At 38.5% G+C, this 121,896-nt stretch overlaps 1 protein-coding gene and 1 long non-coding RNA gene across 12 annotated transcripts; one reads left to right on the top strand and one right to left on the bottom strand.

Annotated features, from left to right (window-relative positions):
* Positions 1–216: 216 nt before the first annotated feature.
* On the bottom strand, positions 217–99,668 carry LOC124088350 (uncharacterized). 9 transcript variants are annotated; one of them, XR_009226093.1, is made up of 9 exons: positions 99,522–99,668; positions 99,081–99,153; positions 81,749–81,980; positions 74,580–74,696; positions 73,893–74,050; positions 57,839–57,882; positions 57,310–57,464; positions 8,292–8,327; positions 217–919 (listed from the first exon to the last, which is right to left on the bottom strand). It is a non-coding gene; the product is annotated as an uncharacterized LOC124088350 (long non-coding RNA). The 9 variants fall into 9 exon arrangements; XR_009226095.1 differs by lacking the exon at positions 217–919 and having other exon boundaries at positions 6,220–8,327; positions 73,893–74,071; XR_009226088.1 differs by lacking the exon at positions 217–919 and having other exon boundaries at positions 6,228–8,327.
* On the top strand, positions 84,683–108,400 carry Inhba (inhibin subunit beta A). 3 transcript variants are annotated; one of them, XM_046437862.2, is made up of 5 exons: positions 84,683–84,905; positions 88,391–88,573; positions 90,643–90,724; positions 93,172–93,678; positions 103,038–108,400. In XM_046437862.2, the coding sequence occupies exons 4-5, from the start codon at positions 93,291–93,293 to the stop codon at positions 103,922–103,924; spliced, it is 1,275 nt and encodes a 424-aa protein (XP_046293818.1). In that variant the 5' UTR covers positions 84,683–84,905; positions 88,391–88,573; positions 90,643–90,724; positions 93,172–93,290; the 3' UTR covers positions 103,925–108,400. The 3 variants fall into 3 exon arrangements, with proteins under 3 accessions (XP_046293818.1, XP_046293823.1, XP_046293817.1); XM_046437867.2 differs by lacking the exon at positions 90,643–90,724 and having other exon boundaries at positions 93,290–93,678; XM_046437861.2 differs by lacking the exon at positions 90,643–90,724.
* Positions 108,401–121,896: the final 13,496 nt, after the last annotated feature.

Raw genomic sequence — 121,896 nt, 5'->3', positions numbered from 1 at the left:
GGGTCAGATTAAGATGCTGTATAATGGAATGATATTATGCAAAGCAAACTGTGTCATTGAGAGGCAAAGAATTAACACAGGAGGATCACAAGTCCAAAGTTCAAAGAAGCTTCAGCAACTTAGAGAGGCCATAAGCATCTCAGGGAGACCTGTCCCTAAATAAAATATGAAAAAGGCTGGGGATGTGGCTCAGTGGTTAAGTGTCCCTGGGTTAAAGCTCTGGACCAAAAAAAAAAAAAAGAAAGAAAAAAGAAAAAAAAACACAAAGCAAAATGACTGTAATGGTGGGGTGGATGCAGGGAATGATCAAGGTTTCCCCTAGGACCTTTTATGGGGCAGAAAATATTCACCACAATGTAGAATCCTAGGGGTTGAGGAAACCCACATTCAAAGATTGCATACACCTCACCCCACTCTAACCCAATGGGTGCCTTCTTGGAGACTGTCTGCGTGTTTTACCACATTACTTCAGCAATTTCCATTACAAAAGAAGACTGTATCCTTTACCCATGGCATCGATGAGCACAGAAACCCAACTTTTTTCATGTGGCTCTAGAGGAGATACCACTGTTATTCTTATTTCAATCAGACAGAGAACAATACCTTCCTGAATGGACAACCAGTTGTAGTACTTGGCCTTTTGATGTTCTGGACTTTGTGGAATATGGCAGTAAACCCACACCATTGTTCCCTTTATGCTTTTCAGATTCAGAGCTAAATAATTCACATATGTTACCACTTTTATACCTCTCCAAGTCCCTTTAAAGTAGATGCCAGGATCCAGACTTTACAAATCTTCCCTTTTGAAGATAGAAGAGTTAAAGTTACTTAGCTGAATTGGTGGGATGGTTGGATCCTTAGAGGATGGCTCTTGATCTCCCTAGTAAGGATCAGTTGCTCAGGAAAGATCTTGAGAAATCTGCAAGAGACTGACTATAATCAATTCATGTAAAAAACTAAGGCAGTCCTCATTCTTCTATCTGATCCATGTTCAAAATTTTTGTGGCAGTTACTTAAGCAAATTTTATAATAGAATTTTTTTTACCACAGGCTATAATCAATTCCAGGTGAATTAAGGGGTTAACTGTCAAAAGCAATCCCTTAAAAACCTTAGAAAATTATTTAATTGAATGTCTTTTAGATATCAGGGTTGTTTCTTTCTTAAGCAATCACAAAAGCAATAACTACAGAAGAAAATATCAATGAGTTTACATATGAAATTGAGAGTTTCCATTCACCAAATAATACCATAAACTTGAAGGACATATTTTTAGCATATCAGTAAAGAACATACCAGGATATGAGAAAGATTTCTATAAGTAGATGAGGAAAAGAAAAGCAATCCAACAAGAAAATTTTTTAAAAAAGAACTATATTGACTTTTTTTTTATGGGAACGGGGTACCCAGGACTGAACTCAGGGGTACTCAACCACTGAACCACATCCCTATCCCTATTTTGTATTTTATTTAGAGACAGGTTCTCACTGAGTTGCTTAGCACCTTGCTTTTGCTGAGGCTGGCTTTGAACTCATGATCCTCCTGTCTCAGCCTCTCCAGACGCTGGGATTATAGGTGTGCGCCACTGCACTTGGATATACTGGCATTTTACTAAAATAAATACATACAGTTTAACATAAACAAGTGACAAGTTAACAAGGTGCCTTCTTTCATAATAAGGGAAATACTGTATGGGTAAAGATGAGGCATAATAGGCACTCTGATACACACTGTTGATAGAAAAGCAAATTAGAACCACTTTGTAAAGCAGTTCTGCACTATTTAATGAGATTGAGGATATAAATTCTTATGATCTAGCAATTCTATCTCCCAACACACACACCACACATCAGCAGGCCTGTTTCAAATAATATGGTGTTAATGGAAGCTTCTGCATATTGGAAACATGTCCTTACTTTGTACAGTTCCATGGGGACCAAAGTAACAGTGATAAGTTACCTCTGAATCTGCAGAGAGGACACAGCACTGATATACACAAGTTTTAGATAACATGGCACTGTGCAAAGTGAGGATTAGATGTCTGTGTGTGTATATATATATATATATATATATATATATATATATATATATATATAAAAGAAATTTATGCATATGTGGACCAAGATAAAGGACAGGAATATTCATTGCAATATTTTTTATCTAACACTTGGAAAAAAGTCTAAATGTCTATTAAAAATAGAATGGATATCGTATTTTTTTTTTAGAAGATGCAGTTTTAGGGAAGGGAATGGGGACTTGGGGGAGGGGGAAGAGAGAGGAGGACAAGAGGGAGTAGAAGGGAAGGTAGATATGATCAAAGTACGATATGTACATGTATGAAAATGTTATAGTGAAAACCATTAATTTGTACAGTTAATGTCTGAATAAGTATAAACAAAAATAAATTAATTAAATAAATCAAGGGAAATAGAATAGATGAGCAAATGCAGTATATGTATGTTAACTGATTAGTGAACAGCAGTGAAAGAGACAGCTACTGCTGCACAACAACGTGCATAAGTTTTAGAAGCACAATTTGAGACAAAGAAGTAAGACATTAAAAAAGAGACTATGTAATATAAATCAATTTTTATAAAATAAAAAAAACTTTTATCTGTGGATTCACACATATTTGCTAAAGAAAAATCAGAAAATATTATTAACAAGAGTTAGCTAGATAGTGGTTACTTCTCCTTGGGAGGGAAGAATTAGTTTCGGGTACATACAAAGGGTTTTCTGTGCTTTAGGATCATTCTGCTTCTCGGCCTAAGTTTTAGCTACATATGATACCATAATGTGCTAATTATTTAACATTTTTTAAAAAAAACACAGAATATTAGAATATAAGACCCATTAAGTGCAATTTAGACTAGTTCTATTCAAAGTCTAAATTAATTTAAAAAAATGGAAATAATTGAACTTTGGTCCTCAAACTTGTATGCTCACCCCAAACACTTGGGAACCATAAAAACAGATTTCTGGTTTCAACATAGAGATTTCAACTCAAAGGTTTTGTGGGTGGGGACTTATAACAAATTCCCTAAGTGATTTTGAGGGAGCCAGCCTGAGGACTGTCATTTGAAGTTAATGGTCTGGCTGGCACTGAACACCTGCACTGAACACGGGCACAGATAGAAAGATTTACTTTTTGCACCTTAAATAAAGCCCCATGACTATATTTAGACATTTAAATGAACAAAAATAAAATAAATGCAACTATTTAACGTCTTTCAGAAGAGATATTAGCTTTTATTGTTATTTAAAGAAAATTTCAATATCCCTTTCTGGATACCTGGTACAAATTTGGGCAGAATCATTCCCAGTTTTCATCAAGCTACATTGGTGAACTTTTGAACAATGCTACCTTATTTCTTATGGAATAGAACAATACTCTGAACTTAAGAGAAATACTACTTAATACAAATAATTTGCACTTTGTTCACTTTCTATTGATTATTTCTTTTGCCTATATAAAAATTATAGATATTATCTTTTAAAAAATATTTTCAATGTATTTTTTGAGGAACTGTTGAAATGTAATCATCCCTTTAAAATTAAGTAGTAGACAAGATCGCTTCTGTCCCTAGTCTAGTCAAAATTGTGTTGGAGATCCTAGCCTACAAAATGACCCAAGGAAAGATATTAAAGACTTCAGGTTTGGGAAAATAGGCATAAAAATGTCATTATTTTAGGGGATAATATTGTCTATGTAAGAAAACATAAATACATCCATGGATAAATTACTTAGAAGTAGGTGAATTCAGCAAGTTGACGAGATCTAAGACCAGTAGTCATAAGTCTGTTGCTTCTCTTAGTAGTACTTGTATTCAATATGATGAAAACTTAATGTTGGCCAATATGGGAAGAAGTATGTCTGGGTAAAACAGCATACTCTAAAATTGCAGTGAGTTCTATGGGTGTGGCTTACAACTTAACCAATCACTTCAGAAGTTAAAACTCTTAATTAAATCAATTGCCAGTTGGTAGTGAGATGGGTTAGCATTGGTCTAACCCAGGAGACAAAGGAGATTCTTTACTGCAGAACTTTATAAAAAACAACAATGACAAAAATGAAATTGAGGATTCCACACTATGAAATGAACCTGTATGCAAAATACTCAATTATTATCAAGAGTAGTTATTCTATGAATACAACAAGCCACAATAATAAAATATTATTCTGACTGCAACTCCCACTTTCTTCTGATAAATTTGGTGAAACACAAAAGGATGGGAGAGTGGAGGATTGCTGTCTAAATCTCTTTTATTTTATTGTTGTTGTCTTGTCCAGATGCTGAGTTCCCTGTGGGTCCCTTTCTGGGTATCTGGTACAAATTTGCACAGGAAAGGTTACCACACATCAAACTTAATTAGAAGTATTAGGTTTGTTTTTAGTTGTAATTGCTTAGTGTTCTTGAGTTTAGTAGAAAAAATGTAGTGGCAACAGAAAAGATGAAATGCCTAGGAAAAAAGCAAGAATTGTGTAAAATCTATGTGAAGAAACTTTAAATCACTGAGATACATAAAGATAAAATTGAAAACTTGGAAAGGCATATCCTATTCTCAGATGAGAAGACTCAACATTCTAATGAGGCCAATTCCCCTACAATCAAACTACAAATGTATCCTGAGCCTAGTGAAAGTACTACTGCAATACTTTTAGAACTATATAAAATTATTTTCAAGTTTATAAGAAAAATAACTGCAAAAGAATTATCTATAAAAACCAAAGAGAAAGAATAACTACAGAATTATAACTATGTTAACTAAATAGCATGCTGTGATACTATAAATAAACAACTAGATGGACAAAATTGCATAGACAGCCCAGAATCTTACCCAAAGAAATATGGGGATTTAGAATAAAAAAGCTATTAGCGTGTATCAGTGAGTAAATGTGTTTTTAAAAAATATTTTTTTAGTAGTCAATGGACCTTTATTTATTTATTTATACATGGTGCTAGGAATCAAACCCAGTGCTTCACATATGCTAGGCAAGCACTCTACTACTGAGCCACAACCCTAGCCCAAATATGTTTTTTAAAATAAATGATTTGAAGACATTTGAATAATTACTTAAGAAATATAACAATTGATTTTTATCCCTTTCCTTACATTAAAATAAATACAAATCAAATTCAAAAGTAAATGTAAATAAAGAAATTACAATACTACTGGAAGAGAATTTTCATCTATTCTCCCTAAGGGCCAGACTTTTTGAAAGCGTCACATAAATACTAAAAAAAGGAAACACTGATAAGTTTCATTACAAATCAATGAAATATTTCTGTGAAAAATGTTATGTGCTATTGAAGAATACAGTTATGAGCTTAACACTTAAAGATTATCTGAATAAATACTTTTACACTTGTTAAAATCAAAAGACAGTTGCATAGAAAAGAGATTGTATGGGCTGGGGGTGTGGCTCAGTAGAAGAATACTTGCCTTGCAGGTGTAACTCAACCTATTATAACAATCACTAATAGAAGTGTAAGGCCCTGGGTTTGAGCTCTAGTCACTGAAGGAAAAAACAAAAAAAAACAAAAAAACAAGATTTTATTTGTCTCTCAAATGCTAGCTATATTAATCACAAGACTACTTTTGTACTTTATATAATTGAGTTTTAGTTTAGTTTTTTATTCCTTTTCTTGTTTAAGACAAAATAAGCAGAAAGAATAGGTTCCTGGATGCTAATGTTGCAAACCTAAGCCTGCCATTCCAGTCCTATGGAATCATACCATACAGTTACTTTGAAGGAAAATAGGATCCTTGGATTTCACTGGAGTGATGTATCAGTAAATCTTGCAATATGCTACAGTTATTAAGAAAGGTGAGGTAGAACTCTTGAGTACTTTCAGTCTTATATTTACTTGTTCAGTCATTCTATAATATTACTAAAAAATATTTGTTAGAGATGGGGATGATAGTCATGGACAAGATGCAAATTGACTTGTCTGCTTCAGATTAGGGCAGTCTTTCAAAAAAAAAAAGTTACTGGGACCAAGAAATTGTGTCATTCTTTTTTTTTTTTTTTTTTTTAAGAATTGCCAGTTGAAGGTGGTCAACAAATTTAAATTTATGTCCTTGTTTAAATACAATTTTTGAAACATTTTTCATAAATTTTAGACTTGGTAATAGTATGAATTACTGAAGATATTTGTATTCATTGCTTATTGTGGCAACCACCATGTATTTGATTAAGTAACCAGAGTGGCAAATTTAATCTTGAATATTCTATGGTTCATCTCTTCATCTACTTTTCTGGTAGTATTACTTAAGAAGGGGAAAACTGGTGAAGCTCATCTATTTGTGGGTTCCGTACTCTTTTAGCATCAGTTGTGAGTTGGTTTTTATTTGATGAAAGTGTTTTCGGGGGTCAGTTGTGTAAGGTACTCCTAAGTTAACATAAATGTATTCACCTGGGTTTTCCCTTTATATGGACTAGCTATTATTTTATATTACTTTTATAGTTAATAGATATTCAACTAACTTTGCAAGAACATTTCACATACCTTTCCTTCTTCCTTGAAACCCATTTGCTTTCTCAGATAGCTTCTCCCTCTTGGAGTCCTAAAGTACCCTAAGAAGTGGTTCAAAGGTGAACCAGGTACTAAGCAGTATTTTCAAAGCAGAGTAATAGCCTGGTATGTGTCCTTCTGAGTTCCATACAAATAAATCAACCACGGATCATAAAACTCAACCTGTAATAACAATCACTAATATTTCATAAATCGCCAACTGGTTTGAAAACCTGTTCAAATATTTTGTACCACCCACAAAAGCTGTTGTAATAAACTGCTTGGTTATAAAAATCACGTAACACTTAATTATTGGCATTATCATGTTTATTTGTTCTCTCATTCTCTCTTTTTGGAAACAAAATTCTTGGTTTGAAAAACAACTTTCCGGTGGCATTTCCTATTCTGAATTGTGATGTGAATTTTAAGTTAAAAAATAAACTTGGGCAATGATACAAATGAAATTGGATCTTTTTAAAAATAAGAGATCCCAAACTATAATTTTAAATGAGTCACTTATGATTAATATAATAACAATTTTCATAGTGAATTTACTGCAGTATAGAAAAGCCACTATGGAAACCCATAAAAGTGCTGTAGTTTGTCAAAGTTTTAGATTAATTTTTTTTTGCAAGAGTAATAACTTGGAAACTATAAACATGTGCCTGGGTGTAGCATGGGGAATTTTGGATTAAAAAAAAAAAAAAAGGAGATGAGGTCCTGGCTTATTTCTACTGGTTAGGACTTTAGTTTCTGAGGTACTAAGAAATATTTGTGTGCTTTGCATTCTACTAGAGATGGATATTCCAGCAACTGTGAGGCTTTGCCATTGTGCCTGTCTATATAATGGGTATTTTGTTTTAAAAAATCCTCAGGTAAGTAAGGAATCTATTTTGCTTCACAAGCCAGGGTCAAGAATTTTGTTAGCTCAGCCAAGTACTAGAAATATGTAGGAAAAATGAAGAGCTTTCCAATTTCAATGAAACTTGAACCAGTTAGCTGATAATATATTTAATGGGCATTTTGTTACATAGCAAGGATCTTTGCCTTTCTGATGAGTACTGATCTCAGGAAATCAAGTACAATTGCCAAGCAACTGCCAAGCATCCTAATCATGGTCTACTTGCAGAGTGCCTCTACTCAGTGTCTCAACTTCTGGGACAATGGTGACCTCTTTTGTTTACACTTTCCTGTATAAACTAGATTAAAATCTCAGGCCACTTCCGGAAAGATGAATTAATTAAGTGGCAACGAAGTGCCCATGATAAAGTGGGAAATCTAAATGAAAGCAAATCTAAATTTGCCTCACAGCATCTATGTAAAACCCATCAATCAAAGAGCAAATGGACATTTCACCGATGGGAATCAACACCTACCAGGTGTGGGGGAAAAGTGTGAAAAACACCTAGCACCTCTTAAAAGGCCTTCAAATTAATTTCAGCTGTTAAACCCTCTGAGCCCACATTATGTAATTTCTCTTGCTGTGGGGTTGCAGCCATCCTGTATCTTAACTATGCAGAAGGAAGTTAAACCACAGGGATGGGCGACTTACCAAAACATTGGGAGAAGTCTAATTAGAATTTTAATTAGGTTTGGTAACTTCTTTACTTTTCCCCTACAAGTTATGTTTTGGCTTTTGGGTGGTCATATGAACTGTTTGGATGAGGAAGTATGTTCTAATTCTGAATAAGAGTCATTACCCTCATGGCACAGCATGGGCTACCCTGTTCTCAGAGGAGCCTCACATGTCAGCTGAAGATCTGAGTAGTAAATACCTGCAGATCATAAGATGTGGACAGATGGAAACACACCTGAAAGAAGAAGATAATATGTTATATTACTATCATACTGTATTAGATGTTTTGGTTGATATTCCCCAACACCCACATCTACATCCACCCCATCCATCCGGTGAATAGTATACACTAGTGTGTTAGATAGCTTTCTGTTGCTGCAACAAAATACCTGAGAAAAACAACTTAAAGGGGAAAGGATTTATTTTGGCTCATGGTATTAGAGGTTTCAGTCCATGATCACTTACCTCTGTTGTTTCTAGACCTGTCTTGAGGCAGAACATTGTGGCAGGGAGTGCATGTTAGAGCAAAGCTTCATACCTCAAGGTGCCCAGGAAGCAAAGAGAGAGAGGAAGGGGCCAAGATTCCAGTACACCCTTCAAGGGCATGCCTCCAAGGATCTACTTCCTCAAACTAGTTTCCACCTCCTCCCATTAGCCCATTAAACTATTAATTCATCAATGGTTTAATCCATTGAAGAGGTCAGAACTCTCATGATCCAATCATCTCGCAAAGGCTCCACCTCTGAAAATTGCTGCCTTGGGCCTTTAACACATAAGGTTTTATGGAACAGTTAAGACTCAAATTATAACAACTAGTAATTTATCCCTGTGGCTGGTAATTGCTTCTGGAATTGTCAGGCGTAAGCCAATCAGGATCAAAGAAGTATGAGGAGAATTCAGAAAAGTTTAAAGAATCAGAGAGAATCACACATACACATACAGTTAAAATGGGGCACAAGCACAGCTTCTACGCTACCAGGAATGGAAAACCAACCCTCAGATACCGTGTTGCCTCCTGGTCCCCATTCTTACCTAACTGTCCCCAGATCAAAGATGCATATGTTCTTTACTGTAACTCATAAACCAGCCTCAGAATAAAGTTGACCTCATCAATATCTAGATGAGGGGATGCAAAACACCTAGATCTCTTTGATGGTATTCAAGAGCTACTATATCAGTCCAAGTCCTTTACCTGTCCCCCTGTCATGTGAATTAATATATTTTCTCATTATACAAGTCAGTTTGAGTTGGGTTTCTGCTCTCGAAATAGAAATCCTAACCAATATACAATAACACTTCACTTATATTGTTTTGGGGGTCCGTATGTTGTCTGGTTACCCTCCCCCACAGGCTATCTGCCCTTCTTGTCCCAGAAGGCTGACCATCCTAGACGGACTGCATCACCTGGTCCCAGTGTTCTCTGGCCTCTGGTTCAGATCAGTCTGCAGTGGGGCCACCAGGAGGACATGGGAGGACAAAGGAAGAGTTGGGGTGTTTCTTCTCTATTTCTACTGGCTTAGAAGCTTTCTACTGGCTTAGAAACTGACTCTCCATGACCACAGCTCCTTTAGGGTGACCTTCCTCCTTGCCTCAATAACATGAATTTCCTGCTCTATTCCTTCTGTTCCAGGGGTGGTGACAGTTCTCTGTTCCCTGTCCCAATATCCCTTGCTCAAATCTTTAAATTTGTCCATACCTCTGGAAGTGGTCCTTTCACTAAAATCTCTGCATTTGAACTGATTGTGGGGAATTCTGTTTGCTTCTAGAACTTTGATGCTCTCTACTTTCTGTTTCAGTTTCTGGCTTTCGTTTATTTAAAGTGATGAAATTCTTCAACCCTGATCCATAAGCAAAATTGATTGGGGCAGAGACTGGCATTTGATAAGGATTTGAAACCATTTTCATTTTGCTTCTTGGCTGACTTCGAGTGAGAGGTGAACAAAGATTTCTGCAAGTATTTTAGACTTTGTGGGACAAGCAGTATCTGTGGCAACCATCAACGCTGCCACTTTGAAAGCATATGTTACAGCAGATTTTTATTAAAAAAAAAAAAAAGAAAAAAGAAAAAACAGGTGGTGGAGCCAGATTTGATGTCCAGACTTCAGGCTTCTTCTGACCTCTGAGTTAGTTCATTTGGTTTATGGCTCTCGAGTGTGGGAACAAGATTCTAGTCTCCCAGACAGATTCAGATGAGAATGCTTTGTGAGGAAAGTTTTTTGTTTATAAGGTGAGGTTTGCATATGATAAAGCCATTCCAGGGAGATGATTTTTATGTTAAAAATAGCATGGGAGAGTAATTTCCTTTTTCTACCAGCAGAGAGACACAGAAAAACGTGGTAATGACCAGAATGGGAGCACTCCACACTTGGCCCTGCCTTCCAAACTCCTCTCTGGAGTCTGAGATGGATTCCTAGGTCCAGGGAAAAGCGTTAGGTTTGAGAAGCCAATTTACTACTTACTACTTTCTGTCAAGTACAGACAGGAACTCCCAAGGTGGCCCCAGAGACTAGAGGGAAGTTTAGATTGGCAAGCAGCATGAAGATCTACTACAATGCCATATATTCCCAAGAGCCTTTTTTCTGTTTTTCAAGGTCAAAAATCCCTTCCCTTTGTGGTTTTCCCATAGGACTTTCTCTGCTATAGCTTTCTTTCAGCTGTTATGACATAAGACATTATGCACATCTATGCCCTTCACTGCTAGGGAGCAAAGACCTGTGCACACACAGACTCAGCTCATCTCCCTGTGTACCATGAAGCCCAGCACTGTTCTTTACCTAGGGTGGATGCTCACTACCTACTCAAGTGAGCTGAATTTTAATTTTGAAATAAATTCTAGGCCTATTATCAGAGCCTGGGACAAGATCATGAATGGAGACATGGCTAAATATTTAATAGTTGCACATTAAACTATACCTTACTATGCCTTTAGCCTGGATTGTACTCCCATCCCTGACTCTATGGCCTGCTCAGTGGAGATTACCCATGGGATCTAGAGACTGTACCCCTGGGCCAATCCTGTTATTTTCAGTGTAGAGGTTGCAAAGTCCTGGGACAGAGCAGGGGGAAACTCAGTCTAGGCTCAGGACCTCTAGAAGGTTCTGGGTGAAACTGGTCCAGTGCTCAGACTTTCCTTATACCTCATTTGTCTAAATTGAGATTTCTAGGTAGTTCTAAAGCTTTTCCTAGATCCACACCATCAAAGAGGAAGGGGAGAACAGAACAGATACCTAGGGAATTGGTTTGCTATCCATCTGCTTTGGGCAATGGGGGAGGGGAGGGGGCGGCAGCCAGCTTAAGCAAAGCAGTTCTCCCAGGGCACTGGTGGAGATCACATCCTTCCTGTCATCCCTTGTCCTCTTTCCCTATAATACTCTCAAGCATTCTCACCTTGCTTTTCTTGATCTGGGGGTTCTGTTCAGTTCATGTTTCCTTTTCGCATGATTCGCTCATTCAAATAGTTAATGAACTTCCTAAAATCTTTTGGCACAGAAAAAAAATAATAAAGCATCTTTTCTTGCACTTTGGGATATCTGGGGCACTGGGCAGAGATCCTCTCAACCCAGTCCATGGATACCTGGAGAATATTGTATCTTCCCAGTGAATCTGCCCACCGTGTCTTTTGCTGCAGTTGGTGTGTATCAGTGGTCAGATTTTCTTTTAGGCTTGCTAAAATACACACCACTGGGCCCCATATCCAGAGTTTCTCATTTAGTGAACTGGGATAAAACCCCCAAATTCACACATCTTACAAGTTCCCAGGTGATGCTACTTGCTTGGGTCACCACGTGAGACCCAGGGGTATATAGGATCGTGTATTCAGAGACCTCAAAATAACCGTGTCTCATAATTCTACAGACAAGCAGTGGGTTACCCTAGCTGGCACTGGCCCCAAGATATTGTTAGAAACTTGATCTTTAGTAGCTGGGAAAAGAGGGAAAATGTTTAAAGCTGCAAGCAATTTCCAGTCTCTAAGGGTAGGGACATGAATTTACCTCAGAGGCAAATTGTTGCTTTTGGTCTGGGAAAACCACTTGAGTCTGCCATTTGTTTACAAAAATGTAAATCAAATATTCACCCACTGTTCTAGAGGGAAATGTGGAGTCAGTATTAACCCGAACACAGATGTTTTAGACTGAGAAGTTAAGTGTTCTATTTGATAGCATAAATTTTGGGGCAAGAATGAGCCAAACTTCTGTCTCGGAGACATACTTGTCTGGCGGGGAGGGTGTGTATATTCTAGGGTTTTTAGGCCTGTCTGATTTTAAGGGTGCTTTTCTATAAGCTGTTGCCTATTCTTATAGCTCTGTGTGTGCAAGTTTGTGTGTAGAGTTGTTTTCCAGAACTCCAGACCGAGACCTGAGGACTGAGGAGAGAAGAGCATCCATAGAACCACATCTCCAACAGGCACTTGGTATGTCTTACACAGGGTTACTTCTGCAGAATAACTCAACACATAGACTGTTACTGACTATTATTTTCTAAGGTAATTTTTCTATTGGGTGGAGGAGTTTTCTCTGGTGGAAAAAAATATTCCCATTTTCAGTCTACGTGGGGAAAAATTGATTCTCAGCCTCAAAATACATGAAGGAAAGAGATGGTACTCTGAGAGAGAGAAGAGATTCTCCTCTTGACATCTAAAGGCAGATGGTCCTTGATTCTGAGGACCCCTTGGGGGACCTCAGGTGATTGTGGGAGAAGGAGGTGGCGTGAACTGGAAGATAGACTCAGGGAGGAATGCAAACAGATGGTAGGGGTTCTTGAAGACAGTTTGGGGACCATGGGCCACAAATTTCTTTGCTTCTATTCCAAGATTGCACTTCTTTCCTTAGAACTTGGGGTTTTGGTGAAATATTGTTCCAAGTTAGAGTTTAGTCTCTGTTGGAACATGAATATTTAAAAGAAGAATAATATGTAACAAGCTTGGAACTAATTGCTAAAGAGAGGACAGGGCTCATGTCCAAGGCCAGTTCTCAAGGACAGTGTGAGGCTCAGCTAAGGATTACTGCAGGGGTAACACAGAAAGTCAGGAGGGGGCAAGCCAGGCATAAAATGGAAGACATGTAAGGAGGGACAAATATTTTTATGGACAGGTTGGACTTCAAGATCAACCATGATAAACCTGGATATTTGAATTACAAAGGGAGTATAGTTGGCTCATTTGGCTACACATTACAGAGAATTTGCAAACAGGAATTATAGATGAACACCCATCCAAAAGATCAGATACCAGTAGAAAGAATCCCCTTTCTTTAATAGGATAAGGTAATTCAAATCTTCATGACAAGTGAATACATCCAAAGCTACATCAGCAAGAAATGGAACTCTTTATGTGCAGATTTTAGATAAGAAATAAAGTTTCATTGTATGAGCTTCAAAAACTCCCTCTAATTAGGCAATATGATTTCCATCAACTCAATTAATCTTCCATGGCACCTATATAAAAACCCTAAACATAGAAGGAAATAAAACCAAGTTAGAGCAACATGAAGGGTTGCGTAGGTGCAGGAGGTCACTAAAGAAATTCAATTTTCCTGTAATTTACTTGAGAGCTCCAAAAATAACAATCAAAGATCAATTTGGAACCAGATTTTTCCCTACTCCATTATGACTCCTTGAGCCTAGCAGACTGACCAAGGCCATCCAGAAGGTGGGACATCTTGACTTTAGCCAAAGTAAGCATATTTGTGCAGAAAACCCAAACAATTTGGGGGGAAGAAGCCAACATGTAACACATGCTGATTCAGTGAAAACGTGAATATATATCTAGTACATCAAAGAGTTGGAACAAGGACAGCACAATGTGGGTGCAGGAGCCTTCACAGTGACCACCAATAACTCACTCTGGGAGAGCTGTGGATTTTGCAGAAGACAGTATTGCCTAACAAGGAGGGTTAATCTAGTTAATATCTCATTGTATCCATTGGTTTCTTGATCTTACAAAACTCAAAACAATGAGTATCCTACCCCAATGTTTTGATGAAGGTCAAAGCTATTATGTTCTTTAATAATTACTCTTTAGGAGTTTCAATGACATTTCATGGGAAGGTTCATGTGACTAAGTACAGATCTCACAGGAACATTTATAGACTTTATTGAGTGGCCTCCTGTCTTATGCCTCAGTGTCTCCTTTTGAAAAAGATTTGCATTTTGTTCAGACTATGAAACATTTAAAAATTGTTTTCCCTCATTAATAGGAAAGTTGAGGAACACTGTTTTCTACTTAGAATATATTATGGTCTAATTGGCACTGAACAGTATTTCTTGACTGTATAATTTTTCCCTTGTTGTGTAATTTCCTTGGGAAAAACCAGTGGTATGTAATTATCTTTTGACCACATTTTTCTAGTAGACATTTCAGAGAGCTTTACCAATATTTTCCTATCCATCTCCCACCTCTCTGAGCAAAGGAGACAGTGAAGAACACGCAGCGAAGTAGTTTGTCCAGCACTATATGACGAGTTTAGCAGGGCTTGGGCCCCATGCTTCTAACCAGGGCCAGCACACATGTCGATATTTTTATGGTGAAGCTACTGTCTCTATGATGCCAAGAACAAAAACAAAAACAGTGGCATTCTGTGGGTGAAATTTAGGAACACTTGAGAATTGAAGACAGTGGACACCAGAACTAGAGGACATCTGGCTTTGCTTGAAATAAGTTTTTTTTTTTTTTATCTTGGACTACACACTTTCTTAAGACCCTTGGTTTTTAGGACCTTTGTATTTCAAAGACCATCAAATATTTCTCATTAGCTTACCCTTCACTCATCAGAATAGTTGTCTTGCAAGGTTCATTTTGATGCCAAAGTGTTTGGGTGACTTTTAAAAGTATGTTTTGAAAGAGTTCTCCTTTGAAGTTATCAATTGACCTTTTTGGCAAATGTGAGTGGAATTAAAATTCTAATTCAAATTGACACGGATAATTCATTAAGTTTTTAAAGACTCTCATCTTGAAGATATTTATGATATATTTGGCAATTAGATCCTTTAGCATGTTACCCAAAATATTGGCTGTTTAACAGTCTGAAAAGAAAGCAGTAGAGAAGAGTGCCAGGAAACTTAAAGTTCCATGGTTGATTTAATTTATTTCTGCAGCAGCTACTGCTGCTTTTCAAGGCACTGAACCCTGTGTTTGGATGAATATGAAGCATGCTCTTTGCTTTCAAGGGGTTTACCTTTGAATGAGGGAGAAAGAAACTCACACACAAAGGCAATAAAAGCTGTACTGGGTACAAAGAGCCTTGAAAGCACAGAGGTGGGAGAAATCATTTTATGTTAAACAAGAAAGTCTTCATGGCTCAGGCTGCCTTTGAACTTTCCAGTGGTTTGGGAATATTGCCCAGGGAGAAGAGGGCTGGGGTGCTCATTCAGGTGGACTAAAGGAAACAGGAGCTAATTCAGGAAAGAGTGATTGGTCTGATGAGAACCAAACCCAGGTTTTCCATCTTAGTAGCCCTCTCCAAACATGCTTATAAAGCATTAAGTAGAGATAATCAATCACAATGAACAACTATAAAAATCTGTGTGATCTTTTTACACTCCCCATTTTATAGCAATGAGTCAAATAGCCTGTCACAAAGGACAAATGGCTGGTTGAAACTTAAAGCTTTGGGTCCTGGACACCTCCAGGCATCTAGATGACCAATGTCATACCCTTGATTCTCATGCCATGATCCTAAATCCAAGTCTGTTTGCTGGTCTGGATATTGGCCTTTCTTTGACTCTATATCTTGGAAATATTGCTATTATATAATAAAAGATTTAAATATAGTTTGTCTGGAATATTTGCAATCCCTAATTAGCATGTTCTCTCTCAGTGTGGGTTTTTTCACTGACTATAGGGGATTTATCATTATGGTGAATAAAATGTTAGTCAGTGATGTGCCTCCCCACAGGTATGTGTGACTTTCCATTGAGTGCTGGGAAGACAATTTAGACATTTCTGTTTCTATTCAAATGTGAAAATAGAAAAGAAGTTTTACTAGCAGGTAGTGTACAACAACAGGGGTGTGAAGCTCAGAGTCTCATGTCAACCTCTCCATGTTGAGTGTGAAGGCAGAGTGTCAATGGGTATGACCTTAGGTTTTTGCTCTCACTGGGACTTGCTACAGTTTATATGTTAAGTGAACTTACTCAGCATGTGTCTATAATGTTGTCATTTTGCATTATTACATTTTATTATATTATCAAGTTTAAACTCAACAAAATGCTCAGACATCCTAAAAATTTCCTATAAAGAAGTCATGAATTGAAGATTCATTTATTAGAAAAATAATGCAAGCCCAAGTGAGAAGCATGAATGGGGGCAGAGTGACCAAACTTTCTCAAGTGCTTCTGCCATGTAATGATGTCAAAAACAGGACAGCCTATTCTGATCTAAGAAATTGGCCACAAAATTAATACATGTATGTATATATGTGTATATTTATCTCTCTTTATCTAAGATATATATATATATATATATATATATATATATATATATATATATATATATAAAATTACTAGTAAAAACATTAAGATGGGGATTTTCAAGACTTATTGTTAAGGATGATTTTGTTCTAAGAATATATGTTATTCCCTGAGTTAATAGTAGTAAATATAATTTATAAATAGACACATGTTAAGATATGTGCTTAAAATGTTGAAGATTACTAAATACAAACATCCTCTTCTCTGTGTCCCATACCTGAGAGGAAAAGCATCCCAAAGAGCATTGTGTCATAGATGGGGTGGCATCAGATGCTATTTTTCTGTTTTGCAACAAAGCATGACCTATGTGCTACTTCCCTGGGCCACACTGCCAAATTCTTGCAGTTTGGAGTCTCTTTTCTAGATTTCATGCTGAGCATCTCCATTCATTTTAGCATTCTGTCTTTAGCTGTCTTAGTCACACCCTGTTTGTTCTTCTTTAGGCCTGGGACCATTGGATTATAAATTATATTTTGCCAAATACGTTTTTAATCTATTATATTTGGATTGTGCCAAGAGGTCACTGTCAATGTACTATCTGAAAAGAGCACCTTTTTTACATTTAATAAAGAAAAATTGCAATAAAGACATTGATAGACTAAAATGGAGAATGGATTTTTCCCCAAATCTGAGCTTCCTCTGTACTATGGAATTCCATTTATATTGCAAGAAAAATTAGAGTGGACATCAAAAATAATTACATGTATTTTTGGGCTGGGGATGTGGCTCAAGTGGTAGCGTGCTCGCCTGGCATGCGTGCGGCCTGGGTTCGATCCTCAGCACCACATACAAACAAAGATGTTGTGTCCGCCGAAAACTAAAAAAATAAATAAATAAATATTAAAAAATTCTCTATCTTTAAAAAAAATGCTTGGTACTGCAAGCTTGTGTATTTTTCAAGTTAAAAATAGTTACAATTTTTTAATTGTTTTTAGTCTGCTCTCCCTTTTCAACCAAGGGTCCTGGGTAAAGGATATAATGCTCTTCCAACTCCTGGGATTTAATAAGAGGATCTGATAATATAATGTTCTTTGAGATCTACTGGCCTTGTAATGTGTCCTCCCCTCTCTACTTGAGTGGAACCACAAAACACTAAGAGTCAGAGGATAGGAGAGAGCTCATATTTACCACCAGCTTAGAAGTAAAATGTTATGTTAACAAGATAAAGCTATCAAATGAGATGGTACAAACTAGAGTAGGCTTCTCACCATTGATTGATTAAACCTGACAAAAGGAAAGAACTATGGGGGAGGTGAAGCATGTCATTTCAAATGATGAACCTGAGCACCATATTCCACAATGACAAAAAAATGGTTGTCGCTAGACTCTCTCAGAAGAAATCAATAGTGAAGACTGAAATCAATTAGTGAAAAAGTGAAATCAAACCAAAAGTGAAATTGATGAGTGAATCAATGCAAAATGGGTTTTATTGTTTCCTGCTAGGTGATATCAAGTACCTGATCTGAATGAGTTAATTTAGTTTATCCAACTCCCTAATTTACAGGAACTAGTGCATATCCTAAGAGAATGTTGCTCACTGTCCCTCTGCAATTTATGTCACCCTACAGGAATGTTAATTTCCCTTCAGTGCCTTGTCCACATTATGTAATGTGCCTTATCCTTCTGCATTTACCATTTAAGGTTTTGGGAGCTCTGCTTGGGGAGGTTAGCTAGTGGGGTCTTTCTCCACAGTTCACTGAAGGCTTTAATCTAACCCTCAGTTCCTCTGCAGGCTGTAGCAAGTTCTAATTGCAGCTCAGCAACCCAGAAACTAATTTTGAGGCCAGAGTCCAGCCTCATGCACATCTAGGAGGCCTGAGCCACTTAGCATAATGAACATATTTCCTTCAAACTACTATAAGTATCATAGCGGTAAGGCCAAATAGGCCCCAACAGGCTAGCCTGTCAGCTTTCTATCACAGGGCAATGGGGGCCGGAGAAATGCCTTAGCATACATTGGAGGAGGTTTATTTACATGGAAAAGTGCAGGAAGAAGGCTCACCACAAGAAACTAGACATTTTGGCAGAATGAGGACTTAGATTTTTAGATTTCTTTTTAGTTTAATGCAATTAAGATTGATTGCCACATTATCACCATGAACAAAGTTGGGTAATGAAAGATTGAGTATAGCAACATCATTTAGAAGAATGATCAAGCACATGCCGGTCCCAAATATAGGTGCCAGCAATCAACGTGGATAATGAGGGGCAGTTATTAAAATTATGTAGCTTACTGTAATTATCTCAAAAAATCATTTTCCTTTTTTTCAAAAGATAATAGAGATAGGAGTATTGTGTGTGTGTGTGTGTGTTCCCATTCATGTGCTCATGAGTACACCCTTGCTTTTGCCTGCGTGTGTTTGTCATATAACTTGAAAGAAGTGCAAGTTTTAGCTGGAGGGAAGGCTTTTTATAGCAGAGTTATAAATCACTTCAAGGAGTGAGTTGCTGTTAAGAGCTGACAGCTCACGAGTAGAGTGACCATGCCAGACATGCCATTCAAAGAAGGTTGGACACCAGTCTTATTTGTCATCTAAAATGGAAGTGATATGTTCTTGGGGAAACTACACAAGCAGGCAAGATTTAGCATTCCTGTCATTTGCACTATCTTTGGATGGAACTAGAAGGAGGTGTTAGTATGATGTAATATATAATATTGAGCATGAAGTGATTAAGCAATTGTATGTGGAGCTACTGTTTGGGCAAGGTAGAGATAGAAATACTGTTTATTGTTACACCAAAATTCTGGCTACTATGTTGTTCAATAAATGATCCATTTGCAGTTAGGACTCCAAGAAGTAAGTTATTGTGCCACACTTTATAACCTTTTCCCATCATATAATGAGAACTCCAACCCTAGAGAGAGCTAGAGATGGAATGTGTGGTACAGCAAGAGTTAAAGCTAAAATCAATAAAGAATAACAGAAGTGTCTTGTCTATTTTCTGTTGTTAATAATACAATCCCACAGACTTAAAAAATTGTAAAGGAAAGAGCTTCATAGTATTGGTATGTCAAGGGGCTGCATCTGGTGATGTCTTCCTTGCTGGAAAAATCTAAAGACAGCTCAAGATCACAGAGCCATAGACAGGGAGCTCAGCAGAGACTTAGCCAAACTGGCTTTTATAGTAGACCCCTGTGGTAATAATCCTTTAATTCACTAATCATATATGTGGGTTGATCCATTTGTGAAAGCAAAATCCTAATTACTTCTTAAGGGTGCCTCCTGATTCTACCTCTTAACTCTCATAATGGGGAATTCATTTCAACATCAGTTTCAGAAGGGACAATCCATATGCAAACCATAGCAGGAAGTCAAAAAGAGTAAAAATCCATTGAGAGTTCACATGTGATAGTGCAAACCTGTAATTCCAGAGACTTGAGAGGCTGAGGCAAGAGTATCATGTATTCAAGGCCAGTCTCAGCAATCTAATGAGACCCTGTCTTAAAATAATAAGAAGAATTAAAAAAAAAAAAAACCAGAACCAAGAATATAGCTTGGCAGTAGAGAACCTCTGGATTCAATTCCCAGAAACACACAACACACACACACACACACACAAAGTCCATTGAGAAAGAATCCTCTTTAAGCAAGAGATTAAGTCATTAGTCTAGGAAGCAGGAAGTAGGCCTCCCAGAACTCTGGCCCAACAGTCATGAATAATGGAGGACACACATGTCTAGACCAGATAAGAACTCATCTCTATTCCCCCTTGTAGCACGGAGTTCCCGAGTGCAAAGGAACTGGAGACTGGTATCAGAAACCACCATATTTTCCTTAGATTTCATTGGCTACAACTTTGTAACTCTTGACTGGTGTGAAAGTTGGACTTCTGAAAAAAAAGTGGGTTAAAAAAAAAAGGACAATTAATATAAGAAAAAAACATGCTCTGCTGCAAAATATTTTGTCTTTTTTGTGCCATATCAACTACTTCATGCAAAATTAAATATTAAGAAGAGCTTATTTATGAAAGAAACAAATCATGCACAATGTCAGTTATAGGTAGAGGTAGTTCAGCAAAAAGGATCTGGAAGTTGTTCTCAACTGTTATTAAAAATTCTCTCTGAAGAAGCCTCTGTTGCATTCAGTGTTAGCCAGACTTGACCTTTAATATGGTTTCACCATTGTGTCTGCTCTTCTGTTTCTACCTCTCTGTGAAGCTGGGGTCAAGGTCAGCAGCATGTTCACTGTTTTTAGCCTAGCAGAGAACCATCATTCTAGCTGGAGCTGTGTCTTCTGCTTTTTTTTTTCATTTATGGTCCTTCCAGTGATATGAATTAATGCTTTCCTTGCTTAACTTCAGATTAAAAAAAAAAAAAAAACTACTGGGCAAATACATGCAACATTTCAAAAATTATTGCCTTCGTATTTTTGAACGGTATTAATTTCTCCCTCATTTTCTTCCTTTATATAGATATGAATTTTAACATATAATCTATATACATTTAATTTACACATAGCTTTACGTATCTATATAAATCTTGAGTAAATTGAGAAATGGCTATAATTCTCATTACAGAGTTAAGGGTTTATTTTTAAATTTTATCATATGCAAATATCTGAAGCAGTAGACTTTCACTGATTATCCCAGCCAAGATCCTATTGTGCAGAACAGGCAAAACCAGATAAGCAGCATCCTTTACAGCCCTCTGCCTTAGTGAGGCTTATTTCTGTCTGGGAATGCAACTTGCTATAATGGCTCCACCAGATGGGACACTTAACACTGTCAGCACCCCATTCCGCCCCCAATATGCCACTGTTTATGCTCGATGGATGAGGATGAAATGAGGGCAGTGTTCTCCTTGAATTAAACATGGAGCATTTGCAAAACATCAGGATGAAGATTTAATTCAATAATTTGGAAATAGAGGTGGATTTAGGTAACTCGTTGCATTGCCTGGGTTATTTCCTTTTCCATCACATAGCAAAGTTTATCCTGACCACATTGCTCCTCTTCTGTCAATCTCACTGACTTTACCCTTTTGTAGAATTAAAATAAAAATCATGGCACTTGTTATTAAAGTCTCAGTGTTCACACTTCCGGCCACTCATAGAAATTCCTGCACATTAATAGTTCACAAAATCTAGTGTCTTTTCATTTCCTCCAGGTTCCCTGTGTCTGACAAAGGGTCGACTCTGTAAATAAATGAAGGAATGCATCATATAGGCCTCGGCATAGTGTCCTCTTTGTGTCTCTGTTTTGGGAAGATAGAATTTTAAAAATCCATTGATAGCAAAGATTGAGAAAGAGTCCCCTCTTTGCTACCATCCATTCCCATAATCCAGTGTTGCTGCCTCAATAACTGGTTTCCTTTTTCTTTTCATTTAAATTGTGACTAACCTCCAACCCTCACTGCATTCTTTCGGTCTGTGCTTTGTGTGGTGTTTAGATACAATCACTGTGGAGTTCTTCTTCCCCTAAGCAAAGTTCCATAGGAACTGGCCAGAATGAGGGCTGACTACCTGTGGGTACTGCTCAGCTGCTCCAAGCATGTAGGAGCTGCAAAAGGCATTTTCTTGCTGCATTTCCTTTACACTCATGCACTTTAAACTCTAATAATAAGGTTTCATTTAGGGAAAAGTAAGTTGCTCTCTGTCAATGAGGCAGATCATTACTTTTCCATTTGCTAGCGTGGATATCATGCTGTCTTTCACAATTCACATTCTACAAACACACCGATCAATGAGAGGCAATATGAGTTATTTTTTCAATAAACAGCATACGATATTGTGCTGATCCAGGCATAGTACGTCATTCAGACCCCTAGTGAGCAATAACACGTATTTATAAAATTACTGGCTGGTTTGGAAATATGGCTTACAATATCTCTTTTCCTCTGTGAAGCTAAATTATTTATTTCAGTTCAACTCCTAGGCATTTCATGATTAGACTCTATGAAAAAGCAGCAAAACATTGAGGTTAAGAGAGTCTGAACTTTGGAAACAGAAAGCTCTTGATTAGAGTCCAGGCTCTGTTGTGAATGTCCAACCAACTTTCTGCAACTTGCACGTCAAACCCACCTGACAGAAGTTATTTGTCTTTTCAAACCTTGGAATAAGAAACAAAGGAGACATGAGTTGTGTAGTGCCTGATACTTAATATGAGTCTAAGAAAGGTAACTTCTAACTACATTCAACTGATTCAATCTTGGTATGGTAGACAAACCTCATCCACAGAGTATGAAGGAATTCTTCATCTGCTTAACATTATTATAACTTCCCAGGATAATATTCCACCTCCACCCTTGGACTTTTGTGGTATTATACCAGTTGGCTCTCTCATACCTCTTAGGCTTCTCACTGCCACATTGTTCTTTCCTAGCCATTAAATTCATCCTTGGCATCTAATTCTTGTTTTCCCACTAAGCCAATCCATCAGCACTCCTGTGAATTAGTCCTCTGAAATTCACTCACTCCTTTCCATGTCCATAACCTCTGCTGCAGCCCAGGTCCCCCAAACCAACGGAAATTTAAATAAATTGTCCCCAGTCAAATCTCTATTTCAAACCCTTCTTCAGTCTCATCCTCAGATCACGGATGTTACCACCATCTACCAGGCTCTGTGGGGCTTTGCTCCACCTGTCCAGTTTCACATGGAATCATTTCCCCTCTTTATTTCAACCATGCTGGCCTCCACCTCTTAGAAGCCAGGGGGTTTTGATGAAGCAATGATTGATTTTCTCTTCCTGCTTGTACTTTAGCATTTCTAACCAAGAAAAAAAGAAATTTAGAACTTCCTTTTACTTCCAAATGCATGGAGAGGTTTAGTGTGTTCTTATTTTCCACGGACTTTTGAAGAGTCTCACATGAAATGTCAAAAACAAGCCCAATATATTATTATGATTTGAATTAGGCCCAAACAACTTTGATATTTCCAGTAGGAATGAAATTATTAAACCAACTACTATTCCCCTTAGCATGTATGAACTTCAATTTCTAGGCCAAAGTCCAGCTACAAAAGTGCTGATATTTTGAATGTTATATAGTTAAAAAAGGGGGGGGGGTAGTGGAGTGTTTTGTTGATTTGAAAATGTTTACTTTGGGATTTAGTTGCAGGTGTCAAAGCATGTTAGTCAGGTGACAGTGAAACATTCAAGGTGTATACATAACTCACCAGGAGGCCAGCAGCTTCAAAGTACCATTGGAAGTGAAGTCCCAGTGTATACAGCAGAAATCTGTTCTGTAATAATTTCTGGGTGACAATCCAACAGAGCCTCCTCCTCTATCCCTGCCACTATTCTGGTACCTCCATTTTATTTTTGTCTTGACTGGCAAGCACTCAGAGATAACCAAAAATGAGGCCAAATGATGCTAATGATAGTTTGGATTATAGTTAAGCTCGGAAGGTACTACAGACAGCTGTTTGAGGGCATCCAACTACCAAAAATGTCTTTATGCTCTGAAAGCTGCCCAGGATGGAAATTCCTTGTTCTTCTGACACTTATAGGTATCTTCTAGAATATATGGCCAACACCTCTGTTGTGCTACCTGCCACTCCCTTAGTCACAACTGAACAGGGACATGGCAGGGGGTGGTAGCATGTGCGTTGCAGGCATCTGGCCTTTTATTAATTATTTTTTTCTATCATCATCTAAACTTCCTAGACATGAGTGAAAAAATAATGTTGAACTTATTGTTTTCAGTTTTGGTCAACCAAAGACTTTAAGCTTCAAAAATGAACATTTCTACTAATACCAACATCCATTGGCCAATTATTGCCATGGGAATATTATGACAAATTTTGGAGGTTGAAGAACCAATCCTCAGTTATATTGGGCCCCTTTGCTATGCCCTTCAGAGCACTTACTCTGTTCACAAAATTTATACCATCTATAATAATTGGCTTAATATCTTTATATCCTACCAGACTGGAAGTGCCTTATGAGTATAGGAGTCCTGCCTATATTATTCATTGTGGTTTTCCCACACATTAGATCTAAAGTAGGTAATGAATAACTTTTTTAAAAGAATGGGTAAATAGAAATAATTCCAAACCAAAGAAGACAACATAAAATGAGACTCCTTTAATATTAGTATGGGGTATATAGAGAGAAAATTTATTGCTGTATTTTTAACTAGAATAACATTTACTACTTCCTAAAAGTAATGTAAAAATAGTTATTTATTATAACAAAAGGTAAAAAGAAAAAGAAATAATAAACTAGACTTTGTTAAATTAAAAAATTTCTGCTCTGTGAAAGACACTGTCAAAAGAGTGAAAAGGCAATCCAAGACAGGAAAAAATATTTGCTAAAGACATATCCAATAAAGGCACATCATCCAAACTATGCAAAGTACTCTTAAAACTCAACAATGAGAAATCAAACAACCTGATTTTAAAATGGGCAAAAGGGGCTGGGGATGTGGCTCAAGCAGTAGCACGCTCGCCTGGCATGCATGCGGCCTGGGTTCGATCCTCAGCACCACATACAAATAAAGATGTCGTGTCCGCCGAAAACTAAAAAATAAATATTAAAAAAATTCTCTCTCCCTCTCTCTCCCTCTCTCTCTCTCTCTTAAAAAAATGGGCAAAAGACCTGAACAGACCTCTCATCAAAGAAGATGTGCAGATAACCAATAGGCATATGAAAAGATGCTCAACATCATATATTCTGAGGGAAATTCAAATTAAAACAACAATGTGATACACATAGCAGAATGGCCAAAATTCAAAACCCTGACAATAACAAGTGCTGTTGAGGTTGTGGAACAACAGGAACACTCATTCTTTGCTGATGGGAGTGTGAGATGATTCAGCCACTTTGGAAGACAGTTTGATGGTTTTTTACAAAGTCAAAGGAACTCATCATACGCTTTGATACAGTAATCATGCTGCTGGGTATTTATTCAAAGGGACTGAAAACATGTTCATGTAAAAATCTGCACATGGATGCTTACAGCAGCTTTCATAATTTTGTCAAAATGTGAAGAAATTAAGATGTCCTTTAGTAGGTGGATGTATACATAAACTGCAGTATAGCTAGACAATGGACACTTATTCAACACAAAAGAAAGACATGAAAGTCATGAAAAGACCTGGGGGAAATTTAAATATATATAGTAGTCCCTCCTATCCTGGATGATTCATTCCAAGACCCTTAGCAGATGTTTGAAACTGAAAATAAGGCTGAACCCCATATGAACTATGTTTTTCTTATTTGTACTTACCTTTGATATAGCTTAGTTCATAAATTAGGCACAATAAGATATTAACAAAAATAACTAATGATAAAATAGAACAATGACAACAATATACCCTAGTAAAAGTTATGTGTATGTGATCTCTTTCTCTCAAAAAGTCTTATTTGAACACTAGCACTGTGATACCATGGACACGCATCAGATAATCAAGTGACTAATGGATGGGTATGGTATATGCCATGGTACAGACAAAAGGATGATTCACATCCTTAGAGGGATGAAGCTGGTTGGCTCAAGATTATATTATGATACTCAAAAGGGCAGGCAAGTTAAAACCTGTAAATTGTTTATTTCTGGAATTTCTTATTTAATATTTTTGAACTATAGTTGGTTTTGAGTAGCTTGACTCTGCAGAAAGTGAAACCATAGTTGCCAGGTTTGGGGGAAGGGAGGGCTACTGTACTGCTAAGTGAAAGAAGCCAATCTGAAAAGGCGAATAGTGTATAATTCCAGCTACATGAGACTCTGGAAAAGACGGAAAAAAAATGCAGACACTAAAAAGATCAGTACTTGTCAGGGGTTAGGAAGGAAAGGGAAAAATTGGTGCTGTAGAGATTTCTGGGGCAGTTAAGTATTCTGTGGTGGTGGGATCCATGCTATCAATTTGTCCAAACCCATATACCGCCAAGAGTGACCCATAATGTCTCTGGGTAAAAATAATGTGTTCATGTAGTAGGTAGATCAACTGTAGTAACAAAGGTGTCACTCTGACAGCAGATGTTGATAATTACAGAAGTTGTACATGTGTGGTGGGTCGTGGGCTATATGCAAATCTCTATACTTTTGATTTTGCTATGAACTTAAAAATGTTTTTTAAAAAGTCAAATATATAACAACAAAAAAACTAATAATAAACAAAAATGTCTAATGTGTAGATAATGCTCATAATGGTTAGGGTGATATTCTAGCATTTTTATATGCATGAAATCATACCATCATTATAATAGCCATAGGAGGTAGGGACCATTACCCCCAACTTACAGATGAGGAAAATGAGGTTCAGAGAAGTTGGAGACTTTTCCAAGGTCAGAATACTGGTCCACATCCAGCTGTTTTCTTAACCCTATTCTTTTAGAGAAAGAAAGCAACTGATAAGATGAGGAGAACAACAAAAGAAGTATGTGCTGAGACCTGCTCTGACCAAGGGACCCAAAGACAGATGGATAGGCTTCTATCCTAGCCCTGAAAGAGTTGCCAGGAGATATGTAGCACTGAAAAAAAAAAAAACTAAATAAAAACACAGGACAATAAAATCCCTCTGGAGACAGGGCATGACTAATTGTTACATGAACTTTACTAAATGTCAGAGTACAGAGGAGAGAGAGAGGGATGGATGAGGCCTGGAGCAGCCCAGCAAGAGGATTCCATAGATAGCAACTGATCCTGAAGTTAGCCTAGAAGAATGAACACAATGAGGATGGGTGGAGGGGATGTAAGAGATGCAAGGGGCAATGTAAACACATTCGTCATATTGGAAGTTGTTTTCTGCAGTGTGTTCTCAAGTGAATAGTTCAGGTTTCTCTACCTCTGAGAAAAATGTGACATTTTTGGTCAAGTCAGCAGTATTTTTCCCCTTTGTTTCTCCAATTATAAAATGGAGATGTTATTTACCATGGTCCTTCCCCACAGATATGTTGAAAGGGTTAAAGGATTCTTTAAAGCTTTAGGGTCTCTCTAAAGCAGTTATGCAAAGCCAAATTGTAATCACCACTGTTGTCTTTTGTTGTTGGTTTTTATTATTGTTATTATAAAATAGACCCTGGGGAAACATAACTTTAAGGATGGTCATAGCCTGCTGAAACAATTAACTGTCTCCTTGTGCCCCACCTGATGGAAAAGCCTGGTAGAAGCTTGGCCCCCACAGATCCTTTTTCAGCAGTCTCTGCTGTTGCAGATGTCTCTCCTGGGGCTGGGGCTGGAAACTGCTCCTGTTACATTTTGTACAAGAGTCATTCATAGATAGGTTTTTTTTTTTTTTTGTGTGTGTGTGTGTGTGTGTTTGCGCGCACGTGTGTGTATACACAGATTTATATATATATATGTATATATATATATATATACATACATACATATGTTTATATATACATATATACATACATACAAATATATGTATTCCATACATGCAATTTATTAGAAAATGAAATAGTTACTGACATTTGATTATCAATAAATTTCAGATAAGAATCTAGAATTCTGGCTTCTTTATCATAGATCTTCTTTGTCATAGATCTGCCAAATTTTAGTGCCTATCACAGCAAGAATTCAGTCTACTGAATGTATGTTCACACCTTGACCAAGCCCTATTTGGCCTTAATCCTCATGGGTCAACTGCCAGCCCTGAGAAAGGTTCATTAAGATACTTTGGCTACATCTGCCTACTTTCCATCTGAAGAACTGTCTGACCGAGGTAGGCTGCCCGTAAGGACTGCACTGGGTGAGGGAGCTGCCGGGGCTGAGTTGAACAGGACAGAGGTGGCATAGCTGTTTGCCAGTCCGTGGAAAACAAGCCAAAGGCAGAAAGAAGGGATCTGAATTCAGAGCCTGGAGCCAAAAACCAGAGCCAGGAAGTTGGGCATTAATGTCTCCCCTTGGAATATGAGAGCTAACAGCAAGAATTCTGGAGCCAATTCCACAAGCCCTGAGTATCTGCCAGAACATGCTCTTTAATGACACTGCTTATTTTTATAAGGTAGTCCACGCTTATACATTAGAACACTGGAGAAAATGCACATGTGTCCTTACATCTGTATGCAATTATACCCAAACCAAAGCCTACCACCAGCAATTCTGACATGGCAATCAATATATCAATTCTGATATAATAGTTTCATTTCTGAAAAGCTCCAGACATTCTTCATGTATGATCTGAAGCCAGGTTTGAAAGCTCCTCTTTTAGGTGAGCTAAACTTCCTATGATGCACCCGCTCCATTCTCTAAATAATGAAAGCTAGTTATCTGGAGATTCCTCTTTCTCTTTTGGTTTCCTAAGATTTCGTCTGGGTGAATGAAGGTGGATTACTGTTTCTTAGGTGGGGAGGCTGGCACCTCTGTTATCTCTTTTGTCTTCCTAGTCACTGCAGCTCAAGCTCATGCTGGTGAAGCATGATTTGGCCATTCTTGACATGGTCAGGACATGACAGCCTCTGTGATTGACATAGACCCAGACTGGCTTATGTGAATGCCATGAACTCCTCAGAGCCTATGTCAGCCTATGTTTAGCTGTTCTCCTTGGCTCAGACAGTCAACCCAGAGGACTCTTCTATGCTGGACCCCACACCAGTCCCTCTAGCCCCTGCCCCTGAGTATCCCTCAGGGTTTAGGCCAAGTATGCACTCTGTTTATACCATAAGAAATTAACCTGGCTTTCCAAAATGTCATAGACCACTATCACATTGAATCGTCTGTCATTTTACTTTGAAGGGGTTATTGCTTGTGTGGGTGTGAAGGCAACCTTTAAAGGGGATTGTAACCCAAAATCTTATTAAAATTAGAATAAACACACACTGCCCTCAGTTTCCCCCACAATCAGCTTACTTTACTCTCCTTCCTATTCAATTGTAAGTATTAGATGAAAAATTCATTATCTTAGAAAAAAGAATGTAAGTCCCAAATCATTCTGATTGGAAAAGGGAAACCTTGCACACTGTTGGTAGGAATGCAAATTAGAACAGCAATTATGGAAAACAGTATGGAGGTTGCTCAAAAAATTAAAAATAGAACTACCATATGATCCAAATCTACCACTTTCTCCAAAAGAGACGAATTCACTATCTCCCTGTTTATTGCAGCACTATTCACAAGAGCCAAATGTGGAAACAACCTAAATGTCCATTGATTAATGAATAAAGAAAAAGTGACATATATATATATATATATATATATATATATATATACACACACACACACACACAGAGAGAGAGAGAGAGAGAGAGAGAGAGAGAGAGGAAAAATAGAATACCATTCCATCATAAAAAGAAGAAAATCCTGTTTTTTGTGATAGCTTGTATTACAGTTTGAATGTGAAGTGTCCCCCAAAAGCTCATGTGTGAAAGAAAGAAAGAAGGTTTAGAGGAGAAATGAATGAACCATGAGAGCTTTAACTCAATCAGTAAATTAATCCCATGATGGGGATTAATTGAGTGGGAACTGAAGGCAGGTAGGGTGTAGCTGGAAGAGCATGCCATTAGGGTACATATGTTGTATCTGGAGAGTAGAGTCTCTTTTTGCTCTCTGATCACCACGTGAGCCACTTCCCTTCACCACACTCTTCTTCCATGTTGTTCTGCCTCATCTCAAGCACCAAGGAATGGAGCTGGCTGTCTAAGACTTCTGAATCTGTGATCCCTCAGATAAACTTTTCCTCCTCTACAATTGTTCAGGTCAGGTCTTTTAGTCACTGCAATGAAAAAGCTGACTAAAACTTAAATTGGTACTGAGAAGTGGGGTTGTTGCTGTGACTAACCTGACCATGCAGTTCAGAAGCTTTTGGAGATTTTTAGAATTTGTGGGAAGAATTTTGACATGTTTAGCAGAGTAAGCTGGAACAGATGTAGATTGTTGTAAGCAGAGCTTAATGGATGATTCTGGTGGGAATTCAAAAGACCAGAATGCCAATAGGACTGCAGACAGTGAAGAAAGTGCTCAAAAGGATTCAGAAAAAAAATCTATTTGGATTATAGGCTATTCATGTTATATTCTGCCTAAGAAGTTGTCTGCATTTTGCTGGTTTCCTGAGACTTTCTGTGAGGCTGATTTTAAAAGTGAGGAATTTCTTTATCTGGCGGAAGTAATTTCTAGGCAGCATAGCATTCAGGCAGTGGCATGGCTTTCCTTGGCAGCTTTTAGGCAAGTTTATTTTGATATTCAGGGGCAGAAAGTAGAGCAGAAAGATTTGAAAAACTTGGACTTGAAAGATGGGAGTAAAACTGGGGAAATTGCAGTTGTTAAAGACATTGCTGCCACTAAAGAAATGCTAAAGACTTTACCCAGAACCAATAAGAAAGATGGCTTGAGGGCATCTCAGGATTTAGCAAAATTATACCCATCTCAGACTCTGGGGAGTAAAAGTAAAAATTCTCTTGAGAAGGGACCAGTGGGGAAACCTTCTTGCACAAGAGGGGCAAGGAAGTTTTTTCAATGTGTTCAGCCCCCAACAGGCTACTGCAGATAGTGTCCCTGGAGGATTGGTGGCAGTTCAATATGGCAGCAGACCTTGGCAGCAACCATGAGGTACTGGTTCTGCAGGAATGAAGCATGCTAGAGTTAGGGGGTCATGGAGGCTTCCACCAAGATTTCAAAGGAAGTCTCAGGAGGCTAGGCACAGTGATACTGGGATGGAGTTCCAAAGAAAGCCATCCATGGAAATGCAAGAAGAAAGCAGAAGTTGCAATGAAGACTCCTGAGATTAAGAAATGCCAGTAATATGGGATGTCTGCCAAGGAAAGCTGCAGGAATTGAGCCGAGAAAAAATAAGAGAGAGGCCATATAGGCTGAAAGCAGAAAAGCTACAGGGGCAGAACTGCACACGTCTTTTGGAGAGAACATTATAATGCATTGTATCCCTGATGCTCAACATGGAGCTATAGGACTTGTTTGCTCAGCTGGATTTTGGTCTTGCTTTGGTCCCATCCCTTTTTTCTATGCCCCGATTTTTCTGAGTGGAAATGTTTACTCTATAGCTTTATATATTGGATACTTGTAAATTGCTTTTTAAAAAAAAAAATTCAACAGTCTATTTTTTGTATATTTTTATTTGTTCTGATTAGTTGTACATGACAGTAAAATGCATTCTTTTGGGGGGGTACTGGGGATTGAACTCAGGGGCACTCAACCACTGAGCCACATACTCAGCCCTATTTTGTATTTTATTTAGAGACAGAATCTCACTGAGTTACTTAGTGCCTTGCTTTTGCTGAGGCTGACTTTAAAATTGTGATCCTCCTGCCTCAGCCTCTGGAACTGCTGGGATTAACTGGTGTGCACCACCATGCCTGGAAGTAGAATGCATTTTGACACATCATACATAAATTGTCATGTTTGTACACCTTGAATATATACAATTTTTATTTGTCCATTAACTTTAGGGGGACTTCGGGGGAGCCCAGGGATGCTTTATCACTGGGCTACATCCCCCAATCTTTTTACTATTTATTTTGAGACAGGATCTCTTTAAGTTGTTGAACCTGGTCTTGAACTTGCATTCCTTTTGTCTCAACTTCCTGGGTCACTGTGCCCGACTGTCTGTTAAATATTTTTAAATTAAAAAACAAACAAAATCACTCTTATTCATTGAAGAAGTTGTCTAAAACAAGATCTAGGGGGAAATGAACAACTGAAGAAGGGAAAAGAACAGGAGGTTGGTGCTCTGTGTCCTGCTTATTGTTGGCCATGATATTTCCTAAGAAATATGGAGAAAAGAGTACTCCAGGCACAGCGCACATTTCCTTAAGAGACAACCTTTGGAATTCTGCCCTACCTCTTCTTGGATCCCTACCTTGTAGTGCAGAAGAAAATCTAAGGGACTCATTATCACTCTGCTGAATACCGTGGTCAATCATAGCATAGGGGTAAACATTTACATCTCTAAATATACTTGAACATAGAAAATATATAGCAAACCATAGTAGAAAGGATAAAAATGGGACCCCCATATAGGGCACTCGCTATGACAGGAATTCATAGGACTAGAGACTTCCCCAGACATGCCAGTGAGTGGTGAGGGACTGAGAAGGCTTAAGCCATGACCTCACCTTCCTCTAGACTTATAAACACTGTGCATCTATGCCACATTAAATTTACATCAAAACTATCCTTCTTCACTAATAACCTAACCTTAACTCCCCATAATGGTTTTACCTTATGAAATTTTAAATTTTTTAAAACTTTGACTTCTTTATAATAACACTTTGCTTAAAATGCAAACACATTATATAGCTGTACAAAAAACATTTTCTTTCTTTATATCCTTATTCTCTAAATTTACTCTGCTTAAAAATATTTTTTTAATCATTTTGATTTTTAAGCTTTTTCTTTTGCCCTGAACACCCAGATGCAAACACACATTAGCCTAGGCCTAAACAGGGTGCAGAGGGTCATCATCAATACCACTGTCTTTCATCTCCACACCTTGTCCCACTGGAAGGGCTTCAGGGGCCATAACATGCATGCAGCTGTCATCTCCTATGACAATAATGTATTCTTCTGGAATTCCTCCTGAAGGACCTGCCTGAGGCATTTTTGTAGTTAAATCTTTTTATTTTTTTTAATAAGTAGAAGGACTGCACTTTTAATAAATGACAAAAACTATAGTATATCAAACACTTAAATCAGTACCACCATCATTTATATCATTGTAAGTATTGTATACCTGCAATGTACATAATTGCATGTGCTGCACTTTTGTATGACTGGTACTATAGTAGGATTGTTTCACCTGCATCACCCCAAGACACATGAGCAAGGTGCTGTGCTATGACATTATGGTGGTTACCACATTACAAGGCAATGGCAATTTTTCAACACTATTATCATCTTATGGGATCACCATCTTTTATGCCATCCATTGTTGACCAAAATCTTATGCAGCATACAACATTAGTAACATGGATGTACACACCATGGAATTTTTTCCTCTTGCTAGATGTGGGCCCAAATATTATTTTCCTAAATATCTTTAAAGTTTCCATAGTGTCCATAAGGTTACACAAAATTAGTTCAGTAAAAGAGCAAAGATTTCCTAAAGCGAGACTCCACACAGTTGTCCAAGACTCTTCATGGAAGGAGACTGTATAAAGTAATGACAATATCTTCTCAACAGACATATGATAGACATACAGAGTTCTGGTCAATTCCAATTTCTCCAAGTAGAGGATGAGGTTATCATTTTTTATAAAACAATCTACAAGTGGTATTATGCCTATCCAGGAATTTAACTTGCTAATCAGCTGGCTTGATAGAAGAATAAAATTCAAGCTATCTATTAGAGTAAGTCCTCCATGGATTGATTGCCATTTATCTGGTTAAGCTTTTGAATGGTGCAGGATTACAGTGAATTTAAGAATATCTACCAAATCAAACATGCAATTCAGATATTTGACATGGCTAGTTAAGTGTAGAGCCATATGGGCTTTGTAGTCACCCTGTCCACTTAATGCAAACAACCCAAGGGAGTAAGGTCAAAAGACAATTCACATAAAAACTCTAAATGGTCAAAAGATAAATGAAGGTACCCTTAGACCATCCTAGTAGCCACATAGGTTAGTATAATATTGTTGCTAGGCATTGTGTTAATAGGTAGACTGATGTATATCCTTTGATCAAAAATTCTACCTCTAGATTGTCACCTAAGGAATTACTTAAGAATGTGCCGATATTAATGTATAATGATATTTGTCCTATAACTGTGTAAATTTATGAAAAAACAATGGAAATACTCTAAATGTCCATCTCTATAGGCAATGGAATACTATCTAATTATGAATCATAATGTCTTAGATGAATATTTATAGTCATGGTCAGTATTTATTATATATTGCTAAATTTTTTTTGCTAAAAAGTAGAGGTAGTGATCTAATTTTATTAAATGAATTACCAGTTTATCATGATGCATGGGTAATAGTTGACTTAGTATGAAATGATTTTTCCCTTTATTGCCTTCCAAGAAGCCCTTTCACTACCCAGTCCTTTCTTCTTTAACATTAGAGTCCATATATTTCTAGTCATTTTCCATAATTAAAAATATTCTCCAGTTTGAAATTTCAATCTCAAATCCATTCCCAATGTCATCCCTGTCCCCTGAGTGTCAGTTTGAGAATTTTGGAATGAGAGAATGCTGTGCTGCTCTTGGTAGGGAGAAAGAAAAGGAAACTTCTTTCTCCTTACTGATCTGCCTGTGTCTCTGATAAGTGCTGACATTCTTTTCCATCAAGTACTCTAAAGACCCCATTTGTCCTGAATTCAAGGTTTCCTGCTCCATGATCTTCTCTGATCATGAAAGTCCCAAATAGTATCTCATAAATAAAAACATATTTACCATACACCTATAATACCAGTGACTTAGAAGGCTGAGGCAGGAGGATTTCAAGTTCAAGACCAGCCTCAGCTACTTAGTGAGTCCCTGTCTCCAAATAAAAAAAAACAAAAAAAGGGGTAGGGATGTGGCTCAGTGGTTAAGCATCTCTGGGTTCAATCCCCAGTACCAAAAAACAAACAAAAACCCACCAAACAAACATATCTATCCATTCCCAGAAATAAGTTCTGAAAGATTATATATTGATGTGCTGTCCATAATGTTTATTTAACAAACTATGGTATCTATAATGTTCTGCCGTTTTCTTGCCTACGTGCTGTAATTTTTTTAATCCTAAACCTGCTTTGCTATTATGATGAAGGGGATAAATAAGAATAATCTTATTTCAAAAAACAAATGTTTATCCTAATAGGAAATAATATGAAAGCAATAATATAAAAGAACAACAATACCAACAACAACAAAAATATCAAGCTGAGCAAAAGATATCTGGCATAAAGAAGCACTATGTGTGATTTTATCTATGTAAGTTTCGAAAACAAATACAACTGATACATAGTGATACATATCAGATTTCACAGATGAAGAGAGCGGAAATCACAGAGATCTCAAGGGAAATTTCTGGGGTCATAGAAACCTCCATGTCTTTATTGTTGTGATTATTTGCAGTAGATATGTTTCTCCTAATTCAATGAATTGTACAGAAATGTCCATGTGTTTATTGTGGTGATTATTTGGGTAGGTATATTTGTCTTAATTCATTGAATTATATACTTAAAATGGCTGTTTTTGTCTATATAAATTATGGCTATCACGTGGATATTTAGAGAAAGTTTTTTTTTTTCCTTTGTGTGAAATTTGTGAGGTCTGAGAAAACTATAAAACTCTTAAGAGAAAATATTGGGGTAAATCTTTATGACCTTGCATTTGGCAATAAATTTTTGAACATGATATTAAAAGCATAAGCAGAAAATAGGAAAGCTAAATTTTATCAAATTAAAGTTTTGTGCATCGAAAAACACTATCAAGAAAGCAGAAAGACAATTCATAGAATGGAAGAAAATATTTGCAAATCATATAGTTGATAAGGGTCTATTATTCAGAATATATAAAGAATGTTTAAAACTCAACAACAAAAGGCAAAGAATCTAATTTTAAAAAATTGTCCAAGGACTTAAAAGGACACTTCTTCAAACAGACATTCAAATAGGCACAATGAAAAAGTGCTTTATGTCATTAGTCATTAGGTAAATGCAAATCAAAACCATAATGTGGTACTACTTCACACCCACTAAGATGGCTATAGTTAAAAAAAAATGAAAACAAGTATTGGGGAGGATGTGAAAAAATTGGAACCTTCAAAGATCACTGGTAAGAATGAAAAATTATGCAACTGCCTTGGGAAACACTTTGGAGATTTTTCCAAAAGTTAAACATGGAATCATCATATGATCCAGCAACTCCATTTCTGAATATATAAAGAATTGAAAGCAGGTGTTCAAACCAAAATTTGTACAATATTGTTCAGAGCAGTGCTGTCCATAAAGCCAAAAGATGAAAACAATGCAAGTGTCCATGATGCATTGAATGAATAAACCAAATGTGGTATATCCATACAATGGAATATCACTCTTCCATTAAAAGTAGTGAAGTACTGATATATGCTAAGGGAAGTACTGATTATATGCTACAAGGATGAACTATAGAAGCCAGACACTGAAACTCAGATACTGTATGATTTCATTTATATGAAATATCCAAACTAGATCAATTCATAGAGATAGAATAAAGACTAATGTTTGCCAGAGGATTGGGGAGGGGGAAATGGTGGGCATGGTGTTTCCTTTAGGGTAATGAAAAAAATGTTCAGATGATAGTGGTGACAGTTTTACAACATTGTGAAGGTATTAAATGCACTGAATTTTGCACTTAAAAATGGCTAAAGTGATGAATTTTATGTTATATGTATTTTATCACAATAAAAATATCAGTGAACCAAAACTCCGGAAACAATCACATATTCTTCACTGTATTTATATTTCCTATCTTGGTTGAGTTCCTTGTACCTTTTTTCTTTGGGATGGATCTGTTCCCTGTGGTGGAGACCTGATTTTTCTTAGCCTGACTTGGGCTTGAATGAGGCTGCCTCATTCAGGCAAGTAGTCTTAGCAAGACCATTTAGCCCCTATCTAAATCCTGTCATCTACAGTATTAATAATAATGTGCTATTTTGGTCTCATTTGACTTCTTCATCTACCACTCTACATTTCCCATTTTAAGTTGGAAGGGAAGAAGGATACTACTTTTTGAAACTTCCTCCTAAACACTTTCCCCAACTAAAAGCACTCCCACTTAATCCACAGTTCTAAACCATAAATCATGGCCACAGTTAATCTCTGAACTTCCTAAGTTAGATGCAAACACTCACCTTGATTATTCAAAAATATTTCTAGCCAGAAACAAAAACCACAACAAAGTACATCTATTTTTGAGCAGTGAAACTTTCTGATCTGGCTTCAAGCTAAACTTATAAAATGTGCTTTATATAATCAAATAGGTTGGCCTACTCTAATCATAAAATATTTAAACACAGGGAGACATTTAAAAACAACATTTCAATGTTTTTATCTTTCCTTGTTTTTCTGCATATCTCTATCTTCTCTCATCTGTACATCACTCTTCCTTAAAGAGTGTGACTTCAGGGAGGTAATCCAGGGCTGCTAAGGAAAAAATATTATTTACAAGTGTAAAATGAGTTCTCAATATATCAGTAAGTATGGTATTGCATTTCAAACTTGAAAACCTGCTATTGGAATTCACCAATTTCTTTCTAAACAAACAAAAGGTACCTATATTTTATAAAACTGGTATCTGAATTGGATGCTTTTAAAATTCTTAGTTTCACACCAAAAGGGATATAGAAAATTTGTGTAACATACAAAGAAGAGGTGAGGAGTTTAAGAAATGGAAAGATGAAATTTGGAGAAAGAAAGTCTGATGGGCAATAAAATAAATACCCTTAAACATTTGAAGAGCTTAGCCCCAGGGTTTAATGGGCCATAGATTTTGTCTCATTATCCAATTTTCTTCTAGAAAAACAATGATTTCTTAACAATGAGAATTACAAAACAGAGAAATAAACTCCCATCAGAAGCAAGAGAGTTTGAAGGAAGATGGTTTGTGTGACAGGGACATTCTTCTTCTGATGGATTGGTGCAAGCTTATTGAAGCCATTGATGATGGATATTGCATGCTTTCCTTCCTGTCCTCTAAATCTTTGTTTTTGGAGAGAGGGCTACCAGGGACTGAACTCAGGGGCACTCGACCCCTGAGCCACATCCTAAGCCTTATTTTGTATTTTATTTAGACACAGGTCTAACTGAGTTGCTTAGCTATTTTGCTGAGGCTGGCTTTGAACCCTCAATCTTCCTGCCTTGGCCTCCCAAGGTGCTGGGATTACAGGCGTATGCCACTGTCCCTGGCTCCTGTCCTCTAGTTCTATTAAGAATATCAACAGCTGCTAAGGGAATGCTCGTTGTGGTGGAAGAAGAGGGTGAGAAGGCATCCTGTGTGCCCCCAGCGAATTTTATTTCATTTTCGTGTAATAACATCCCTGGCTGCTATGGATATTCTTTATACCTGGGAATCTTTTCTGTAACCCATATCATCTTCAATTTTATGTTCTGTACTGAACTGTGCTCTTTCAGATACGGAGAAAATTGGAGAGGCCAATGGCTATGACTTCAAGGAGGAAGGAATGTGGTCCACAGGACTCTCTTTCTTCCTCCCTTCTTTTCTTCCTTCCTTTCTCTCTCTTTCTCTCTAGTTATGCTAGTCAAGTGCTCTATCACTGACCTACATCCTAGCCCTCATTACTCTTTTTTTTTTTTTTGGTAGGGGATTACTGGATTTTTTTGGCAGGGGATTGAACTCAGGGGCACTTGACCACTGAGTCACATCCTCCCCCCCCCCCGCCATTTTGTATTTTATTTAGAGACGGGGTCTCACTGAGTTGCTTTGTGCCTCACTTTTGCTGAGGCTGGTTTTGAACTCTTGATCTGATTCTCCTGCCTAAAAAGTGTTAGTGACAAATGGGCCATACACATGGTTACCATTCAGGTTTGTGTTCCACTTTAATACTACAAGCTGTGTCCTCAGACTTGAGTATAAGAAAAGTAGAAATCCTTAAGTTCATATGGTGGGGAAAGACATAATTTGTTCCTATACAAATTACTTTACTCTTTCAAGAGATATAATAGTTACTAAAATTAGTGATGACCATAGCTTTCCATGTAGCAATTCCTCTTCTAAGTATCTCTCCCACAGAAGAATTCATATGTTTATGCAACAGGGTTCATTAAAGTGTTATCTGTCACTCTAATGAATTAATAACAGCTTTAACAAAATCGAATGGTTAAATTTTCTGTGGAACATTCAGACCATGAAATATTACACAACAATTATAAAAAGAGGTAGAGTTATATATTTAGATATAAAAGATATCTTAGATACATAGCTAAATGAAAAATCAATTTTCACAAATATTAAAAGAACACAGTTTTATTTATGTAAATAGCAACACATCTCTATATTACATACAGAGGTACAGATTTAAGATTGAAAATTTCTTATATTCCAGTCACTGTATTAATAGCTTTATAAAAACAATCTGATTTAAAACTCAAAGTAGATGCAGATGATGCTTATTATTATTATTGTTGTCAGAGAAGAGGAAACTGAGGCACAGAGGTAAATAACATGCCAAATGATCATTATGTAAGTATATGAAAATACACAGAAAAAGTCTAAGAGAAAAATTCATAAAACTGATAGTAGCTCTATCATGAAATCTCTACCCTTATGACCTCATCTTAACATAATTACCTCTCAAGTATACCACCTACGTACCATTGCTTTGGGGATTAGATTTTCAGCATATAAATTTGGAGGGACACAAATATTCAGGACTTATCTATTATCTATTTATCTATCTTTATTGCACGCACAGACATGTACATATCCACCCAACCTTCTTTTCAAGTAAGAGAAAAATAAAAATGGAAAGAAAAAAGTAAAGAGAGAAAAGGGACTATTGTTTTCTTCTTTTTAAGCCTTATTGGAATAAGTGAGAAGTTTCCCAGTGCCTTGAAGTTTGCCCTTTTATTCACATTCATAATGTTACCCTGAAACTCTGCTAGAATCCTTTTTCCATTTCTTTGTAGCTTTTGCCTCCTTAGGAGACACCAGCCTCATGGAGATAGGAAGTTAAGGATCAGCTAGCAGCACAGGGGTAATGCAAACACCACTTGTGTATCCCTCGGAAGGGGCAGAGTTCAGAGATCAGGGAATAGTTTTATTCATCCCAAGTTTCCAGGCTGCGCCCTGGAGAGTCAGTGAGACTCCACTTAAGTGTACATCATGTACCTGGCAGGGTCCCAGGTGGTTGAGAGATTCTCCTTTATGATTGTCCTTGTGTTCCTATCTGAACACAACCCTGTTGTCCACCATGCTGTGACTATATTCAACACTCCTCACTTGCTTGCTACCTTTGGTTCCCGGTCTGCATCAATGAAAGGATTTTCTCTACTACTAATACTGGCATTTTAAATTTGTTTAATGTGTGCACACAGGTTCAGCAGAGAAAATTGTAACATTTTATACAAAAATGGCACTGCTCTGGAACAAATTGTGGCAAATCTTCCCCAGGACAGTCAGAGGATGCTTTAATAATACTAGCTAAAGTTCTCTCTTTATGCCATCTTTAACTGGAATCCAATGGTAGTACCCATGAACCTTGGGGTGCTGTGACCTCGAGCTGTGTTCTCTACTTGGACACTCTGCTCTGAAGTTAGGGGAAGACATTCTCTCCTCTCTTCTTTCAAGAGTCAACTTGTTAGTATCTTAAGAACTCAACTTTAATTTCTTTTCATTAATTCTTCAAGAAGGCCTATCAGAGGCACATACAGACATTACCTGCCAGTATACAACTTGGGATCTTGTTTCCCAAGTTAGATATGCAGATTCGGTTTTTTGCTCTTCTTTGTCTCTAGATACTTATAAAATACTTTCCTGAAGATAAAGTTGGAAAAACAAGACTTGTATGGAATGTGTGTACTCCTTAATCTCTTGAAAAGTTAAAAAAAATAAGAGATGTGTTTGTTTACTATATATTCAGCCTTAATGAGGATAAAATATGGAAAAATACATTTATATGAATATTCCATTGTAACCAAAACATTTCCCCTTCTTCCTTACTGTGCTTTTGCATATTGAGTATTTTCTAGTGTCATTGTGTATGTTCCACTCCAAAGTTGAAGTTCTGCTTGTAGCTTTGTCCTCTATAAAATTGGGGAAGATAATATTTAACTGTATCAGGGACGTAGACATTCATTCTGGTGTGTTCTTTGCTCAGTGAATACCTGTGAAAGAAATAGAAATCATCTTTCATGAAACTCTGCAGGACACCCATTAAGTTGACCAGAATTAAAAAAAAAAGAGGAAACTGGTGTTGGTGAGGATATGAAGAAATTAGGATCCTCATGCATTGCTGTTGTCATTATTTGGTTCTCAGTCTTTCTTGAAAGATGGACCTTCTGGTACACAATTCTAGTGGGACCTTTCAGCATTTAGAAGCATTATTTGGAATTTGAAAGATATTATTCCACAGGCTTCTGGCTTCCATTATGACTGATGAGAAGTCTGCTACCAATTTACTTGTTGTTCCTTGTAGGGGTTCTTTTGGTCTTCTGCTTCTATCATTAGTATTATTATCATTTTTTTGGTATTAAAAGTTTTAGTATGAGGTGTTGTTATAGTCTATAAGTTGAATGTCCCCCAAAGGGCCATGTTTAAGCACTTACTCCCCAGATTGGTGTTTTGGGGAGGTGGTGGATCTTTTAAGAGGTGGGGCCTAGTGAGAGGTTTTTAGGTCTTTGGGGGAATGCTCTTGAAAAGTACTGTAGGACCCTGGTCACCCTATTTCTCTGTTTTGCTCCCTGACCATAAAGTTAGTGATTTTGTTTTACCACATGCTCCTTACCATGAAATGCTGCCTCACTACAGGCCCAAAAGCAATGGAACCAAATCATTATGGACTGGAACCTCTAAAAGTGGGAGCCAAAATAATTGTTTTTCTCATTATATGGTAATTATCTCATCTCAGTTATTTTGTTCTAGTTATGGAAAGCCTAGTGACACAAGAGTCTAGATATTATTATTATTATTATTATTATTAGTAGTAGTAGTAGTAGTAGTAGTAGTAATAGTAGCATTTTAACTGCTTAAAATTTATTTCTTCCTTCCTTCCTTTCTTCCTTTCTTTTTTTGTTTTTCCCCAGTGTGGCTTCTTTTCTTCATGCTCTCTGAAATATTTTATAGTCAGTGTCTTTTATATGTAAACCTCCCATTCATTCTCTGCTTCTGGTACTCATATGATATTTTCTAGATCTTCTTACTCGGTCTTCCAAATCTTTCAATATTTTCCATCTCTTTGTCTTTGTGTACAGCATTTGGAATTGTGTCTCTCCATCTATTTTCCAGTTCAACAATTCTCTTTAAATTCTTTAAATATCTTGTGCAATTTTTTATGTCCTCTCTCTTACGATTTCAGTATTTGAAATTCTATGAAGATCTAAATTTGTTGGTGCTGTATATGACTTCTCTTTACTTTCACTTGAGGTTTTTCTTTTTTTCTTACTTTTATTTATGTTTTCACTTGTATGCTTGGTTGACTTTAATCTGTGGAAAACTTGATGGCCTAAATTGATGACGATTCTTTTTCCAGGGAGGGTTTACATTTAATTCAGCTGGGCGATGGCTATTCTGGGACAAGGCTAGTCTTTTGGATCCGAGTGCTTCAGAACCAAAGGCCAGTTTTCAGCTCAGGGTATTTTGTTTTGCTTTACTTTTAGAGACATCTTTGCAATCTGTCAGCCCAGCAATACCAATTTTCTTTTAATACAGAATTTGAAACAAGAGAGCCACTAAGGGCTCTGTGTCCTTTTATTGCTGGCAATAGACAGTTCTACTTTAAATTGGTTGACTTTATATTTTGCCAAATTTATTTTGTATACTAAGGGGCCTAAGAAATAAACAATAGGAAATAGTAGATCTTTTAACCCTTCACCACAAGCCAAAATCCTTTCAACAACATGAATTATTATTATTATTATTATTTTTTGCACCCAAAGAGTAACATTAAGCTAATTTCTCTGTGAACATTCTTTTGATTTAGTCACAGAACTAAGCCTGGTTTCTTTTGTTAAAACAAGAGCCAAACTATATGCTTTGGGCCATGTCCCCATTTGGTTAACAGCACCCCATTTTTTATTTGTGTTTTTCAATCTTTAAAAAAATGAAACATTATCCAAAGAATAATGCTATTTATTTGGGAATAACTGACCACTGCATTGGACATATGCATACCATAGAAAACTATGAGCATACTCAAAGAAGTCCAGGAAAAAAAAAGAAGGTGTAAAAGGCAAAAAGGAAAAGTCGGCATGAGGGGTTGGGAGAATTTATGTAAGGTGCTTTAATACAAAATTCATTGACTTAGGAGGTTTCGGCAGGAGTTGACAGCTGCTCTTCAATGGAGGTGTCACTGGGCCAATGGCCTAATAAGAGAATCTTGTCTGAATTGTTTGGTCTTGAAGAATGTTAAAGGTAATCTTTGTTATAGACGTCTATATATATACGTGAGGCATGGAGTGTATGGGTATGTGTAGGGCAAGAAGAAATTTCTTTGGGGCCTTTAAAAAAGTCCTTGAGAATGTTCTTATCTGAGGCAGGCATGAGTCTTTCCCTTTCATAAACTCCTAGATCTAATTCTATCTGGATCTGACAAGAATGGTTTCATTTTGGTTTTATTAACTTTCACATATTAAAGAATACACGTTAAAGGGTTATAAAATCATGGCTCTTATACAGATAAAAAATGAACACCTGTCAGTGACTGTATTTAACACACACATATGTAAACATTAAAATACACGTATACATAGGCAAATGAGGAATGCTGACATGAGTTTATAAAAAGATGGAAAACAAGTCTAAACAAGGCCAATAATCACTGTGTTCTACTGTACACTATTCATTTTTTAATTTTTATTGACAAAAATCATTTACATGATCAGTTTCGTCTTTTATAACTTAATACAATTTTGAAATAGCAAAAAAATAATAATAATAATAATTAAAGTTGGAGATAATCTGGATGGGCCCATTAGACAATATTTTTTTTAGTCCATTTACAATTCTTTCACAATTTCCCCCTACATTTACTTCTTTGTGTGTTTAAGTGTCTTTCACTTCCTTAACTGAATATTATCTTAAAAATTTGAGGCATGCTGTATCTCAGAAGCAGCTGGACAGTTAAGGGAAGAGAGAAATAGTTTTCATGTTTGATTTTAGACTGTTAAGAAGAATTTTTAAAGACCTGAAAATAAAGAAAAAAAATTCTGGGTGTCCTTTCAGTGGAATGGCAGCACCACCCAGTAGATCATCCTGTGGTCACGTCCTATGCTCATATCTTACTTTAGTATGTTCATCCTGATCAGACTTTATAAGGAGTACACCATTGACTCAGTCACTAGAAATGCCTACAGGTGGAAGGTGTCATCTAGAAAGATGATCATAATAGAAATAATTTCTGCCTATTGCAATACAAATAATTCCAGTTCATAGCTATTCAAGTGGATTTTTTTTTCTAGTAGAGAATTTGTCTCTGTAATCATAGTCTCATTCGAGCCAGTTTTGACATCTTACTGGTACTAGCACTAATTCATGAGTTAAATGAAAATCTTCAACACGTTCAATTTATATTTCTATGAGAGTTATGACTCTACCGCTTTGAAAAATATCTTTTAGTGATATTCTGATTAAACATTATGGGGCTATGAAAATGCTCCCAGAGCATTCCCCTAGCCCCTCCCTAAATTCATAAAAACATAGAATACAGAAATCTTAGTTTAAAGGGTCCAGAACCACTTTCAAATCCCTCTTTGAGATTTACCTGGAGAATCTGAAAACCCCTTAGCTATTTTCTGTTATCCTTTTCTCTCTGTTACTATCAGTATCATTCTTGAAAAAACAATGGTCCTGCCCAGGCAGATGCAATTCCTTGCCACCTTTGAGATGCCCTTGCTGGTCTTACACTGCTGCTCAGTGTGTAGTGAGGGGAAGGAAGAGCAGAAGAGGTCCTTCCTCTTGCTGTTGCAGTTCTTCCAAGGTGGTGCTGCTGCGGGCCAGTGTCGGAACCGGCCACAGTGGTGCTTCCAGCAAGGGCTACTCCATTACTCTACAAATCAGACTCCAAAGGAAAACATTTGCCAAAGGGGAATAGGTTCTGGCTCCCTGATACAGCAGACTCTGGGGCCTGTTCCTAAGCAGATCTTCTGGAAGTGGGTCAATGTTCTGGGGAGGGGCTATTTGTGTGGATCTAAATTGTAGCAGGTTGGACGTCCAGGACATGACACCATTTATAACCAGGAAGTCTGTTGCTGCTTTTTGTCCTACTCCATCCAAAGATTTATGACTTGTCAACAAGAGTCTTCACATCTTCCCTTATCAAGTCCAGTTGGCATTCCCATGAGAATAAAACCCTCTGGCAAATTTGATGCTCACATCTTACTTTAGTATGTTCATCTTGATCAAGGACGGTAGCCAATAGCAGGGGATTCCTTGTTCCACTTAAATATCCCATTCATCTTCTTTTTCATTGTTTAAAAATATCTTTAAGGAAATAAACCTTAGTATAATAATAATGATTGCCCATTAGTATCATTATTTGTGTTCCCCTTATTTATACTCTTATAACATCACAAGTGAACTTGCTTCCCTATCGGAAGCCTTTTTTTTTCCATTCCTACTTCTTTATTGCTCTTATTCCCATTATCAGTGCTTCATTTTCCCACTAATGTCCTCCACTGAAAAGTGACATTTATATTTCCCTCCAAATAACTGCTCTGACCTTCGTCCCCTAGAGACCTTCTTCATGTTCTCTGAAGGTTGACCTTTTTATTTTCTTTTTTTCCCCCAGCACTTCTATAAACCCTCCAATGAACTCTTGAGAGTCCCCGTTTTTAAAATAATTCTCTGCTAATTAATAGACCTCTTTTCTACTCTGTAAGACTTACATATTGTGGAAATCTTTATAAGCTTTTGATCATTTTGCAAGAAGAAGCTATAGATTCTCATTATCTTCAGAAGTACACATTTCTTCTTTACAAAGAGAAGAATGTTTATGGGATATTGAATGGATAGATGCTTTATTTTTCTGTCTTTCACTATACTTATCATTCATTTACTTCTTGGAATATATTCATTGAGTACAAGGCAGTGTGGTCAATACTTGGAATAAAAGGGGGGATGAAATGACCATTAGCAGTTAGGAAGTCCTCGTCTATTGAGTGCTATAGACACATAAACCAAGGCAATATCATGCATTTTATTAATGGAATGTGAAGAAATCCCTCTGAGGACAGGAGATGTGTCTTGTGTTGGACCATTGGAGAGGAGAGAGTTTTGAGACAATAGGAGTTTTCCTGGTAGGACACACAGGGAGGCATACATAGCACATGAGGAAGAGAAAAGCAGCAAGTGAGAATAAGGAAAAGTGAAGAACCTTAGCATTTTGAGAAAGCCACAGTTGGCTGTAAGCTTTGGGGAATAAGGGCAGGTGGGAGCAGAATGTACAGAGAGGCCAGAAAGCAATAATCCTTATATGTGATGTTAATGAATTTCCATTTGTTCTTCAGGGGATGATGAGATATTGGATACTTTAAAGACTGAATGGGCTTGAGGCATGGAAGCAGTTTGGAGGAATGCAATTTCCAGGACACAGGAACTATTTAGTAGTTTAGTTTAGGTGAAAGATTAGTGAACCATAGAAGTAGAGCTAAGATGCAAGTTCATAAGAACAGGCATCCAACAAAACCTTGTTAAACATCCAACATAGAGATTAAAAGGGAAACAGTCAGAGCCTGTGGACCCATGATATTTGTGGAGGGAAAGGCAGAAAAGAATCAAGGATTTTTTAAGGTTTTGACTTGGGGCACCTGTGTAAATTTTGGATTATTGATTGAGACATGTAAATGTACGAGGAGGAAAAGGATGGGCAGTGGAACTGTTAACTTAGTTCAGTTAATACCATAATAAAATGTGAGTTTCCTGGTGGTCCTCAACTTGAGAGAGGAGACAGTACTTCAAAGGAAAAGTGAAGAACAATAATTTTATTTCAGATGCTAAACCCTGTGTGAGGTGCTTCAGGCTGGTATAGAGGGAACGATATAAAGATTCCAATGATTCAGGAAAGGTATTGCCTTTCTGGATTCTGGTAATTTTCTTTACTAGAGGTTCCACTTGATTGCAAAATTCACACTGCATCCTCTGGTCACATAGAAATAATCCAGGGATTACTCTAGGGTTCTTGGAGAAAAATGTAAAAATTATTATAAATACAAAACCAGAAGTTATGGTATGAGATATTAAGTGGACTGTGTAACCATGTAAGTTGGGTATATCTGTGGCTGACCAAAGTTCTTGAAGGCTTCCAGGCAAGTTTTCTATAAATTACAATTTATACTTGACAATTGGTGTTTCCCACATAATATATTTTTAAGACATTAAACACATATTTTGACAAATTCATGGTCACTTATGGGCTGTGGAAGACAAAGGAATGCACAGTCTGTGAATAGAACAAGGCAGTGGGTGTTCCTGGAAGAACCCATGGAAAACAAGTAAGATTCTATCCCTCCTTTCAGTAAGTCTGTGGTAGAAACAGACAGTTCAATAAAATCTGAAGGAACTTGGTGATTTTGGTGAAAGAGACAGAGATTCAATTGAGATATATGGAACCCTTAAGGGATGGGATACCAGACTCAGAAACAGTTGGAAAAAGGCAAGGGTAGAGTGGAGACCCTGCTTAGAGTAGGTGACATCGGTCCCAAGTTTTTGATGGTGGGAAGTGGCTAGCCAGATGAAAAAGGATGCATGGAAGACATTTCAGAGAGAGAGAAAAGGCTTAGGGATACAGAAGCAAGATCAGCTGCCATGTGAGCGGGCACATGGACCTTTGCACACCACCGTGTGCGGGAGTCTAGAGGCAGAGAGAGGCAGCTGGAACAGGAGCATTGAGGAGTTTGGGGGAGTTGTTTGGGGTGAAGAACTTGAACCACACCCACAGAGGATGGCTGAAGCTATCTAGTGATGCTAAGCAGGGGACCAATGTGCCACCCAGCAGCTATGTGGAAAACTGATGGGAGAAGAGGCTGGAGAAGGGGAACTCAATTAGCATTTGCAGTAGATTAAGTGAGAAATGTCAAAGGCCTGAATCAGATTACAATAACAGGGATGGAGAGGTGGGGCAGATCCAAAATATATATTAGGGTGGTAAAATGGATGGTGAGCTGAGACTTTGAGGCTATTGTTCAAGGTGGTGAATATGAGAGATGTGGAATGTGAAGCCCAAGTTCTTGAAGAAGCCCTGTCTACAGTAAAGATCTTGCAGACTGTTTGACCTTGGCTGAGGAGAGCATCTTGATTGTGGGTGATGGAAACCCAAGGGACAAAACCAAAATTACCTTAGGCGACCTTAGTCCCTTTAATCACCATTCACTTTCAACCTCTGTGTCTGACCTGATCTCCTTGTGACTATTAGCAAACCTCTGGAATGTATCTCTAAGTTTGGCCACCAACCCTATAGACAAGAATGCTATTACATCTGAAACCAAGCAAAAAGATTTCCCCCTTTTGCTGAAACCTTATCTCATGCTGCCACCAATGTATTTGATAAATGTGTTGATTTATGACCTTCTTTATTCTATGGCTGTAAAAGTACAGGTAAGCTTTTCCACAGCACAACATATCATTTAGAGTAATTTGAATCCATGTTCCTGAAACATGATCACTCATATTTGGCTTGGAATATTGCCTTATTTCCTTAAAGCAGAGTTGTTATTTTACATCAATAGGAAATTTGATGAATTTAGCTATAGGCATGCTAAATTTTAGGTCTCTAAGAATACCAAGAGAGCTGTCCAGGCTAGAAGCAGATTCAGACCCTTGACTACAGGTGAGGGTTGCAATGGGGATGGGGATGGGGATGATGGGGACCATGGTGCCAGGCTCACTGGGCACTTCCTCTGTGTGAAGCACTGTCGTTGTTTAACATTCAATAGCTTAGGTGATTCTGCTTTATTCTTCATAGCTCCTGTCATTGTTGGATATTGATCCATTTGCTGATTTGTTCAATGTCTGTGGAACAATGTAACAGAAATGCCACATGGACAAGAATTTTTAAGGTGGTTTTTATCACTACATAGTATGGAGGATGTACTCAAAAAATGTTGACAAATAAATGACGGAAACTTTGTGATAATTGTAACACATAGGGGTGATTGCTTTTCCCATTTCATGAATTAAAAAAAAAAGGAGGTTCAAGGAATTGAACCCAGGTCATATAGCTCACTAGTAGAAGTGTCCAGATTCAAATCAGGGTCTTCATGATCCAGAAGTTAGGATCTTAACCACTCTCCAGACCAATACTAGCACAAGTGTTTATTAAAATCACAAGAAGATATGAATTGGATTCCCCAGGAAGAATGTGTAGAGTAAAAAAGGCAAGAAAGGCAAAGAGGAAATCCTACATAGCCCCAAATGTTGTGGAAGGAAGAAGCTTCAAAAATAAAATAAAATAAAATAAAATAAAATGAAGAGCAGTACTAGAGAAATAATACAAGATAGATAAAGGAATGATGTTCCAGAAACTGAAGAAGGACAGCTTGCCCTTCTTTGGTGAGGAAGTACTCACTAGTGTCAAACTCAACTTATGTTTTTTAGGAAGGAAGGCTATGGAAAGGAAAAAGTCTGTAAATTGAGTGTCCTGTGGCTGACAATGGATTGAGGAGTTAGGTATAGTGGTTCACCAGAGCAGTAAGGAAGAGTGGAGACCATGGAATGATGTAACAGAAGCCAGTCTACAGGCAAGGACTGAGTGAAAGAGAGTGGGAGTCCTATTGTGGACAGTAGTGCCCATTGAAAGTTGGCCATGAAAGCAAAGAGAAAAACAGGCCAGTGATCAGTAAGAAAGAGGTGAGGAAGCATTTATTTATTCAGATGGGAGAGGATCCAGCTTTTTGGCTTGTGCTTGACTGAGAATGAAAATATGCTTGTACCTGGGGTATTTGGATGGTTATCCATGTGTTTAAAGAGTGAATGAATCAACAGAATCTAATAATGGCTTCAAATCTGCTTTGAAAATTGGAAAATGCTCTGCTCAGCTTGATCTTTGGAGAATTGTGCCTTCAAAATCCCCACCTTATGCCTCATCAGTGGAAGGTTCTTGCTGTGAAGAGCCCCAACACTCCTTACCCTGTCATGAGGAACTATGTGTCCTGCCCCACACCACTATTGTTATAGGGAGTTTACAGGGGAAACTGTCTTATCTCTCAAGGAGAGGGAGGGCATCCTGCATTATTTATAGCCCTTCCAATGTCTCTGTGCTTTGAGGGGATCCAAGAGGGTCTGACAGTGCAGGCCCTTGCTGGCCACAAGGTCAGTCCACACCCACTGTGGTAAGGCACCAGCCTGTCCTTCCCCTGCTAACAAAAGAGGGTGGAGATTGTCCATTCCAGGGATGGGTTGCCTGAAGTCAGAAGCAGCTACATTACTGGCACAACCCAATGCAAAATGAAAACAGGTGGACCTTGTTAAACTATAATTATGAACTTCCAGTCAGTGACAGCAGAACATTAAATCAAGTGCAGGTTCTTCTGAGCATAAAGTCCCATCCCAACGTCCCAGAAGTGAGCTCAGGAAGTCATCTTTTTGCAGGAACGGCTACCAGAGGTCTACTGTTTGAATGGATGCTTTGGTTTTCAGAGCATGAGGTATCTTTGCAAATGTGACCATTCCTGAAATTTTTCTATTAATAAAATTATTTACTCAGACTAACATATACTCATGTGGTTTATCCCCCATCTTTCTGGCAAGTCCTTTCTCCTTTGTGGGATCCTCATCACTGCTTCCAAAGTCCTATCCTTAAACTTCTTTTCTCCTTTCTTGCTACACTACCTAGGGAGAAACTCATTTGCTTTCATTCCTGGGAACCAAGGCAGGAAATTTCCCTAGCTTACAAATTTGATGAGTTCCTGATAATGCGAACCTATAGCTATTATTTAGATTTGTTATTATATCTTCCCTTGGGTGTCCATTAAATGTTCAAGGATTTTCCCACAGGTGACTGCAGAGCAACACAAATACTTTTAAAAATGCAGGTCTATAATCTCTTATCCATAATTCAGGGGGAGAAAAAAACAACTAGACAAATATTTTTTAAAATACATTATTTGAACTGATATGAGATGATTTAATAGCATTTATCCCACTTATTGTGGATATTTACATTTTTTATTGAAGAAAACTTAATGAGTTTGAGTGCTTTCCTGGCCCCTGTGGGGGTGTTACACAATACACAGTGTGTGCTCATCTTACCTTCCAAAAACTACAACCAATCCTGAATTTTGGCCCACACAGGTTATGATTCAGAAATTGTAGCCCTGTGTTAATATTCACATTGGGAAACGATTTTCACTAGTCAATGCATAATGTATTACCATTTGATTTGTAGACAAACTCTCTGGGAATGCAATTCAATGGACATATAAGGCAACTCTTTCTTTTATATTCAAATAAAGGCTAAAAACTATGGTTACATTCTTCCCAGGTATTTCCAGTTCTTTGGGAATATTTGGTGACTACATGGGGTTTTAATATTTAAGTCTTAAATCTTCAGCAACCAATTAGTCACATATTTATTAATATTTATTTTGTTGAGTTAATAACCCTATGTATAAATACTATACTTAAGAGGTAACTCTTCACAGAAGAAGAAATATGATCAGTCAACAAATATATGAAAAAAATCCAACCATCTCTAGAAATTAAAGAAATGCAAATTAAAAGTACATTGAGATTTCATCTCACTCCAGTCACAATCATCAATTGTGACCGCACTTATCAAGAATACAAGTAACAATAAATGTTTATGAGGATTTGGGGAAAAAGGTATACTCATACATTATTGGTGGTACTACAAATTAGTGCAACCACTATGGAAAGCAGTGTGGAGATTTCTCAGAACACTTGGAATGGACCCACCATTTGACCCAGTTACTCCCTCTTCAGTATGTACCCAAAGGACTTAAAATCAGCATATGATAGTGACGTGGGCATATCAATGTTTATGACAGCTCAATTCACAATAGCTAAGCTATGGAGTCAACCTAGGTACTCTTCAACAAATGAATGGATAAAGAAAATTTGGGACATACACAATGAAATGTTACTCAGTCATAAAGAAGAATTAAATTATGGCATTTGTTAGTAAAATGAATGGAACTGGTAACTATCATGCTAAGTAATAATCATGATAAGCAAATAAGCCAATCCCCCAGAACAAAAGGCCAAATGTTTTTTTCTGATATGTAGACACTAAATTACATGAGGCAGGGAGAAGGGAAGAATAGAAATATTTTGGATTAGACAAAGGGGAATGAAGGGAAAGGAAAAGGGATGGGAATGGAAAAGACAGTAGAATGAAGAGAACATAGCTTTCCTATGTTCACATATAAATATACTACCAGTGTAACTTCACATCATGTACAACCACAAGAATGAGACGTTAAATTCCATGTATGTGTGTCAAAATATTCTACTGCCATGTATAACTGAAAAGAACCAGTAGAAATTTTTTTAAAAGTTGCCTACTTTTAAAAATATGACATTACTGCAATCAATGAACATTTTAACTTCATTGGACCCAAACAAGCAAACTGCAGCCATCAAACAGACTTAATTGAAGGTGGAGTCATTCAAGGAGCAATGAAATTATTTTCTTTTCTCTGTGAAATGTATGTGCCTGATGGGCATTTACAGATTTGTAGTGAATTAATACTGAGCAATTATAAATTGTTCAACCTCCAAAGTAGGTTGATTTGAGATGGATCCCCGTTTACCAGATAAGCAAACTGACAAACAGGAAGAAAGAAGATACCCTGTATTCTACCTTTGAGTTTACTGTTAGCCCAAAGAAAAACTGCTTAGTTCTTTGTCATTATTTTCTTCCTCCTCCTCTTTTCTCCCCCCGCTCTCCTCCTCCTTCCTTTTTTCTGTAGTTCAATGCCATTCACTAACTGTTCATTCTTTTTTGATTTAGACTTTCTATAATCCTCATTGGCACTAGGCATTTTTATGTTCTCTTGTGAAGCATACACCTGAGGTCTTCAAGGTAAATGATTATCGTCTTGAAGACAGAACTAAAAACAGTAAGAATTACATAAGGCATAGGATGGGCTTATGAGCCAATCTAAGAAACCCATTAGTTGATCGAGCCATTGAGGTTTAATACATAGAACTCTGAGGAAGATTGAGTGACTGTGATTGTATACATAAAAATGGGTGAGATTTTTTTAAACAGTCCTAAAATTAGGATTTGATACATTTGATAAATTTTGATTCATTTGATACAATTATGTTGTGATACAATTTACTAAGAATGACTGTTGACAAGGCATCAAAGAGATTGATGCTAGTCAGGTTAGAGAAGGATGCCAGTCTCCACTGAACTTCAGTAAAGACTTCACATTAATTTGATGTTCTTTACAGTTTGGTGCCGTGAATTACAGTTGAAATTTCCCTTCAAGGAAACAGAGGCATGGAGACATTTAATAGTATACCTATTCCAGAAATGAAGTCAGAGCACTAAATTAAAACGTAGGGCATCTGAGGATTCCATATCTGATATCACCCATTTAGCCATATAAAGGATGAATTGAGTCACCAGTGAAAATTCTGGGGGAGGGGGACCCTAAAATAATTTCTTCTGACTATGCTACATCTTATCTTGCCACACTGTGGGTGACAGAGCCTGTCCTCATTATCTTATGCCCAACCATGAGCCCTTGTGTAGGAGAAGTGAGAAAAGTGAAGTCTGGGGTGTGATTTTGATTGTCATGTGGGAAGAGAATGTAAACGACTCCCTCCCCGTGGACCAGGGATCTGAGTGTGCAGGCCTTTAAAGATGGATCCAGGGCACGGCACTCTCTTCTCTGCCTGACAGCCGAGAGCGCACCTCCTACTTCCTTGGCCACGAGCACACATTTTTAATAAGGCATCAGTTGAGCAGCAGAATAGTGGATAGGAGTTTTAATTGCATTCTGCTTCCCATAAACTCCATCCCTTCACTGTGAACGAAAATATCACCACCTTGAGGGTCCACAAGGTGACCTAGGCAGTCACCAAGATTTGCATAAAAATTCTGGTGAAGATTCAACCCACTTCACCAGCCTATGGTGCAAAATCAGGTCTCCTTTTCGCTGGTGTCCAGATCATCTGGTGTCCAGCCCTTGTCCTAGTGATCCTGACAAAGCTGTCCTTCTGGAGTTCCCTAACTCCCAGAGATTGGGGGGATCTTTAGAAAGGAATCTGATAATTAATAACTGTGGCAACTGGGGAAAATGAAATGTTTGGCCATTTCCCTTGAGGTAGACCCTTTCTCTGGGCTGCTGCCTCTGCATGGTGCTGCCAAATGAACCCAAGGTTTGAGAATTTCAGAGCAAGTTTAGAAGCTCCAAGGCACTGAAGTGCACCTGGCCTTGTTTCTGAGCACAGGGTGTGGAAGACACTGCTTCCCCACTCAGGCAAGGCTCATTCTTATTCATGGTTGCTTCACGCCAAACTAGGCCCCAACTAACACATAATCCTATCACTTTACACTCACACACAGACATGTTCCCATGGGTACGCCATTTTACCTTTACATGGATTCAGGAAAGCTTATAGAACTTGCTATGCCAGAAACAGCTCTCCCCATCAGCAACTCAGGCACTGATGTTGAACCTAAATCCAACTCCCTTGGGACCACCGTGTCTCATCTGTTGGCTTCATTGGGCCATCGGATATCCTCCACTAACTTAGAAACTGGATGCTTTGATTTCTTTCCTTCTATATGGCTATTTGTTCCTTCATAAGAATCTGTTGACAGAAACATATGCAAAGGAGAGAGATAACACCCAGCTTTATCCACTGTGCAAACTGTGACTCAGCAACTTCCTATGCCAAGGAGAAAGCCAGCATGTGCTTGTCTCATATCACATTTTTAAACATGACTACCTGCTTTTTCCCCTGAGCACACAAAAAAAGAGTCTGCTATGCTGCTAAAATTAGAAACGATCAGAGATGTTGGATGCCAGTTTTCCAAAAGAAAAAAAAAATATAACTGACACAAACAAGCAAATTCAAATAAATAAAAAGATTCTCCATCCCCCTAAACAGTGCTATTTTTAACTATGAAGTCATCTCAGGAGAAACACTATTATTGAGGAAGAATAGATGATTTCTGATAAAAGTAATGTTTTGTGTGTGAAAAAGTAGCCACCAACATAGATATTCTGTTAGGGGTCGAGAGAGAGTCCATGGGATCCAATACAGATTGAACAAACCAGGTCCAAAAAGCAGCTCCAAAAGCCAAACCTTTTTGAGTGCTGACATGATACCACAAGTGAAAAACCCCACAGCATGAAATTTTGTTTCATGCACACAATTATTCACAACATTGTATAAAATTACCTTTGGGCTCTGAGCACAAGGTTCATATGGAACATAAATGGATTTTGTATTTAGACTTGTGTCCCATCCAGAGTTATCTCATTATGTATGTGTACATTTCCAAAATCTGAAAAAATCCAGAATCCAAAACACTGCTGATATCATATATTAAGGGATACACAACCTGCACTATAGCCAGGAAATTTGAGTGTAGGATGAGGAATACTCCACTTGAGTCATACAATGTTCAAAGGATGCTTAACTTGCTGGACAATGAGATGTGGAACATAAGGGTAACCTGTCAAGTCCCAAGTAAACTAGAGCTAAGAGTATTCCACACACATTTCCTGTGGATAGATATAAGGCCGGACAACTTTACCCCATGCCAGTTCAGACAGGGTGGAATCACATCAAACATTAGACTAGATTTCAAGATCAGCAAACAAAGCAAACATTATGTATAATTAAGTTGGAAAAAAAAGTGCTCCAATGCACCTGCAGAATGTATTTTGTGTGCGTGTGTGGGTACCAACCCAAAAGAACATCAGAGTCATATCTGTTTCCACTATTCTTGGGCATATGCGTTGAGTGGAGTGGCAGGTGGAATCACCCACAATATTGTAATGTTCTATTTCTTTCAAGTGCATCTGAATTACAGATCACATTACTTAAATGTGCATATGATGCGACCACACTGCAAGTGGGAAGGGGAGATGTGCACACGCAAGGTCTTAAAAAAGTACATCACACAGGGAGAGGCAATGTTCACCAAGAAGTGCAAAGGAAAATATCCTTCTTAAAATAATTTTTTGTGTCAAAACAGGGAAAATAATTTTGGGGTGCTCTCAATAAGTTGCTAGTGTGAGATGAAGCCAAAAAATAAAAGAGGCTAAATGAGAGAGTGACACAATTCTTGAAACATGTTCTAAAGTATTTCTAGATTTTCTAAATATTTTATAGTGTTTCTCAGTCCAGGCGACCACACAATTTCTCCTATTGCACTAGTAGTTCCTTGTCTGTCTTTTTGCTCCTTCCCCCTCATCTTCCCAGCCTCTAAATTTTGGGCTCCCACTGGTCTTTGTCTTTGGATCTCTTCTATCCTATGTATATACTTGCTTACTTGATGTTGCTTCCATTCCCATGGCCTTATAGACTATGTATTATGGTTCAGATATGAGGTGTCTTCCAAAAGCTCATATGAGAGACAATGCAAGAAAGTTGAGAGATGAAATGATTGGGTTATGAGAGCCTCAACCTAATTGGTGCTTTAATCTCTTGGGTAGGGATTAGCTGGGTGGTAACTCTAGGCAGGTAAGGAGATGGGTCACAAAGGGGTGTGACTTTGGGGTGTATGGTAAGCCCAGCTTAGAGGTTCTCTCTGTTTTCTAATTGTCATTTTCTGAACTGCTTTCCTCTGTTATATCCTTCTGCCCTGATGTTCTGCCTCATTTGGGGTATAGAGCAAAGGAATCAACCATCTATGGACTGAGATCTCTGAAACCATGAGCCCCAAATAAACTCCCCCCTCCCCCTGTAACTGTTCTTGGCAGATTTATTGGTCACAGTGGTAAAAATGCTGACTCAACCACTGTATACCCTGATGGTTCTGCATGTATATCTGAAGCTCGGAGCTCTAGACTCACCTATCAATCACCCATCTCACATTTCCACTCTGATGCAGTAGGCATCTTAGGCAAATGCGTCTAAGACTGACCCTTTGATTCCCCATTTCCAACATACTCTCTCTTCCTTCCGCATATCCTATCTTTGTCAGTGGTCACTATTCACCCAATTGCTCAGGTCGAAAATCTGGTATCAATCTTCATTTTCTCTCTCTTTTTATTTATTCATTTTCTCTCTCTCCATGTATAATTCAACACAAAATCCCACTGCATAAATATTTAATATATATGTACCATCAACCTGATCATCATCTTTCTTGGTACCATCCTGGTCTAGGCCACCAGCATCTCTTTCTTGGATCACTGCCATCTTTTAACTGGTATTCCTTCTTCTACTCCAGACTCACCCACACTGTTCTTCTCATAGTGGTCAGAGATACCGTTTTAATCTACAAATCAGAACATGTGTCTCTTTTATTCCAAAGTTTCAGATGGTTTCCAAAGTTTCAGATGGTTTCAAGTCTCCATGGCTTTTAAGACTCTCCCTGACTCCTCCATCTGACCCCTGCCCAAGTAGTCTTCAGCTAAATCTTGTGATTTTGTAATTTTGCCCCCCACCCACCTTTTTTTTTTTTAAACTAACTTTGTAATTTTGGCTTTTAATAGTTCCCAGAACCACACTAAACTCTCATCTTATAGGAACACTTTTGTTTGCTAGTTCCTTCATCCTGCAACCCCCTTTTGTAGTTTTAATACAACTGGCTCCATACAACAAGGACAAAAAGCCATTCCAGAAGAGAAGAGTATGATTAAAAGAACTAACCAGGATTTACTCCACACTTCAGATCTTCAGCACCATGGATTCAACTGTGTTGGAAAGAAGAGGGAAGTTGCTTAAATCAAATTTGTGAGTGAATTGTTAATCAAAATACATTTTTAATAAAGCAAATATTGTGTGATTTGCTCAACTGTTGTAAAAAATACAGATGGAAAATTCACTATAGCATAGTGGAAGGCAAATTTTGAGGTGATATTTAGAAGAAAGAATTAAAAATATTTTGTATTCATGGCACCTCCAATTGATACTTCTCAACAAGAGTTCCTGTGGTTTCAGAGAAAGCCAGCTATGCATACTTTTATCAGAAGCAACCACATTGCAAAACTTCTGTATTGGTTCTAATAATAGTTGATTCCTTTAAGTTTTCTCAGTAGTGTATCTGGGATATATTACAAGAATATTATACCCCAATTGAGCAGTAGTATGCATGAGGCAATGGAAAAAAATCTTAAAATGTGGATAGTCAGAAAATGGAACTTTCGTTTATTAAAACAAAACAAAACAATGACATACTTCAATTGATGAGGGTGGAAATTTAAACCATAAACAACTCAAGAAAGGTAAAACTCTATGAAAGTACCTGAGGTAAATATCAAAATCAATAAATCTACAGATGACATACATACTTGTAAATGTCAATTAGAAATATAAATGCATCAGTCAAAGCAGCTTTTTAAAAATAATTGCATATTATGAAATTAATCAAGCAATAGCAAAATGGATCTATTATTCCAAGCTGATTAATACTAATTAAGAAAATAAAGTAAAAATATACCAAACGTTTTATGGCAAATATTATTAGACTCAAGAGCTACTGAAAATCAGAACTATGTGACTTAAAATGTCTCTCCGAAGAGAGACCAGGAGACTTAAAATGTCTCTCTGAAGCAGGCTCAGTAGAATAAAAAGCTTTTACTTTCAAATCACTGTAGGATAGAAAATAAAAACCATAATGTTGATATAATTGTTAAGTATCTTTGTGAATTGAAAAAAACACCACCACCACATCACTTTCATTTTATACAATGTTGGTTGTAAACATAGGGATACAAACATAAATGTAATATGTTGTAGTCATTAACACTATATCCACTAATTTTTTTTTCAAAAAGCTTGCGCCCATAAAAGGATGCTAATATTCAGAAGATAAATTAATATATATTTATTTACTTTTTATTCAAAAAGCATGAGTATATTTTTGTTTATATGTTCATAAAACGCTTAGAACACACTTAGCAGTATTAGGATACAAATCTTCAATAATTTTCAAGTAATCGATATTGTACAGGTCAAAATGCCTTGAAGTCATACATAAATAAAAATATATTTTATTGCATTTATAAACTTTAATACCATTATTTTTATGCCTTTGTTTAGTATTTAGTATGCAAAATTTAATATGCCCAAATATTGGTGTCCTCCTTTTTCCTTATTAATAGAACAGATCATTTTTAGCGATAAACCAGAATAAAGACTTATTTCCCACTTTCCCTTGCAGCTAGGTTCAGTCATGTGACTATATTTTAGCACAACTTCTAGTAAATATTCTTCCAAGGATGGGGTGCACTTTTCTTTATCACTTCCTTCTTCCTCCTGGTGCAGCAATGGATTGGCGTGCAAGCAGCTGTGTGCGACTCTGGAGCCTCAGTGGAGGATGGCTAAGTGACAAGGTCAGTGCTCTTGGGGACCTGCTGTCACAGAGGACGTTGTTTTTACTTTTGTCTCAGCAGAGACAAAAAGTTAGTGAGAGAAACATGGAACTGCACTGAGTTGTGCAGAGGTGTAAGTAGTTGACGAAAAGAAGCAGTAAGGAGTGCAGGCTATTCTTCCAATAGGGCAGTAAAGGAAGTCTGGGGCAGAACCTTGTGGGAGAGAGTCAAGTTTGGGAGCCAGCGGATCGTGCCTTTTCTGGGATAGGGAGGGGAGGAGAGTGGAGAATCTACAATGTTTGTAGTCTGAATCCAAAGAAAGATTTATCACACTAATTAGAACAAAGAGAAAAAGAAAGAGTTACCATTGAAGGGAGAGGGGAAAAAAGGAACAAACTATTGGAACAAAAATCTAAGAAGAGTTGGAAGATTATAGCAAATGGGGAGATCTCCCAATGAATGGAGATAAATTTTGATGAATAGGATAAGGAAATAAAAAATTCAGTAGCATCAGTTTTTATTTTTAACTTAAATAAATCATATAATAAGAAGCAGGGAAATACACAAGCTTTAATAATATTTGAGGGGTTAGGAAATCAGCAAATGGTAGAGAGGAAAAAGCATGGGGAGTATTCCTGAGGCCTCACCTGAAGCTGGCTGTAAAGACCTGTCATGAACAGGGAGCAAAGCAATACAACTGTCATCGGCAGCACTTTGCAGCTCAGAAAGTAGAGTGGGTCATAGTGAATCATTAGGCTGTGAGGGAATGGACTACTTGCAAGGCTTACAGAGCAGATCAAAGGGTCAGTGGAAATGAGTGTGTTGATGACAGTGTGGTTGAAATAATAAGTCATGAGGTCCACACAAGCTAGGGAATGAGTTGGAATAGGAGGGATTGAGAACCTGGTTAAATAGAGACAAGCAGGGAGCTCAGGCGTGGTCATGAGGTCAGTGGGTAGAGTAGATGTGAAGATGATGTGGCAACCAGGGAGCCTGTTGGTCCACCCAGGGAGACATAGAATACAGGAGTTCAGGGGCAGAGCAGAGAGTCCAGGAGGTAGCAGTGGATGGAGTTAAAGCAAAGAGAGAGGGGAACAGTAAGGGGAGAGGGGATCAAAGCCTGTGAAGCTGAAATATGAAATACCTCATCCAAATGAAAGTTGAAGTCACCCACGGTTTTGAAAGGAAAAAGGAAGAAGGAAACTGATCCAGGCCCCAACTTTGTTCCAAAGGCCGTGGCTGTAAACCAAAAACTAACAGCATGGAGATGTACAGTCACTGGAAATAAGCCAGTGAGCCAAACAACGGGTTTTTCGTAAACGTAAAACCCACAAAATGTGTACCATTAGTTCCATTTTAAAGTATTTTAAGAAAATGTTTTTATTACTTTTTGGCCACTGAGAGTGAGATATGTTGAATCCTTACTGTTGTTATTATCTTCCTAAGAATAACAATATTTTGGTAGTTAGGACAGAGCCATGCAAGACCTCTGTGCTATTGATTTCTTACTTTTTTCTTATTCCAGTAGAGGGCACTCAAAGCTCAAATAAATGTGTATAATCATTTTTACTGCAATGGATTTATATAACTAAAACTCATATTTACATGAAAAAAGAGAAATTCAGATCTCCTAAGACTTAATTACTAGTCATGCATGGACATTTCACTAAAATGAGATGAGATCTTATGAATGGCAAAACGAGCACAGGCCTCCATGGACATTGCCTCCATACTCACTCAACACCTACTAAAAATAGAAAGGACAGACTCTGGTCTGAAAAACAAGATGGGCTTCTAAACATCAGGCCTACAATAGATACTAGATCCTCAAGTTCCATTTTATTCCCACCTGGACCACTTTGAGAAGGGTTTTCAATAAACTACGGATCATCTTGTAGGCTATTGGGCAGATAATATTGTTCAGTGAAACAAGTCTAAGAATTAAGGCAGAAATAATTTTGGAACTAGAGAAGCCACCTCTGGCAAATACATAGCACAGATGAATGAGATCACTGACAGAGAGTTTGCAGCCACTGTGAGCAGCCCACAGGAAGTACTTAGGACAGTGGTGTTTTAGAGAGCTGTGAAAATCTAAGTATCGTCAGTACTTGAGGGGAGACTATCTTCCAAGCACAAGATTAACTTTATGTGGCTTTGGCTGCCAGAGGATGATAGTAGAAGATGTGAACAGTGGTAACAAGTGGTAACATCGCTGTCAGCATTTCATCAAACACCCTTCTGGAGGAGTTAGACCCTGGGGTCAAATGACTCTACAGTAATCATCTCTGACACAGCTGATCTAGGCTGCTATGATCCAAACACTGTGGCTTTTCCAAACAGAAGATGGTTTGGTTTGGCCTTACTTCTTATGCCATATAAGGATTATTTGTAGGGAGTGAATGGGAATCTCGATAGCATCCTTCGATGGTGGTGATCTATCAGTATGAATTAGCTTCTTCGGTAGAATTCAGTTAAAGGGAAGGGAAGACTCTTTCCAGAAAAAAGTCTTTTTTTGGCAGGATGGTAACCCTGGCTTTCTAAAGAGTGTGTCATGACTTACTTGCAGCATATTTTTTTTCCAAAGCATTTGTTGCAAGACTCTGAAACATTACGATTTAAACAACTTCCCTTATCTGCCCTCTGCCTTCACCAGACATACAGCCATCCAAGCACTCATAAACTGAGCCTTGTCATTTCTGGAATATCTTAGGACTGGGGTTTTCCAGTCATATTATAGCTGCATCAACTCCCCTATGCTCAGCGTGCACATGCTTGTGGGATGAAGGTCTGAGAAGCTATGCAAAATGTATTTTTTTAAAAAAATGTTCCCTTTTCCCTAATAACATGGCAACACAAGATAAAGGATTTAGAATTTAAGACCCTGAGGGTGTCCAAACATCAATAATGAAAACTGAGCAACTTTAAGATTATGAGTTAAATATAGAATATATATTTATGTCTTGCTGTAAATGTTGGTCATGTCTAGCCTTGCCACATATTGTTGAAAGACCAGGGGCAGCTGTCTCATTGTTTATTCTTTTTCTCAGCTCTCTGACATTGACTTGATTTATAGTTGTTAAGTGATAAATTACAAGGTTGAGTCTAGTTTCTAACCCTCTGGCTAAATATTTCTCATTACCTGGTTAGGCAAGCTAAATATTTTATTTAAAATGACTGTGATGATATTAGAGCAGATTATGCTAAGTGAAGTTAGCCAATTCCTAAAAAAAAAATGCCGATATAAGGGAGGTGACTCAAAATGGGGTAGGGAGGAAGGGCATGAGAAGAAAATTACCTCTAGATAGGGAAGAGAGGTAGGAGGGAAAGGGAAGGAGAAGGGGAATTGCACGGAAGATGGAAGGAGACCCTCATCGTTATACAAAATACATGTATGATGATGTGAGGGGAAAAAAACCCAGAAATGTGTCACATTAGATTGGGTAGAGAGAAGTGATGGGAGGGGAGGGGAGAGGAGGGGAAGGAGGGATAGGAAGGGCAGCAGAATAAAATAGACACTAGTATTGCTGTATGTATATACGTGTCTGTATAACCAATGTGATTCTGCAACCTGTACACTCAGAAAAATGAGAAATTATACCCCATTTGATTCAAATGTATGATATGTCAAGATCATTGTATTGCCATGTGCAACTAATAAAAAAATAAAATAAAATGATCATAAGAAAATCATTCAAATGTGAGTCATAATTTAGGTAGGACACTTTTTCCTCTGTGAATCTCAATTACTCCTTTTCCATTTTAACCAAATAGTCTACAGATTCTGTGCCTCTAGTGATGGTTTTTGTATCACTCAGGATGGATTCTGCTACAAGCAGCAAAAGACTTGTCTCAAAGTGGCTTAATAAATGAAGGCTGGTATGGTCTTACCTAACAGGAAGCCTGGGTGCTGGGGGTAATTCTGGGGAAGTTCAGAGAGTCACTCAGTGATGTCATCTGTTCTGCAATAACCTTGGCTTTTTCTTCTTCAGGGTCACAAGATGGCTGTTCCCAGTATCACATCCTCACACATTGATGTTCAGAGACAAGGCTATAAGTATTTTTCTTATTTCCATTTTCTTAATGGCATGAAAAACTTTTCCATGAGTTCCAGTCTTTACCTCACTGGTAAGCAGAGTGTAATGCACCCATCCCTTGGTAAATCACCTCTCCAGACAATAAAGTCACCAGAGATAGCCTAGATCAATCAAGATGCACCGGCATAGAATTCCACCTGCCCTGGAATATGAGGTGAACATGAACAAAGTGAGGGTTCAGAGAAGAAAGGGTGATGGTGAGCGCTGTGAACTGTGATCCTGTGTGTCTGACATTCCCTGCTCATCTATGCTGCTTGTAAGGATGAGCAGAGACCTGCTCAGTCACCCACTAAATGACAAGTATTTGTATCCAATGGATATAATTACAATAGGTAGACACTGCCCTCATTACTCCACAGTTTTAACATATTTGCAGTTTGGTTAAAGTACTTGGGAGCACACAAAAGTCCCCACATGTTCAATTCCTACAGAAGGATCTCCTAAATCTCCTTTCACTCAATTGAATCCTGAACCTTAAAGACATCCCATGATATAGATCATGGTAGAAGTTGCTGCATGGTTACTTCAGGAATCTTGCTAAGGTATGAAACCAGAGGTGACTTATGACCAGAAGAAAAGCCACACAGCTCTCACTTTTGGTCCTTTCACCTCTGGCCTCACTGTGTTGGTCTGAAACTCTCCTGTTATGGGGGATGGAGAGAAAACGGAGCAAAAGGGAACTGACTAGACTTCCTCCTTCTCTGAGTCCAGCTGAGTTGGGCCTGCAATTTGGAGTTCTAAGAGACTGTCACACTGGAAGAGCAACTGAGTTCATCAATTGTAAGAGAGATGAGGTCCAAAATACCAGAAGGTGAATCAGGATGTTCTCAACAGTCAGAGGAGCAGGGCAGAGGCGGATGTCAGTTGAGAAATGGATCCAAAAATTCAGAGCCAGGACAGTGTGAGTAAGAGAAAGCACACCATAATCAAGGGAACAAGTGGAGAGAGGGAGAACTGAGCCCTGGACGGACATGTGGGTCCCTCATCCTGGCTGAACTGGGAGCAGCTGAGATAAAAATAGTCCTGGGAGTTGTTTACATCATCTGATTATTGAGGTTTTGACAGCGCCAGCAATGAAAACAAGAATACATTTCTAATTCTATAGAAGTTGAGAGTGGCTTCTTTGGAATCCAAAGCTATTTATCCTCCAAATAATCTGAGGTTCTGTCAACTGTCTTGCTCTTGTATTTTAACCTCATCTTTCTCAAGATGCTTTCTAGATTTAGGTATCATTATTCACAAGCAGTTAAAATATGACTTCAGGACAAATAAGTTGACATGAAATTTGTCCTGTCTGCCCACCTATTATTGCAGAAACTCTCAAAGGAATAACCTAAAGATACTATGCATGTAAATTTGGGTTCAGATGACAATTTAGTCTACAGATTCTCACTATGTGGAACAAGTAAGCTGTATTTTCTTTTATGAAAAATCAGAATGGTTTTGGAGTGGTGTGCTTTCTCTTACTCTCTAATCATATCTATGTCTATATCACTGTTAGGAAAACTTGTGGTTTCAAATGACAAGACTTGAATAATAGTAACTTAAGAAGCATTTCTCAGATGACAATATATTTGAAGGCAGATCGTCTGAGAACCGCTCTTTTTATCTTTTTGCTCTGCCATTCTGAACACAATGGCTTATTGCCTCAATGTCAAAAAAAAAATGTCTACTTCAGCTCTAACCATCACATCTCACATCTGTGTTCAAGGCAAAAAGAAAGAAAATTGCTGGCACCATTTGTCTTTGTATCAAGAAAGAATATACTTCATTGGCCAATAGTGAGTCTCATTGCTTGCTACAAAGAAAGCTGAGAAAGTATCCATATTATTTTTTTCATTCTTTGGAAAGGAGATGGCCAAAGAAGAATGAGGTGTAAATGAAATTGTCTAACAATGACTGCCACACCTTGCTAAAATAAAGGCCCGGCACAGGGAAGCTATTAAAATCCAAAGGCTTATTTGTTTTAACTTAGGGACTTTTATAGGTTTTTCCTATTTAAATGAAACTTTGTGTGGCATGTCATAACAGCCCCTGAAAACTACGAGTAGACAACTAAAGTTTCAAAGACTGGATTTAGAAACATTCTGGGAGTTGGCAAGTAGAAATACAAAAAAACTATTTTTTTTAAAATCTAATACATCTACTTATTTGCCTTCTAATTTTTCTTATACCTGTATTTTCATAAAAGGATTTCTGTAGTCTTATAAAAGTTCACAAATTATTACAAAGTGGGACAAATTAAAATTGGAGCAGAAGAAGTATAAATTTGGAGCACAAGGACTACAAGAGGCAGAGAGTGACAGGAAGAAGGAATCTGACTGGATATGCACTCCGTGTTGATAGAACTCCAAATTTGCCTTTCAACTCTTTTTCAGTCAATAAGGAAAGTCAAGGCAGTTGCATACACAGTCCACCGGACATATACAATGAAAAAAGAACAAGTGTTTTCAGGAAGAACACACAAAAGGGTCCTCAGTCCATCTATTTCATTTATTTGTCAAATTTCTTTTCTTTTTCCTTTGACTCAGGTTTCTTCTGGGAAAACAAAACAAAACAAAACCCTGTTCTGGATTTCTTCCATTGTAGTGGGAATTAATTATTCCTGGGACCTGGAACAGAAACCAGCTGGGAAAGGAGGTACCCACCCATAGGTGCCTTCCTCCCTCCCCAGTGTCACTCCAGCTACCTCTTGGTACAGAGGTCTTTGCAACTGCTTGGCCACATGAAATGTTTTTTTCAGTACTTCTCCTGTTTAGGGTCATCTTATTATTATTATACCATAAAAAAATAATAATTTTGCTGTATTTCCTTTCTTGGGTTGAAAGAGAAATAAAATATATATTTTTGGCTTGCTCCGTGTCTTCCAGTGGCTCATTCAATCTTCCTGCTGCCGTGGGAGGAGTCACATATTACAGTTGGGTTAAATTATTTGCCCAAGGTTAGAACTAATCAATGGCAGAGCTGGGATTTGAGTTGGCATCTGACTCCAAAGCCCAGGTCCCTCCCATAATACCACTTCAAAGAGACTGCATTTATTCATAAAGCTGAGGCCCGCCATCAGAGTCGGACATCTGAGGTTAGGTCAATCTCTCCTACTCCCTCTGCTTCTCTGCCAGTTTCTCTGAAGGCTATAGTAGGAAGATTCCTGGACTTAAAATTAGAAAGCTGTGTGACCATGTTATAATTCACTGAAGACTTCTCAAAGCCAAGTTTACTCATCTGTGGAGTGGGGACAATGATTACACCCCCGCTCTCTTCAGGGCAATAATCGTAGTGGCCGGGAGGGATTGGCGTCAAACTCCAATGAGGTCCTATTTGTTGAAAATGCTTTGGAAAATTTATGAGCTTTAATCACATCCAATGAATTATTTTTTTATTTATTACTGTGACCTCAAGATGTTGTAATAGAATCCTCCTTCTTTGGTTTTCAGCAATTGGGTCACTTTTTAAGGAAAATATGGATGTCCTTTTCAGAAGGGAAAGATAAATGGTTTTGACTTAGACATTTTCCAAGGCTGAGCACTGACTCCATGAGACTCCATTACAATCTGCAAAGAATCGACTGTTCATTTCTGCCTTCTCGCTAAGAATCAGGTGAGATCGCCTGTTATAGTCAGAGCTGTGTTTCCAGCACTTACCGTAGGGTTAGCATAGTTCAATAGGAATTTGGGGAATCTTAATTTTGTGAGGTTACTTAGGCAGTTTCTCAAAGATAAAGAAGTAAATTTTTCTTAGCAGTTATTTACCTGCTACTGGGGTTATAACTTTGGGATTGAAGGGCATTGAGGATCCTGTCAAAGGTGAAGGTGTTCTCATGAGGCTAAACCTACTCAGAGGTGAGGGAGAAAGGACTAATGCTGGAGGAGTAAGCAGAGGACCTGCTGGATAAAATTGATCATAACTGATTGACATTTTAGTGTCTCCCTAAAACATGAATTATTGTATTTACACAGACACAAAGTGATGCATATATAGGCCTATCTGAGTAGGCTCATGTGCATGGATACATGAGACACTTAAGTCTGAAGAGCATTCCTTGGGAAGATGGACAGCTTTGGAAAGTCAGCTATTAGCAGAAACAGTAGCCATCACTTGGGCACTTCCTGTCACTTGCCACTGTACCACCTCATGGCTTTCCAATCCTCTACCTCTGCCTCTAAGGTTTTTTAAAGAAATTCATAAGTAGAGATTTTCTTTCTTTCCTCCTTCCTTCCCTTCCCCGTCTCTCTTTCTTTTTCCTAATAATGAATGGATGCAAACCAAATTCAGCTGGTACCTAGAATCCAGGAACATATTCTTGGACTTGACTACCTGGAAACAAGAAATTCAAAACAAGTTCCTCCCAGCATGATGCCCTAACCACTAATGTAATTTTGGGTGGTACACATATGCAAGACAAGGAGTAATGGGCTGAGTCTCAAAAGGAAAATGGAAACATTCAAGAGACACAGAAGGAAAAATCTTTCTGACTGTGTGCTCAATCCAGCAATGGAATAAATTACTTGGGGAAACATTTATGGCTCCCTAAATAGAGGTGTTCAGGAGGAAAGTGAGATGGAACACATGCTCTTGCTGTCATCGTTAAGCAGAGTTTATTCAGTGTGGACAGGGTTGGAGGTAGCGTTCCAAAGGCAAAAACACCCCCATTCATGTGGAACGGTGTAAGAAAGAGCTGCATTTTGGTAACTTTGGGCTGTGGTGGAACTCTTGACTCCAGAAGAGCCTGCAGTTGGTTAGCCACAGTGACTCCATGGCCCCTTTACAAACTCAGAGATGCATTCTGCTTGGAAAACCTTGTCTCAGTCAGGTTACAAATACAGAAACATCAATTATTGCTGTGATCACTAAGATGTTTAGAATTCTACATGTTGTCTTATTTGTTACCATATTTTAACTAATTACCAATAAGTCACATATCTTGTTTCTTGGGTATTTGACAGAGAACATTGTGATTAGAAATGGCAACTAAGTCATGAGGTGTATTGTCTATTTTGAATAGAAACATGATGGGTAACAGAAATGGTTTGAAAAATGGGTTGGGAAAGTATACATGAGACATATAGAAAGGTAAGAAAAGTCTAGAAAGGACTTTATTCTTATCCAGAATCTTATAGTATATTAGAAGGAAAAATTGGTTGATCAATTTTGTTCCATAAAAAATTGCTCTTTCTTAGAACCACTTCAGGGATAGAAAACAGAAACATATTTAAATTATTTCATTGTTTCACAGAAAAGCCATGGTCCTGATTCTATTTTTTGTTATCTTCACTACCTATGTGAAGCTGAAGTCCTCTGAAGAAGCTCACTCTATATTGAACATCCTGCAGACTGTTTGATCTTGGTTGAGGAGGAGAATATCATGATTGTGAAGAGATAGAATCTGTACTTCAAGGGCCAGAATTACCCTGGGCTATCTTAGTACCTTTAATTGCCATCCACTTTCCACCTTTGAATCTGACCTAACCTCCTCGTGACTATTTAGTAAATCTCTGGAATGCATCCTTAAGCTCAGCAGCCCTCCAGTCTCTACCAACCCTACAGCAAAGAATGCTATAACATGACATTAGAAACTCAGAAAAGATTTCCCCCTTTTGCTGAAATCTTGTCCCATCTAATGCTCCCACCAATGTATTTGGTTAACATATTCTGTATGGGCTTGTTTGTTCTGTGGCTATGCAGGTACATGTAACCTCTTCCATGGAACAACATATCATTTAGGGCAACGTGAATCCATGTTACTGGGCCATGTTACTGGGCCATGTCACTCATACTTGGCTCAGAATATTTTCTTATTCCCTTATAGCAGAATTGTTCTTTTATATTGACACTGACAGACAACCAAGTAAAGAATTTGGGGGATATTATTGTTAACTCTGATTTTCTAGGGTCTGACTAGCCAACATGCATTGACCCACAAAATGAAACAGCACTTATCATCAGAAAAAAAAAGAAAAATATTTTCCACCCTCCATTTCTGGACTTCTGGCTACAACTGAATATTCTTCCCACTTCTACTGCATAGATGAAACTTCCCCAAGGGCCTAGGATATTTCCCCTTTTCCTCTTTCTCCTTTCTTCTGCCCCTTCCATGTTTACAAAAATATTGGGACTCTTAAAAAATAAAAGGACAGATATTAACTCATTGAATCTGGCTGGCATCATCCCATTTGTGATACGCTCCTACAGAGTTAGACATGGAAGCACCTGTATAAAAGTGTGTATTGAAAATTGTAGGGTTTCACATTTACTACAGGTGAGACTATCATAAAACCAGTGATCTTTGGAAGAATGCTTGCTAGAATCTAAGAATTACTAATTACCTTCCTTCCAGGGCATTTTGCCAGCTTACAGAAGTCAGAGAAGTTCTGTAATAGAGGCACAGAGTTGACATTCTTTAATTTCAAATAGCTCTCTATCAAACATGTTTCAGCTCTTTATAGATTAAAAAAAAAGTTAAAAGAAAAAAAAGACCAAAAAAAGTTATGTAGTTGAAAAGTTCCCATGATGTTTATTTTTCAGTGGAAAAGGATTCTTTCTAAAAGTATTTACTAATAGAAGCACATTTTTAAATTTTGGAGTTCTGAAACAGTCAAAGCAAAAGTAGTCAAAGCAAAAGTGATCCAAAAAGAGAAAATGATATGATAAAAGAAATAGAATAATTTAGAAAGAAATAAAGGTTGAAAAAAAAGAGCTAAGAGATTTAAAAAGGATTTTATAGAAACTAAAGTTACAACAGCATTAAAAGATGTTCTGGAGGTTGTGAAGGACAAGGTGACTCCTCCCCCTCAAAAATAAATTCAACACTGATAGGAGTGACACACCTTACTGACTCTTTAGGGAAGAAGAAGAAACCACCAACAGTGGAATCCTGAGAGAAGAAAGATATGGGGTTCACAAAGTGGAAATCCAGACTAGGAAATGGAGAGGAAGCCAGGCTACCTGAAAACTTTCTTGAGCTAAAAAAGAAGTACCAGGGTATACCGATTGAAAATAACTAAACATTTTTCAGGAAATGTTAATACAAAGTGTCACCTACCATTCCATCATGAGTTTCTGAAATATAAAAGTCAAAAAAGAAAAAAATAAAGATAAATTTTAAGCATCTGTGAGAAAAAAAAAAAAACGTTAAAAAGACTTTAACAGGCTAACTTTGAGCGTATCAAAGATAAGGTTGGCTTCAGCCTCCTTCAGAAGCAAAAGGAAAACCATGGAGAGAGAACAACAGAATATAAAGATTAAGGGATTATTACCTGAGAATTTGATTCAATTGAGTTTGTATTCATGTTTGACAACCAGAAACATGTTCTCGGATGTGCTCCACTTCAATGAGATGTGTAATCCCAGGCTGTTTTTGAGAAACTATGGGTAGATATATGCTATGGTATGGTTTTGAGCTTAACTATGAAAGTGGGTGTTGGGTATTTGTAAAACATTTTATCTAAGGTGATGAAATATCTTATAAAATATTTACTTGAATTCCCACAAAACCCTGGGAAACAAGCAGTTGATTTATGGACTCTATATTTAGAGAAAGAAGGGTTTAGTTAAGTGATGCATCTTAAGATCTCTCTAGTACAAATAAAATCAGGATCATGTCTTCCCATTCTTAATGCAGAGGATACTGCTTATCAGATTAGTATTGCCTCTTTCTGTCTTGATTTAATATTAGAAAGTTTCTATAATAAAAATTTGAAAAAAGAAGGAAACTGGCTTGAAGGGTTGACCATGCTTAAAATAAATTCCTCTTTCTTTCCCAGGACTAGGTTAGTGCTTACGTTTCATTAGAAGCTTTCTTTAGAGTCTAGTAACAATTTGTTAACTTTAACAGGGAAAGGCTTTCCATAACAATGTATTCTTTTAGTTTGGGGGTTCTTATGATGTGCCAGACACTCTTCTAGGCAATAGGGTTAAGACACAGAGAGCTAAACCAAGTCAGACCATAGAGTTAGAGTGAGAGGACAGATACCTACTGAGCCTACTGCAAAACGCACCAGCTTTGGAAAGCAACAAGCCAGTTCTGGTAACTGATATATGCTACCTTGAAAATGAAGGGACAACTAGGACCAGCAGGCATCAGGAAAACCAAAGGCGTGAAGAATGAACAAGCAGAAAGTCTGATGATGCAGAAAACAGAAATTATTCAGGGTAAAGAACGCAAAGTATCTTTTCTAAAGGCACTTTTAAAATGTCCTTATTAATCTTTTAAATGAGATTAAATCCAAAGACAGAAAGAAAACAGACTAATACAAACACTTTTTACAATAATTTTAACAGAATAAAGTTAAAACAAAAGTAGAAGAGATGGAAGGCAAAATTGAAGAAGTCTCAGAAGACACAGGAAAAAATATGGAAAATAAGAAAGAAAAAAACAATGGAAGTATTAATCCAAAGGGTCCAACATCTAATTAACAGCAGTGATTTGTGGTGGTACAATGTGCTTTTTTTGTGTGACCATTATTGTTTTTGTTTATATATTAGGAAAAAAATAGCAAATATTTGTTGAGATTTTAATTGTGTTAGATCCTGGGCAAAGGTCCTAATCATAATGTCTTGTTTAATTATTGGATCAATTTTTAAAAACGGAACAGAGATTCTAGATTAAAGAAATATTTAGAAAGTATATGGTTATAATGTGTTTCTTAACTGTATTTAGTTTCAGGAAAGTGAAAATAGTCAAGGGATAACTTTTTGGGTGATTGGATGATAACAATTGAGATTGAAATTCAAAAGTAGAAACTGGTTTTGGGGAAAACAAGATAAATTAGTGTTATCATGTTAATTTGAAGCAATTTAATAGACCTCTGAATGGATAAAACCAATGGATGGGTGTAAATAGAGTCTGAAGTTCAGGGGAAAGGAGGAATCAGAAAGTTTTGTGAATCACCAAGGTCATCTGTTAAAACCAGAGGTTGGACACAATCACTGAAATCCGAATCTAGACTGAGAAGAACAGAAAGCCAAGAAGAAGGGAACCTAGTGGAGAGGCTGGGAGGAAGCCCTCAGTGAGTGGGGACACAGGAACATTAGAGTCTATCTAGACAGCTGTGGAATGAGAGAAGTTTGGGGAGGGCGTGGCCAAGGAAAGAAACAAATACACTGAAATTTTCTATGTAGAAAGTTATTAGTAATGTTTGTCAGAAATATTTATTAGCTTTCTGGGAATGAGCCAGATTACAATTACAAGTAAATGAGGATTTAATTCATCAAGTTCTTCATCTTCATGGATTTTAATATCTATGTATGTATATTTTTAAGATTAAAAGAGATACAATGTCTGAAGAGTATTTACCAATGGATTCAGCACATAGGACATGCCCCTCAAATGCATACTTCATCGGTTCCTTATAGTGACTGAATGCATGGATTTGGAACCTGGGTAGAGTTAGATTCATAGTCTAGCTCTGCCATTATATAGTTGTATAAACTTGAACTTATCAATTTGTTAATGTGTATTTTCTTTCATTTATAATATTGGAGTGGTGGAGCATCTACCTTCTAAAACAATTTCAGGTATGTATGTTATTTTTTCATATTTTGAATGGTATACAAATAACTAAATATTTGTGTTGTGTCATTGAGCATATTAGTTTGTGAATTGGCATAGTGAGGGTTTTCCAGGTAAACGGGGAACACAGTTTATTTTAATATTGGTTTATATCTGTTCTCCCTAGCATTCTCTTTTCCTCAAATGACTGGTAGAAAGCCAGATCTTGCTTTGGGTACTTCAGTAGGGTAGATGCTTCTTAAATCTGGAAAAAGTAATGGTAGGTGTCTGGCATAAATGAGGGAGACTGACACCCACCTCCCAGAAGTATTGGAGACTCTCAGGGGGGTGGAAAGTTCCCAGGGAGGGCGTCAAGGACTCAGTCCTTGAGAACTTGTGCAACCAAGACTCTTGAGTCTCAGCACTGACTAGTGGGGACCTTGAAAATCTTAGAAAGAAGGACTTTTCTTTGGCTAAGACCCAGAAAATTTTAGGATAGGGTAAGGGAAAAAAATTCATAATAGGTCTGACATCCCATTTATTTGTGTTAGTTTGAGGACTAAAGAAATGTAATGTGTCTGGCATATGAATCTATATCCCAAACAATCTTATCAGTGGGCACATTCATATCCATATCCATCTACCAAGAAGTACTTGTAATTTTTTCTCCATGTTGCTGAGTTTTGCTCATCATTTTTATTTCTTTAGCTATTACACCAACCAGAAGTTTAAAAAATAAAAGGCCTCATAGTTAAGAATGAGGAACAATTTAGCTACAATCTGCATAGAACAAACAGAAAGAAGGATACCTGTGAGATGATGAACCACACTTCATGCTCTCCAGCCCAACAAGACAGTGAAGAAGTCAGACAACTCTTTCATTCTTTATCACTACTCCAACCAATTCCATCCCAGAATTATGTGTTGGTGGAAATTTGGAGACTTCAGGCAGAGTGAGATTCACTTACTGGCATATGAAAATTGAAATCTCATGATGGACATGTAATGCAATCACATAAAAATAAAGTTACCTCTCCTGAATATATATATATATATAAATTAAGATTTCTCCCCACTCTGATGCTTCTAGAAGTTTTTGTCTTGTGTAATACCTTCACGGGAGCAGGTATAACAAGAACCAGTTGAATGGTACTATACTAACTAGACAGATGTTCTAAATTTATATTTTTATTCATCGTTAGTACTCTTCTATTACCTATTGGTAGATGTAAGCATTATACTTAAAAATTTATTCATGGCATGAGAAGTTACTATAGTACCTGCCATACATATCATATTCTCAGTGTGACAGTTCAAGATCAATTAATGTTTGCTTGTCAGCCTTTGGCACCACCCCAAATAAAGATCTTCTAAGAATCTGTCCTTTCCAGGAATTTCATCCAATAGACTCTGTGCTTCCACCTACCTCTCTTCCTCTCTCCCTGCACCCTTTGCAAATAACTCTCTTGTTCCACTGTAAATAAACTGCCACTCACTCTCAGTTTTTACCCTAAATCTTCGCTTTATCATCTGATTTTTTTTTTCTGACATTGACTCCTCCATGGGCTTTCTTCCTCCAATCAATCATGCATATTTTCCTGTGGTTCCCAGATCTGGAAGACATAAGTGAGAATTGGGGTGAGTAGGAGCCACTAAGGACTCTTATTGCCACCCACTGCTGCCCCAAATGAGAAGACAACAAAACATAGTGCTAAAATGGATGAGCCTTATTGTCAGTTTTCCTGGATTGAACCCTAGCAACATCCCAACTCCCTTGGACAAATTATTTGGTCTTTCTAAGACCCAATGGCCTTTATCTGTAAATGGCAATAATAAGAGAACCTACTTCAAAAGGTTGCTCAATGGACTAAAGATTATACATAGATCAAACACTTTGTACCATGACCAGCAGACATGAGTGCCTGACCATTAGGAACTGTTGATAACAATATCTTCATTGCGTTTTTCACCCTTGTATAAAAACAGCCTTGAGGCTCTGACTACCTCATTGTGCATCTTGGTGCCTGATACCCACTCCAGGTTTATTATTATTTTTTAAACTCTCTCTTAGGACTTTCATGCCCACTCCACATAAGAAATTCATCCCCATGACCATGCCTTACACTGTTTCACTATTCACAATTATTTACCCTTTGAAATCTTAAACTTCAGCATTCTATTTTCTGAGAACTATTTTCCTTCCAATCAGCTCTATGTCATTTCACACATATGTACACTTCACCTCATTAATACTTCTGATCCCTAGATATTTTTCACAGAGTATTCATTCCTTTCTAGCTTCACTATTTCCTTCACCAAAATCAGATGGGCACCTATCAGGATTTTTTTTTTTTTTTGGTCCTGTTTTGGCTCCTGCTCTTCCTGACTCTGGAACACTCTGCATGCACTGTCCAAAATAGCCACATTTCACATGTAGCCAATGCCTGCTCAATTGCACAGCACAGATTATTGGACATTTTCATCATGAAAGAAAGTTCTACTTTCAATCCTTTATCTAAGCATTTGACTTTCTCCCCTGTACATCTTGGGATAAAAACATTGCTGGATGAGATGGAACAACTTCAGTGCATCTGCTTTCAGTGGTCTTTATGAGTACCTGGAGCTCTTCTGAATTAGCTTCTTCTCTGTGTTTGCCAGCTTTCCATCACTGCGGACAAAATACTTGAGCTAATCAACTTAGAAGGAGGAGGGGCTTACTGTGGCTCATGGTTTCAAAGGTTTTCATCCATTGCTGCTTAGTACCATTGCCTTTGGGCCTGTGGCAGCACAGTACAACATGGCAGGAAGCACATCGTGGAGCACGTTGCTCACCTCTCTTGGCCAGAAAGCAAAGAGAGAGAGGAAAAGGAGGGGCCAGGGTCCACATATGTCCTTCCAGGGACCTAACTTGCTTCCAGTAGGCCATACTCCTGAAGGTTCCACCACCTCCTAATAGCACCATGGGCTGGGGACAAAGCCTTCAACACATGCAACATTTTGGGGGTGGCGACATTCCAGATCTAACCATAGCAAGCTTCTACTCCTTCTGCCACCATGATAAAATTTCCAGCTGTCTTTGCATATCTCCTACCCCATCACATTTACCCCCTTTGCATTTCTCTCAGCAGGTGAACTTACTTTTTTTCTTAATGATAATGGATGAAAACTCTCATCATGTCCTCTGACAATTATAATAATGTTTCTATATGACTTTTTATCTCCTTTAACCCATGCTTAGAATTCATTCACTAGCTAACAAATATTTTGAGCCTCTATTACATGCTACATTTTAGGTGCTGAGATTTAGCTGTTAACAAAAATTTTTATCCTTATTTTACAGTTGTCAAGTAGACAATAAATAAATATTTAAGACAGTGATAAGTATAATGTAGAAAAATAGAACAGGTAATATATTAGGATATGCGAGATTGTTGTTAGTTGCTATTTTATACTGATGGATCCAAGAAGACCTTATGGAGTTAGCTGACAAGAAAATCAGAGAGAGCTATGGGGTACCTGGTGAGGAGTACCTAGGAGAGGAAAAGAGTTGCAGAGGCTTGAGGCATGCATAGGATTGTGTATTGGAGGAGACCCATGTGGGAATAAAGAAAGCAAAGAGTAACAGAGAAGAAGATATGGTCAAGGACATACCTAGATCAACTAACCCAATTCTACCATGGCGAGGATTTTGAAACCATGAAAGGGTATGATTATAGAGGAAAGACCTTACCTGGCTTATAATTTAGAAGTGTCATTTTGAGTCCTGAATACCCTGTGAGGATAAGAATGGAAGTAGAAAATATGCTAGGAGCATATTGTAATAATTCAATATGGTGGTGAATTTAAGTCAATTGGGATGGTGGAATGGCAGTGATGGAGGGGGTCAGTAATGGTTTGAAAAAAATGAGTCCATCATTTTGGGGGATACTGGGGATTGAACTTGGGGACACTCGACCACTGAGCCATATCCTCAGCCCCATTTTATATCTTATTTAGAGACAGGGTCTCAGTGAGTTGCTTTAGTCCCTCGCCATTGCTAAGGCTGGCTTTGAACTCCTGATATTCCTGCTTCAGCCTCCCGAGCAGGTGGGATTACCAGTTCATCATTTGTTAGTACTGCAGGAAATTTGCTTCTCTCCCTGCTCTTGTATCTTGAAGCTATCCTTCTTTATTTGCTTATTTCTCTCAAAAGAGAAAAATGTTCAACTTTTTTTTTTGCGGGGGTGGGGGGAGTGGAGTAACTGGGATTGAACTCAGGGACACTCGACTGCTGAGCCACATCCCCAGCCCTATTTTGTATTTTATTTATAAACAGTGTCTCACTGAGTTGCTTAGTGCCTTGCTTTTTCTGAGGCTGGATTTGAAATCATGATCCTGCTGTTTTAGCTTCCCAAGCTTCTGGGATTACAGACAAGCACCACTGTGTCCGACTCATCTTTCTTGTATCTTAAAATAAAAGATTCATTTCCAATCCGCAATGTCCCCATCTCTAGTCATTATTCCATTTCTTTAGAACTTTTCGAAGAGTGTTCTATCAAACTGAATCCCTTTAGGCATCTCATCTCCTTTTCTTCCCACTGAAATTTGCCTAGAATCACAAAGTTCTGGCCTCAGGCAGGCCAAAACTGGCACTGGTCTGAATATTGTCAAATCTGTTAAACTTTTTTTGTGTGTCTTAATGATTACCCTGCTTCATCTGACACCTCAAAATTCTCACTTTTCTTGGTTTCCTTGACAATGCTGCCTATCCCATTTTCTCTTCCATATCTGGATCCCTCTCAAAATTCTTCATGGGTTTCTCTTCTTCCACTCACCTCTTAAATATGAGACCGTCTTTAAGTTTTGAATCCTCTCAAACTCTACTGTTTCCCAGGAAGGCATGGGGTACTGTGAGAAATAAACCCCCAAATGATGATTCTTTCAAATCAATAGTTAAGTCTCAATGTTACTCAAGCAATAATAGGAAATTAATATTCTTAGTCTATGGTGTTTTAAGATTGAAATTCTAACTCAGGGGCTGAGATACCAGATAGCTATCAGAGATGCCAGAGTGAGGGTTATATAAAAGATCATGAGAGTGTACAGAGAAAGGTTTTGTAAGATGCTTCCAGTAAATGCATCTGCCTTGTGTGAGCCCCAGTTCTATCAAGCTGGCACAGTTAATCTTCAACTTGAGTGGCAGAACATAGTCCCAACAGTGACCCCTGCAGTTGAGAAGAGCTACATATTGATGTCTGACTCCTACCTGATAAAATATACATTGGTCTATGGCAAGGTAGAGAAAAAAAAGGAGAGGATTATGTTTGTGAATAAACCATCTTGCACCAATGGGGGACCAGAGAAATGTATGTTTTCCATGGACCAAATACAGTCTCTGTTGTAGGGAAGGGTAGGGCATAGGACTGTCTCATTTCTACTCAAGAGGAGGACCCAGGAGGAGAACACACCAACCAAGAGCTGTATGTGGTTGACTCTGGGCAGACAAGGCCTGTATGGGAGCAGACAGCCACCAGAGGAGCTTGAACAGTGTCGGGGCTACTATAAGAGAAGGGAAAAGCAAGAGGGGAACAGCCAGCCAATAGAAGGCTACAACCCATAGAATGGCAGCTGCAGGTGGAAAGACCCAAAGATTAGAACACAAGCCAGATGTAAGCATCTGCCCTGCCTGGAGTGCACGCGGTCAACTTAGTTCTCCCTCAGTACGTTTTGTTAATGGAGGTACAGGCTTATCTCTAGGGATGGAGGAAAGAAGGACTTGTCACAAGTTGAGAAAAGAAAATGAGGCACAAGAGCCGTAAATATGGGGGATAATGTAAAATAAAGCACACATAGCAGTTCAAAAGAAATGGGTTGTAGACTTCAGCATCTTTTGGACCCAGTTAATTTCAAAGCCAGGCGAGGAGCCAAGACCTACAGGATATTCCCCTAGTAGAAAAGGCTGTGTTCACAACTTGGCTGTATAGACCCTGACCACTCAGGTCACTTGGGAGCTCCTGCCCTTGGTCTCAGCTCTTTTTTTGAGTCTCAAGAAGCCATTAGTATTTGGTCCTCCAACTGAAGAGCTAATACAAGGTTTAAATGGTATTCAGAGAGGTAGAATACTTTTTGGTGGGCAGAGTGTATTATTCTATTAAAAACTAGTTAATAGAAAATAAATATAATGCCAACAAAGACCTTATGCATATATCCTGCAACTAACACACACAAAAAAAATAAGAGAGCTAAACCAAATAGCAAAGAAAGCTAAAGTGCATACTCAAAAACTGAAGAAGTTTTAAACCAACAATTTGCTTACACATTCAAGAAAACTTTAAAAAGAGATAAAAACACTGTCAGAACCAGTAGAATTGAGGAAGGGGATCTGAGGGAGGGAGGAGGGGTAAGAAAGGAGGAGTACTAGGGATTGAGAATGAGTAAACTATATACATTTATGACTATGTCAAAATGAACCCCATTATTAGTTACAGCCATAATTTTTAAAATTTCAGTAGAATTTTGGGAGATGAAGAATGTTCTCTCCATTTCTGAAGGACATTAACTATGTCTCCCATTTTCTCTGGATAGGTAAATTCTAGGGAACTAACCTACCTATGTTTCTTCCCTCCTTCCTGCTCTCTCTCTCTTCCTTTTCTTCTTTTAGCCCCCATAGTGCTTGTATTTTAAAAATGAACAACTATCATCATTATAATCATAAAAATCCACTTTAATGAAAAATAAATACTGTTTAATGATATACTGTCATTAAATGACAAACTTTAAGTAGCTACAGGTAGAGAAACCTAGAATTATCTACAGTTGTTATAAAGTCCTGGGACTAGGGAACACTATTTTAATCAAGATAGCTGCTGTATGTAAACTTGAGTCAGATACACAAAAAGATCTGAGATATATAAAACTACAATTAAAAGAACAACATTAGAACTGGAAAAATGTACATGGAATTAGACAGAAAGCTTAGCAACAGACACCTGATCAGCAGAACAAAGTATGGGGATCATATTTGTGCATATTCAATAAGTGATAAAAATACCTTCCCAAAAGAAAATTCCCTAAGTGGTGCTTATTCAGTCTTTAGAAAATAATTTTTTAAAATTTTAAGAAGTGTATATATAGCTTTTCTTTTTTCTGTTTATTAAACTATATTTCATATATTTTGCACTAAAAAGTAAAACATCATACTTTGAAGAAATAGAGATGAATATACATTTGATTTCCTAATGGGGAAACCTCAGCATAAAAAAATATATATATATATTCCTAGAATGGTCTATGTAAAAATGTAAGCTCTATTTTGAGTTTAAACACTGTAAACAAAAGTTATAGGCAAATGAAAAATGGGAAAAAAATCACAGTAAGACATATTCATACAAATTTATTTATGTAATGAAATACTATTTAAAATGTAAATAGTCATCACATGCCTATAATCCCAGCAACTCAGGAGGCTGAGGCCGGAGGATTGCAAGTTCAAGGCCAGCCTCAGCAAATTAGTGAGATCCTGTTTCAAAAATAAAATTAAAAAGGGGCTAGGAATGTAGCTGAGTGGTAGAGTACCACTAGCTTCTATTCTCAGTATCACACACACACACACACACACACACACACAGTATATGACATGAAGAATGACTCAAAAGAAATTTGTGCAAATGGGCAATGAAATGTTTATTCTTAACTAATAATTTAAAAACCCAGATTGAAACAAAATGTATACCAAATTTGGCCTGAAAGGAGAGTGGGGGAACTATGATAATATCAAAGATAAAACATGGCCCTTATAATATTAGTTAGAATGTAAACAGTTAAAAACTGTTCAGAGGGCAGTTTATATATATAAATAAAGTTATATATATATATATGTATATGATGTATATGGATCTTAAATATGTTTATGTTCTTAGATTCATTATACAACTTCTCGGAATTTAAATCAAGGAAGTAACCAGAGATGCACTGAAAAACGTAAAAAAGATGTCTGGATATTAGTAATCATTACAAAGTTTTGAAAATAACTTTAAAATACAATAGTAGACTGGTTTATCTATGTGAGTGGTGCGTATCTGTAATCCCAGCAACTAAGGAGGCTAAGGTAGGAGGATGGCAAGTTCAAGGACGACTTTAGCAATTTACCTACACCCTGTCTCAAAATCAAAAAGAAATAAAAAGATCTGGGAATATAGTTCAGGGGTTAAAAAAAAAAGTATTCCCCCCACCAAAAAATAGTAAATGGAAAAAAAATAGTAAATGGGTTTAAAAATAAGCAATTTACTTGATAGATTACTGCCCAGTCATTGTTTTCAAGAACTAATTTGGCCATTGATAGTACACAACATATAATGATGGGTGAAAAATATCATTTTACAAAATTACAATTCAATTGCAATTTTGTTTTACACATACACCAAAATTTTAATAGTTATTTCTGAATAAGATGATCACATGTGATTTATATTTTTTAAATTTTCAAACATTTTCTATATTTTATAAAGAATAAGTATTACTTTTAAAATGAGGATGCATGTTATCTAAAAGCAATGATCTGGGGATCAGGAGTGGCTAGATGAAGAAAAGGTGCCCCTCCTCGCTATCTTTATAGGGTTTCCTTCTATCCAGAGGCACCAGAAGAGGGAGCCTCTGCCTCTTCCCACTAGCATAATAGATCAATCACCTGGCAGGTCTGGAATATTCTACAAGTCAGTAGGATTCACTTTCCCTGGTGGTCAAATTTTCCAGGTCTTTCAGAAATATTCATAAAAGGATTACGTAGTTTTAAGTAGCCTTGTGAAAGCTTCCTCCAGTGGTAGTATTAACAAACACTCTGTGTTAATGATTTGTGCTTGAGAAACCCTTTGCCCTGGTTCCACGTAGGCAGCTGCTGGAATTCAGAAGTATCTCTGCATCTGGAAAAGACCGGAGCAAAATATGGATATACTCGAAGACTTTGCCTTAGCAGCCACAAAAAGTTTCATGGAAACGACCAGTTTCACAAATGCAACCCAAGGGGCTGATTTAGCTACCAACAAGTAACTGTACCTGAGATCTCTCCTATGCTACTTAAAAAAAAAAAAAAAAAAATGTGTGCTATTCTTCATGGTACCAGTTAGGGGCAGCAGATATCTTGGCATTCTTTGTCACTTGAAGGAAGCTTCCAATCTGAAGATCTTAAAGTTGCTATGTATTATTATTTTATTTACTATGTTACATGGTCTGGCAGTTCTTTCCTGCACCAGCATATCATTCTGGAAGCCAAACCTGCCTCCTAGTCAAGTGTTTATAATTCAATACAGAGCAAAGGTGAACCTAAGTAATAAATTATCCTATATAATTACTGCATTCTGCAATAGCTGAGTTTCATCATTATCTAAATATTACAAAGCCACAGCCTTCTCTTTTGGTCTTCTCATTGTGTCTCTCATGCATGCCTAAGTAAGCTTTATTTTGACTCTTTAAAATACCCTCAGGATGGGACTGCAAAAAAGGGGATGAGTGAATACATCTATAAAATGGCTCTGTAAGGGCCCCAAGATGCTGGTTTAAAAGGATGAAGCACAGCTCTGACTGTGGTAAAAACATTTATTTTTCCTGATGCATATAATATTATGGAGACACACCTTTTCATATATATATATATATATATATATATATATATATATATATATATATATATACTATATATGTATATATATGCATTTATATATATATATATATATTCACTATCAAATGGCCCAACAATTTTGTCTGTTTAAAAAGAAATGACAATAACAAGAAGCTGAGCTCTTGAGAATCTTTGAGTCAGTGTCTTTTTTTGATTGTAATAGTGTGCCTCTTTCAGTTTTCATAAGTTCTTCATAATTAGTAGTAGGTGGGAAACAGGACCACAAAGAGGTAGGCTGACTTACAACTTTCAACCAGTGACATAGCTGAGTGTGTGACTGGGTGTCCCCCACACCAGTCTACCCTGGTGGCTAGTCACAGAATGTGTGTGCATCTCTCCAGAGCACTACAATGCTAGACACAGAAAGTTCAGATCAGCCAGCAAAACTTTTTAAGTAAAAGAACAGAAATAATGCCAGTGAGCAATATTTACTGGCACATTCTATAAGCCTTACATGTATTAATTCATTTATGCCTCACAACAATCCTATCCGTGAGGGAGGTGCATTACTATCAGCATTTACTAATCGGGAACCGAGCCGCTGAGAGGTACAGTTATTCACTTAGCATCCTCCAGTTTGAAAGTGGTGAATCTTGAATTTGAATCCAGGTTATCTAACTATAAGACCCATACTATTAACCACAACCTTTTACTACAACTACAAATGGAGTCTTTACATTTCAAAGCCCAAGTGTGCAGAGCCATGCAAAGACCATGAGGCCATGCAAGGCAGTGCCCATCTGGACCCTCAAGGTCCTCTTTATGATGGCTGTCTTCTCCAATCAGATGTCACCACCAGGATTAGAGAGAACCCAGAGTCATCTGAGATGCTCTCATTCTAGAAACTGCCTCCATCTCAAGCTCAGCAAGAAGCTATTTGTAGGAGGACATTCCTTCCTGGAACAGGACCCTTAGTGAGATTTGGCCCTTCCATGTCTGCATCTGAAAAGCTAAGCTTTTCTCTGGGAGTTTGAATTGAAGGTTAGGGATGATTGCTCAGAGGGGGAAAGTGTGAAATGGTAATCACTTTCATATGACACTTGAGAAATGTTATAATAAAACTGAGTAAATTGGAGCATGAGTTAGCCGGTCCTTTGCCTAATGATGTCACCCACTTTGTGCTTCCTCCAGCCTATGATTAATAAAAGGGGGTTATTACAGTAACTCACTCCTAGTGGGCAGCAGTGACGTCAGCAGCAGCTGAGCAAACTGACTGCATTTAGTCGTGCGTGTGTATGTGGGCATTTTTTTTTTCCCTGTGACTAACATGAAGCTAGCAGCATCTAATAAAACAAAACCTCCTTGAAAGTTGAGGAACTTATTGGTTGAACTCTTTTCTACAGGGAGCACCATTTTAATTATTCTCATTTCATAACTAAATGATGTTGAAGTTGGCCATAATTAATATATTGGCTTACCTCCCCCATTTCATTAAGTGATCACGAATTAACCCCTGGACTTTGGGAGAGATTTGCTGGAAATTTTTTTCCTTCTAATATAATGCCTCTTCTTTCATTTATCATTCTATTCCATATTTCAAGAGCAGCTCAATCCATCTATGACAAAGGACTGTGGTCAGATTATTTCTTGAAAGTTTAAGGCTAGTTGTAGAATTCAATGATTCCAGTGAAATTCCCCCAAAATATCGTACTTACAGTTTGCTTTTCCACGTCAATTGAGACTGAGAGAAGTCCTGCTTGCTATTTCACCTTTGCAAACTTGACCTTCCTAAAATTAGAGTGGAACACCTGGAAATATTTACTAATTGAGCTGAGCTGTTGCCAGAATGCCCGGTCAGTGTACGTTCATGAGAGTACACAATGCCCGTGGACAGTGGCACTCTGCTCTTGCTGGCCTGGACGTGCCTGTGAGCTGCTCCCACAGAGGGGTAGGACCTTTGGACTCTATTAGGACATGAGGGAGGCAGCATACTGATAAAACACACACACACACACACACACACACAAACATAGGGCGGCACTCAGGCTTTTCCGTTGGCTTTTACCCTCCAAAGCTATAATTTGGGAAGAGGTCGTGGGGGTATCTTTGTGGATAAGCAAAACTGGATTAAAATCAAGATCTCTGCTCTTATCAATCCAATGGAATCTATATGCTAAACCTCTGTGTTCTCAAATCATCAACATGGAACTTATTACCCGAGGGGATCCAGGTGAGAAAAATGATTATGACAATCTGTTATACGTTCCTTGGGGAGTATTTTTCAATAGTCTTCTGGGGAAATAAGAAGATCAATTGCTGTAGCAGATGTTTCCTGATTGGGTTAGAAGTGAGTTATGACAAACAATTTAGAAATACATGTTGGTTAAGAAGAATTTTGAGAGCATTTTTATTCAGTTGAAGTTAGTGTGTGTGTGTGTGTGGGGGGGTGTGTGTTTGTGTGTGTGTGGCTTTTATTCAATATATAATTCTCTATAGAGATTGTAAGTGATTATTGATTATTTTACTCAATATTGAGTTTTTCGTATGTACTAAATGGTTGCTTCTTGGGAAGAAATCCAGGCATTTCTGAATCATATGGAAGTTGATTGAAGCCTTTGGTTCCAAAATGACCATTTACCTGAGGAGACTGTGAATCATATCTTGGAGGAGATGACAAAGCGTCGGAGTATCTAAGATGTTCCCCTTGTGGCTCTCTTCATCTTAAAATGAACTCTGACCTACCTTCTCCTTTCTGCATGACCCAAGTTACTCAGGAGCTAAGCCATGAACCAGGGAAGTTAGTCCTCGTCAGCTGCACAATAGCATTTCACATGAAAGCTAGTTTGATCCAGGAAACTTCCCTTTTGTGAGTTTCACCATTTGTTGGTTATTATTATTTTCTGTGATGAGGGATTCTTCTCTATATCTTCCCAGTCCTCTCAGGAGAGCAACACCTGGAGGAGCATGGCTTTCCTTTAAAACCCACCACTTCCTTATGAAAAGGAAGGTTAGAGAATATAATGTTCCTTGGAACAAGCATTAGGATTTAGCCAAGCCCTCTGCTTTATCTCTTCAGATATTGATTGTCTGTCATTCCCCTAAGGTATTAAACAAATAAAATCAAGCTATATCATATATATTTATTTTGTTGGTTTTTTTATATTTATTTATTTGATTGAGAGAAAGGCATGGTAGTCTCATGCTTGTGAATTTGACTTCAGGGAATTCTCTGTTGCATGGATTTATCTGATACTGAATTGATAAAATGAACAACCAATTCTCCATTCATTTACTCTTTTTCATGAGTCCGTTGCCTCCTAACAACTTAGGAGTGGGCCAGCTCATCTTACTTTGTTGCTGATCACCAAGATCCTACTTGGGGTTTTTAACCAAAGCAGGAAATGCATTTGAGGCCATACAAGAAAGTTGGTTGGATTAACAATGTGCGGTGAGGAACTCTGGTATTGGTAGTCTGGTGTGGGTTTCCAGAGGTCAGACAGCACATTTGCATGAGAAAGCAGAATCACTTGAACTATTAATATTTTGCATAGCTGTAATATTTTTGAGTGTTACAAGTTGGATTTCCAAAACCTCTTGCAGCATGGATGGAAAGGAAATTAGATAAAACTTTATCACTCTAAATCAGGATTTCTCAACTGCAGAACAATTGACATTTGGGCCAGATCATTCCTCTGTTGTGGGAACTGTTCTGTGCAATGCAGAATGTTTAGCAGCATCCCTGGCCTCTACCCACTAGATGCCAGTAGCACCTCCCTACCAGTTGTGAGAACCAAAAATGCCTTCCAATGTTGTCAAATGTCTGCTGGGGAGCAAAATCACCCAGTAGGAAACCACTACTCTGGGATGAAGAATAACAGTTTACTTATTGGATAGTTGTTCTTTTTTTCTTTTCCTAATTGTTTTAGTTTGAGCATCTGGTACATCCTCTCTAACCCTCCCTGCCCCAGACCCTTCAGACAAGTGCATTCCCAAATACTTTGAGAATAGGTGCTCTTACAGAACACAAGGCCTTGTGGGATATTCTGGTGATTCTGAGAAAAAAAATGTGAGGCTTAGGAACTGAGTTTTGGATTAACCATTTCTAACCTTCTTGTTCTGGATGGATTTGGAAGGAATTTTAACGTTTCCTTCTCTCCTGGTTTTCAACTATTCATTCAGTGATTTAAATTAAAGGCAAAACAGCTTCCCAGTTTAATTTTGACTGTGAAATGCTAATCCATCTTTGTCCCAAATCTTTCTTCCTAACATTCAGTCCAAGCTATGTTCAGGCACACTGTCCAGGAAACAGGCAGGGTTTGCCAGTCCCATATTCAATTTAAACTATTTGATGAAACCCTTAGGCACCAACTCCCGCAATCTACTGCAGCAAATACCATTCTGGATCCTCCCCACGTTTTCTGGATACTGCGCTGCTTCTCTGAGGGAGTCACCACTCACCAACCAGGCCAGGTTTTCCTGCCTGAGCCCAGAATAACTCAGCTGCTAAGAACACCTCGCCAGTCCTTTTGATTTCTCTCCATAGTCACGTTTTATGTTCAGTTTCCCAGACGGGATGAAGCAGAAATCATGCTTCTTTGGAAACAGATTTTTCCATAGGAAGGAACTAAAACACCCTGACTCGTCAGCAGCCTCTGAACCCCCAGCCTTGTGTCACTTAGCTGAATCAGAGGACAACTTCCCAGTCACCTGCTTGGGGTGTTCACATCTCCTGGCTTGCATTTTTTTTTTTTGACTGAATCACAGCAATCCGTGAGCAGCAGCTAAAATAACAGGGCCATGAAAAATGCCCCCCTTTTCCAGGCCTGTCTCCTTGTTCCAGGAGTAGTGAGGAAAGAGACCAATTAATAGCCTGGATGGAAGCCGAAGGACATACGGTTTGCTTAAGAAGAAAAGTGAACATTCTTGCTTCTTGATCTATGCCAACTTTGTATGGGGACAGCTGCTGCCACGGGTAAACACCACTACAGTACAGGGTTAGCCATGCCCCTAAGGTATGTGTCACCCACCGCAAGCCACAGGCCAGCACCGGGATGCAGGTCTCTCCCCCATGCACACAATTGAGCTCTTATCCTCAAACGAACTTTGTTTTTTGACCAGCTCGCTAATTGTGATTGAAAACACCAGCTCCCCAGCAATGCACAAGCATTGGAGTTAGCAGCAGCAAGACAGGCCCTAATTGCTCCATTTACATAAAAGTAGAAACATACAACTTCTAAATATAAATCTCTGGCACATCTTTCCTTTTGCAATTACAGTAAAATAAGGTACCAGTTTCCCTCCCGGCTCCTTCTCGCAGCAAGCTGCTCCACCGGGTTCGCTAGTGGCTGCTCTTCGAGGCGAGCACAGAGCCATGCAAATGCTCCAGCGTGGAGTTGGGAGCTTTGTGAAGTAGCCAGTAAATCAGACCGCCTCCGCTAGGTGAATAACGCGGTGGCAGCGGGCCACTCTGCTAGTGCAGTAGCTGCTAGGACCGAACTCCACACTGAGAAAGGGGCCAGTTTGCGGGTGCGGGTGCGGGTGTGTGAGCGCTCCCCAGCTCGCCTCTGTCCGCTGGGGAGCCCGCCGGCCCCACTGCAGGTCTTGGTCCCTGACATTTGCTGTGGTTACAGTCCCTGGCACTGAGGGCTGGGTTCAGAGATTCCCAGCTGCACTCACTGAACAGTGATTTTTTTTTTTCCTCCCTGAATTCTTTAGCTGCCAAAAGGGGGGAAAAATCAAGAGCTGCTCTTAAAAGAAGTTGCCCTTGCTGGTGCTCAGGGTAAAAATAGAGGCGGCCGCTTGGAACGGCTTGGCCCTGACTCCAGGCATCCCGCGAGCTGGGCTCGAGCAGCGCGTTCCGGCGTGATCCCTGGAAGCTGCCAGCAGGTGTTGCTCAAGGTACAGTAGCAGGGCCGAGAAGCCGGGACCCGAAGGGCCTGGGGTGTGGGGAAACTCTGGGGGAGGGGGCAGGAAGTGAAAGAGAAACCAAACCGAGGAAGGAAAAGGAGATTCTTGTCAGGAACTGAGCTGACCAGCTCATGCCCTGGGCCCTTGAGTTTGGCAGGGAAAAGCTAATTCCTAGTCCAGAATATTCCACAGAAGCTATTTTAACCTGCCTGCTTCCACTACCACCCCCACCTTGATTTGTACTGAGTGAGGAGGCTTTTCCACTGTGGTTTAGCTCTGAGGTTGGGATCCAGGTAGAGAATGACATCAGAGCTGCTAGGTGGCATTAGATGGCCAAGGTGGTTTCAGAGCCACATATATGGCATGGCCTCAGGGTCCTATGACACAGATGTTTCAAATGAACCTCCAGTCTTATTGAGAACATCACTTATTATTTTCTGAGCACTGGGCTTGACCCTGCAGTTTAGTAATATGAATCCCATTTCATAGATGGGAACGCTAAGGCCTGAGTTTACCTGATGAGGGAGCATTGGAACTGCGGTCTGATCTGGGTTCCTCTCGGGCCTCCACACTATTTTTTTTTGGGGGGGGGGGTATGGTGGTACTTAGCACAACAGGATTCATGCATCTGCCAGGGGGTGAGCTTAGATGCACTGGATGCCATTGATCTCTACTCAGTATCACCTCCCCCTCCCACCAAAATGGGGAAGTTCCTTTCTTATAAGGGGTTTCAGTTCATCCCACTCTACACTGAAGGGCAGACGTGGAATTCATCATCATTGATCCTGTTTCTGTCATTGCCACTCAGATCCCCTCTCTTCCTCTACAACCGAATGACTTTATTTCCTACTTCAGTTCTGCATATTCAGTTCTTAGAATACTTTTCTCCCCTCCTCCTCCACATACAGCTAGCACCCACACTTTCTCTGTATCTAGCCAAGAGAGACCCTCTCACACAGAAAACTCCTGGTGTCCTAAAGGAACCTGCTTCAGACACACATCAGGAGGCCAGAGCCTCTATATTTTGCTTGTGGGCACAGTGAAAAGTTTATTTTATGCATGTTAAATCCTGCATACAAAACAACATATCAGGTCACATGGCTTTCATTAGCTCCCAATTTTGCACATTTTATCCAACTTGTCATGGGAACCCTGCTTGTGCTTCAGTTATACTCCTTCAAACAACCCTTCTTCATCAGACTTGTCTGAGGATTCCCCCCCTCCTGTGTTATTTTTGAGACTTGCCAGTGCCCTTCCTCCCAAACCTAACTTTACCCCTGTTTCAAGGAGCATTTGCCTCTTTTCATTAATCTCATTTTATATTTGTAACAATTTAGAAATCATAGGACTTGAAGTTCTGGTTAAAAAAAAAAAAAGATGTGTGATTTTTTTTCCCTAGTTAGAATGGGATTCTAAAGACCTGGGAAGGATACTTATGAAGTTCATTTGCAGAGAATGAGTATTTCCCAAGTTCTTGGTGATAAATGATTTATGAAGCAGGCATTCAATTTCAAGATGTAAAATAATAGTGTGGGTCAGGGGAGGCAAGACCATCATCGTATGGGTATACATATTTTCCCTCAATGAAATAGCTATTTTAAAAAAATTAAATTACAATACCTATAAAGAACACTGTGAATTTTCTTCCTGTAAAAGACAATAAAATACTCTGTAAATAGAAACAACCTCACAAAGTAACAGATGTTTTATGTAAAGACATAAAACTGAACCTGAATATAACGAGACATGTGTGTATGAGTAGTAAAAGTTGAAAGTTGGACATTTGTTGAGATCTATTTAATTCCAATATTTTTGTAAAAGGTAGACTAGTCACAGCCAGAGGTTTCACTGGCTCAGTGCATCACCCTAGTAGTGTCTCAGAAGCCAAGAGGGATTTCCATTAGATAATGAATTATGAAATGTCTCACACTGGAAAAACCAGTCATCTGCTGATGTCATTCTGATTCTAACCAATCCCAAACAAAGCCCCAGCCCTCCTCTGTTAGAGTGGTACCAATGTGTGAGTGTACAAATAAGTAGTACAGTATAAAACTTCACAGTGCCAATACCATGAAGAGGAACTCAGACAGCTCTTACCACATGATACAAGAGCCGGCTGGTGAGAGAGAAGGGACCAGAAAGGTAATGCTTTTTCCTTCTTACTTATGAGCTCTTTGCACATTCTGAGTCAGAATGGATAGGAAGAATTTTACAACTTATTGGCACTTCCCTGGGCATTGTAATCTGTACCTTTTTAATTTTTTTTTCTATTCAGGCAGGTTAATACAGCTTTTAACAGTCCTAGAGCATGCAAATAGATTATGTGTTTATACAACCCACTCAGCACATATATACAAGTACATATGCCAAAGAGAAAGCTATTTTTAAGAGTTACATTTGCAAACAGTAAATTCAAGGAACACACACATACTCACATGCAGAGAGAATCCAAATATTGATAAGTTGCACTTATCTAAATGCCACTATTAGGTCTCTTGAGTTGTTTGGAGTCATTAAACTTTTAGTTCTATTTCAGACTCTCTTGTAAAACTTAATTGGGCTGCAACAGGCTTTGGGTACTGTATCTGTGACTCCAAATAGGTGGGCAGTGTTAAATATTAGACTACAATGATGTTTTATTAAACCATTATAATGCAAATACCCCCCTCTTCCCTCATCTTTTCACCATCTCCTGCTAAAAAACATGAGACTTCTAGGTAATGTGGACAAAGTCTTATCCCCAATAGCAGAGCAATTAATGTTCCTGGAGCTGAAACCCCAAAGATGTTAGAGAGCCTACTACAGAGAAAGTCTTGCAAATAGTTGTTTTTGAAAAGGGGACAGCCTGTGCAATTCAGAAAAGCACTGTTACCTCTGCAAACTGTAATTTTGACTTAGTGTCACAATTTTATCGTTATCTCCCCCTTGTACTCAGATCTTATGTGTGAAGTAATACTTATTAACTCTTTTCCAGCCAAGCTACCTTGCTTGACTAGAATGCTCTGAACACACTAGGTGTCAGATATAAGCTGACTGTATCTACAGAAACCAAGAGGGTTTATGTGTGGGAAAGAAACCGAGAAGGAAGGAAAGCTTTAACAGATGGACCCCTTAAAGATACTTCTGCAAGATAAAAGCAATAAGACAGAAAATGAAAAAAAGGAGTTGGGGGGGGGTAAAAAAAAGCCTCAGAAAGGCATTGTTTAAACATGCACATTTTTCTTTTTCTGTGAGCACTAAAATCCATGATGATTTCATCTAGGCTGTTCCTTTGAGGGAAAAGAGAGCAGTGGAGGAGTCTCTCCATGAATGTACTGGTCAGGACTGGGCAGGGGACAAGCTGAAAAAACTATCACATGACAGAGAAAAATAATTTGCCAATATATTTTAGAGATTCTTTCCCCATAGGGCCAGTTATTCACGTCATACAGTACACTCTTTTTATGAAAGAATGTGGGAAAGGCCAAATGAATTTTGTGTTTTATCTGTGAAGTCGGGGCAAGAGGTGGTAGGCTGTAATTTGTGAAAGGGGGCAGCAAGAGAGAGAAGAGAGAAAAGTGCTTCTTAGAACTTAGACATGTTAAGTGCTGCCTGTCCTTTGGCTCTTTCTGTGCCCTGCTACACTGCCCAGTTGGGAAAAGTAAAGTATGTTCTATGGCCCCAAACAAAAGTTCTGTTGCGCTCCCTCAGATCGCCAGCCTGGGGTTGAAGACCCTGAACATTTAAATATGAATGAATGGGGGAAAAGGAGCCACTCTGGATTCCCTGGGGCAGAACACACAGTAGCTCGCCCCTGGGCCCCTCTCCCCTGACCTCTGCTACCTGTCAGCCCCACCTCAGCCAGGTGGGTGGGTCATCACCCAGGGCAGTGGAGGTGGAGTGGAGGGGCTGTGGGGGCAGACTTTTCCAATCAAACTATCCCTGTGGATTGAGATAGTGCCTTTGGTTGGGTTTTTTTTTCCCCCTCCAAAAAAGGAAGAAGGTGAAGCAAGGGGACTAGGCTGAGAAAGAAAGAAAAAAAAAAGATAATAAGAAGAAGTGAACAAAATGAGGAGAATTTATTGTAGAGGGAACGTAGAACCCCCGAGAATGGTGATATTTGAAGAGAGGTGTGTGAGAGGGAGCAACCAGCAGAAGGAAAGCAGCCTGTCAGAAAAACGGGCTGTCCCTCCCTCCCTCCCTAATCACAGCCTTTACTCACAGACAAACTCCCTCCCTCTCCCATTCACTCACTCACTTAGGGCCAATCGTTCTCTCTCTCTCTCTCTCTCTCTCTGTCTCCCTCTCTCTCTCTCCCTCTCTCTCCCTTTCCCCCCCTTTCCCTCTCTCTTCTGTCCCCCTCTCTCCTCTCTCTCTGTCTCTCTCCCTCCCATCCTCTCTCTGTCTCTGTCTCCCCCCCACCCTGTCTCTCCCTCCCTCCCTCCCTCTCTCCCTCCCTCCCTCTCTCCCTCCCTCCCTCCTTCCTTCTCTTTTACTCGGAGACAGTCAGAACTCTCCTCCCTGACAGCCACAAACCTACAGCACTGACTGCATTCAGAGAGGGAACCTGCAAACAAAACTTCACAGAAAACTTTTTGCTCTTGTTCCAGAGAATTTGCTGAAGAGGAGAAGGAAAAAAAAAAAAATCCAAAAAACCTGTGCGTGAGGGGGGAGGAAAAACAGGGCCTTTAAAAAAAAAAAGGCAATCACAACAACTTTTCCTGCCAGGATGCCCTTGCTTTGGCTGAGAGGATTTCTGTGGGCAAGTTGCTGGATTATAGTGAGGAGTTCCCCCACCCCAGGATCCGAGGGGCACAGCGCAGCCCCCGACTGTCCGTCCTGTGCGCTGGCCACCCTCCCAAAGGATGTACCCAACTCTCAGCCAGAGATGGTGGAGGCCGTAAAGAAGCACATTTTAAACATGCTGCATTTGAAGAAGAGACCCGATGTCACCCAGCCGGTGCCCAAGGCGGCGCTTCTGAACGCGATCAGAAAGCTTCATGTGGGCAAAGTGGGGGAGAACGGGTATGTGGAGATTGAGGACGACATTGGAAGGAGGGCAGAAATGAATGAACTTATGGAGCAGACTTCGGAGATCATCACGTTTGCGGAATCAGGTTGGTGCTGGCATTTGCGGGGGGTGGGGGTGGGGGAGTGAGGGCGGGGGCAGTAAAATATATTTCTTTTGCAGTCCTAGGAGGAACTTCTTTTCTCTCCCGCTGAAAACTGCCTGGGAAGGTTATTAGTTGTTAGCAGACGGGGAGGAGTGGGAGAGGACTCCACAGAAATGGAATTATCGGGTGAGCTCTGCCTGGAGATGACTAGCTTACACTTGCTAAACTCAGCCGGTCACACAGGGAGGAAGCTCTTGGGCCAATCTGGAGCTAGAAGCCAATCTGAGAGGGGCTCCCTCGCCCTGCCTATGAAACCAGATCTGAGCAGTCAGATGAAAGCTGGGCATTTTCGGGTGCTAGGGGAAACAGAGTTGTCTTCAGGTCCTCATCCAAAGTTTTTATTGGGGGTGGGATGCGAGACTGCAGGGGATCAGAGTAGATTGGCATAGATAAAGTCATTACCTAAAACACACCTTTCCTTTGAAAGTCCAATCTGGGGCCACATGAGAGACACAGGACATACATACTAGGGACAGTCATTTTTACCTTTAGAAACTGTCTGCAAGTGCACAGCACATACTAGGCAGTAAAAAGCTACTTTAGTGGACAGTTGACAATGAACCAGCAGTCACTTTTGGAGCACTGACTTTTGCTCTCTGTAAAAAAAAAAAAAAAAAAAAGCCAAAAGAAAATCCCAAAAAACCCAGTTTTGTTCTTTGTAAAGTTACCAGGAACTCTCTGCCAAGGAATGCAACCTTGACAAAGTGCTCTCAGATACTACAGTGAACTCTCACTCTATCCTTAAGAGGAAGAACTTTAATAAATAGATTCTAATTGTTGGCCCAAGACCACAGTAACCTGTTGCTGAATAGAAAATACCTGTCAAAACTATGGGTGGTGGACTTGGAGCCAGGCTATTTTTATAGTTACAGGACACAGATCTTTTTGCATGCCTACAAGCCCCTGCACGCTGGGCACACAGATGTGTTAATACCATGTTGCTTTCATGGTAATGCCAGGCTAAAGAATCAGCTCGCTTGCCAAATCCGTTTGAAAGGAATGCCATTGTTTTGTTTGGTAGAGCATATGGCCAGTAAAGTATGTGCAGGGACTCCCAGCATTTTGTTTAAAAGTTTGCCGCAGCAGTATAAACAATTAAGGCAACACTCAGAATTTCCAATCCTGAAAACCTGTTGACTCAGATGTTCTGTTTTCAAGAAAGCCATGGGAGACCAGAGCATCCTTTTGGGGGAAAGGATAGCCTGCAGGTTTCATGGTTTCCCCCTGTGGAAGAAGCCTCAGTGGCCCTAAGCTTCCTGGGCAGGTTAGATCTCTCCCCTGAAGCCTCTGTGGTTTAAGGAAGATCCAACTTACTTCCTGAAAGTTCTTTTTGGATGCAGCCCCCCCAAAGCATTGTGACTTTATCTTCTGAAACTTATTGAGAAAAAAGTCAGGTTGGAGTTTTCAAGTTAACCACCTGATTTTCCTCAAGCTTTTCTTGTGGAAATGAAGGAAAGAAAATACTGTGAAATTGGGTTGTGCCAGTAGAATGAATTCCAGTGGTCTAGAGGTTTGCTATGTATGAAGGGACCCAGGTTGGTTTTTATATGCCAACCTCCACCTCTGACGGCCTTTGGTGCAGCTTCTACTCACTTGGCTCTAACCAGATAGGCTAAGTACACCTATGCTTCTGATCACTTTTAACTGTACATGCTAGCAATATGTCTCTCCTTCTGACTTACTGGACTTGTACAGAAAAGCACTCTCTTGGCATTTAGAGATTTGGCAGCGAAAGAATCGTACCATTTACATTCTTTCTTACTTATGGCCCTCGACTCAGTGCTAATCGATCTCTCAGTTATATAGGATCTTGTCATTTTTTACTTCTCTGTTTGGGGTTTAGTTTGGAAGAAAATGAGCTACTTTTTAAAAAGGCAGTTTATGTTGACTAAAGTTTAAGGTTTGTAATGGGAAACTTCTCCTGGTTGAGTTTACATCTTGACTTTGCATTCTTACAGGAGGGCTTAGTACAATTGCTTACTTTTCTCTTCTGAGAAGTTATAGACATCAACTTCAAGTTGATTTAATATAATTTCACAGATTTTATGATTGCTATATGAAATATAGCAATTTATATTGCTATTCTCTAAACTGTACCATGCAAGCATTTTGTTGCCAATTTTGCCTACCCAAGAAACACATTTGTCATTTGAATACTTGTAGTGAATATATAAAAATGATGGGCAAAGATCTATGTCTTGTTGCTTTTGGAATAATACAACTTTAATGACATTCCGACTATGTGGAACGTCCTGGTTCTTAGAGAATAAAGAGGGCATGCACTTTACTTTTCTTTATAACTATTTGGACAGAATAAAATTCAGACATAAGTGTCACCCTTGAGCGTGCCATAGATATGTCTTTCAACCTCAATATTCCTCAGTCTTGGGAGGCATATTTAATTTTGGCCTTTTCCCCCCTGATTGTTTAATAAAGCCAAGGCATGACCACTGCAGTGGAGAGATCACAAAGCTGAAGGTGCCTTGAACTCTTTTAACTGAATTTGTTCCATTGTGCTCAGCTTTTCAAAAATGATGTGACTTATTGGCTAAACAGCGAGATCATTCTAAGGCTTTCTGAAATTTATCCCAACAAATAAGAATGATTTTCTTATTATGGCTATCACCCAGGATTGCTCCCCAAAGCTAGTGTGTTCTTTGCAGGGCTGGCCCCAAATCCTCAATGTTTATATAAGTCCTGGCTTCGAAGGGAAGGCAGTAGGGATGAGTAAAATGAAGCCAACTACCACTTTGTCAATGAAACTAAAGCAGAGACCTTTTTGCTTGGTATATCTCATTTTGCTTTCTCTTGATTCATGACAGTAGCCTGTCAGTCAACATACAATAACAATATACCCTTGGGTTTCCACAGGCTGCCAAACCTAGATGCTGATTCTCATGATTAACTTAGCAATTGAGAGCGCTTATTTTAGAAAGATGGGGAAAGACAAAAGATACATCAAGAAATGGATAATGCTCCCCTAGCATAGGCATTGTTGAAAGCAGCACATAAATCTCCCCTCTTGGAGGATGCCACTTACAGTAGATTTGAGTTAGAAGTGTACACTGCTCAAACAGGTGTCTTCCCAGGTTTCCTTGGTGACTATTTTCCCTAGCACCACCCCAGGAAAGACATCTCAAAGTGGAGTTGACTCCCAACCTTCCATTCCCCACCTGTCTTCTGAGCTGTCCTGTGAATCACTCCTCTGCTTGAACCTCTGAACCTTTAGGAGTTACACACTTTCTTCTCGGAATAATGGGGAAAGATTGGCCACAAGAGGGCGCATTCCAAAGACTTTTGGTCTTCATCTGTTCATCTGGGAAAGGCAGTCGCGCCTACTGGAAGCCCCAGTCTGTAGCACCCTAATCTTGGTGATTATCAATTACTTCCTGTCCCTTCTCATCCTGCTGAAAAAGTTAGGATTTTATGAGATGGGAGAAACACGACTACCTGTAATACATTAAAAGAGACAGAAGGCGAGGAAATGGGAATGCTAGTGATACATGTGAACATTCCGGAGCTCTATGGAAGGCAGACGAGTGATAAATTTCAAAAGCAAACAAAGCAGAGCATGGAGAAATGTGACCATGAATCATCAACGATACTGATTTGCTCACGAGTCTCTCCCTAATACGGTCGTCTGAGTTTTACAAAAACATCTTCCATCTCCCCTGATTCTGTTGCCTGGTTTGCCTGACTTATCAACACTTCTCACCAGCGACAAATGACAAGTGACTTCGAAAAGGGAGGAAAAAGGCTATTTATTTAACGCCTGGTAGGAACATGGTGTTCAGCTGCTGAGGATGCGAACTGGGGGTGTGGAGAGGAATGGAGGGGGGGAAGATGTGGAAGAGATTAATAGTGGTTTTCGGCCTGTGCAGTAGGTGAGCAGGAATGGGGGTGGGGGGAGATGTCAGGGTAGAAATTCAGGTTTTACATTTGAAGAATTGGAGTAATGCCTTCCCAGGCACTTTCCTTGAAAATACTTATTTATTTTGGCCCCTTCTTCTGCTAAAAAATACTTCAGCATGATCTCTTTAGCTGTATGTAGTACAGAATTCTTCATACTCGATTGGTTCTTGGGTTCAAAACCAAAAGTATAAAAGTTCTCAGGGACTTTAGAAATCTCTAAAATACGGTAGGTTGACCCTTGAGAATTTTTTTTTTTAGGAAGCTAAGACCCCCTCATCAATATCCCCCAATATTTAACCTTCTTATTACCACTTAAGTGGAAGAGTCATACGCAATGAATGTTTGTAACTGAACATTTACAATAATGTGGATTCCAAGGAGAGAAATTGAGACTAAAAAGTAAAAGCAGTCAGTCAAGATAACTTACAACCAAACCTATAGTTCTTCTACAGGCAGGATCCTCTACTGTAGGTCAAAGGAGGAATAACCCTTAAATACCCTGCTTGCTGCCTTTTGCAGAAACTCCTGGAAGCAGTCCAGATGCAAAGTTAGTGCTTAGAGAACACACACGCTGTAAATGGCAGCTCTCTATGCTCTGCCATTGACTATGCCATATCTAGGCACAGGGAAACCTTGATGAAGAATGGAAAATTAAAGTAACAGACGCTTTTTACAGCAAGGCTTTCCTCCCCCCATGGTGAGTTAAATAAGCTCTATAAACAGCAAGGCTTTCCACATTAACATTAGAGACATAATTATTACCCATATATAAAAGGGTAGCATACTTTACGCAGGACCCTGGTGAGCAAAACAAAACAAAACAAAACCGAAACACTGCATGTGTGTATTGCTTATTTAATTGGAAGTGTTCAGACACCCACAAATCTGAGATGCTGGACTTTTGGATGAGCAGCGTTTTGCATTCTAAGGTGGGGGAAGGGAACAACAAGGGGGCTCACCAGCTTAACCCTTGGCATGCCTTCATGATTGAGTTATTGAAAAATTCTGAAAGCAAAGGAGAATGTGTTACAAACACCTTTCCTTCCAGCTTACGCAGTCTTTCCTCCATCCAGCCCTCCCACCAGGCAACATTTCAAAGGTATTCTCTGTAAGGTGCAAAATTGATCACAGTTTTCTGCACCATTTTTCTCTCCCTTTGGGATATGTCCACCAAGCTCACAGGGGTTTCAGTGATGAGATATTATCACCCACATGGGTTTGCGTGGGACTTTCTTAGTGAATTACTCAGGCAGAGCAGGCTGTGATACAAACCTTGCTCACCAGCTTTGGGAGGGAAAAAAAATAGCACAGAAGATGAAAAGAATATTATCAGAGAGTAGGTAATGAAAGGTTAGCAAAGCAACTAGCTATATCTGGATAGCTAGAAAACAGTGTAGGAACTCAGGGCACACCTATACAAACTCATGTCATACCTGCTCACGAAGCATTATGGGAGGCTTCCATTTCAGGATTTTCCAGCACCAGATATTTAAGTCAAACCTGAAACTGATTAGAAATTGATCCTAAACATCCCAGCCTTAGACAACCTTCTTCCATTTTTCAAATTGTTATGCGTAGAGATTTGCAGATTGGGGGCATCCTGAGAGCGACACTGCAGTACAGCAATCTCCCTCAGATAATATAGACGTAGAGGGAATATAACAAATTGACTATTTATTGTATTTTTTCATCCCTAAGAAATCTAAGGGTTGTCATAGATTTCTGAAACCGACAGTCTTGATAAACAGTAATTCCATGTCAGCTTCTATCCAGCTCATTCTCCCCACCCCCTTCTGCAATGAAAGCTAATGTAAAAGAAAAAAAAATATGCACTGCTTAATCAGTCAGAATACAATAGAACCTGTAAAATGTACCTGCATATGAGGTAGACATTAGGAAGACTTGACTCTCTCTCTTCCCCCTGTCCTCCTGAGCATTATGGCAACAGCATTTTCATGAAATTGGATCTCAGTTTTATTTTTTTCCCTGATAAAATATCATGCAATATACAAATAGCAGTTCCAGAAATGGACACCAGGAGAAGGAGGCGACAGGCATGTCAATTAGTAGGGGGAAAATCCAAATGTCAGAAATATGGGGGAGAGAGAAAGCAGGCAGGCAGTGGATGCAACTACAGGGAACAGTCTTTCAGTTCAGATAATTAAACTGATGCATAAATCAGCACCCGTGCTTCCCCACAACACACAGGCGATGCCATACAGTTAATTATCAGCCAAGACCAGCGCGAAAGTCATTTTATGATGACTCTCTGATCCTAATATAACAGCACCTGACAGATTGAGCCCCCTCTAATGAGTACTCTCTTTGTACAATCCTCTCTCAGGAACACTAAATCATTTGCTTCCAAGTACAGCTGCCTGTGAAGAAGGGGTGGGGCTAGATCGTGCATTAGAAACCTGCTCTTGTGAAACGAGGGGCAGTCCTGCAGGGCTGTGTGATGGGCATCACGTGGCCTTGCCCTCCCCAGACCTACAAAAGCAGTTTGCATGTGGCTGTCACTTGTTTGGGTTGACCAATTAACCCTCCCTCATCCCCCCAACCCCAAGCCTCTGTGCCTGGCTCTGGATTTTATTCATGGAAAGTTCAGCATGAGGATTATCACAGCCATCCAGCCACCTTCACCCTTCCCCACTTCTCCCAGGTCAAGCATGTATGAGGGCAGAGCAGAGCCTGGGGTGGAGGGGATGTGTTACCTGTTACCTGAAATCCAATGATCCTTCCCATCCACGGCATTAGTCAGGTTTGCTTTCCTAGCAAAACAATATACAAACTTATGTCCTCTGGCTTCTTTTAGTAGCTACTATCTCTCTGTCTGTAGAGTGACACTCTGTCCAGCTTAGGATGTCAGAAGCTGTCCTGCACAGAGGCAGAAGGGGAAGCAGCATGCAGCTTGTCAATATTCTCCACCAAGTAGGGCCAAGGTACCCACACATAGGAGCAGGAACCTGCAGGTTCTTCTGGAGCAGTAGCAGAGGCTGGGAACATTTCTGTCAGCCTTTCTTTCTGGTCTCCATTGGACCCTATCACCTAAAAATCAGCTTCTGATTGCCATTTTAGATTAAATGAGCTCCCTTAATTGTTTGCTTTCTTAAAAACAAAAACAAAAACACCATCAATTCTTAGCAAAGGGTAATATAGGATTCACATTTTTTAAAAAAGTCATCATGCTTTCTAAAATAAGACAGCTTCCCCCTCTAACTGCTCCCTGCTCTGGTGTTCTCTCTAATCACAAACCCTGCTTTATTATTCATTTCAACTCCTGCCAGATACATGAGGTTGGAGTCAGAGGAACTCCCGTGCCACCACCATCATCATCGTGGCAAGTTTGTACAAAGATGCCAGAGAACCCTTCATATCCATATGCAGCCCTTCTTGGCCCTTGCCTCAGTGAATTTACCACTATCATAATCACAGTGTGCAGAGCGTGTTAAATTAAGAACAGAATCGACAGTGCGCAGTGCACAGAAAAGCCTGCCTTCTGCCGCAGAGAACTTGAAACTGTGCCTGAAATTTATAGTACCGTAAACATCTCAGGGCCTCGAGTGATAAGTACTGCTGGATTTCCGTTAGCTATAGAAATCTAGGCAGGGAGATCCTCCTAGGGAGTTGTGACTTCTAAGATGAACTTCTTGAAGATTGCTCCCAGATTTGTACCTGGGATCCATGTACAGTGGACAGTTGTAAATAGGCCCATGCTCAGGTAAAGAGGACCTGTTTCTATACACCACCAAGTGGTAAACAGGGAAGCAAGGGAAAATATTTGATTAATCAAAGGATTCTAGTCAGAACACCTGCTTCTTGGAGTAAATGGTGTTGCATAATAAACATATAGGTGCATATGAAAAAAAAAAGGAAATGGATGACTTTCTAATTTTAGAGTTAGGCTAGAACTGAATGGTTGCTGAATCTACTATTCTGACAATGCAAGGATTTCCCCTGTGTTAGCAGTCATTCCCATTTGAAATATGTTTTGGGTGCTCATTTATTACATTATAAAGGGAGAGAGGCAAAGTGAAGGATTCAGAGGTAGAAGGTGGCTCTTACTTTAATAGAACTCAATGCTAAGAATGCCTCCATTTGTTAAGTAGTGATCAAGAAATTGCCTACTCTGTACTAAACACTAGATTATGGCAGTGAATGAGATAATCAAATAAGACCTCAGACCTCAGGCATCCTAAACTAGACTGGCAAGAGGGTGGTGGCCAAGAAGATGAGAGGGAAAGCTTTTGAGGAAGTGTAGTCCAATCTGAAAACTGAAACATTATTAAGATCAGCCACTCAGGGTAGTGAGCTGGGGATGGGGCAGCAGTATCTAGGCAGCAGGGACAGCAGGTATCACTGCCTACAGGTGAGCCACAGCATGGGATTCATCACCCCTCAAGGAAATACCTTGAAACTGGACCACTGAGAGCAGGGTGCTGGGTAAGAGCTGGAGTTGAAGGCTGACACAGAGTTCAAAGTCCTGGGCAGTTGCCTTTGGATGCTGAGAGCTATAGGAAGTCAGAAAAGGACTCAAAAGAGGGGGTGGTGTGATCAGATCCATCTTTGGGGAAGAATCCTTTAGCAGCTTAATGGAAAAAGGACTAGGAAGAGCCTGACTGGATCCTACAGAGGTCACTTTAAAGAAAAGCCTGCTGTAGTGAAAGACCCCAGGATTGAAGTGATAGAGGATTGAGGGCAGGGTGGTGACAGGGAAGGGGAGGCCAGCTCAAAGTGCTGCCCACACTGAGCCACACTGTGGGATGGGGAGAGGGTGTTAGCCTGTTCATGTGAGAATATTCCCATAGCTTTCTAGAGTGTGTGGAGTGTTTTCATTTTGTTCTCCTTCTTGGTCCTTCTGAGCCTGTGAGATGATAGGTCAAATATCATTATGTCATTCCCATTTCATAGAAGATGAAATTGAGATTAAGCAGTGAGGCAATAGACACAGGACAGCAGGCCCTCTTCATTCTAAACCAAGGGATTGCAAACTTTTTTTTTTTCCATCAGAGGCCAGAGGGCAAATATTTTAGGTTTTTTGGTCCAGAGTCTTATAGCTACTAAATTCTGTATTATAGTGCAAATGTAGCCTTAAGCCACTTAGAAAGAGACGAGTGTAGCTGTTGCCATAGAACTTTATTTATGGGCACTAAAGTTTGAATTTCCCATGTTACAAAATATGAGTTTTCTTCAACCATTTAAGAATATAAAAACCAATCTTGAGGGCCTCTCTGAAATGGATTTGGCCAATGGGCTGTCCAATTTGCTCTCGCCTGTGTTAGACCGTCTGTAGCAGAAGACTCTTGCTTGCCTAGAAAAATAGTGAGTAGATGCAAACACTGGAATTAACAACTGTTCCTGTTCTATCTTGTGCTGCGTTTTGTCTTCAGGCACAGCCAGGAAGACTCTGCACTTTGAGATTTCCAAGGAAGGCAGCGACCTGTCTGTGGTGGAGCGTGCGGAAATCTGGCTCTTCCTGAAAGTCCCCAAGGCCAACAGAACCAGGAGCAAAGTCACCATCCGCCTCTTTCAGCAGCAGAAGCACCCACAGGGCAGCTTGGACACGGGGGATGAGGCCGAGGAAGTAGGCTTAAAGGGGGAGAGGAGTGAACTGTTGCTATCTGAGAAGGTGGTGGATGCTCGGAAGAGCACCTGGCACATCTTTCCTGTCTCCAGCAGCATCCAGCGATTGCTGGACCAGGGCAAGAGCTCCCTGGATGTGCGGATTGCCTGTGAGCAGTGCCAGGAGAGCGGCGCCAGCCTGGTGCTCCTGGGCAAGAAGAAGAAGAAAGAAGAGGACGGGGATGGGAAGAAGAAGGATGGAGGTGAAGGAGCAGCAGATGAGGAGAAGGAGCAGTCACACAGACCTTTCCTCATGCTGCAGGCTCGGCAGTCAGAAGACCACCCTCACCGCCGGCGAAGGCGGGGCCTGGAGTGTGACGGCAAGGTCAACATCTGCTGTAAGAAACAGTTCTTTGTCAGCTTCAAGGACATTGGCTGGAATGACTGGATCATCGCTCCCTCGGGCTATCATGCCAACTACTGCGAGGGTGAGTGCCCGAGCCACATAGCAGGCACGTCGGGGTCCTCACTGTCCTTTCACTCGACAGTCATCAACCACTACCGCATGCGGGGTCACAGCCCCTTTGCCAACCTCAAGTCTTGCTGTGTGCCCACCAAGCTGAGACCCATGTCCATGCTGTACTATGACGATGGGCAAAACATCATCAAAAAGGACATTCAGAACATGATCGTGGAGGAGTGTGGGTGTTCCTAGAGTCACCCACCCTGGGGCGGGGGGGGGAAAGGGAACTAGGGTTGTCCAGAGAAGACAGTGGCAAAATGAAGAAAAAAAAATTTAAGGTTTCTGAGTTTAACAACCAGAAAAAAATAGAAATTAAAAAACAAACAAAAAAACAAAAAACAAAAAAAAAATGAACAAAAAAAAAGAGACAAAAACTAAAAACATGATGAAATAGATGAAGGAGGATGTGGGGAAAAAAAAAAAAAATCCTTAGCCAGGGCTCAGAGATGAAGCAGTGAAGGAGACAGGAATTGGGAGGGAAAGGGAGAAGGGTGTACCCTTCATTTCTTCTGAAATCAAACTGATGACCTCAGTTGTTTAACCGGGTATTGTCCTCTCCCCCCCTTGCGGTTCCCCTGTGAGCTCCAAGTCACCTTGTCTAGTCTGCAGTAACTGTGGACTAGCATGACCCAAATTATGTCTAGAAAGCCATGAGTTTGGAAGGGCCAGTCCCACCCAGCTACCCAGGTCACATGCATGTCTGTGTGACACTATGTCTGCATATGTCACCAGACATGCCCACACAGGCGTTTCCACACACCACATACACACACATACCAGTAAAAGAACAGGCGTGTGCAGGTGGTCACACTTTCTTTTTCTGTACCACTTTCGCAACAAGACAAAACAAAACAAAAAAACCAACATTAAAAAAAAAAATTGAGAACAAGAATGGGAAGAATGAAAGATCAAGGAAAAAAGAATACCAAGTTACATTTCGTTAAGGTGCTTATGATCTTAGAACTATGCAACCTAATAGGTTTGAAACTGTTTACCTGAGAGAGAACAAAAAGAGAGACTTTTTTGTATCGGAAGTAACCTGATTAATTTTTATTTTCTTCAAGGAGAGATACTTGAAAGGAATATGTTTGTCCATCTGTTGGATCCAAACATTTCTATATTTTGTAAATGTTGTTTTTTTTTTTTTATTGTTTACTATTTGCACTACAATGGTGTTTGACCTGTCTAATCCTTATTTAACAAGTATTTTCTTTGGGTGGGGGTGGGGGTGGGGTTTAAGAGCTGCACTTAATGTGAGCTATAAAAGAACTGCTACAGCACACAAAATAGCTATTTTTATTATTATAATTATAATTATTATTATTATTTTGTACCTTAAAAAAATAGACACATACACCAAAGACATTTGTGTGAGCCTTTAAACAGTCTGTCTGTGGTTGGTATCATTTACCATCAATGAGTCAGGGGTTGAGATTCAAGGTTGAGTAAGGGGGGATTGTGTTCAGGCTTAAAAGCCCTGAGAAGTTTGGTTTTTGACTCCTTTTACATCCATGAAACAGGACATTTCATACTGGATGTGCAGTAGTTGTACACTGTTGGATATCAAGTTCAAATTCATGAGACTACATGCTTGTATGTGTATATATACATTGCTTGTGCATACGCATATCTGTATGTATATATACATGTATTGTACCATGTCCATACACATTTTAAGCACTTCAGGCTGTCATTTTTTAATGTTCTTAAAGCAATGAATGTTTGTGTGCAAAACACAGTATTTTTAAGAAGGATAGGCTATAGTTTTTGCTTTTACTCTGAACTAGGTGGGCACATTTCAAAAATTTGGTTGGGAAAAAGTCTGGAAATTCCAGTGAATATTCAGCAAGGCCCTCTTTAAATGTACAGGGATCAAACTCCCTCCTCTTTCTTGTCCCCACCACCCCTACAAGTTATCCCCTGTGGGGAAAACAGGATATTAATCAAAACTGTAGGTTAATTTTTTTTCAATTTCTATTTATTATCTATTGGAATCAATCTTAAATCAGAAACTTTTTCGGAAAAAAAATTAATCTGTAGACCAGAATAAAAGAGTTGAGTACATTTTTTTTTTAATGGTGTAGGCCTGATTTTGAGAGATATTACTTGCACCCACTAGATTAAGTAATGTTAGTACTTAAGTAATTTGGAGGAAGATGTATAAGAGAATGGGAGTTAAGGAAGAGAAGGGTTAAAAAAAAAAGTTGGGATAAGGGCAGCAGTATGAATTTCTAATATTTAATTTGCATTCAAAACTCGATATGTAAGTTTGTATGTATCAATTCAGATGCAAAAAGGGAAAAATATTTGTCTTATAAATCTCAAAGTATTGCTTAAAGCTAAGTTTCTAATTTATTCAGTATTTTGCTTGCCTAGAACAGCTAATAAGTCATTCATTTATGTGCTGATGAAAATACAGAGCCTTCTTTTTACTGACTTGTTTGAAACTGCAAACATTTGCAAAAATCGGAAAAATTTCTAATTGAGAAAAATTACATTCATCAGTATTTTGTAAGATGTTGAAGCTTTTAGCCTTATGTCAATCCATAGATTTTTAAAAAAGGAGTTTTAGGAAAACGAAATATCAGTGAGAAACCAAATATTACAAAAGGTGGTTTATCTTGTCTTAAAAATTATACTGTCAGTATAGTATAAAATTAGGCTATGTGTAGGAAAATTTGCCTCATTACTGGGGCAAATATACTTACCACATTCTAGGGGCCTGCCTGTCTTATGCAGGAAAGAACATGTACTGCATGAGAAACTCATTAGTGGATTCTAATTAAGGTCCTTTGACCTTAGATATCATGCATGTGGGGAAGGTAGGTATGGGGAGGGAAGTTAGGGAAAGAAGTAGATGGCATTTCAACTTCACCAGTTTTTATGAAAATCTTGGAGGGCCTCAAACTGCTGCTTCTTTGGTACTGGAACTAATACTGGAACCTGTGGTCACAGTGTGAGGAAATAAGTCCTACTTCACCTTGTGCTAAGAGATGGTCAAGGCCACAGGAAAGAACAGGCACTTGCAAAGGCAGCCATGTGGGGTTCCCATTCATCTCAAATGAATTTGCCATTTCGTTAAGTCCTTCCTTTCTCTCCTAGTGGTAAGAGGGGTTTGATTAGTGCCATAGCAATATAAAACTGAGTGAAATGAAATTCCATATGACGATATTTGGATTAGAAATTAAATGATAGGTTGGTCACACACCCACAAACTTTAACCCTGTTTCATTAAATTTTTATGGCCTTGTGTTAGAATTATGAATTGCTACCATCTTTAATAATACAAAGCCCTGTGAACCACTGCTCTTTACATAGCTATATGGGGCCAAAATGATCAGCTTTTAATTCCTGTCATATTGGGTTCTTGGCAGTAGGTTTTACCTTATAGAAGGGTGGCCGTGTTGTATCCCACTATCTCTCTACTCCTTCTCTAGGGCTGATATCTAGGCTCCTAAATATTTGCCCACACTAATTCTAGAAGCTTGGAAAAGCACTTGCCCTCAGTATATCTCTTAAAGAAAAAATAAGTATTTTGTAGACTGAATTGAAATTTTCTTTTTTTTTTCCAAAAAAGTAAAGTGAATTCTAGCACACCGAGTTGTGATTTTCTTGTCTCAGAAGACCAACAAATTTCACATATGTTTAAGATTGATTCCACACTCCATTTTCAAGGCAAGTCCTTGCATTCTCCTCAAAGGTAGAGCAAGTAAAATTTTTTTTCTGCTCTTGTGGGATTGAACTTTAGGAGGTGACTCTAAAAAAAAACAGAGCAAATATGTCTCAGTTGTATTAAACATAGATTCAAATTATCATGTTCCCTTGAAAATATGAGTTCCTGTGGGCCTTTTGGCAACTTCCCTTTTCAATGTAGAGAAAAACTTAGTCACCCTGAAAACCTACATAATAAATGAAACTTGTAGATGTGGGCAGAAGGTTTGGGGGTGGACATTGTATGTGTTTAAATTAAACCCTGTATTACGGAGAAGCTATTGTATGGGTCAGAGAAAATGAATGCTAAGAAGCTGTTCACATCTTCAAGAGCAGAAGCAAACCACATGTCTCAGCTATATTATTATTTATTTTTATGCATAAAGTGAATCATTTCTTCTGTATTAATTTTCAATGGGTTTTACCCTCTATTTAAATGCTTTGAAAAACAGTGCATTGACAATGGGTTGATATTTTTCTTTAAAAGAAAAATATAATTATGAAAGCCAAGATAATCTGAAGCCTGTTTTGTTTTAAAACTTTATGTTCTGTGGTTGATGTTTGTTTGTTTGTTTTTATTTTTATTTTGTGGGTCCTTTATTATTATTATTATTTTTTTTTTTGCATACTACATGCAGTTCTTTAACCAATGTCTGTTTGGCTAATGTAATTAAAGTTGTTAATTTATATGAGTGCATTTCAACTATGTCAATGGTTTCTTAATATTTATTGTGTAGAAGTACTGGTAATTTTTTTATTTACAATATGTTTAAAGAGATAACAGTTTGATATGTTTTCATGTGTTTATAGCAGAAGTTATTTATTTCTATGGCATTCCAGCGGATATTTTGGTGTTTGCGAGGCATGCAGTCAATATTTTGTACAGTTAGTGGACAGTATTCAGCAACGCCTGATAGCTTCTTTGGCCTTATGTTAAATAAAAAGATCTGTTTGGGATTTATTTTTTTATTTTTATTTTTATTTTATGTCTTTCTTATTGGTTTTCCACGGTCAGCTTTGCACACATATTGCCACAACCTTTGCTGGATGATAATTTTGTTTCTATGTGTTTATCCAGAAGAGGAGGAGAAACAGACTGATTATGGGGACAGAGTACAAACTGTGCAGTTATAGAGCTCAAGTATTTCCATAGCAGAGGCTGGGAATAGGCTGTACATGCTTGGGCCAGCTATATTTTTATTTTATTGATTTTGTTCTTTTCCTATGTCTCCAAATGTAGTAGTAACTACTTCTAGGAAATAAAGAGGTATTATTTCCTTCCCTCATTCCTTCTTTCTTCCTACCTTCTCTTCTTTCTTCCTCCTTTCCTTTCTGGCTAGAAAACTAGAAAGATATAGCTCAACCAGAGGTCAAGAACTATGCACACGCAAAAGAACCATACTTTGTCCTAATACCATGATCAAGAGAACCAATTTGGAAGTGAAAGTAAAGTGAAGAATTAATTTAACTGTTTCTTCTTTAGTTTTAGTCTAGTATCTATGTCCATCCCCAAGGTTATATGGAGAAAATAGCTTCCATAAATGTCTATATAGACCAAGAATGTCCCTATGCATAACTTTATTTGATATTTGCATATCATTATTTTAACTACCCTGCACAGTAGTTGTGACCCCAACTCTGACAGAGGAATCTCAGTCACAGTTAAGTGACATTAGTGGTAACAAGGTTTCCAACTCAGGACTATCTATTTCACTTCTGAAGTTAATTTTCTTTTAGCTTTTCCATAATTTCATTTTTTTGTGGTAATTTTGTTATGTATGAAGAAAAAAGGGAGATTGGATTGAGTATGAAAGACACAGCTTCTTAACACAGGCACTTTATAATCTCCAGATAGTTCACTTGCACTTATCTCCATGTGAAATCTCAAATTTATGTAAATTCACCCCAAACTCTTTATTTCAGCAGGAGAGTTCCAATTTTCTTGAATTAGAAAATGAGAATTATTGGAGTTTTGCTCCATATTTTTAATTTTGTTTTAGTTTTCTATTTTTTATTTTTTTGCTAGAGGAAATCTTTTGTCTGAAGTACTCTGAGTCCAGTTACTGTGTGTGCGCATGCATAACTATGTGCATTAACCTCCATTTACTGCCAAGTTTAATAACGAATGCATGTTAGGAGTGAGGTAAAAAGCACACTGAATTATAAATGAGTACTATTGTTATGAAATTTCTATAGATGTTATAATCTGGACAAAAAGAACTGAAAGAAAACAAAATATTTTAATATGTATGTATATGCACCCATGTACACACACATACACACACAATAAAAAGGGGAGTGAGAATGTGTCATGATTCCACACTTAAATCCATATCATGTAGGGATTTAATCCTTTCTCAGGAAAAACAAAAATTTTGTTTCAGGAAGGGATTGCCAAAAAGGACTAGAACAGTGTAATGATTCCTTTTTGTGTCAAATAATTCCTTTTTTTTTTTTTTTTTTGCCCCTTTTCACCAATCCAATTTTAAGTCTTCTCTTTGGCTCATAAAAACACAAGATTCATTAGAAATTCTCCATTACGCCCTCTCAGGCTTTCTTTAATTGTCATGTAATTAGTGCCCACAATAAGGAAAATAGAAAAGGCAAATTGTTTGTTTGTCCATACGCAAAGAATCATGGAGTGGTTTTAAGACTTTTGGGAAGTACACAATTGCCCTGCTTGACGAAGTTCAAGTTCAAGAAGAGCCTATGATCCTATGATTTCCACCATGACTTCAAATTCACCCAGTGGACACCAGGGAAACATTTTTCTTGCAGAAAGCTTGGCAGTTGAGATCTAGAGGTAGTTTGGGGAAACAGTAGGCTAAATGATTGAGTAAAAATAATGTGGAATCTTCGGTTTGTTTTTGTTTTGTTTCAGTTGATTTTTCCTTGGGAAGAAGTCATTGCTGAGGGAAGGTCCATCACTGTCAAAAAGAGGGTTGAGAAAGCCACCCAGGGCCAGAGTTAATTTGCTGCTGTAATGCTTGCTGCCATGGTGGTAGTCCTGCCTGCATCGCTGTGATGTGGGAGACACAATGTTCTAACACAAATACTATAATCAACAAAAGATCTCAGGAATCCGTCTTTTATTAATGAAGTTGTTTCAGCACAGTGGAGTACCAAAATCTAAGTCATTTGAAAAGCTTGGTACTCACATGGGATAGAAGCAGTCATTAAGGGGAAACTGTCCCATTGTGAGAGAAAGAAAGAAAAGAAAAGAAAAAAAAAAAAAAGACAAACATTGCTAATCTATGCCAGAAACAGGCAGGCCTAAGGCAGGAGGATGAAAAAACACTGTTCTTCAAAGTGTTTATTGTGCTGGAGCTTCCAAGCACTTTGAAGACGGTCATCAAACCCTTCTAAATGGAACCAGGGAGACTTCTTGCCATTGAGCTCAACAACAAATGTTTGTGCTTCATGGCCATCTTATTTATCCCTCAAAGACTTTTAGTAATGTTGTCGTACAAAAACTAATTTTCCATCTGAGTAATCATAACCTAAACACAATCAAATTGCCAACAAGATGAAATGGTTTGGGTTGTTGCAATAGCATACCTGTAGTAGCCATTATTATACCAAGATATTATGGGGTTCGCAATTCTGAAATCAACTAACTCTAATGTCTGAAATAGTGAATTGAAGCAAGTCTTCTTCAGTTTGTGGACTAGCCCATAATGCCATGAAGTCATTTTTAATGACCTCAGGTTAAGTACTTGGTGCAGGCAAATATAGCCCCTTCCTTTTGGACTTTGGACAGGATGTCAATTACATTTAAAAATCTAGCAATTTGGGTTCATTGGATCATTTGATTAGCTACTATATGAAAATGGTCTGGGTACAGGACTCAAGAGTGGTTTCTGAGCTCAGTATTGCTTGCTTGGTGGATAGGATGACTCTCTGATTCTTTTAACAAGGAATGGACAGCAAACTTTAGTGGGCCTGACCAAGGTCCCCAGAAAGCCAAGTGTCAACAGGTAAAGAAAAAGAAGACAAACTTGCTTCCTTTTCCTAATTTATCTAGCTCTCTCCCAGGATCCAACCAACTCACCTCCCTCTTGCAACTAGGCATTATAGTAGGGTGAGGGACAGTGATACATGAACAGCTTCTATCTTTGGATTATAAACAATTCACAAAACAGGAAATATGATTCTGACTAAATCCATCTATCACTTGGGAGCTTGATTCTGAAAGTAGCCCAGAAGTGGTACTACATAGATTAGGAAGTTAATGCTATGGAAAATGAAATCTTTGTAATATTTAGCATTCAGATGATCAAAAAATGGAAGGAAAGGAGATGAAATCCAGGGGTGGTGAGGACAAGGGTGGTTGTTCCTCAGCTGTGCCAGGGATTTGTCAGAGAGTAATCTGAGGAAGTTATGGACAGTTTTCCTCTTGAAATTAAATTTTGTGAGGTTTCCTGTTGTATTCCTGAAGGATGAGAAAGGGTCAGGGGAATTTAGGGTGGGGTGGGGAACCACATCCTCCATCAGCAGTCTTCAGAACTCAGATCTAGGCCATTGAAAAGAGGTGGAAATAGAAGGATTCCCTTACCTCAAGAATTCATTGTAAAGGCACCAGGGTCCTTGGATCCCATATAAAAATTGTGATAATCTATGAAAGAGAGGGGCATTTTTCCTGATTTTGTTGCAAAATCAGCACCATGTATGTTGTATGGAAAATGAGCCAACAACCTTGGGAACCACAGGAGAAGGGACCTTCATCAGAGTTTGACGTTCACAAAGTGGCCTCTGAAAGTAGTGGCAGTGTGATAGGCCCCAAAGAGTGTGGGGTGCATGAGACATCAGAGGCTTCCCAGACATAAATGTGCAAAAGTTAGAGCCAGGGTCTGGAACAAAGTTCTACTTTGAAAAGATGAGTTAAGAACTAATGAAATTTGGTTGATTTCCTTTTTTATAACTTTGCTTTTACAAATTTGCAATGGTGGAGGGAACTAAATTTATATCAGAATTGCATACAATGACAGTAAAGTGTGGTAGATCCTCGAGCATCTTAGTTGTTGAACCCAATCCAAACAAACAACAAAAATACTTGTCTTGCTAATGAAGATCTCTAGAGTAACTTGAAAATTCGAGTTAGATTTTGCATAAGAAGTAAGGTCCAGGAACCAATACCTATGAATTACTAGAAGGAAGGACTTGGACAAAATAAAAGCCAGACTTGTAAATAGTTCCCCCTGTACAAAAGTACCTGAAAGAAACTAATTAGGAAGTGTATAGATATACCACACATTTATTTAACAAACTCCTATAAAGTTATTATGTTCTGAGCCCTGTTATGAATACTTTAAGTCTTATAAGAATTCTACCACCACTTTTTCAAAGATAGATCTTAGCTTCCATTTCACAAATGAGAAAAAATGTTATAGAGAATAGTTAAGTAACTCATTCAAGGAGAAACACCTGGGTTACAACAGAACTGGGGTTCAATCCCAGGGAATTGAACGCCGTCCTGCACTGGCTTTCTACAAACAGCATGATTGCCATTCCCCCATATTTCGGCTGATGCCGTACAACTGCCTTGGTCTACTTCTACATATGGTTTGCATTTTTATAGCTGCTGCAACCAACAAGTTCTTCAGCTGGTAATCTGCACAGAGGAGGCATTGTAGTGAAGAGGAAAGGATGCTGGACCATGAGTTGGGAAATCCAAGCTTTATCCTGCTTCAGTCACTAAAATGACTGCCATATGAAGTCACATTGACATCTTTGGATTTCAACATCTACATCTATAAAAAGCACTGAGTGAGACTCTTTCAAGCACATTTCAACCTCAAAATTCTAAATTCCAAAGAAGCTAGGCACAGGCTAGACACAGATCTTTTGGCCAAAGTACCCACGTTTCCCTTCATAACAGATTATTACCATGGGCACCTGACAAATCATCAGATATATTTTTTAAATAGACTGGGATTTTTTTTGGTGTTCCAATAATTACTTTTTGTTATAATGGCACCAACAGTAAAATATCTGACTTAATTACTTGTTGTGGGAAAAAAAATTGTCAAAAACCACTCAACCAAGAAGACTAGAGAATTGCTTCAGAATTATCCACGTAGTCTTTAAAGAAGAGGGCTGAAGCAAAGAGATGCGGTGTGGAGACATGAAATGTGTCTCATCCTAGGTTGTGATGAGACAGAAATGTTTCTTTATCTATCCCCCGCCCCAACCAATGTTTGGTCATTGTGGTTATTTTTTGCATGAATTTTACTGTTTCTGGATCCATGTTTCACTTGGCATATCATTAGCTTTCTCCTGTTTTTCACTGTTCATTGAGAGAGTATATGTTTTTACTGCTCTGTTTTATTTGCTATTATTCTTGATATTTCTGTTGGATATTCTTCTTCTGGTTTGTTCTGAAAGGCTACAGAGAAGTTCATGAAGAGTTAAATGTTTAGGCAAAAAGATTTCAAATGGAACATCAAACCCTACACCAGAAATTCTCCTATGTTAATGTGCATAATCACCTGGGAAGCTTATTAATATTCATATTCTTATTTTTCACCTACCAGAGATTTTGAGATAATAGGTTAGAATAGGACCTGGCAACACACATTTTGTCAAGGTTCTGGAACAGTGGCTTGGTGCTTCCCATTTTTATAATTATCTGGCAGGTCAGTAGAGGGGAAGGGCTGTGTGACAACAAGATTTTTAGTTTTTTTTTTTTAAGAAGATGGAAATATACCAATTAGAAAAACTGGAACATGCTCTACCATATTAATGACCTTGAATTCTTCTCTGAGAGGAAGTAGATGGTCTATTGGCTCAAGCTAGCCATAAGTTATTCCTATGCATGAACAGGTATTCCTCTTCTCAGTCTTTTCCAGATTCATGGGTAGTATGTTAGTCATTGCTATAGTTTGGTTAAGTGTTCCCCAAAGACCCATATGTGGGAGGCTTGGTTGCCAATTCATGGCACTATTGGGAGGTGATAGAACCTGTAAGTATGGGGCCTACTAGGCGGAAGTTAAGTCACTATGAGTGTGCTCTTGAGTGAAATATGGGGACCCAGCCCATTTCTCTCTCCCTTTTACTTCCAAGCGGTCTCATGAGGTGAGCAGATCATTCCACCATATATTCCTCATGATGGTGTGCTGCCTTGCTTCAGGCTCAAAAGCAATAAGCCCAACTAACCACAGACCCAAACCTCTGAAACTATTAGCAGCAATAAGCTTTTCTACTTTTTAAGTTGATTATACCAAGTATTTCATTACAGCCACACAAAGCTGACTAATAGTTTTCCATCACTATAACAGAATACCTTAGATAACTAATTCGTGAAGAGAAAAGGCTTATTTTGCCCATGATTTTGGACGTTTCAGTTTCTCATTGGTTGGTAGCATTGTTTTGGGCCTGAACCAAGGCAATGCATCTGGTGGGAGCTCTTGGTAGAGCAAAACTACTCATCTCATCAGCCAGGAAGCAAAAGAGAAAGAAGAGCCTGTGTCCCACAATTCTCTTTGCAGGCATGCCCCCAATAACCTAAAGATCTCCCATGAGGCCCCATCTCTTGAAATGTCAAGGTATCTCCCAATAGTGCCACTTTTGATACCAAACTTCAACATATAGGCTTTTGGGGAGATTGTTCAAGATCTAAACTACAGAAGGTAGAAAGCTCATAGTAAAGTGACATCAGAATTGAATACATTTGCCAAAAGATTGTTAACCGTGGCCCAACTAGAACTGGACATTTTTTTAAACTGTATATTTAAGGCTTAGCGATATATTCTCACCATTTTGTTTTTTTTCTTTTTACATTTACTATGAAGCAAGTTTAATAATCTTATAGTTCCTCTCTGAGAAATGTGCACTTGATTTCACATGCATGGCAAATGTGCACCATTAACTTTACTGCAAACTGTATATACATGAAAAAAACTGGAATTGACTTCTGGACAGAGTGCTGAACATACTCCATCCAGGGTGTCCTTTTACTCTGCGATATGATCTTGAACTAGATATTTTGTTGAACTATTATTTTGATTTTCAATTTATTCCTCTGTAGGGTAGAGCAAATGGTACCTAGTTTGTTGATGTCCCTGGGGTACTGTAAGGGTGAGAACATGTCAAACTGCTTTCGGGATTTAAGAATCATAAACACAATCTTCCAGGCTATTAATTTGTTTCCAATCTTTATTTTATTGAATCCAATGATATAATGTACACCAGTCACTCATTGTACCACTAAGAGATGAACTTATGATAAAGGAGCACATCTGTTCAAACATGAATATTAAGGAAGGAGAGTGAGCATGCAGTACAATCTTGGTCAAGCTATATTTCTGACAGGGCATTTTTAAAATCAAGAGCTGTTTTTCCATAAAGTTTTCAAGGAAAGCCAATCTAAAATTCTCTTTAGATTGATTTGGTTCACATTTACTCTATCACTCTAATGTAAATTCATTAGAAATGCTTTTTTTTTTTTGAAGATCCATCATCTTCTAAAGACATACTGCAGAAAACTTTTCTATTTGAAAAGATAGAGAGCTGCTTTAACACATGGAGAGGGTACATGCTATTAGAACAAGCAGAGCTGAGTTAACTGTCAGTAGAGCAAAGTGTTGGAAGATGTTTCTAATCATTATAGTTAGGCATGCCCTATAATGTTTGACTTACAAGTTTTTCTTTTCTTTTTTTTTTCTTAGCCAGTGTATTAAAGTATAAGTAAATACAATAAAATGCATACCATAATGATGAATAGAATAGCTTCCAGATTAGATAATACAAATTTTAGGCTTAAAACTTAGCAGCTATTTGGCATTGGAAAAACTATTTAAATTCAACAACAATTTTTTTTCCTTTCCCTTCTTTAAATTTGGGAAAAACAGAATCTACCTGATAGGCTATTTAGAAAAGTTCAAGTGAAAATTCATCTTAATAGCAGAGCTCAGTGTCTGACATGGTGAGTTCACCATCAACCCCTGTAAGAAGTATTTATATTTTTTATATCCCTACCCTCCAAGGATTATCAGAAATACCTTCTACAATAATATCCTGAATTTATGAATCCCAGGACTTGAGTTCCAACAGTGGCCCCATAGGATCTCGGAGCAGATATGCTTCTTGTTTTCTCTCTCTGTTGTTAATCATGGAGGGTTGTATTTTACCCAGACAGCTTTCTTTAATGATCTTGCTGTTAACAATCCATTTCAGCTTAGTCCACTTCTTGGGGTAGTAAATTTTATTGTGCAATGTATAAATTAAAGTACTACCTAGTTTCTTTGGGTTGATATTAATCAAAGGGTCTTATGTAAAGAATGTTTTTTTTTTTCATAAAGAAGAACTTTTTAAATACTAAAAATAAATTAGTGTATATTTGTTTAAAAGTAGTAGAAACATGACCAAACAGGTACAAATAATAAGGATATGTGTTTCTTATGTAATTGAAGATCAAATTTTCAGGTACAATATACTTGTGGCACTGGTTCTATCCATAATTCTCTTATAACTCCATTTATCAGTGTTTTGACTTTACCATTAGGCTCATGATGCCAACAAGTCCCTTAGCAGATATCTGGGCCTTATTCATCTTCACTTACATCCAACCACAGATCACTTACCATAGCTTTCCTTTAAAAACAAAGAAGAAATTACTGGTAAGTCTTTCCTGGTAACTTTCTGGCTCAAGTTGGCAAAGGCCAGTTCTAAGGGCAGAAGGTTATATTTGATTCAAATAGAACCAACTTCTGGAGATGAAGGTCAGTTCCCTAAGTTATATTGCTACTAGATAACATGGAATTGGGTTGGGTTCAAGTTGATAGAACTCTTTGTACAGTGTCTCCATCTTTTATATCCTTTTATAGACATTCCTGAATGTAATTTACCCATATTGATGATGCAGAAATTACTCAGTAGTAATCTCAGTGGCTTCTATGTAATTGGGCAGTATTTTCTGTTTTCAAACTAAATAGTTCCAGGCTCTTTTTGAATTCATGACTGCTCTTCTAAATACTTTGTCTACTCAGTCATTGTGATGTTAACAATTAAAGTTCTGGTAAACAGCAAACCCCCTTCCCAATTTTGCTTTGGTATAGGAGAAAAATCATGGGAAATCTCTTTAAGGACCCACTGACTCTGGGAGTCATGGACAATCCTTGTGTCCACTGTAAGACACATTATCTGATGCTCTCAAAAGGTTGAACATGGGTAGCTAGATGGTCATTCTGAGTAATACCTGTGCACATTTGCTCTCACTGGTGGAGTTCTGTGCTTACTAAGGCGCAGGTGTGTTTGTTCCCAATTTTTTAATGCCATTCAGATTTGTGACTGTACCACAAGAAACATGAAATATGAGGATAGCATAAACAATATCTAACTTACAAATAATTGATTGATTCAGTAAAAGTTAAAGGAGCCAGGCATGGTGGTGCCCACCTGTAATCCCAGCAGCTTGGGAGGCGGAGGCAGGAGGATCTCAAGTTCAAAGTCAGCCTCAGCAAAAGCAAGGTGCTAAGCAATGCAGTGAGACCATGTCTCTAAATAAAAAGTACAAAGTAGGACAGGGGATGTGGCTCAGTGGTTGAGTGCCCCTGAGTTCAATTCCTGGTACTCCCCTCCAAAAAAAAAGTTAAAGGAAAATCATAAAAACATTTGCAACTAAATTAGCCCTAGGAGAAACAATTATAAAAGAATGAAGAAAAGAAAGGCAATCAAATATAGAAAGGTTCTACATTCAAAGAATTTTGCAAGGTTCTTTAAGTTCTTGTTCTGTTGTAGAGATTATAGAAAATGCATTGTAAATGTGATTCACACAGGAAACATGATGGCATCTTCTAATCAGCAGATCCACTCTCAAAGAAGAGGACTTAACCCTTTATAAACAGCCTGATAAATGAATGTACAATGAAATATTTTAGGTTAAAACCAAATATTAAGGGCCTAAGTCATTTGTATAATTACCTTTTTTTTTTTTTTTACCATTTTTAAGTGACTACTCCGTTAACCAGATAACTCCACATCAGTTAAGAAGGCTTTCATGGTATATTGGAAAAATTAGGTAGTGGAAGTTTGTAAGTGTGTGTATGGTGTCTGTGAGTGTGTGTGTGGGGGGGGAGGAGAATAGGTGTGATGGGGAGGTGGTGTTGGTCTACAAGAGTAAAAAATGCTGTCATCATACAAGGTTTAAGTCATTGAGACTTCAGGCAATGTTTATATTTAATAAATAGAAAAGCATACAAATGTATATTGTTTAGTACTGTTGAATAACTACTCAAAAATGTTAAAGGTGTTAAAAATTCTTTGTATTTGGAAAGAAAGTGGGACTGATAACAGTGGAGAGGGGGCTACAGAGAGAGGACTGTTGTTCCTTTATATGTTTAATGATTCTGATTTTTTAAATTGTGTGTGAATTTTATTCTTCTAAATATAAAATATCAAACAATAGCATATACTAGAACTGATTTGTTGGTTTGGTAGCCAGTCTCAAGCAGAGCTTCCAGTAAGTCTTGCTTCTTGGCATTCACACCCTTGTGTAACCTCCTTTCTCATCACACATGATCTCAGGGCTGCTCTTTGTCGCCTATAACTGGATGTACAGAAGTGATGGTAACTCACTTCCAAGATCAGGTTATAAAATACCCTCTGGCTTCTGTCTCCATCTTATTTTCTCCTCTTAGTCTCTGTCTCGGTATGACTGTCCCTCTCCTTGGATCATTCACTCTGAGGGAAATCAGCCTTCATACCATGAGAAGCCTTATAAAAGTTCAAGGGGAGAAACTAAAGCCTCCTGAAAAGTTCTTTGAGTCTCATTCCTTATTTATAAGTTTTAGATACGGGGCCTTCCTTGTGAATTATTGTGAAATTTAGATTGCAAATATATACAATTCGATACAAGGTATAGACCCTCAACCACAGCTGACTTTATCATTCTAAGCATTATTAATAATACGGATATAGTTATTAAAGTTGCCAAAGTCATTCAGCTTGTGTGTGCAGAGACAGGATCCAGCACAGATCTATCTGCATTCTTAATCCTTGGCCTCTCCAGAATTCACTGGGGGAAACAGACAACCATGGGATATTCAGGTAAAAATTCATGTTTTGTGAATTGTGAGAATTACTTTATTTCTCTTTCAGTGACCTCTGCAAAGAAGGAACCTCCAGTTAGTCCAAGGGGATCCCTAGTACCATGAGACAGAGTAATAAAAGTCAGAGTCAGCTTTACAGAATTGCATGCTTAGAGAAAAAGGAAAAAGATAGAGAAGAAAATAAATACTATATAACAGCTTAAGGTGAAGGAAATCTGGATAAAATGACCTGCTAGAAAGTGTTTTGATAAGAAAGGTAGGGAGTAGACGTAAGGGAGAGCCAAAAGATGGTTGCAATAAGAGAAAAGACCTATATACTGGCATTGATGAGTGGGTGAGGTTAACTATATATGGAGAGATTTGATGTCTATCACTAGGAGAAATATATAAAATTTGTAGATTTGAATCCAGAATGTATAAAGCTCCCAGGTTTGCAATGAGGCAAGTCAGGGTCAGGGAAGATATTAAAATTGAGCCAAAACCAGAAAAATATTTCTTGAACAAGTTAGAAGAGCTCATCTTGCCTAGAAGGTACAAATGAAATCAGTCAAGCCAGATGGGTAGTATCCTCAGCTGTGAGAGATGGAAAAGACTGACAGAAAAGAAGGGATGGGATGACATGGGCAACCTAAGAGGAAATGCTCTATGTTTGTGGTGATCAGCTTTCTGTCACTGTAGCAAATATCTGAGATAAATCAACTGAGAAGAGTTTTATCTTGGCCCACATTTTTGGAGGTTTCAGTTCATGATCAATTGGTGCTATTGCCGTGGGCCTGTGACAAAGCACCACTGTGGCAGAAGTGTGTGGCAGAGCAAAACTCATGGTCAAAACAGAAGAGGAGGAGGGGACTGGAATTCCACTAGCTCCTTCAAGGATAGGCCTCCAATGACCTGAAGAGCTCCCACTTGGCCCCACTCTCAAAGATTCTTCCACCTGCCCATAGCTCCATGGTGAGACTCGAGATTACATCACATGGATCTTTGGGAACCATTAAAATCCAAACAGCAAGGATTATCCTTGGTTTTGTGAGATGGGCACCAAGGGACTGGTTGTTTTAAGGGAACACACTGTATCAAGTGTGGCAAAAATTAGTTGTTCACTTAGCTATTTTGCGACTGTATAGGACGAATACTCCTCAAGACTCAAGACAGAGGCATTTGATGTCAGTGATATGGAATCTGGGAAGGACATTTTTCATCCCCTGTACTTGGTCATCAACTGGGATTCTTAACTGATGGTTAAGAGACAGCCCACAGCACAGGATGGCTGTACTGATGGAAATGGTCCTTGCTAGGAAAGGAAATAAGCAGGCACCATGATAAGGTGTCAGTGAAGAAGAGGAAGAGTATATTTCCTGAACCCAAGTGAGAAACAGAAATGGCATGTTATAAATGCTTGATTAACTAGAGCGTGAGCTCCCTGATGGGCAGGAGCTCTGTTTCCTTTAGAACTCTGGCCTTACCCCTAAAGAATGTCCATCACAAAAATTTCAATATATATTTAAATGAATACATGAATGAATGATGAGGGAGTGGCACATCCTGTGATGGAGTTGGACATGTGGATCTGAACATGGGAGAGAGGTCTTGGCACAATGTAGATGTGGGAGTAATTAAATCAAGGATTTAGATACAGTTCCAAGGAGAAAAGGGAAAATAAGGAGCATATGAGGAAACCAGGGAGGACTAAAGTTAGAGGAGTGAAAAGAAGAAGACATGAATGATCCAAGGATGTGGCCACTGAGGTGGGAATAATGCTAGGAAAGAATTTTAAGAGAAATCATAGAAACAAAGTGCTCAGAAGGGAATATTCAAAGGGGACAAATACCACAAAACTAAGAAGACCAAGGAATATACTGACTAAAAAAATAACTCTTGTATTTTGCAACAAAGACTTTGGCAACAGCCATTTCATTAGAATAATAAAGACAGAAATCAGATTATGTTTATTTAAAAAAAAAATTAGTGCTAGGGGTTGAACCCAGGACCTCATACATCTTGGCAAGCCCTCTACCACTGAGCTACAACCCAGCCTGTACTCATTATTATTATTATTTATTAAATTTTGAGACAGCACTTACTAAGTTGCCTGGGCTGGCCTTGAACTTGTGGTCCTCCTGCCATAGTTTTCCAAGTTGCTGAAACTGGTGTGGGCTACCATACCAGGTTCACAGATTATTTTATTGAAGAAGTTAATGGAAAGTCAAGAGGCAAAACAAAGGAATGTATTATTTCAATGAACTTGACTGATAAGGGAAAGAAAGACATCAGACAGTCATATGAGAAAGGCAGAAAATGTGGGATAGCTTTTTTTAAAGACTGATTTCAGCATACTTGAACTTTTAACTCAGATTTCAGCTTGGATGGTTTAGACTCTTGAGGCCAAAATAAAATGACCCCAATAAC

The sequence above is a fragment of the Marmota monax genome, unplaced genomic scaffold (genome assembly GCF_021218885.2).
Source record: "Marmota monax isolate L192 unplaced genomic scaffold, Marmota_monax_Labrador192_F-V1.1 WCK01_AAM20220418_F8-fsc00109, whole genome shotgun sequence".
Classification (NCBI taxonomy): Eukaryota; Metazoa; Chordata; class Mammalia; order Rodentia; family Sciuridae; genus Marmota; species Marmota monax.
The sequence above is the reverse complement of the archived record's forward strand: the minus strand, read 5'-3'. Positions and strand labels throughout refer to the sequence as shown.

Coding starts and splice junctions, on each gene's coding strand:
- Inhba (XM_046437867.2), top strand. CDS start 93,291: ATGCCCTTGCTTTGGCTGAGAGGATTTCTGTGGGCAAGTTGCTGGATT. Junction 93,679..103,037: donor CATCACGTTTGCGGAATCAG/GTTGGTGCTGGC, acceptor TTTTGTCTTCAG/GCACAGCCAGGAAGACTCTG.